General features: G+C 37.1%; 2 protein-coding genes and 1 long non-coding RNA gene across 3 annotated transcripts; 1 reads left to right on the forward strand and 2 right to left on the reverse strand.

The window, feature by feature from the left end:
* Positions 1 to 22083: 22083 nt before the first annotated feature.
* On the reverse strand, positions 22084 to 43327 carry LOC149795746 (uncharacterized). Its single transcript, XM_089965659.1, has 3 exons — positions 42783 to 43327; positions 33311 to 34619; positions 22084 to 25745 (listed from the first exon to the last, which is right to left on the reverse strand). The coding sequence occupies exons 2-3, from the start codon at positions 34487 to 34489 to the stop codon at positions 23982 to 23984; spliced, it is 2943 nt and encodes a 980-aa protein (XP_089821785.1). The 5' UTR covers positions 34490 to 34619; positions 42783 to 43327; the 3' UTR covers positions 22084 to 23981.
* Positions 43328 to 60398: 17071 nt separating this feature from the next.
* On the forward strand, positions 60399 to 72715 carry LOC149795747 (uncharacterized). The gene is made up of 2 exons (XR_016422396.1): positions 60399 to 60772; positions 71393 to 72715. It is a non-coding gene; the product is annotated as an uncharacterized LOC149795747 (long non-coding RNA).
* Positions 64802 to 121689, reverse strand: LOC149795748 (putative pre-mRNA-splicing factor ATP-dependent RNA helicase PRP1). The gene is made up of 13 exons (XM_089965660.1): positions 121585 to 121689; positions 116576 to 116694; positions 98826 to 98974; positions 97906 to 98096; positions 91487 to 91688; positions 90236 to 90412; positions 89410 to 89664; positions 86464 to 86722; positions 79790 to 79981; positions 79101 to 79223; positions 77018 to 77208; positions 70681 to 70850; positions 64802 to 68401 (listed from the first exon to the last, which is right to left on the reverse strand). The coding sequence occupies exons 1-13, from the start codon at positions 121632 to 121634 to the stop codon at positions 68281 to 68283; spliced, it is 2199 nt and encodes a 732-aa protein (XP_089821786.1). The 5' UTR covers positions 121635 to 121689; the 3' UTR covers positions 64802 to 68280.
* Between the last annotated feature and the right edge of the window lie 13939 nt (positions 121690 to 135628).

Raw genomic sequence — 135628 nt, forward strand, 5'->3', positions numbered from 1 at the left:
ATGAGTTACGGACGCCATTTGTTTCTTTTATGATCGTGAGAAACAAAATGTTGATTATTCATTGTTTATATAAAGCATTTTAGGTTTCGATTTATGAATGAGTGTATAGAAAGAAGAGAAATGAATCGAGGAGAAAGCCTTTAGGGAACACCAAAACATAGATCAACTTTGCTGGAATGTTTTCCCTTTACGCAAAAATGCAGATTTTATTTATTTAACCCTCTCTCTCTCTCTCTCTCTCTCTCTCTCTCTTTGCGTTCAGATGAGATACAAGTTGGGACAGAACAACGGATTCTAAATTTTTTAAACCGTTGGAAGTGGTGTACATTTATTTCTTGACATTAATTTGGCTGTAATTTCGAGGAACCTTTTGCAGCTGGAACTTTCAGCGATCTTAGTTCAGTAATGGAATGATGTTTCTGCATGAAATATGTTTGCAACGTTCTTTTTAGCAGCTTAGATCTGCTTTGAGATAATGAGGTGCATGATAAGCCCAATCATCTCAGCCTTATGGCGTTCTCTTTTACTAGTGCGAATCTGGACGATCACACTGATATACCAAGGATAACAGTTTTCAATAGGCACTCTACACGTGGTTGCTGGGGGCATGTTTATCACGATATGAACACTTGTCAAGTAGTACTGCTGTTGGAGGTAACGAAGTTAGTAGGTTTGCTTGGGTGTTATGCATTATTTGGGTTGTATTTAACTTAATTAGGTATCTCTTATTAGTAAATAGGGATGGACGATTAGGGACTAATGCGCTGAAATGGCATAAGATGCAGAGGTGATCTGAAGCAAGTTGGAGGGACACCAACAAAGACTGTAGAATATTACCATCACGTCTATGAATAATCCAGCCTAAAATATGACATTATTTATGGATTGGTTCGCTAATTGTTTGAGATGAAAATGCGAATAGAACTTAGTCGTTTTGATGTGTATGGGTTTCTAATATTTATATTTTGCAAACAAGATAATTAATAAACACACTCCAACAGAACAACCAATACCTGATGAAATCACTCCTGCAGAAGCCTTCTGTCAACAAACATATATATCATGAAAAGCGGCTTGAACATCCAGAGCAAATGCTTCAAGCGGGCAGGGGCCAGTTTTTATGTACAAATTTAATGCCGCAAGCAGCGACCTAGTATAAAAAAATCATAAAATTTCAAATACACAAGTGAGGTCGAAAAGGTCAAATTTTTAGATACCTATGTTAAAACAAAGCATAACAATATTATTCACTTGACCAGAGAAGTCAATGGCGGTTCATAGCAGAAGAAGTTTATGCACCCCAACTCCTATTTTAAACATGCATTTTTCACATCCAAAGGCCATTTTTTACACCATCTGGTGCTCACAGTGCAAACGCAAGCCCTTTCCCTGGATGAAAATTTTGTCTACTAAATAGCTTGATACAATTCAAAATAGTTGTCATCCAAGCCGGTTTTGGGATATTCTACTTGCCTTAAACCCACGTGTCTACTGCTATGGGAGGCTAGCTCTTCTTCCTAGCCGCCTATTGGTATTTCACTATCACCATACTGCAGAGCAACTGTGGTAGGTGTACATGCCTGACATCAATTTCAAGAACAACACAAGCCTGAATCACCTTGTTCACAAATATAGTCATATCTTTAAATAGTAAACAATAATAGCTGAAAAAGTCACACCATTGCCTTAAGTTAAAAAATTTGCCAGGGACCAATTTACGAAACTGGACCCTACCACCTCAAGCCAGTTAAGCGATGGAGGCCATATTGAATATTTCGAATTTTGAATGCAATATGAGCATCATAACATCATACACATAACAAATGGGGACAAGGTGACATCTATCACCAGAATTGTCGTAGTTTTCTGACATAAACAGATGGGGAGGAAAAAAAGAAGAAAAAAAGTTGTGAGTTGAAAGTATTATTTGTACAATGCACGATTAAATATGTTACATAATTAATATTTGTATATGCAACACCTCTTGTTTATTGCTTGATATGACTACCGTAAGCACGATCGCTTGTGAAAATTTGGAGTATTTACCTTTTGCTAAACGTTAATTTTATTATATAGCTGATAATACAGAAAATCAAATATCAATATAATAATCCATAGACTAGTGTGCATTTTCACTGTTTTTGAACCTATATCACCTAGTAATAGTCATTACGTAGAAATGATTGGAAAAAAAGTGTACTCCGGTTAATTGGCCATACAATAAGAGCTGAATGGATATTTATAAATTCATTAGATTTACACATATGGAAGATTACAGTCTCATCTTAACATGTCAACTACAATAGTATTTTGCATTTCTTGCCTGTAATATGATGATTGGTTTTTCCAACAAAAGGACGCGAATTGTCACAGATTTCCAAAGGTATCGTATACGTTATGTTGACTATATCCTTTTCTTTCTAATGATTGTTGTTGCAAGTACAATGCTTGTATAAAAATGTTTCGTTTTCTTATTTGTAACAGGAGGCGCAATTAAGGCGTATGACTTTTAATCTATCCCATAATTTTTAGCGCTGCCATATTCTTATGTAACAAGTAACGTCGTATAGATGACATTATAATGTCATGCTAATCTCATTTTGAGCTGCACTGTAACCGTTTATTTAATAAAAGTGGGCTATTCTAAGTAGTGTTACTGACTGAAATGATTTTCTGTATTTAAAACCCCACAACGACATACATTTATATACAGTAAATATCAGGTTTCTGTTGCTAATCATCACATTAATGTATTTTATCTGAAAATGCATGTTTCTTTTTTTGTATGGAAAGAAAAACATGCAAATTCGATTACATAAAAACAGCAACCACTGTTGAGGAAGTAATATTGAGCAAACAATTTTGAATGATAAAAAAAAATTTTAATTTAAATTTCATAAGAAAAAGGAATTAATTAACGTATTTGAAAACATTACTCAAACACCTAATTCACAGAATCGTTCGTACATAATATAACCAAATAGCTATAAGTAAACATTTCCTGGCATTTCTTATGTTAAGAACTTTGGGAAGATCTAAATTACAAAACTAATCCCTTATCCCATAGAGTGTCGTGAATGATTTACATTATGACGCTTTGTGCCAGTAATTGGCTATTTACTTATTTGAAACAATATATTCCCAACAGCGATTACAATATTTGAACAAATTTAAGAAAGCTGTAACGTAAATACAAATGCCACGAATAATATACAACTAACATACAATTCATTCCTGTCGAATGTGACTTACTGTACAACTATATATGCTGCTTTTTCAGCCACAGAAGCTCATATTTCTTTCATTATTTTGGTGATTTATGCATGTCAGATAATTTACTAAAACTCTGAATGTTGCACAACAGTGAGATAAAGTAACAAATGCAACAACTGAACAGTTGAACTGGGGTTTAATTGAAATATCGTTCTCACTTATATATATATATATATATATATATATATATATATATATATATATATATATATATATATATATATATATATATATTCTTTCTAGTGCATGCGAGTATTTGCATCATTTTAATGTTATATCATTCATTAGTGCATTCTGTGATTTTGTACGAAATTGCACCGGTTCCAAACATTTGGTATATTAGCAAGGAATTTCAAAAACAATTATTTCGTTCCCTCAAATTAACATTTCGTTCCTTCAAAATAAGAATTCGTTCCCTCAAATTAACATTGCGTTCCCTCAAATAGCTAATTCGTTCGCACAAGTTATTATTTTGTTACCTCAAGCTATTATTCGTTCCCTCAAGCGAACAAAATAAATACTTGTGCGAACGATATAGCAATTTGAGAGAAAGAAATCTTAATTTGAGGGAACGAATTATTATCTTAATTGAACGAAATATTAATTTGAGGGAACGAAGTAAAAGATTTTACCTTGTGTCCTCTCTGGGGCTCTGTACTTCAATACCCCAAACCTCTTCGACAGCTTATTTTTTTCCTCTAAACCATATACGTCTTTGATCATTTTGAAACAGTTCTCTCCATGCTGCTAAGTTTCGATTTTCTGAATACCTTTGAAGAAAATCACGCGCAGAGAGCTGTTATATCCAATCTTTATCATTGTCACAAAATAATATCAAAAAAATTTCATTGGAACTTAGGAATTTGTTGGCTGCTAGTAATTCTTGTCGTGATACATGTCAATGCAATGATGCTTGCAGAAAGGAAAAACATTATTTCTCTGATATCATTACAAACTGTAAATGACAGCTCCGGTGGCCTAGTGGTTTGAATGTCCGCCTCAAATGCGGGAGGTTGCATTTTCGAAAATGCTACATGTCTGCTGCATGATACCCCAATGCTAGACATCAACATAAACTGCCACACTGCAGACATCGTAGAGATAGGACTGAACACTTGTTAAAGCTACGTTAGAAATCCAAGTCACGCATATTCACACACACAAATTTTAAAGACTTTGGTGCGATGGAAGTCCAACTTGTGTCGGTCATTATTTATTTGCCGATGCCCACCGACGAGTGATTATGTTCCTACGACGATGAGTAAAAGGTAAATAATTATAATGAAAGCATTTTGGATACCTTTAATTCCTTGACCTTTTATATGATGACAGATATTTGAAGAAGACGAAATTGTAAGAATAAATGACATCTCCACTCCCATTGGACCTATGATCAAAAGGACGATCATACCAATGAGGCATTTTACACATATTTCATCCAAAAAGAAATTCTCGGAACAACAAACATGCTACTGACTCTGAAATACAAACAAAAAAGCAGTCTGTCGTCAGTTTCCTTCTGAAACTAAATGGAGACCTGTTGCATTATGACAAAAATCATGTACGAAATGTGTCATTCATTGTACGGATCCATCTTTGATGGTAAATAGCAGAGTTAAATTTGCAAAATTTGTCCTAAACATTCCATTGCACTGAACCATTTTGATGCAGTGACTCTAAACTCTCAGGATGTTTTCGTTGCTATCCTCCAAAATATTAAAATGAAGACAAATGAAAGGACAAACCTGGAAACATTGTACATTGTCAGAGATAAATATTTTACCCAAACATTGTTTGTGCTTATGACCCTTGTTATGTATTAAGTTCCATTATTGTTGCTCTTTTTGTTCCAGCTGCAGCGTTACTACTAGCATTACTACTGTGATGATGACGACGACTAACATTAGTACAACTTTACTTGATGCATTCGGATAGCTACTGCTAGGTTTTGGCTTCTTATATTAATGCAGTTACTTCTACTAATATTCAATTGATATAATTATGCAACAATACGTCCACTTTTTATTTTAAACAACGTGGAATATTTTTAGATCGTTCAAACGGTTGAATGATTTTTAGAATGTTGTGAAATTTTGCTGTTTTAATGGTTTACATTGCTATGGGGATTTAATATGTATTGTTTTTCTAAAACTGTTTTATTTAGTCATTATAAATTGAGATTACAAAATTTATTAGAGTTTTTAAATGTACAAACGAATTTTGCAAAATGGATTCCTTTCTGTTTATCAGCATGATAATTTATACCTTTCTCGTATTGTGCTATTTTATTCTACTTATGTACACTTGTATTCTCCTGAATGTATCTAAAGCGACACTTTGTTCCTGCTAATTTGTAAAATGCGATGAATTCTCTCATTGTATCCTTCGTGTTCTTTGTTTTAACATCAGATGAACACTGAGGTCATATTCAATGAAAATATCTATGCATGCCCTAACCAATTACCAGTTCGTTACAATCGAGAGGCGAGCGATCCGACTTGTGTCCAACCCATTAGACTACTAGACATTGGTGATATAAATTGTTGTAGTCAGGGTATGTAACTCTTAAAAGCACGATTAACACACTGCAGATTTGTCTCTTTTGCAACTTCTAGTCTAGCAGTTTTTAGGTACCCGTAGTGATCGTTATCAAGTTTGCCAGCTCAAGTCATTACAATTTGTGCATTAGATATGACAAGTCTAAAAAGTTTCAGAGTAATATGCGTATTATAATGATTTTTTGATGGATCGTTTATTTAAGAAAAAATGGGGCGATCCCCATATAATTTGCTATTACTATACACTGAATATTGTAATTCGTTCTAAATTAGCAATGTGTACTACTTCCATTGAAAGAGAGGGTATATTTTATTCAACAGCTCTAGATGAGAAGAACTGCGGTGTTACAGTAGTTAGCATGGCAGACTTACAAATAGTTTATTGCTGGTTAAAATCCGCCCCAGAGCATACTCGGGACAAAAACTACACACCTGTCAAACACAAAATAATGAGAAGATATAAACTATATTTAAAAATTGGAGACATAAACAATCCTGGTCTGGATATTAATGCAGTTTATATGGATAATTTTTACAACTTGTTGTTGATATAAAAGGCACAATGAATTAATGACAAATATCAATTTCATTTTCAAATGCTAACAGATATGTATCATCATAACAAGCGATATAAAATTCTTTGGATTTGAGATTGCTATCGGACAAATTTTAAAGCACTCTATGCAACATATGTACAAGTGGATCTTCGTACATTCCCTGATGGTTCACTAACTGGCATTCCATTTCATGCTTTGCGTAAAAGTGTAACTCAACATTATCAATTATGTCGTGAAACAATCTACAAATCGTATTCTATCAGGAATAGAATGAATAGTTTCTCAGGAACTGTCAGGTATGATATATGGTGAACGGCACTAATTTCCATTACACATTCAATCATTGTGATTATTTCATATGCTGTATTTCTTCTTAAATAAAGGATTAACTTCCTCTTATTTCTTAATGAAAGAAACAATTATCGGTCTTTCTAAACTAGAATGAGAATGAGGTTTGTAAAGCGTGGTTCACAAGAACCATTAAATTCCAACATAAACATTAACAATTTGTCACTACCCTTATAGCCATTTGTAAAATAAACAAATCAAATCAAGTCGTTTAATATCATGTCATGTTGAAAATAATTAAAATTTACCCTTTTAAAGCATTCAGATAATTTGCTAAAATGTCCATAGAATATTTGATTTGAAACGATGGCAGTTAAATGAATCGTATTAAATGTGTTATGCCTGAATCCAAAGCTAAGACAACAAATTGTTTTAAAATATTCATAAAATTTATACGGAAATGCTGCTTAAGTCTATATAATTATAAAATATTTCAGTGAAACTTCCGAAAAAATGATGTCTACATGCCTTAAGTAAAAGTAAAAAGATAATAAAGAAATAAAGTAAAAACCAAGAAAATATTTAGAGCCAGCCTCATTTAAAGTATAGATTACGTGAGAACTGTTTAGACTAAGATAAAGTATGGATTACGGGAGCACTGCTTAGACTAAGATAAAGTATATATTACGGGAGCACTGCTTACACTAAGATAAAGTATATGTTACGGGAGCACTGCTTAGAATAAGATAGCGTATATATTACGGGAGCACTGCTTAGACTAAGATAAAGTATAGATTACGGGAGTACTGCTTAGACTAAGATAAAGTATGGATAACGGGAGCATTGCTTAGATTAACATAAATTATAAATTACGGGAGCACTGCTTAAACTAAGATAAAGTATAGATTACGGAAGCACTGCTTAGACTAAGATAAAGTATGGATTACGGGAACACTGCTTAGAATAAGATAAAGTATAGATTAAGGGAGCACTGCGGAGACTAAGATAAAGTATAGATTACGGGAGCACTACTTAGAATAAGATAAAGTATGGATTACGGGAACACTGCTTAGAATAAGATAAAGTATAGATTAGGGGAGCACTGCTTAGACTAAGATAAAGTATAGATTACGGGAGCACTACTTAGAATAAGATAAAGTATGGATTACGGGAACACTGCTTAGAATAAGATAAAGTATAGATTACGGAAGCACTGCTTAGACTAAGATAAAGTATAGATTACGGAAGCACTGCTTAGACTAAGATAAAGTATAGATAAATGGAGCACTGCTTAGACTAAGATAAAGTATAGATTACGGGAGCACTGCTTAGAATAAGATAAAGTATAGATTACGGGAGCACTGCTTAGACTAAGATAAATTAAGGATTACGGGAGCACTGCTTAGACTAAGATAAAGTATTGATTACGTGAGCACTGCTTCGACTAAGATAAAGTATAGATTACGGGAGCACTGCTTAGAATAAGATAAAGTATGGATTACGGGAACACTGCTTAGAATAAGATAAAGTATAGATTACGGGAGCACTGCTTAGACTAAGATAAGTTTAGATTACGGGAGCACTGCTTAGAATAAGATAAAGTATAGATTACGGGAGCACTGCTTAGAATAAGATAAAGTATGGATTACGGGAACACTGCTTAGAATAAGATAAAGTATAGATTACGGGAGCACTGCTTAGACTAAGATAAGTTTAGATTACGGGAACACTGCTTAGAATAAGATAAAGTATAGATTACGGGAGCACTGCTTAGAATAAGATAAAGTATGGATTACGGGAACACTGCTTAGAATAAGATAAAGTATAGATTACGGGAGCACTGCTTAGACTAAGATAAAGTATAGATTACGGGAGCACTGCTTAGAATAAGATAAAGTATGGATTACGGGAACACTGCTTAGAATAAGATAAAGTATAGATTACGGGAGCACTGCTTAGACTAAGATAAAGTATAGATTACGGGAGCACTGCTTAGAATAAGATAAAGTATGGATTACGGGAACACTGCTTAGAATAAGATAAAGTATAGATTACGGGAGCACTGCTTAGACTAAGATAAGTTTAGATTACGGGAGCACTGCTTAGAATAAGATAAAGTATAGATTACGGGAGCACTGCTTAGAATAAGATAAAGTATGGATTACGGGAACACTGCTTAGAATAAGATAAAGTATAGATTACGGGAGCACTGCTTAGACTAAGATAAGTTTAGATTACGGGAGCACTGCTTAGAATAAGATAAAGTATAGATTACGGGAGCACTGCTTAGAATAAGATAAAGTATGGATTACGGGAACACTGCTTAGAATAAGATAAAGTATAGGTTACAGAAGCACTGCTTAGACTAAGATAAGTTTAGATTACGGGAGCACTGCTTAGAATAAGATAAAGTATAGATTACGGGAGCACTGCTTAGACTAAGATAAGTTTAGATTACGGGAACACTGCTTAGAATAAGATAAAGTATAGATTACGGGAGCACTGCTTAGACTAAGATAAGTTTAGATTACGGGAGCACTGCTTAGAATAAGATAAAGTATAGATTACGGGAGCACTGCTTAGAATAAGATAAAGTATGGATTACGGGAGCACTGCTTAGACTAAGATAAAGTATAGGTTACGGAAGCACTACTTAGACTAAAATAAAGTATAGATTACAGAAGCACTGCTTAGGCTAAGATAAAGTATGGATTACGGGAGCACTGCTCAGAATGAGATAAAGTAAAGATTAAGGGAGCACTGCTTAGACTAAGATAAAGCAGCAGTATATATCACCTGAATATTATCATGAAAACCAAAAACTTTATGCTCGATATACAAGACTACATCAAATATGCATACCTCCTAAAACAAATCTAAAGTACATAATTGAGAAAATATGATGCTAGAACATTAACTGTGAGTATATACACGAACTTGTGCGGCTATTTTCAATAATGCACATTTTCGGGCGAAGGAGTCGAGCGATATTACTTTTCATACTCAATTTAGGCGGTTATATCAGATGTACATCGACAGAAAGTATGAGCACACTGCGATTTTAAATTCTTGATAGCGACTCTGTGGATGAATCTATCACGGATAAATGACTTGCGACCTTGGTAAAGAAAAATATTGTTGCGTTGATTCTATCATGCCACAAACGCGGTGACGAACAAGTGATTGCTGTCTATGATAGTCGAGTTATTGTGGACGGATTTTACCCGTTACAGAGTTATCCGCATCGTTGGTCATTGCCAATTGTTAATGTGTGTGTGTGTGTGTGTGTGTGTGTGTGTTTGCTGTTTATCAATCACCAGATAAGTTATCATACGATGAATTATTGTCCAATGATCATAGCGAGACTGATTTAATCCTCTATCAGATCGGTAGTCTATCGTCTCTCTCAAACATACAAACTAATGATTAGTATTTCTCCATGCAGATTATGAAAATACCCCGTACTGGCTGGTCAGACTGAATCTCATTCTTCGGGACAAGTTCAGGTTGAGACATCGCAGATGCACTGAGTGACTTGGCACAGATGCGATTATATCGCCCGGAGACACTTAAATGATGTATCCCTGCACTGCTTGTTTACCTTGTTGTGGCTGATAACCGTCTTCAACAAACAGCGACACACGTTAAATAAATCGCGAGCGCCAAAATGATATTGACGATGCCGTGTATGACATGACGATCACCAAGTTCTGGGTCATTATTGTTTTAGAAATTTGGGTCTTGGTAAATTCCATCACAATTTCAAGCTGAGGTAAATATTTTTGTTCATCAACTCGGAAATACGATTTTGCCCTTCATCGCTGTCAAATTAGGATATTTTCAATTTATCTTCGCCATCACAAGTATCCTTAAGTTTATCAAATTCTGACCAACCAAGGTCTATATACCTATCATATTCATACACAAAGAGTGACGTATATTGGACAGCAAATTTACGAATAATAAATTATTCAGGATTTCTCTCAGCAATAACAAGCTCGATATTCCGATTTGGGTACTCTTTGGCCTATAATAATGCAGTTCAAAGTCTGCAATGCCATATTTATATTTATCATTTATATTTTCTAAAATCACTATTGAATTCCGCTCCTGCGGTGTTTATACGATCGATAGCATTCGATAGCATAAGCCAACCCAACACGGTTCTGATCGACGATGCACCGATGTCGACGGCGTAATCGGGCGTTGAAATCTCGATTGCGGCGCTCAGAGTTGGCTTGAAAACCGATATTGCAATCTTTGCGTCTTTTCTGGTGTTTCTTTTGATTGTGCGCTGAAATTCATCATTGATCTGCCAAATATACTACGGGCAAGCCTGGCCCGGCATCGGTTTTGTTTTTGTATGCTAACACCAGCGAGTTGTTCCCGTATAACCTTCCGAATGATTTCGAACGAGTTTATACAACTGTTTGCTTATTCCGAGATATGGCTTTTCTGATATTTCTGTAGAATCAAAATGTATGTGCTAGTGGAATTACACTTGAAAATTTACCATCCACGTTAATTTGAGATCGACATATTGTAAATCCCGAGCTGAAAGCGAGATTAGTATCTTGCAGAACAGATATTTAGACACCAGGTCATGGTACCATTGCATCCAGATGTACATCAGCTTCGATGTCTAGTGCAGGTTAGAAATTATCTTTAATTTTCGCTCTCAGGAGTGTCGTTTGCGAACACCTCTGACGGACCAGCACTATGAGAATAATCATCGATTAACCCGATCATTATCGTTGCAACGTGGACGTTGTATAGAAACGCTTCGATTTCTTTTCCATCAATTATACATCTGACACTGTTAAAAAGGGCTAATATTTCGTTGCTGACAAAACCAATTCGTTCATCTGACGCATATGGATTACCATTTGTTTCTACAAATGTTCATTCGACCTCAAAGAATGCCTCAGCGGGCAGGAAATATCTGCTTGTATCTTGAATTTATGTCTCTCTTCGTCCTCGTTTGTTTGGTGTACTTGCATCATCAGAATAGCATTGATAATTGTTCACAGATTCATCTTTGAGCACCAGCATGATATTGTCAAATGCTGGATCTGATACACCTTTGAACATTTTATGATATAGGTGTTGCTTAAAACGATACCCCGAAAGCCATCTGTATGGTAGCCTGCTACCAGCTACCAAACTTATATATATATATATATATATATATATATATATATATATATATATATATATATATATATATATATATAGGCAAAGCTCTTCCACCGATGGAACTAAAAGTTCAGATTCCAGTTTCAAATTCCATGATGACGGTCACATCACTTGCGTTTACATAGGTACTGCACACAGCGCATGCGGTGTACAGTTGAAAATTTAAGAGAAACAAAACGAAAATCCCTGTAGTGTTTCATAATTTTACGTGGTTGTGATAGCCACTTATAGTGCAAGCAGTGGTCATGACATCAAACGCACCGGTAAGCGTGATTCCCAACAACATCGAAACATACATGACTTTTAGGCTCCAACAATTACATTTTATCGATTCATTACATTTTATGAATTCGTCCTTGGAAAAGTAAGTGTACTATCTAACAACGAAGAACTTCACAATCACTAGTCGATACTATCGAACGAACACGGACTTGCTAACGAGAAAAGGTGTGTATCCATACGAGTACATAAGCGACTTGAACAAGTTTTCCGAAACTGAGATGCCACCATTCGAAGCGTCTTATTCATCGCTGTCATCTGAAGGCAATTTAGACCAAAATTACGAGCACACAAATACGGTTTGGTCTGCGTTCGAGTGCAAAAACATGTGTGACTATCATGATCTGTGTCTTCTCACCGATGTGGTTTGCTTCTGTGTATTGAGCTAACACGTGGGACGAATGTCGTGACATGTTTGCACGGATCACCTCGGACCGTATAGTTTTCTCACCATCGATTTGACTGGAACTTGAAGGGGAAATATTTAGCGGCTTTAACACGTGAGTTTTACACTCAAATACAATCATATAAAATGTTTGTCAGTGGTGTCACAGAAGAGATTGGGAAGCGACACCGTGTAGATGCTAGTAAATACCAATAATTGGTTCGTATTGCTTTAGAAGGCCGTACAAACGTCTACGATCTAAGATATGTTAGAGTTGCGACAAAATGCACGAGAAGGCTTCATGGCGGGGTTTGAACCAATATTTTCTCTGCTGATTGAGCCAACAATGCAAATATCCAATCATACCGAGGATATTAAAAGTCACTAAAGCAACAGCGGAAGAATTTGCAGTGCTGCGCGAACCGAAGATACCTGATACAATTCGTAAAATGCTATTAAAAGCAACACAAGCAACTGCAAAAACTATTCAACAGTTACAAGCGCGCCCTGTGGTCCACGAAGAGGAGACTGAGGCCACTCCACCATACAAATACAAGTCAGAGTGACCACGTAGTAAAATAGTTATCTAGCTTTGCCGTGAAATAATCGAAAAGGATCTTCAAACATTTGCAACTAATTTTCAAGACGTTTGGACATTACGCTCGTTCCAAAAAGACAGTAGCTCGCAGTTGGGCCAAGTGGGAATATCACGAAAGGCTTAGTAAGGGTATCTCAGCAGGTGAAGAGTGGAATGCGATTGAACGTAAGATTTAAAACATTTGAAGACTGTCAAGCTTAGAGTTAATATATCCGTACTCACGTGTATATTTTTTTCCTACAAACCAATAAGGAATTATGACAAGACATAGAGATTTAGCTATCAAGTCACACCCACATACAAATTATATATATGTATGTATGTTTATATATATATATATATATATATATATATATATATATATATATATATATATATATATATATATATATATATATATATATGTATGTATGTATGTATGTATGTATGTATGTATGTATGTGGTGACGGCGTGGTTACAAATGTCCCAAAAAACTAAGCTAAACAATTTCTTACTGAAGGTCGCAAAAAGAACTACTAAAACAACGCAAAATACCTAACGTAACAGTTAATCATATACCAGCACTAGTTAACACATTTTAATGAAAAAATGTATGCATAAAAGATGTACGTAATATAAATTAATTAAATTATAAACAGGATCAAACAATGTCAGGTACTTTCTTTTCTCCCTATGCGACAGAGAAGTCTGTTTAGCTAACTTTACTTTTTATATTTCAGTCTGGTAATCTCAGACCTGTCGTCGCAATAATGGTGTCCACGCGCTAAGAAGTGCTTTTAAAAAGACACCCTTGCTGTCGTTTGCTGCGCCAGATGGAGATGTTATAAAATCCAACAACAACAACTACAGATATTTAACAAAAAGAAATACACTCACTTAAGAGCTGTCCAACTTTGATTACAACATACAAAACATGTTCACACACACACACACACACACACACACACACACACACACACAAGCCAAACTATTTAATACTCCAGACACACAGACAATATACATCGATGGCTGGACAAAACCAAACTCCCTCAAGTGATACTGCAAAGCCGGCATAAACCATAAATGTGTTATGTCAGTCTGGTTCCTTCTAACTTTGTCGAACAAACACAATCTGTCCCAGTTGAATCGAATTTAATAATGCGACTGAAAATGTAAACCTTTTTACCTACCAACCACAGTGGCTCATACATCAGTCCACATGCTATTCCAACACACAACTATTTCAATGTAGCGTGTGGCTGCATTAGTGACAGCACCTCTTGCCGTATTTCCAGGACAGAAAATTTAAATTATCAGGAAAGTCCTGACATTGAAATTTCCTGATGTCGTTATACACTTCGTTAGAATTGTACTTTGTAGGCATAATCACTTTTAGGCCTCCTGCACATTATCGTACCGTTGCCAACCATATAACGTTTTTCAGATTAGAACTGATGAGAGTTGAAACTTAAGCGTATGAAATTTTTAAATTATCTATTGTCAATTAAATGTGATAATACAGTAATAAAATCAAATAATGTTAGGTTTCTATTTTCTCATGTGTCGACAGGGCACCCTATTACCCTCATTAACATGTCTGTCTTCATATGCCGTACATATACATGTATTTTGAAAAACATAAGATCGTAGCTTCTAACAAATAACAATTATAACCTTTTCTTCATTGTGTTTCCTTTTCTCAGAGCAGCATATATAACTATATTCTACTTAGTTATTCAGATTTCATTAAAAGTGTCACGTTATAAGTAAGGAACAATAGCTAGATTGCAACATGTATATGCTAGACCCTGAGGCTAATTATTCGCTTCATAAATGTTGCGAGTGTAAGCCGACATCAAAAAGACGGGTGGGAAGCCAGTTGTATATAACATACCCATAGGAACTTGTTACTGGCGCCTTATTTGACTGCGTGCGATTCACAGGTAAGTGGCATGAATTGCCGGTGTTGAGCTCAAAGGAACATAAAGTAGTGGTCGTAAATCCACCCTTGACAGACTGTCGGGGAGGATGCAATGTCCGCTAATTATGTAGAGTATGGGTGAATCGACATACACTCGGAATTGAGCAAGGCATGACCACCATTGGAATCGCAAGTTTAAATCTAATGTCTTGAAACTAAACGTCAGTAGTCGCTAAACCATCGGGAATTACATAAGGAAGTTATAAGCTACTCCGACGTCATTCGAAATTGGCGGGAAACATTGTTATTCTGGGAATTACAAAGGAACTTTGGAAAGGAAGCTTTTAAGGACCGGAGGAGCTGTAGGGGACAAAGAAGGTAAATACCCTGGTACAGTTCGTCCCGAATCTCTGGGAGACACGAAAAAGGGAGAACGGAAGTGGAAGGACGTGGTTGTTGGACTGAAGGGGTACTGGTTACCAGTCAAGAAATACTACAGATGTGTAGAAAGACAGGGCAGGAGGAAAATCTATCACACTAAATCAAATGATGAAATTGGCCCTCACTTGGTCGAGTGAAGGACGAGCGATATGGTTTTGAATATTGAATTTCATTTGAAGAAGGACTATCTGTAACTGAATGGCATTAAATTTTTTGTTTATTTGAATTTCACCTTTTGTGTATTCAGTAATTTAACTGTCGGCATCGCTGGCTGGGGCCTCGTAGCTTTGCATCTCTCTAAATACTTCAATTTCTAACAAAAACGAGCCAGGATGGATCTTCTGTAATAATTAAAGATAATACTGGGAGCACCCCACCCGAACCTATGGTAGTCTACGAGAAAAAGAATACAACACCTGATGACCTTTATATAGAGTGAGGAGCAATAATAGTACCTGATGAATACAACGTTTTGAATCTGCTAGCTAAAATGCAATTGTGCAGGGTTATTTTGATTTAGTTGGAAAAATTGGGCGCGAAAAATAATCTCGGCATAGCCTCTTGGGTAGACAAATAATATTACCCCTTGACTGGGATTTACTTGTCTCGGTCCAAACCCCAACATTGATTATATTAATCTTGTGTTAGGACGTCAAAGCTGTGCATACTCATCAACCTTTGGCTTATTCTAGTTCATTTTTGTGATCCTTACAGAGCGCAAACGTTTGTGGGTCTCACTATAGACTAAAAGTAAAGGACAGGAACGGTGTGTAGCTCTAAAACAAAGCTCTCTAAGATCAGAATGTACAATATACAGGAAGTGCTATATCTGGTAAAGAGTGTAGCAGTGGTAATTTGTTACAATAATGGTTGAACTAGTTACTTAAGAGGGTATGAAACTATTATCACTACTACAACGAAGTGTCTCGTAAAAGAGTCAATGGGTATATAGATGGACAAAAATGAGTCGTAATAGCTACAACGATTTCTGCACTGGTTAGATTGTTACCTGACTGAAATATTGAGAAGACCGCATTGTAAATATTCTTTGTTTTTAAATAAGACCAAATTCGCGACGGGTTCACTGCTGCTGAATTCACTATCGTTCATTATGTGTGCATTATATTGGTCGTTGAAAAACTTGGCTTTTAACAAATTGTTTATTACATTTCCCTTCTGAAACAAAGTAGATTTTTTCTGATTATGTTGACTGTTAACGTTTTATTCACTGCATACTTGGTTAGTATTATCTGAAAATATTCGTGCCTTGAAGTAGGAAAACTAATATTGATTTAACTGTTTTTATATTCCCAACCGTGGGGGCATATGTTTGAATCTTACAATCCCCATACTACAACTATATTTCAACAAATGCCAGCAAATCTTTAAAACAAATCTGTCAAATGAACTACTAACTTGAGTTGAAATATAAATATAAACCTAGGCCTGTGCATTGTACACTTTTTAAACTTCAAGTTTAACATTTGTTCCTTGGTAAAATCAGTTTTCTTTACATCTCACACAACTGATTGTCCTTTCGGAAAACAGTTAAAAATAGAGATTGTTCAGCCTGATAATAGAAACTACGAGCTTCATGTGGTTAAATTTGTAAAGATATATATGAAAATGCACAACGATCCCATGTTATCCGTGGTAGAGTAACCTCAGGTGGCACCCGGTCGCATCTTTTCGATATGATATTAAATGCTCAGTAGTACTTCTGCGGTAATTCCTTCAAAGTGTTTATTGTGAGCTATCGAAGTATAAGGTAATTACCTTGCCAACACCTGAAAAACAATACAGATATACAGAAAGTAACTTCAAGAATAAATTAAAACCTCTAGTCACCATATATTTGTACAAATATTTGAAATTTCGAGAATATTAAACTTAATGGCCAGTGAAGAATGAATTTTAAAATGGTTGCAAATTTGTGCATAAAGACAATAATAAAGCGTATCGAAATTTTTTTGATTTTATTAAATTTATTATATTCAAAATATTACAATCCTAGCAATTACCATAAATAATAAAACCTCCAAGTTTAGACCTATAAATAGATGGTTTAAAATTCGGAAATACGTCCCAAAAACTAAGCAAACATGTTTATATAAATAGCTGACAAAATGTAATCCCGTTCTGGCTTCCTTTTCTATTGTTTACAATCTTAAAGTAAGCTGGTTTTCAACAAAGACGGAACGAGTCAACTCGAAATTCCTTAATGCACGTGGACATTAGAAAATTGTATGTCTTCAATTTCAGTGACTTTTTAATTATTTAGATCATTAAGAAACTAAAAGATTTATGTAGAATAAAGTTTGTTTTTGACGAGATGTGTTTGTCTGACTCTTGTATTCAATTGTTATAATGATCCTCGTGTCCCTGAAATGATTTGATAATATAATGCCTCCCTCGTTCGGCGAAACGAAGTTTTAAAAAGAGTTGTTGGTCTAGCAATATCATGGCAAAATTCATTTGATAACAACTGAAACACTGAAAATTGCTAATGACTGAAAAATGATCTGATATGGAGTCATGGGCACATCTAAACGTCATCACATTTACTTTAAAATAGCCATTTCGTGCTAAAATTGGAGCTGTTTTTATATATAAAAAAGGTGCTCCACATATGGCAACCAAATTCATATTTCACAGAATATAACGGTATGTATAATATGTATGAATTACATTTTAGTAGAATTTGGGTTTGGTTGGTCTGTGTGGACCATGTTGAAGACCAGAAAATATATGTCCGTCAGCGTTCATTATTACCTTGCATCTATATAATGTGCCGAAAATGACACAGATGGAAAAACAACACATGTTTCTGATTGCCCGTTAATTGTTGGATTCAGTCCGCTAATTCTAGGCTTTGCCCTTTGCATTAAATGGGGTCCAAAAGTTGCACGTACCTCACTGTTCAGGATTCATAAAACAAACTAAATTCACATGTATGAGAGAGAGAGAGAGAGAGAGAGAATATTTCTATCCATGACTTGAAAGATGACATACCTGAATAGAATCTGCATAGTCAGGCTCAACTTGTTGACACATCCAGTAATAACGAGGACATCATTAAAGATATGGTACTATTTTGTCATGAAGTAAGTATTCTCCCAACGTATTAAATTAATCGAACATGGTTAAGTTAGCGTTTACACATTATACACTCAGTAACCTTTATCCCAAGATGACGCCTGAATAAATTGTCCAGTAAAAAAATAACTACAATATTATTTCCAAATTGTATCATTCCATCTGACTGTCACTAAGTATCTGCTTCACCCTCATGCTTGTAAACTGATGTGTATACCTCAATTCGAGTCGCCCCAAGCATTACTTTTCCATTCTTTACTGACTATCAAACTAAACGTATCTGCAAAATGCCTGCTAAATAAAGTGAACTGAGATCCATAAATTATTTAACAAAGTCGTGAATCAAAGAAAACAGCAGTATATGTTCCTTTGGCAAACTACTATGAATCATCTATTATCCTCCAGTTAAACTTTGGAAAATTATTTTCACAGCATGTGATGCGGATGATTAATTTATCTTTATGGAAAAAAAAAACAACCATTGTCATTTTTGTTTAAATTTGATTACAACTCTAAAATAAATGCATTTTCAGGAAATACTAGAGAAATGTCTAGATGGCATTGGATTGTTCCCTTTCATTGTTTTGTAAGTGTGCTGTTTGTCTCATATTTATCTTGTACAAACGAACAGTGCGAGAGGTGAAATGTATTGTTATTTTTGTTTCACATTAGAGCATTGAATTTGTGCATCGGTCACATCAATAAATACGAGCCAATGTTGTGACTGCAATTCCACAACTTCGCTAATATTCATAGCTGAAATGAGATCAATCCAACCTAAACTGTTCCTGCTTTAATTTTGTTGAATTTCAGTTATATAATCTTATTTATTTATTTACTGCTATATACTGTATTCTTGATTCTCGTTGATTGCACTTATTAGGTACCTATACATGTATCCAATAAGTTCAATTATTTATTGTTTGCATAGGTCGGAACAATGATATCGATCCATTGTAACTAAAAGTGTCAAAGATGCAGAACAATGACCAAATGGGAGACAATATTAGGTATTCAGGCGCAAAATGCTCTCAACCGGCATCGTTTTCTTGGACCAAATGTTGTCTAGTTTGGGTTCGAACGTGCGCACACTTGACCAAGTGTCTGTTTAGTAATTGTGTCTCTATGAAACTGTGGCTGATAAAACAATTTTGAAGGGCAAAACTATGTTGAATGTTGGAAAGTATTAGCAATACATTACGGTTTTTATTTCTTGCTTGTTTTCAACAGAATAATTACAAATGAATATATCCGATCCATGTTGTAATGCAAAAGTGCCTTCTGTCGAGAAAAGTAGCTGATATCAATAAAAGTTTTCCTTTTTTTAAAAAATAACTTATGTCGATAGAGTCCGTCCTTTCGGATGATATGTCCTCATTCTAAAAGAATAATCATTCCAAATAATTTCGAAAGTTACAAAATGTCACACAAACAGTTTCAACACCCCGTTTTGTTTGATATGCATATCTACGTGAAATCAACGTCAATATATATATTTCAGAGAAAAACTCTTTCTAACACTTGGAATGTGTAAACGTCGATATTTGACGTGAAGTGGTATATTGCTAACTATTACCTCAGCGTTCAATATATTGTTATATTAGTAATCAGTACGTCAGTGCATCCCCTCAAAGTATTTACAGGCACCTTTAAACACTTTCTCAGTATGTTTATGTAATTTTAACTACCATTTCGCATTCACTGTTGGATCTTGTGTTCATACTCTAAAAAGCGGAAATTCAAATCGTAGTGTGACTTTCAAATTCTCTGGTCTTAAAGTAATCAAAGATAACGATAATCAGTCACAACTCACTTGGGGCTAAATCCGGTATGAATGGCGGAATGGGCAAAGTGTGACTGTTGTGAACCTTCAAGACGTTTGCGGATTTATGCGCATGTACATTGTCCAGTGGTAGATGGATACCTCAGATACCGGTGCGGGGTTGTGTGGCTCAGTAGTGTTTAAAAACTTTTGGCAACACTTTGGATGTACACAAATATCAAGTGACACGTGTAGTGTGCCAGATATCTGGACATTTGAGTCTTTTACATGGGAAAAATGAACAATAAATTCTCCTGACTATCAGATTACGTCTGGCACTTTATTGTCTCTGTTTTCTTCTATCCAAATCTTATTCTTTTTATTGAGTCAAATTCAAAAATGTAAATCGATATTTCATAATCTATAACAATCTCATTCAAACGTCTCTCCTCACTAATGCTATATTTGGCCAGCAGCTGTTTTGTGATTTCAAAGCCGGATCGGGTTTTGATCAGCTATAAATTAATGCAATATCCATATGGCACAAATATTATAAACAGCTGAAGAAAAACAATTATGATAATAGAAATTGCATTCACAATATCTAGCTTCTTCGTCAACTGCCCCATTCACAGCAGCCAGATACGGTCTTCCAGAACGTTTCATCATCCATGGATTTGTGACCATCTTTAAAACGATGAAACGATTCATAATTGTAGGATATGGCAGAGCATTATATGTGTATACTTTAGCCAATTCGGCATTTATATCATTGGTATAATCCCCGTAGATTGTTCGGATCTTAAAGTGAGCCTTTTGTGAGCAGACTTGTTCAGGTTTCTGATGCAGTTTTTGTACCTGTCATTTGCTAACAACTTCTCTGGACAATCAAATGTTGCCACCATCTTCCGTGTGTCATGCACAGGATGGAATTCTAATCCTGGCATTTCTTCAGGAGTTGACGAGTTGCAAACACTATGTTGGTTGTTCCTCGTCCTTTTATGAAGCCACGCTGACATTCAGCCAGGATCTCTTGATCAGTATGATGCACTATGCAATTCAATAGACATTTGGCGAGGATTTTGCTGACTATTGAAGGCAATGAAAACATTCAATGGTTTTCGCAGTATTACCTGTTCTATTTCAGCTTGTACAAGTGGACGACCGATGCGTCCTAATACTCCTGGTAAATTTTATTAAGTCTACATTGAATAATTCAGTCAATTTCAGTACCATGTGTAACATTCCAATCTTGCAGACTTCTCCTGGCATGCGTTTTTGGCATATGAAAACAGGTCAATTGCTTTCTCTATGTAATGCAGAACCTCTCTATAGGATGAGTCCATTGTTGTTGCATTTGCTAATGCTTTCTTTGCCAGTGACATCTGTCCATGACTTGTATTATGTGCCAACGCTACCCTTGACGTCACCAATGATGATAAGCGTGTTTGCCTTCGGTACTGTTCAAACAATAAATCCATGGGACCATCAAAGTTTATGAGCCCAAATTTATGCGGAAAATATTAGGTTTTGTCTGTAATATTGTTATTGTCACTATAGTGTTAATATTTCGCTGGATAGGTACTCTATTTTAATTTTTTTTTTGAATCACAAAGTCTCACCCCAGCATCATAAACAAGTTTAATCCATTAAAGTTTTTTTATCGCTCTGTGAAAAACAAGTTAACTTAAATCTGAGCATAAACCGGTCGATTATGTAATTTTTCAAGTAAATTTGCATAACGAACTGTATTGTTGTATAGTTTATTTATTTACACTCCTAAATACCTCCAGACAAATCATGTACTTAAAGAAAATCAAAACTAAGGCTATATTCGACATACGTCTTCTTACTATCATCTTGTAAATAGATCAAGGTCAATACAAAACATATAGCTTTTGCAAGAAAAGGTCTGATATATAAGGCAACGTAGTTCATTACATACGCAGCTAAAACCAGACACTTCAAGATAGTATCACTATTTACAAATAAAGTAACACAACGATTCTGTGCTCGTGAAAGATTATCGCTACCACTGACGTGCATTGTGTTAATGTTGTATTCCTGTAACATCAAACGCTTCCTCAAAAGTCTGTAACTTTTGTTTCTAAATTGTGCTAATGGAAGTGAGTGGGTTGTGATCAGTGAATACAATAATCAGAGAAGGAGCTGAACAACCATACACATCAAAGTGTAAAAGATACTTAGTTGTATGACTTATATCCCAAATGATCCTAAACGTTTTATCACAGGTTCAAAGGCATAAAGCGTTCCAAATTATTTCTAGTAATGAATGTGCTGATGTGTCGTTAGCCTTGATTGTGCTAATGGGTCAACCCTTTTGATCAACCGAAATCATATAACTTTCAATGTCCTTCACTGAATTCAAAATAATTCCAAAAAAATAATTTAGTCTAAACGTCAATAAGCACTATGCAATTCAAATGAATAATTTCAATAAATAAATCCTCTCAAATTATTATTAAAAACAACTACAAGATTGATTCCACCAGACAGATGTTAAAATAGTAATGAATAATTTTGATGTCAACATTCTCATATAAAAACCAAGGATGTGGGTAATTGTCCCATCAAATTCATAAACACGGTCGTTGCTATACCATTCTAAATTTCTAACAAAAATTAAACATTGACCCAAACATCAGTAAAGAATCTATTTACAATCTATTTACAACTTACAAATAATATCAAATAACGGCAAACCTTCTAGAACCCTCTGAAGTCAAAACGCCCAGTAAATGTGTTTACATATCTTGAATTACAACATTTGCTGTACAATCATGGACAAAAGTTAAACACACAATATAGATATACATCAGTGGATATTAATGACATTAAATGATACTTTTCTTTCTAACGTCACATATGTTCATTAAAGATAAAACAATCTTTTAAGATCATTCATCATGGAAGTAACTGTAAACAAAATAGCTAATCTCTCTCTCTTTCTCTCTCTCTCTCTCTCTCTCTCTCTCTCTCTCTCTCTCTCTCTCATTTCGAATGAGAGGTATGAACCTGTAATAGTTACAGGTATATAAACTGTTTGCCATACATTTTGGCGAATGAAATCTTTTACGAAATAATCCCTTATCTATTCGTACTGCTACCACGCAATAATATACAATGTATCATATATATGCGTACTGCTACCACGCAATAATATACAATGTATGATATCTATGAGTACTGCTACAACGCAATAATATACAATGTATCATATCTATGCGTACTGCTACCACGCAATAATATACAATGTATCAAGCATTCTTTCTAATTAGCATAATGCTAAAAATCTTCGAAAACATTATAGCACAAAAGTTTAACATAGTTTTATTGTAATGAAGAGAGAAAGCTGAAGAAACTTTAGTGTTAGAAAATTATCGACGAACAAAACAAAAGCAGAAGACGAGGATCTGGCACAAAACGAGGATCTGGCACATGACGAGGATCTGGCATTAATGTGACTTAAACCCTCTAACTTATTACCACTATATTCCATTTTAACCCGCCCACATATTATTATTCTGGATGGTACATTTGTGCTATGGATCTTATTGCACCCAGCTTCATAGGTTTTGCTCAAGGGTTAACTCCAAAACTGCAATGCCATGGTACAATCCAGCCAACTAGCGAAACACACTACGTACTGTATCTGGCGAGCAAGATCCACTTTTCGTGGAGCTGTTGCGCAAGAATATACTTTTGGTGAGGTCAAACACTCTTTTATTAATAGTGAAAGATACCATAATAAATATGCCTAAAGATGCATTTAGAACAATGAAAAAATAGGAAAGAACGATTTCGTCCGTCCATACATAAAGAAATCCGAAAATCCACGTAATCCCTGTGAGTGAAGAAAGTTTCACAACAATGACAGCATTATTCCTGTTATGTTTAACATTCTTCTCAACACTGGGTAATGAACGGAGCTTGAAGATAGCCACAAGAAACATAACCAAATTAGAAACAACAACGAAACCAACTGGGAGGGCAAACGTGAATCCGACCATTTTCCCACTAGAGATGTAACAGATTTCTGGACCATAACCTATTTCTACCAACTCTGACTCGACTAAGGCTTTGATGATATTGGTTAGAACAAAAATGCCTGATATAACAATTACACTTATCGTGTACATGACGATGGTTTTTGAAGAGGGGGTCTTTGAGTTTGGTTTGTTCAGCCTAACGAACACTTTAAGCATGTGAAAGGTGCATACGTGCATCCAAAATATTGCCGATAACCAAAAAAAGTGAAGCGACACACCTACAGCTTTACAGATGGAACCTGCTGAAGCAGGAGTGAAAATAAACGCTAGGTACATCGCTTGAGCCATGAACAGATTGATGACAAGTAGCATATTGTTCTTCCCAGGAATTGTCCGCATTTTGGGGAACACTATGTAAACTATAAGGGTCAGTATGAGGCAAAGAAGAGATATGGACGTACAGACTATCGAAAGGATTACATCAGCTCCAAAAGATACATTTCTACGAAACATATCAGTTTTGACAGTCTGAGACGCCATATATACATGTGTACAGATCCTTAAGGCTACACCCTGAGGATTAATTACAACATTGAAATCTGTCATATTGAGATGCAAGTCTAACGTTGCCACATAGACACCATATTCGGTGTAATTCCAATCAAATCGCTCCTCATCTAGTTCTATCATGGTGCATGGGATAAGGACGGGTGGGGTCAGACTTATCTTGGCAGGGCTTTGAGTACACAAACTTTGTTTATCCGATACAACATGTGGGATAAACATGTTGTTGTCAGAAACACTGGGAATTGCATGAGAAATACGGTCCGAGAGTTTAAGAGGATTCTCTTCGAAATTTCTAGGGATCATGTTAGTCGAGTAAATCTTTGACAGATTAGCTGTTATATCATAGACAGGCGCCTCAATATGAATGAGACGCGGTGAAAGTAAGATGTTTGAGTTATTGCCCATTTGGAAGCCGACATTAGAATTGGTGATGTTTTGTATCATTTCGTATACGCGATCAAACTCGTAAAATCCATTCACTTTGAATTTCCACCGTGAAGAAATGAATATTATATTTGAATTTAATATTTCAAAATACCATGTACTATTGTGATCTTCAATAACTGTGAAGTTTTCATAAGTGTGATTTACTTTGTACACTATATCAAGATCACATATACGATAGTTAGAATATGTCCAGTCAGATAACACATATTCCACCCAAATATGAATGTGCTCTGCGACCTCAGTGACCATAGCAACTGGACATCTCTCCATTGGAAAAAGAGCAATTTCAATTTCAAAGAAGGCTCCGTCTAACTGGGTCAAAATATTGACGCATTTGTCTGTGTCGAGTATCTTTGTGGGAGAGCAGTACAACTGTAGGCATTTCATCTGAAATAAACAGTAAAAATAATTTTTTAAAAATTATATACATATAATCAGATATAAATTATATAGCATCATGCTATTAGATAGACTATAGTCTTTTTCAAGTAAACCTCCTTATTACTGAACAGCCAATTTTAATTAATTAGTTATGTTGCATGAATTAAAGGTTATTAGGAATAAAAATAGGTTTAAGAGGGTGGGTGGTTCGGTACAGCCAGATATCACGTACAGTACGTAATAAGTAAAAAGTCATAAATTATAAACTTAAAAACTTAAAAACTCTCCTCTGAATGTTCAGAGAGATCCTGTTGTTTTCGGAAAATGTATTTACATGATCTAAAAATAACCAACAATGTGATATGTATTTTATGCACAATAGATCACATCATTGAGACAGTATTGATCTATTGTTCCCATGTAGTTTCCTTGTCGCATGAACACCAAGCAAAATGCACCCGTAAAACAATGCCATGAAATGAGGGCTGCCATACTGGCCTTCTTCTAGTCAACTCGGTCCCTTGACTGAAATTCAAATTACACTTACACCTGTAACACGATGGCTATCAACATTTCCATATTAAAAGTACAATTGTCGTCGGTACTGATAATAGCAAAGGGAATTCCGAAACATTCCTTAAATAAATACTATACAACGACTTATTTGCTTGTTTACATTTTACTTCTTATCCCCTCTTCTCTCACTGCATTTAGTTCTCTAAGTATTAATCCGCCAAAATTTACATCATCGGGTATCATCAGTCCTTTGATTTTAACACCCGTCTAAAGACAATGAAAAGTACTTGCCATTCAATTTACGTATCCTGGCCAAACCTTATAGTTATGGATAAATGGGATTGATATTGAATTTGCTTGTAAATATGAGAACTAATGTAGTTGTGGTATGCGTTTCTATTTATATGTTGCAAGGCAGGTCCAGCAAAAACAAGAGTGTAAACAAATTAAGAAAAGAACAAATCCTAACAAAATTACAATCTGAACATGTAAGATACATAAGAAGTTGCATACTTTACAATATGCTACTTCATTCACTTTTGTTGGCTGTCACGAATCGTTAAACTAAGTAAAGAACAATAACTTTACTAATGGTAATACATACATACATACATACATACATACATACATACATACATACATGCATGCATACATACATACATACATACATGTATATATATATATATATATATATATATATATATATATATATATTCTACTTTTCTACATTGTGTCGAATAGGCAAAGTATAGGGAAAGAGTTTCTATTACCTTGAGAAATTAGTTATATGAATAATAGTGGTGATTTTTCTCTCTTTTGTGGTGATTTAGTGAAACTTTTCTGTATTTTGTGATAACTAGTTATTTATGTTTTTTGCATGACATTTAACCATTGGTAAATTAATTCTTATCGTGGTATAGTGTAGTCATTTGTAATGGCACGTGGTGCATTAGAGAGAATGATATAATTAGGCAGTTTAATGTGGCTGGTGGTCTTCATATTATATCAAAGTCATACATTTCGTACATTTTGCCTTGAATCCATTACTAGAATACCACGAAAGAGGTTAAAGATTTAAACTCGATTCATTAATTAAAATAGTTATAAAAAAACTGAATTACCAATTGTGGTACAAAAATCAGAAGCATAGCATGCACAGAAGGAAGTGTGAGCAGAGAATATGAAAATATTCAGACTTAATTTTGGGGATAATCATAATGTTTGGGACTAAATATTGTGTCTTTATTATTATTATTATTATTATCGTTATTGTTATTAACAAAATACATAGCGAAATGTGTTATTGTCTTTATTATAAAATGCTACTTATGGCCAACACAGGTTTTTATATCTATTATCTCTTACTGCCAGGGTTGTTCCAGACGTACTAGAATCCATTTTATTTGCAAACAGAATGTGCAGAAAAATATCTCATGTTCATTTTCTTCAAGATCGTTTCAAATACAAATACGACATGCTCTTGCCACTCAATAGATTATTTATAAATAACGGTGATATTACATTTTCACTACATACAGACTCCATATCATCGCACACTGCATCGAAACCTGTGGACATAAAGGTATGGCTTTTTTATTCTTTCATACACTAATATTTAATTTATCGTGTGTGCATTACCTTTTTCCGTGATTGAAAGTAGCGGTTTGGCCTACCTGACCTTTGTCATGCTTTTTTACGATATTTACTCAAATTTGAGTTCAAGACCTAGCCTTGTTTAAGAGTTTGGTGTTTTGGAAGCGAACCTATTGACAATATTTTTGGAGTTTTCCATTAGTTATTCAGAAGATGTTATTGCAACATCTGTCAAGTGGGGATGTATAGGAAGAGGTTTTTGTAAAATAATTGGTTTCATTCCTATCTTAAGATCAGTCTGTGGAATCATTTAAGTTGTGTTCAAATTTAATTTGAGAAGAATCATATATTCGCACTATTCATTGCAATCGCAAAGTACTCATTGAACTTTTGGCCTAAAATACTACTTTCGGATTATTTACAACACATTCAAAGACATTCTGGATTATATCAGTGTGGTACAGAAAGACATTCAAAACTCCTGGTGCATCAAGACATTCATTTGGAACATTCCATACTTTTTGTTTTGTGGTAGAACATTAAGGATTATTTGGAATTTTATTCAGATTCCTCTTAAATGTTCTCTTTGTGGCTTAGATAACCAAATAATATGTTAATGTTACATAAATTGTTGGGAGGATCACCTCTTGACGGATTATTCGGTAGACCGGGAGGGGCATGCCATGCGTGGTGGCTCCTTCACCATTTGATGAGAGCTGTGGGACCAGAAATACGTCATGATCGTCAACTGGGCACCATGACATACACAGAATTGATTATTTTATCATTATTTAGTATCACAAATCAATAATTCGGTACCACTGAGTTAAAATCAGTAACACATATATTCTACTTGTGGACGAAACACTATTTATATTTTTGTACAAATTTCATATTTCAAACCCTTGGTGATAGATCGAAAATTATTCATATTTTTTTATACAAATTCTAAACATTGATCATCCATAGTGAAAGATCCATATATCAATCATACTTGTGTTTTTTAAGTTCCATACGTTGATTTTTGTTTGCTTATTTGTTGAAGTTATATGTTCTGAGTAATTCCAGTTATGAACGATATAATTTCCTTATAACAAATGATTAACTCGGTGTCCATCATTCTGTTAAATCCATTGTTGGACTCTACGCACGAGTAGGGTTTCAGATTCATGCATCGTTTCAAAGTCTGTACACGTGTCTATCACGTCATCTGCTGGTCATAATAACCATAATGAAAGTATATAAAGAAGCATATAATAAATCTATCTACTTACAAGCACAAACATGCATAATAACGGTACAAACTTAAACAATTCTTTTGAGCAGATTTACAAAAACAAAACGAGCATAAATGTGAGGTCAAATTTCAACTATTGATGTTTTTCAATAACAGAAGATTCGACATAAAAAGAGCTAAATAAGATAAATATATCACATGGAAACCAGTATAAAATGTGTGAAGTAAATGTCTAGTTTTGTGTTAGAAGCTGAATAACAAAGCTTATCCTAATAATCAAAGATGGGTTTATCCGCTTTTTTTATTTGTTTTACCTGTAAAGAGAACAAAATTATTTGGACTTAATTCCAAGATGAAGAAACAATATAGAAAATATGCGTAGCTCAAAAAAAACCTATTCAAGAACAGAAAGAACAATATGTACTGAATCCTATATCAGGGAAAGTTATACGTAGAGAAAATAAAAATAATTTGAGTCACGAGAATGTTGTCGCGGGTTAATGAAAATGAAATAATAATAATAATAATAATAATAATAAAAAGAAGAAGAAGAAGAAGACGAAGAAGAAGAAGAACAACAACAACAACAAGAGCAAGAAGCAGATGAAGAAGAAGAAGAAGAAGAAGAAGTAGTAGTAGTAGTAGTAGTAGTAGCATTAGTAATAGGAGTAGCAATAGTAGTAAAAACGAAATTCATGGTAAAGAGTTAAGTGGCATTTAAATGGCTAAAACCTGTTGTAAATATTTTTGCACTGGTCTGAGTGATGTCTGGCTGAAATATTGACAAGACTGAATTGGCATGTTTGTTTTCTCTTAATTTAAATAAGACTATATACCCTACTAATAACTGACAGCCGAATCCACTATCGTTTGTTACGTGTGCTTTACATCGATTTAATTGGTAGCACATGGAAGGACTCTACAAAATGCCCAGACGAGTTTCTGTGGTTTGCAGATTTCATATTGCTTCTATACAGAACGCGGCTCTTGTGGCTATATATTGCTTGTCTGAAGTGAACGGTTTTACCAATATATTGGACGTCACAGGAGACATTCATGAGATAGATTACAATTTGGCTTGACATCCTAAATTCTAATTTTATAGTAAAGCTAACTCCGGTAGCCGAACTTCATAACGATTTGGTCTCATGCGTATGCTTAGAGATTAGGCATCGCTTGTCCTTGCAACTGTACACGTATGCATTTGTGATCATGTCCGAAGTTAGCCTGGTACGTACCAGATTTACCATGCTACTTTTAGGTCCACGATAATGAGCCATAGCAACGTTTGGAAATATGTCCTTAAAACATTCGAAAAAGCCGAGCCAGTGCTTGCGGTGATAAGAAACTATGAATGGGTGCGTTTCTTTGTTTAGTTGGTTTTTTTTTTTTTTAAGATGGCATTTCTATCGAGTGTACTTCTTTTATTCATTTCCTCTGCAGTGAATTTTGTTTTGTTCTCTCTCTCTCTCTGTCTCTCTCCCACCCCTATCTACCCACCCACTCACAATCATATGGCGAATAACTGTCCTTTCAAGTGCACTGAATCCGACAAGGGATCGCGTGTGTCAGAGATTGATTTAGATGGTTTATTACTAGTCCTAGCGCTTTCGACTCTAAATGGGTCTTTTTCAAAGGCAAACACAAAACAGACAAAACTAACAATAAACACAAAAAGCGTTGAAATTATAAAATATAATTATAAATTATAAAAGATTACGAAAGTTTTAACATGTTTTATGTTTCGAGAGAGAGATCCGCAAATCTATGAAAAATATCAGCATCTGTTGTTTATTTAAAACGGTGTAACTGTCAATTATGTCCCGGTTAAATCATTGTTTTAACTATAACATATAGGTGAGTGAGTGACTATTGAACAAAATGAAAATAAAAAATATTTAAATGTAAATGTGCTGGATGTAAAAAAGATGATAAATTGTTCGTGGTTGTCTTTTTCTAGTCATCTTGAATTAAGTAACTTGGTTTCAATGTATAAAAGTGGCGTATCCAGTAAGATAACTTTTGTTTTTGGTCTCCGAACTGCAAATTTGGGTTGTGAGCATTTGTAATTAGTGTTACATTATTAAAAGTGTAGCCAGGGGAAGATATATGTTCTACAACTGGGCTTCTGTTTAGCTTCTTTGCCATCCAATAAGATCTACTAAGATTTGTCATTTGTGTAGCTTTTCAGTTTCTCCGACATACTGAAGGCTACAGATCTTACATGTGATGTGATAAATTACATTCTCTGTTTTGCACGTTTGCTTTTGACCATTTATCTTCGGTTTTTAGCTCGTTGCTGTGCTAAAGCATGTACCGGTCTCTATTATATCAAACAGAACCAATATCAAATTTGTAATGACATGTTTTCATTGTATCCTAATAATAGACCAAAGTTTGTTTAGTCATATTGGCAGATAAAATTTACCAAGGCCAATACCAATATGAAATCGCTTGATTAGTGAGGATCTTTGAAATAGCGACACACTGAGGCAATGATAGATTGATAGATAAAGTAAAAGCATTAGAAGATACCAAATTAGGGACATGCAATAACATTCAAGCTTGTGTACTATGACAGGAATCTTATGGTTAATTGTTAATGTCCACCTGTGTACGTTGTAAAATAATAAACTGATGTAAATGATATTTTCTCATGCAAATGCACAAAGAGAGGCATCAAAGAGTAGATCTGAAAAATATGGCTGTCCTCTTTTAGCATAGCTTATTGGTTTTTGAAGTTGCAGCTGTTCTATTTCCTTTGACACGGAAAGACGAAAATGAGACAATTGGAACAGTACAATTTGTAGGATTTTATGCATAAATGCGCGAAAAATAACGATTATAACGTCATGATGTTGAAGTTGTTTTGTAATAATTTTAATATAATTAGATTTTTAATGCTGTCGGGCATTTCTGCGCAACTAAGGTTTCCGTTCACCAATTTTGAAGTAAAACGCACACCGAATTCGACCGATTTACAAAAATAAACTACTGCAGTGTTTACCATTTGAATAGAGGCAATCGTCACCAGAATATTCTGTTCAAAATAATATTAATTTTGGACACAAGAGATACCACCCCTGTGTTTTCATGACTCTGCGCATAGCTTTGAAAAGATGTAATGTTTATTAATCGGACTATGAAAATAAAATACCTTACTTTTGACTGTTTCTGTCAGCATTCCGGTCGAGTAATTTGGTTAGGTTTATAGCTGGTTTTATAAAACTCAACGTAACAATGCCAATATATCTAAAGAGATATTAAGCAAACTAAAATGATCTTGTAAAATAATTTTTAGTAAATTTCAAGATTTTTAAAAAGATAACATATTATGTTGAAGAGAACCAACAATGAATGTGATGTATTATGTTGGCAACGTTTCATTTTGTGGGAAAATATTACTAAAGAATTTAGAAACAGACTATAGGTCGCGTAATTTCTTGAGAATCCCGTTCTAGCGGCAAGTTGACATTTTGGATAGCAGAGGAATTTGTATGTGTGGGACAGCTTCTTGAAAAATTGGAAACTTGGATTAAAATGCAGTATTGTTTTAAGGTATACATTTCCATCTTTTATGTAATGTACTTATTTGTATAATTCTAAAAGATACATAGTAAATAGGATTTTCTGGGTTACAAGTTCAAGAAGGTCATGGAGTGGGTCTACATGTTGACATTTAGAAATCACATTTTCACGTGCAGTTAGCGTAGGAATGTGAGATATTTTTCTACACTTTATGACTATCACTTCCTTAATAAAAGGATGATCGTTCTTTCTTGATACAAATTAAATATTCGACCAAAAATAACGCGTGATCATGTTTCCAGAAAAGGGGATTGTTGAGCAGAATTACATGACCGCGCAGAATTGGCTGACATGGTGGATATATATATATATATATATATATATATATATATATATATATATATATATATATATATATATATATATATATATATGGATATATATATTTCAGAGTCATAGCAACTAAAATAGCAGCTATGTTCGAGTAAACGGAGATTGCGACGGATACAGAGGAGCAGGTGCTATACAGAGTAAGTTGCGACTTATAAAATAAAACGAAAAAAGAGCAGAAGTAGTTATAGTAGTAGTAGTAGTAACAATCATTATAGTAAAATCTATGTAACTTTACACATAATGGTGAATATTAAGTACAAATTGTGTAAATTCTGCCATGTTGCTTCATAGTCTATGAACTTACCAAGTATGGATCAAAAACCATTTCAGTAGGGCATTGATTCGATTTTGGAGGTTCCCGTTCCAGTCTTCGGACGTTTAATAGGACAGAAAATGAAACATCCTCTTGTACCAAATAAAAATTATAAAAGCACACGGGGCTGTTCTTTAACATCGTGACGTTATTGCAAATCATGCAGAATACATTTTTATATTTAGAATCAAATGACGAACCAAGAGAGGAATGACACAGCTTTTCGATGACCTCATCATATTGGTACCAAGATCCGCTCTGGTTACAATAAGAAATAAGTGGAGTACATTTCGTTTGTGTATAATTTGACAGTTCTTGTGGCCGAAAAATGATGTTATATTCCTTTGTGTTGATGGCATCTACTATACTTTGTTTAAGGGAGGATCCGAAGAGGAAACTGTTGCTACAATCCAAGGATACATTCCAAGCGAGTAGATCCTCTTGAGCAACGCCATGACACGAAGCACAAAATTTGTTTCGATAGTTAAGTCTGTATTTAGTATCTGTAACTGGTGTTACGTTCAAAAATTCAAACTCCTCTGACATCACGAAAGTATTGTCTGATGTTCTACACGCCTTCCTCTCTTCCAGGTCACATCCAAGGGGACAGTCAGAGATGAAGTAATATCCAGAATCTTTACGTGTGCTTTTTTTAGATGGATGTAATGACGGGTAGTGACATTTTAACTCGCTTCCGTCAGCTCTAGCAACTTCGTCAAAATCTACGACAACATTAGGGCAACAATCTCCCTCTCTCGCACATTCCACTTTGCAACTACATTCATCACAGCAAGGAGAAACTCCATATGGAATTTTTAGACCCATTGAAAAATTGCAAATATGATTGAAAGGACAATGATAAAGGTGAATTTCTGTAGCCCTTCTGATAATTTGATCTTCAATGGCGTTAAGATATGCCAAGGTCCTTTCTTCTTTGAGAATTCTTTCCACCTCCAGGAAGGTAATTTCCCTTTGATTAAAAGCGTATAAATCAGGTTTTTTTAAAAACACATTTGTAGTTGAAGCAAAATTATTGTTATCTTGGTCGGGATAAATTGTGTTTTGTGTAACTGCAGTAGACGTGTCTTCACTTGAAATACATACATACCTTTTCGCCGTATGCAGAAGTGTTGCAACGGCTATTAATAACATAGTTGAAAACATCATCATCTTTTGCTGTGCTGTGGCTAATCTATGTATTTCAAAATTAGATTAATCCTTATTTCCTAGATTATATATTTAATACCATTTCTTGTCTTTAATAATTGTAAGTCCGAGTTGGAGGGTCAACAAGATATACCTGAAATTATACAAGTTGCATTTGATTTAGAAAAACACCAGGCAAGGCTATGCTCCTACATTTAAAGACGTCAAGCCTTAGTGAAGAAAAGACTACTTCATGCTGTGAAATTCAAAGCTGTTTACATAATACACCTAGTCTTTTTTGTTTTCGTTTTTACATTAAAAAAACAATATCTTATAATCTGAAACAAAGTGCACAATATCGCATAAATAATTACTATTCAATTAGTCTGAAGCAAATGTTAATTAACCTTTTCCTTCTAAAACAACACAAAATTTTCCAGAATATTTTGAATGTTAATGTAGATTCACTGCACCATTGGAGTGTATTCGTTTAGAATATTCGTACCTGGAAGTCATGGCCCGTGGAAAGAAAATATCAAGTTTATATTGATTTAATTATCTTAATGTTGCCAACGTGGGGTAAATGTTTGAAATTTTTATAGAATCGCCATTTTTCAACTATACATCACCAATTGTCAGCAAATCGTTAAAAATCAAACAGATTCCTAACCTATCGCATCTTGGAGTAAAACATTAACAGCTTGATGATATCACAGTATCTATAAAAGCTCGATGATATCACGGCATCTATAGTATGACACTCTTAAAAATAAGAAATCAACTTCTGACTGAAGATTACACAAAAATGTTTAAGGATTTATTCCTAATTGTCCGGTTTTGCCTGTTTGATCACCCTTGACTGCCCATTAAATTGAAAACTTGCGAAACGTACAGGAAATTTTTTAATCGTTTTAAGTTTACTTGAGATGGCATATAAGCATAAACTCTGGAAAGTGTATTTTTGCAGTTTTCAAATTAAATATTTTGTTCTTATGGTAACATCATTTTTGTTTGCTTCTTCACAAAACTGATTTTCATTTCGGAATGAACAGTCAATAACAGAGATTACCCAGTCCAATAATGACAAATCTGTGTTTTCTATCCGTGTACTAGTGCCCTGTTTAAGAAACAGCCCTACGATTCCACGCGTGCCATGGTATGGTAGCCACAGGTGTCAGTCAATCACATATTTTCCGTGTAATGTAAATGTTAAATCTACTTGGAAACACCCGTGCGTGTTTGTTCAAAAGTGTTTGTCTATAAACTTCGGAATTATAAGGCAAAATACTTTGCCAAAACCTTAAAATTTATGGGAACGAATTACAAGTAGTATATCCAAAATTAAATTTAAAAAGTCTAGTCACCTCATAATTGTATGGATATTCATACTGTGGGGAATATTAAATTGTATAGCCAGTCAAGAGTCATCAAATGGACCGTATATGGTTGCCTTTATGTGCATACTGACAAAATTATTTTAAAAAAATATTAACTACGATTTATACACAAGTTTCTATTCTTGTATTGCTTTCTGAGCGGACCGCTCCGGTGGCCTAGTTGTTAGAGCGGATGAGAGAGGTCGCGGGTTCGAACCCCGGCCGAGTCATAGCAAAGACTTATAAAAATGGTAATGACAACTGCCTAGCTAAGCACTCAGCATTAAACACTTCTAGATCGGACGTCATCATCACAGTTCAGCCTCTGGGACTGGCCCAGATCTAAAATTAGTAATGTGTTAGGATCACCCCATGTCAGTAGAATATTAGAATAAGGGGTATAGTAAGGCTGTGATCGATCACCTTGGACAGTTTTTGCAGCAGTCCAGCTCTGAGATGGGAAATATGCTGGAACCACCCCATTACGACTTTACGATCACCCATGGTCAGTAGAATATTATAATAAGGGGTATAAATTATAATAAGGTTGGAATTAGCCATCGCTAGGCAAAGAGTTACCACTGGGTTGTAGCTAAATTTACTTTTCTTCAAGTGAGCAGTCCCAGAGAGAAGACAGATTTTTTTTCTGTTTTTATATTTGTTGGGGAAAATTGTTCAATTTCGAGTGCAACTATTAGGATGTCAATGTGTCAGAATATTTAGAATAAGATAATATCGTTTACATGATTATTATATTCTAGTTCTGGTCTTGAGTTGTGTATAAAACGTAAATTTATTTAATTTTATTAGGCTAAAAATTATTTCAATATTACCAGCCACTAAAATAATGAAACTTGTCAAGTGAAATATGTAAACAGTAGTTTAAAATGCGTCTAAACTAAACAAACATGTTTAGATAAATCGCTGAAAAAAGTGACCTCATTCTGACCTCCGTTTACTGTATGAGTATTATTTACAATCGTCAATCTTAAAACACTATTTCTAATGAAAGAGGGAAGGAGACAACCAGAAATTTCTTACCGTACAGGGTCACTCGAAAATATGCTATCTTTAAAATAAGATGCTGTATGAAAGTAAGATTCGGATATCTCGACTTATTTTCGATATTTTAGGATATTTAAACTATTACGCAATATTTCATGGACTGTTTAATTTTCCACACCTTTGGGAAAAGTAGAGGCAGCGAAGTTTTACACTTACGCAGTTTTACTTAGCACGACTTTACATTATACGTTGAACTTGTGATAATTTTACCACCTTCTATCCAAATTTTGCACATTTTTAATATACTGTCAAAATTAAAGATTTGCCATCTGAACTACAAATCTGCTTTCTAATAATCGCCTAAGATAACAATAAATATTCATCTTAATAAGTAATACGTCTTGCAAAGTCTATTTCAGGTGCCTTTCATATTTATATCCATACACGGTTATGAGCATGTTGACTCGTGCATTTAACCGGATGATTGTACGTCTTCCATTTAACTTAACAAAAACTACTTATATTCACACAGCAAGGTACAACAACTTGTGGCATGATCACGACCCCATTTTAGCTAAACAGTCTGCTTCGCATCATCGCCAGTAAATAGGCTCAGCAGTACATTAAGTAATATCAAGCTTGTTCGGTAACGCATGACACGACTCGTTTGAAACGTGTGGCTTTTCAATCTTTTGTTTTGCTTTCATCTCCCTGTCTATGTCTGTCTCTCATATATATATATATATATATATATATATATATATATATATATATATATATATATATATATATATATATATATATATATCATCATCATCATCATCATCATCATCATCATCATTGGCGACTCGGTCTCGAAAGACCATGCGAATAGCGCCCTTGGAGTGTTGTCTGTCTCTGTTGGCAACGTCTGCTGTGGCTGTGCAGGCCTATACGTGAGTGACAGTCCCTACTGCAGTTGGTGCAGACATACTGGGAAGTCTGCGTTACTGTGGTTGTTGTTGCGTTCTTCTTTCTCTTACGTTTCTCTGCCGCCAACTGGCCTCTCCTCGCATCAGCGACTGATATGCCATTGTTTACCATCAGTCTCCAGGTGCCTCGGTCCTCAGCCAGCTCTTCCCAGCCATCGGGTGAAATGTTGCATGCCTTCATGTCCCTCTTGCACACATCTTTGAAACGGAGTGAGGGGCGTCCGACTCTTCTCATGCCAGTGGCCAGCTGTCCATATAAGATGTCCTTTGGCAGCCTTCCATCCTCCATGCGTCGGACATGACCCAGCCATCGAAGGCGGCGTTTAATTAGCAGGGAGTACATGCTGGGGGTACTTGCACGCTGCAGGATCTCGCTGTGTGGAACACGGTCTTGCCAGCTGATTTTCAGGATGCGTTTTAGGCACCGTATATGGAAGGAGTTGAGCCGGCGTTCTTGTCTCATGTAGGTACTCCACGTCTCACTTCCGTATAGAAGGGTGCTGAGAACGCAGGCCTGGTAGACTCGGACCTTGGTGTGCTCTGTCAGCGCGTTGTTTTCCCAAACCCTCTTTGTTAATCGAGCCATGATGGTGTTTGCCTTTCCAAGCCTTCTGTCCAGCTCCATGTCAATCGAGAGAGTGTTGCTGATGGTTGACCCTAGGTAGGTAAAGTTGTTGACTGCTTCCAGGGTGACACCGCTGATTTTGATTGAAGGGGCAATGGTGGTATCTTGCACACTGACATTTGTTTTTTCCAAGCTGATTGTGAGACCAAACTGCGTGCAGGCAACAGCAAAACGGTCTCCCAGTCTCTGGAGGGCTTCCTCGGTGTGGGCCACAAGAGCTGCGTCATCTGCAAAAAGCATCTCCCTGATGAGCACAGCTCTCACTTTGGTCTTAGAGCGCAGTCGTGCCAGGTTGAACAGCCTCCCATCAGACCTGGTGTGTAGATATATGCCATCCGTGGACGTGTCGAAGGCGTAGGACAGGAGCAGGGAGAAGAAGATCCCAAAAAGTGTTGGTGCCAGCACACAGCCCTGCTTCACACCACTGTTAATTGGGAAGGAAGTTGAGGATGATCCATCATACAGGACTGTTCCCTTCATATCTGCATGGAAAGAGATTATCATGCTGAGGAGTTTTGGGGGGCAACCGATCTTACTCAGAAGTTCAGAAAGGCCCTTCCTGCTGACCAAGTCAAAGGCCTTGGTGAGGTCGATGAACATCATGTAGAGTGGTTGACCTTGCTCTCTGCTCTTCTCTTGGAGTTGTCGTAGGGAGAAGATCATGTCTGTCGTCGACCTGCCTGCTCTGAAGCCGCACTGTGATTCCGGGTACACACGGTCTGCCAGCAACTGCAGCCTGTTGAGTATGATGCGGGCATACACTTTACCAACAATACTCAAGAGCGAGATCCCTCTGTAATTATTACAGTCACTGCGGTCGCCCTTGTTTTTGTAAAGGGTCACAATTGTGGCATCACGCATGTCTTGAGGGACTACTCCTTCCTCCCAGCAGCGGCAAAGTAGGTCGTGCAGTGGTTTAATCAATGCTGGTTTTCCACGTTTGATAGCTTCGGGCGGGATGCTGTCACTACCTGGTGCTTTGTCGTTTGGAAGGCAGTCGATTGCTTTGCTGAGCTCCTCTAAGGTTGGCACTTTGTCGAGCTCTTCCATGGTGGGCAGATTCTTTATGCTGCTGAGGGCTGCATCAGTGACTGACGTTTCTCGGGAGTATAGTTCTGAGTAGTGCTCCACCCATCTGGCCATCTGTTGCCCACGGTCTGTGATCTTCTCTCCCATCAGAGATTTCAGGGGAGCGACCCCTTTCACTGTAGGGCCTAGAGCCTTCTTGATGCCACTGTACATGCCTTGGATGTGTCCGGACTCGGCACTGCGCTGGATTCCTTCACACAGTTGTTGCCAGTACTCGTTCGCACACTGTCTAGCAATGCGTTGGGTGTTACTTCGGGCACTTCTGAGAGCAGCAAGCGTCCGTTCATTAGGGCATTTTTTGTAAGTTATGAAGGCTTTTCGTTTCTCCTCGATTTGTGGTTCCATCCTTGATAGGTGTGCATTGAACCAGTCCTGGCTGGGTCGTTCCTTCTTGCCAAACGTTGACATAGCTGTACTGTAGATGGCACCCTTCATGGCGTTCCACTTGGCTGTAGCGTCATACTCAGGCAGGTCCTGGAGAGCCTTGTTCAGGGCAGACACATACTCCTCCACCTTGGCAGGGAATGACACCTGTGCAGTGTTTATGCGAGGACGTCCTTTTGGTTTTGAGCGGTGTAGCGCGTGTGGCTGTAGTCGCACTCTGCTGCTCACAAGGGCATGGTCGGAGTCACAGTCTGCACTGTGGTAGGCTCTGGTGGAGAGGACGCTGTTAAGAGCAGAGCGCCTGGTGATGACCAAGTCGAGTTGGTGCCAGTGATGAGATCTGGGGTGTTTCCATGACACTTTGTGTTGTGGCTTACACTTGAAGAAGGTGTTTGTGATGCACAGGCCATGGTAGGTGCATAGCTCCAGCAGTCTCTGGCCGTTTTCGTTGGTCTTTCCAGTGCCATGATATCCGAGGCAGGTAGGCCAGGACTCATGGTCCGCACCTACTCTGGCATTAAAGTCGCCGAGGAGGAATAGTGGTTCATTTTTGGGGCATCCTTTGATCTGTTTGTCCAGCTGCCCATAGAACTGATCCTTCACGTCTTCTGATGACGTGAGGGTTGGGGCGTAGACACTGATGATGTTGACAGGACCTGAAGTAGTGGTGAGGAGGATGGACAAGAGACGCTCAGTGCCCCCTGTGGGAGGTTCAACCGAGGCCAGGAGATTGTTTTTGATGGCAAAGCCCACTCCGTGCTGACGGGGCTCCTCAGGTTCTCGACCCTTCCAGAAGAAGGTGTAGTTTTCCTCTCTGAGGGAGCCACTAGAGGCGAGCCTGGTTTCCTGGAGGGCAGCTATGCTGATATTTAGTCTGGTGAGTTCTCTATCGATGATGGCCGTCTTTCTGGTGTCGTCCACTTCTCTGAGGTCGTCGGAGATGCCTGTACACATGGTGCGCACATTCCAGCTTGCAAATCGAAGAGCTGGAGTCTTCTTTATTGGTTTCTTGTTTCTTTTGTCTGGTGTGGAATTACCGTCTGCTTGTCATGCTGAACAACACACTGAGCTCCAGACACCCACTGGAGCAGGCAGACGATGGCGGGTCAACACCTTATTGACCGGGGGCTGCCCGGCTTGAGGCGGGCGATAGTTGGCCAGTGGGACACGATGATCCCTCCCACCGTCAAAGCTGACCCGTGGCGCCCCTTCCCTACGCCAATCGGGTGGGACTTATAACCCGTAAACTGTCAGCTTCCGTGTTGTTTCCTCACTCAGTAGCGAGACTGGAGTGTCCTCTCCAGGGCGCAAGCCTGGGCGTGGAGTATGGAGATCCTGGGCTGCCCAGACGTCAGGATCCCCCTCTCGTCCTTGCTGGTGGGGTCCAAAGGAATGCTGAGCATGACATTTGGCACCAGTTTGGATGCAGGAGCTGCCGGAAAGAGGTCGTAGTCGACCCCCAGCCGCCTTAGGGGCTCCACTCCTGATTTTCTGTCTGGGTTTACTCCCATAGCCTTTCCTTCTCCCGAAGATATCCACAAGGCAGTGGAGCCATAATCCAATGGATGGGACTTGGTTGGTTTTGAATCAGAGTTTCCTTCTCCTAGATGAACTGCCTGACAAGGCTAACGAGCTTCATCTGCCCGGGTTTGGGGTCAGAGTTTCCCTTCTCTTAGACTGGTTGCCTGCCAAGGCTAATGAGCCCAGTCTGCCCACCCAGTTATACCGCCGGGTACTCGGTCGCGCCACACAGCAGGCTCTGTTAAAAACAGGGGGCACCGCATGAAGGTGCTGCTGTGGACACAATAGTGTAAGAGAGGCCATATGCAAGTAACCTCCTGCCCCGCAGAGCGAGACTGTGGTCCTGCGGCGATCACTACACCTGGGAAGGAGAGGCTATGAGAGACGCTTCACTTTCCTTTGGCAAGCGGGACGTCAGGCCCAGGCCACGCACCCCCCATATATATATATATATATATATATATATATATATATATATATATATATATATATATATATAGAGAGAGAGAGAGAGAGAGAGAGAGAGAGAGAGCAGACAGACAGACAGACAGAGACAGACAGAGAGAGACAGATTTCATCGACACCGATCTGAAAACCAATGACTGCTAATAGTTTGCTCCTTCTATATCACCTGCATATCACCTGAAAGGGATTATTATTTCGGAAACATTCTATTTCAGGCTTTTATTCTGTAAATAAGTGAAATTTTTATAGTATATAAAATTAAATCCTTATATTATAACGTATACTGGGTATTTAGTTGCAGATAATGTGAAATCAGGAGTGCTAGTACCACGATACATTCCAAATTGTCCCATTATTAATACTTTGTCTGGAAACTGTAATTTATTTGTTTAAATAATTTGTCACTCATACAGCAAGTTTAAATTGTAAAAGAGTTTCACCGCAAAACGTTTAGTCACTTTGTTTGAAATAAATATTTTGCTGATATTCAACACTTGATTAAATAGTAATTTAAGTTTTAAAATTTTAAGAGAATCAATGAGTGAAAAATGTTGCCCGTTACAGACCAGGTTTGAATTCGCTAAATCTCGACCTTGTTCTTTAAAGAAACAAAATCCTTCAATAGTAGACCAGGACATGTTTATGCCAAAACTGGTGAGGCGTGTCGTGTTTCCAGTGCGTTTAGAGCAAGAGACCGTGATTCTATACAAATTTACCTTTAGAATATGAAAGTACATTACAGAAAACGAAACCTTTAAAAAGGGTGTGTTCGTGCGTGCGTGTTTGTGTGTGTGTGTGTGTGTGTGTGTGTGTGTGTGTGTGTGTGAGAGAGAGAGAGAGAGAGATTGAGATTTAAATTGACGATAACAAGGATGACATACCTGAATGAATCTGCGTTAACAGTCCTTACTTTCACTCATAACGAGGACGCGTTAAAAAGTCATAAGACTCTTTGGTTCTGACTTAAACATTCTCCCAAGTGTAGTGTCAAAGTAACCAGACGCTTAAGTTCGCGATGACACATTGTACAAACGGTAACTTTTGTCCCAGATTGACGCCAGATTAAAATGTCCTTCGAGCAATACATTACATATGTTTTATTCTCCATATCTTTCTGCTTGAATGCCTCTAAATACACCCATCCATCTGAGTGTCTGCTTCACATCGATGCTTGACAGTAATCTCCCAGTCGAGTCGCCTCAAGCATTATTTTTCAAATATCCTCTGACTAAACAAACTTATTAGAAAAATGCCTGTTAAATGAAGTCAACAGACAGCTACTAACCATATCAATCCGTTATTTAACAAAGTCATGAATCCAAGCAAACCGAAATAACTAGTCTTGTCCCTTTGACAACCAATTGGTATCATCCAGTTCTAATTTGAAATATATTTTTTTTTACAGCACGTAATATTCGTCTGAATTAGGGAAATAAAATCATTGCAATCTGACACCCGATTACAATTCTATCATAAATGCATCTTAAGTTAATAAAATGGAAATGTCTGGTTTGCTTTGCATCCCTCTCACATATCGCTGTCCTAGGTTGATATTTGTCTCATATATTTATAAAGTACAAACGTGGAGTGCAAGCCGAGAAACGAGCTTATATTTTTTGTGTCACCATGAAGCAATGGATCAACGCAACCTAGCGACGACAATATACGAGCAAGTTTGTATCGATGTAAACAAATCAGTACCGTTGTGATTAAGATTTTAGACCAAGCCTATGCCGTGTTTCACGAAAGAAAAGGTTTGATCAATACAATCTAATAATTCTCCAGCAATAATTGTACTATTTATGTATTACTATCAACTTAATTAATTAATTAATTAATTCGTTCATTCATTCATTAAATTGTTTATTTATTTATTTGTTTATTTATTTGTTTATGCTTGATTCTTGAAGGGCGTACGTTTCTGTCACCTCGCATTGCACCAATAAATTAAAATATCTTCTGTTTATACAGGTCGGGACATCATAACCGAGATTGCCAAAAATGCAGAACAATGACCAAATCGGGAAAAAACACATTTATGATCGTTTTCTTTATAACACAACATATATTTTCTTTGTTTGAATGCAGTGGTATTCTAACATTGCATTAGGAAAAAGTCATAAATCGTATCTACCGCTCAATATCCCTTCAATCGGCGTCTTTTTCTTTCACTAAATTGGCACTTACATCTGTGTGGACTATAAACAAGAAATGCATCTGTAGAGTTAGCCTATAATTTTGCCCCGATGTGACGTGTGACATGTGGAAGAAAAAACATGTATAATCACAGAAACAAAATCTCGACTAAATAAATCACATGCAACTCTTGAACGTTGACCATATTACATTTGAACTTGCCTACAGGTGACCAAGTGCGTGTAATAATAATAATAATAATGATGATAATGATAATGAGGACTTTGTATAGCGCCTAATCTTTAGATGCTCTAAGTGCTTTACAACATTAGACAACACCTATAAGATAAAAAACATAATAATATCATTACAAAAACAAACAACATGAAATTAGAAAAACATTAAAAAATAAAAACATGCTGAGAATATTTCAGGTAGGAAGCATTATTAGGTCGTTAAGTTTGTTCTTGCAGTCGAAATAAGTGAGTTTTGAGAGCCCTCTTGAACGTGATCACTGTGTCTTTGTGCCTAAGTTCAGTGGGCAATTCATTTCACGTTGCTGGGCCCTGGTATGCAAAAGAACGCTGTCCATATGACTTTGTTTTCATAGTGGAAATAATGAGTATACGATTGTCAGAAGAGGAGCGTAAGTATCTTGCTCACGTGGGTGAGGTCAGATAGGTATGTTGGACTAGAGTCCGACAGTGAAATGTAACACAGAGAACAAATTTTGTGTTTGATTCTGGATCGAATGGATAGCCAGTGTAGGGTACAGAGCAGCGGAGAGGTGTGCTCTGATCGTGGTACTCTAAGTATGATCCGAGCAGTTGTGTTTTGAACTTTTTGAAGTTTCTGCAGTAGATATCCAGATGAACCAGACAGAACTGAGTTACAATAGTCCAGTCTTGAAAGTACTAATGAACACACAAGTGTTCTAGTGGCATCAACTGAAAGATATTTGCGAATTAGCTGATGCGTCTCAGCTCAAGATATGCAGCCTTGCATATGTTCATGACATGTCGGTGCATTGTGAGAGTACTGTCAAGAGTAACACCTAGGTTTCGTACTGATTGTGTGAATTTCAAGTTGGCGTTGCTGATATTTATTGTTTGAGGTAAAAGATTTGAATGATAACGTCTTTGTGTTGTGATCAGAATGGCCTCAGTTTTATCATCATTCATCTGCAGCTTGTTACAAGTCATCCATGATTTCACATCAGAAGTGTACCTTTCTACATCTTGGATGGTAGCATCAACTTCAGTTGGGTGGCTAGATTTTTATATTTGGGTGTCATTAGCGTACAATTGGTGAGATACTGGATGATGATCTATGACACTTGAGAGCGACTGAGTGTACAGAATGAAGAGAACAGGTCCAAGAACAGACCTCTGTGGAACACCACAACATAGATCAACTGGGCTGGAGTGTATTCCATTTGCAGATACAATTTGTGTCCTGTTCACCAAATAGGACTTGAACCACATTAAGGCCGTATCATGAATGCCAAATACATGCTGGAGACGGTGAAGTAATATATCATGGTCCATTGTGTCAAATGCTGCAGACAAATCAAGGAGGGTGAGGACTGTAATCTTTCCGCTATCCAACGCAGAGAAAATGTCATTAACTACTTTTAGAAGAGTAGTTTCAGTACTGTGGCAAGGGTGATATGCAGATTGTGCATTGCTAAAAAGACTGTTTGAATTTAGATGAGATACAAGCTGGGATAGAACAACCTTTTCTAAGATATTTTAAATGAATGGGAGATTAGAAACTGGGCGGTAGTTCTTTAAATCGTTATGGTCTAGTGTTGGTTTCTTCAGCAGAGGCTTTACAGTGGCAGTTTTGAAAAATGATGGGAATTACCCAGATGAGAGAGAGAGAGAGGTATTAATGACATCAGTTAGTGAAGGCAGTACTGGATCTAAGCACTCAAGCAGCAGCGATGTTGGAATTGGATCAAGTTGACATGACTTTGGTGCACTCTTCATCACGATTGTACGTACGAAATCCATAGAGACAGGTTCAAATACTGCTAATGGTTGCCGCTCAAATTCTGTATCCCAACTGTATGGTGACGACAAGTCATTTGAAATTGTGGTGTCAAGCTTATCTCTAATGGTTTGTACTTTGTCACGGAAGAAATTTGCAAACATGTCCGGAAGGTCGACTGGAGAGAAGGTAGTTGGAAGTGGTGTTGATTTGTTCCTTGACATTATCTTGTTAGTAATTTCGAAGAGCTCTTTTCAGCTGGAACTTTCCATGATCTTAGTAGTGTAGTGGGCTGATTTCGCTGCATGGACTATATTTGTGACATTCGTCTTAGCGACTTCATAGATTTGCTTATGAATAGTGAGTCTGGTGGAAAGCCAGAGCTTCTCATCTTTACGGAGGTCTCTTCTAGCAGCGCGAAGCTGGTCCCTAACACTGCTATACCATGGAGAACACTTTTGAATTGATACTCTGCACTTGGTAGCTGGGGCATGTTTGTCAAGTAATGAACGCAGACAGTTATCGAGTTGTTCTACTGTAGGAGGTAAGCAAGTTGTTAGGTTAGCTTGGATGTCGTGCATTAGTTTGGTTCTATTTATCATACGTGTTATATATATAATTCAAGGCTAAAAATTAGCGGTAATCCGCTAGCCCGATGATAGTCGATTTCCTGTCTGACTAGTAACTTTCATAATGTTAATAGCCCGATGGGCTAGTAAGTTTCGGTTATCAACAGTCAGCGTGTTTTATTTTATTTTTTTATATATTTTTTTATGCCATTCCCTAATAAAGACTTGACTTCAGCCGATGTTCTCTAGAATCAACACAGTGGCCATTGTGAACACAGTCATACAATATTAGTATGAGAAGACGAAGTCAATTTCTGCCTCGGAAAGGTGTGTTTCTATAACAAGAAGCCATCCGATTTTATGCACTTCGCTTAGCAGCGCAAATTATGGTCCCGTCATTAGCAACGGAAGTTTGTTAATTGATCTTAATTAATCTGATAGCGAATTAAATGAAAAAATAACGTGGTATTACACTTCATTCACTCGACCACAGTAACAAACTACAAAGGGGTATACCACACAAAAGAACACGGCAAAACCTTTTGAAAGAAATTAGTTTGCATGTTTTTTGTTGTTTAAGGTTCCTTGGGGTTTGTTTTGTTTACTCGCTAGCCAAATGCTCCAACAGTCACAAACAGGAAACTTCATATTTTACATTTGTATCGAAATACCGGTAATTATAAGAATTAGATCAGTTTATTATGATTATGTTATTGGCACATCCTTTCCATACAACTACTTTTTCTATGATGATAAGAATAGTTTTTATATCTTTCCCTTACAAGAATGAACAAATAATTGAATACACGTGGAGACATCCAAGCAGAATGCTGTACGTTTGTTCGGAATTAAAATCTCTGAGAATGGACATCTAAGATTTGAAAATCTAAGATTTGAAAATTTTCCCCATTATTATTGATTTCAACTATACACTGAGGTCCGATTAATTAGGAACAATTACCAAACGTACTCTGTTAATGATGAGACCGTAATTTGATCTGTTAAATACAACGCGCCGAGTCAGATGGTTTCGTTTGATGGAAACATATCTTTCCCAAGCTGAAACTAACATTATATTCTGATGCTAATATTTTATAACAGTGTTTACAATAGCCAATGCTTTGATCATGCATAACATTCGCTGAAGTTGTCTTCATTAGGGAGAGGCCATTTAATTTTAAGGGGATAGGGTAGGGCAAGTACGCGTTTAGAAACGTGTTTCTTGCTCTGACTTTTTATATAAAGGACACTGTATCATTCCTTTTGTTACATTAAATAATTCGCGTCAGCTATACTGTAACATCTCGTATTTTAAAGCGAGGCACAATTCCCTCCATATAAGACAGGCAAACTGTGGCATTTTATAGAGGGTGGTTTTCAGCCAACGGACAAAAAGCAAAAGTTGAATGAGAATGAAATAAAAGAGAGAAATAATTCTTATGATAAGGAAAGGCGTAATCGAGCATATCAGAGGACATGGGCAAAAGACAGGGAATGGTTGAATTATGATGAGGAAAATAATGTTTTGCGGTGTGACTGGTGTACGTAATTCGCAAAAACAAACAGAGAAAACATCCAGTTTTGTTGCGGGTTGTTCGAACTTTAAAATTCAATTGGTAAACGTAAATCAAAGCTGTGGGCAGCACAAAAAGAGTTCAGAGAGAAAAGCAGCTATGCGGATACGACCAGAAGAATCGATCGCTGATAAGATCTTGTAATGTTAAAATTGAAATGTGTTTGACCAGCTCGCTAATTTGTTTAGAAATGCACATGTTATTGTAAAGAATAGAAGATCCTTCCCTGATTTTGTATGGATGTGTCAAGTGGATGACATGAAAGGAGTTGATGTTAGAGAGAATTACTGGAATGATAAACAGGTTGTTATATAAATACTCACTACATGGCTGAACGTGAAAGGCAGAAATTTGTCAAAGGTGTGAATGAAGCAAGATTTCTTTCAGTACTGTGCGACGGTTGTGCTGACAGTTTAATTCAGGAGGAGGATATTCTATATAAAAGAATTTGCAAAGGAGGAGAGATTAAATCATCGTTCCTAACAATTGATAGTGTAGAGAAGGCAGATGCTGAAGGGATCCTGAATGTGATCACCACTGCACTGGATAATGCTGGAATCGCTAATTGGCAGAATAAGCTTGCTGCATTTGGTATTGAAGGAGCAAGTGTAATGGTGGGGAATAATGCTGGAGTTGTATCTAAACTGAAAAACATCCAACTAGCATTACATACCGGCTTGAGTTGGCATATAAATTTGTATAGACAAAAACCTCCCATTGCACAAAGGTGAACACTGTTTTGATGGGACTGTATTATTACTACCAAAACAGTCCCCTCAACAGAAGAAATTTAATGTCATTTGCTGCTCTAGATTTATCACAAGTGATGCCAAGCAGGGTTGGAGGCACACGCTGGTTACCGCACACTGAGAAAGCTCTTGACAGCTTTTGGATAGGATATGAATCCATCAAGAACCACTTTGAACAGGTATTAACCTTTAATTTAAAATTTAAATACCCATTGAAAATATAAAATGTAGCTTTAAATACACGGCTCTGTAATTAAATTGTAATGTAACAACTTGTCACATGAAAATACGTTTATTCATAAGTTTTATTGTACAAAGTTTAATTGTAAAAATTGCTTTCATTTTTCAATTTCTATTTTATTAAAAGGGTACGTTTTTTTTACTACGGTATATTTATATTTTATCCATAATATGTTATATCTTCCACAATTTTTGAACTAAGAAGTAATTTTAGATTTTCATTTAAAGCTATTTTTGTTATCTGTTCCTTCACATATAGGAACTACATCAGATGCACGTGGAATATCCAAAGTTTTATTGAAAATAATGAGGGAACTTGCTACGTTGAAATTTAGGCTTTTCATGATAGATGTTATATCACTTCTGTCTAAACTGTCATTAATGCTGCAAGACACGAGTGCTTCAGTTGCTGACATCAAGCAGAAGTTGGATGCCACCATTGCCATTTTGAAGAAGTATAAATTCAAGTATGATTAGCTAATTTATCTTCCTCATCTGCAGACTGTTACATTCATTTCTTATTTGAATCATACTGATTATATTATATGCAAAATTAATTTTACTGTTTGTCTCACAGAATGTTTATTATATTGATCTTTACATATTGTAATTACAAGTTTGTAATCAATAAATGTAATGACCATCAGGTAAATACAATCGTTTATGGTTTTAATACTCATGTCATTCCAACTGTTCAAAGAATATAAATTTTGATAGCACACTTTTACACTTTCATTACAACAGTCAATTATGTTGTTCTTACCCCTGCATATTTTACAGGGGTGGCCCTTGACTTAGCTTGGCAGTATTTCTATGCTGAAGATGTAGACTGTAGTGAAGATGATTTGATCAAAAGGACCAGATAGGAAATGACAACATCCTTCATCGTATGTCTTGAGAACAGATTTATTGATGCTCATGATGGTGTTATAGATGCATGCAAGATAGCAGACTTCAAGGTATGTCCAGCTTCACTAGACATTTCAGGTAATCCCCAATTATTGTTTTCATCAGACAGTTGATGTTTTGTCTATTTTCATATTTTTATATATCGATTTATGTAGCTATTTAGTTGGGGTTCCATAACAAAAATGTGTAGATGTTGCCCAAATGTTATAGACATAATATTTCTTCAGCACTAAATTATTTTTCTTAAAATGCAACCTTTTGGCTCTATACAGACTTTGGTGATGATAGCATGGCAATTTTGGTGAAGCATTTCTGGCCAGTACTTGTCAGCGCATGTGTGGATGCTGATGCAGTGGAATTGGAATGGGACATATTAAAGAGTTTAGTCTACAGCAAGTAGGAGAATATTCAAATATTTAAAAATAAACACAAAAAACATCATTGATACCAGATTTATTAAACATTATTTTTAGCATAGTATCTTGATTACAAAAGTTTACCATTTAAAAAATAAAGAAAGCATTTAAAAACAATTCAATATAAACATTATTAAAGTATTGACGTTACACGTTTCTTTATGTAAATTTATTCAAATATTTTCAATATGTATTCTGTTATTTTGCAGTTACAAAGACACGTATGCTTTGACTTGGCCCACTTTTGAAACATCATGTGCTGCTAATTGCAAGAATATTCTGGCATTGATGGACCTTATCCTGACAATCCCAGCACACTCTGCTGATGCTGAGACGGGTTTCTCACAGATGCAAATGGTGAAGAGTGACTGGAGATCATGTTTGCGGTATAGGGTTCCGTCTGACCTACTCTTTATAATGTTCCATACAAATAATATTCCAACACATGATCCATCACCAGCAATACATTTGTGGAATGTTTCAGGGAGACGGATAAGGAGACGAGAATAAACCCCATATGGACCCAGAGTGCAGGTGGGGGACGAGAAAGAACAATTGGATCCCTTTCTGGAATTGGATCCAAATTATCTTAAGAAACACGAACTGTGAATTGACTGAATGATGATATGAAGCAGGATGTATACTTCTGTACTTCTGCATTCAATATGATAATGTTATTTATGAGATAAACGTTTTGTTAATCTCAGTACAAGTGTGACATTGTTTTGTGGACAGGACTAGTACAGATTTGGAAGGACTAGTAAATTTCTCGTTATACTAGTCCTTCTGGCTACAAAGAAATTTGTGTTAAATTCGAATAAAGCAGTTGATATCAATGAAATGCTGACTTGTTTAAGGAACATCAACTTGAGAGAAAGAACTTCATTTCGGACAATGTCTTTATTCTAGAAATATGGAGTTGTTGTTGTGGGTTTAACGCCATTTTTCAGCACATGATAGGCTATGCATGGCTGCCAGAATTAATGGTGGAGGAAGAACCAGGGAAAACCCCGGGAAGAACCACTGACCCACGAGAAGCTACTGGCAAGCTTTCTCACATACCCACATTAGCCGAATCCGAGACTCGAACCCACGCAGACAGATGTGAGATGACAGTGATCCGTAACGAAGAGCGCTTTAGACCACTCGGCCACTCGGGGCCCCGAAATATGGAGTCATATGAAGTAGTTTCTAAAGTGATCAAAATGTCGCTCGAGGCATTTATACCATTATGTTTGATTTAATTTGCAATATTTGCGTGAAATAAAATTCAGTATATTCAGCAGATATGTTCGTAATATAGAGAATCTCAAAATTTCAATTTCAGACCTGAAATGGTGCATTCCTGACGATTTCTTCACTTTTCAGCAAGTACAAATTATGTCAGTGCATCACCTCAAGGTACCCCCACGTACCTCTACACTCTTTCTGTCTGATTATGCAATTTCTAAGTACTAATTTGTGTTCACTTTTGGGTATGTTGCTCATACTACGAACAAAATGCACTTAGAACCGCATGGTGAGTTTCAGAATCATCTGCTCTTCAGAGAATCACTGATAACATGATTCAGAAAAAAACTCAGCTGGAGCTAAATCGGGTCTGTATGGATGATTTGGCGACGCTTGAATGCTGTGCACCAAAAGGTCCTTTGTGAAGACGGCTGAGTTATGTACCTGTGCATTATCAATGAGTAGATGGATTCATTATGTACCTGTGCGCGGAAGGGTGATTTGGAAATATTCCACAATTTTCGGCAAGACGCTGAATGCATAATAATATCCAGTTGTAATAGTTGTGTCATGTACCTGGACGACCGGGTCTTTTGCATCGAAATATAATGCGTATCATGCTCTCTTGACAGTCTGACAATGAATAGCAATTTGTAGTCTCATTAAAAAAAAAAATTATCCAAATTTTATTATTTTCTCCAGAGCTGGGTTTAAAAAAAGTCCACGTTTTATCATCTATCAAAATCTCATTAAAACTTTTCTCATCACTCATTTCTTATTTGGCGAGTAGCTGTTAGGCGATTTGAACCCGAGACTGCTTTTGAACAGGCATCAGCTAAAGCGGTACCCACACAGCACAAACCTTTGTGAGATTCAAATGATTCCTCAATATATTGCAACTAGCTGACGAACAAATAACATTGATAACAGCTATATCTTCCCGTGCGTATCATGCACTTGAAGCTACCTGCATTGTAGCTAGACAATAACCTTCCAGAACATGTGTTGTCTTCCACAGATTTGCGACCATCTTCAAAACGAAGCAATCACCTCAAAATTGTAGGATATGACAGAAAATTATATCCGTAACCTTTGGCTAAGTCAGTGTTGATATAAATGGGAGACTAGCCGAAGAGGGTTTGGATTTTACAGTATGCTCTTCTTTTAAGAGCAGAATTGTTTCTCTTTCTCTGACATTTTACGTCAATGTCATTGTTTTATGTCACATGCATTTATCTGCTGGTGTCCAACATGCTAGGTCAGCTGCAGATCATACAATACAACGTTATTTTGTCTACTGATCGTCGTTAAATTTCATTACAGGTTCATAGAAACAAAATAATTATAAAAAAATATTCAGAAATGTTTAAATACCTCTCGTATATTATTTATGTATTGTTTTAATGACATTATAAAACCACCCACACAAGCGAGAGTATATATTAATATAGTGCAATTAGCGATCTTAATTAAAAAAGTACATGTTATTGGCTCACTCAAAGATTAGTCCAGGTGAATAAATGTACACTACATATAATAGTATGACTTTTGGGAGCGAAGGCTGTGCGATCTCAAAGGAAATGGGCCCAAAATAAATGGCTGCTTAATTAAAATGAATGAAGTCCAATCAAACTCCTACTCATTTCTGGAACACTTATTGTACAACTGCATACTGCCTGAAAGAGAACACGACTAGAAAGAAAAACATCATTTTGACTTCAGCACAAAAATAATTAAATACACTGTCGAAAACCTAACTGCTAAACCGGTTTCCTTATTACAGCATTTGTAGAGAGGAGGCTCAACAATTGTACCATATTCTTCATATATCTTACTACTAAGACACACGCACACTCTTGGGTCGTTTCATCGTTATCAATCCTGTGTGAATAGAGTGTTGCTCTTAACCCGCCTATCTTAATGTTGTGCTATTTCGGGACACTATATATCCTTAGGGACACTAGATATCTTTAGGGAAGCTATATATCCTTAGGGACACTAGATATCATTAGGGACGCTATATATCCTTAGGGACGCTAGAAATCCTTAGGGATGATATATATCCTTAGGGACGCTATATATCCTTAGGGACGCTAGATATCCTTAGGGACGCTAGATATTCTTAGGGATGCTATATATCCTTAGGGACGCTATATATCCTTAGGGACGCTATATATCCTTAGGGATGCTATATATCCTTAGGGACGCTATACATCCTTAGGGAGGCTAGATATCCTTAGGGATGCTATATAGCCTTGGGGACGATATATATATCCTTAGGGACGCTAGATACCCTTAGGGACACTATATATCCTTAGGGAGGCTAAATATCCTTAGGGACACTATATATCCTTAGGGACACTATATATCCTTAGGAACACTAGATATCCTTAGGGATGCTATATATCTTAAGGATGCTATATATCCTTAGGGACACTAGATATACTTAGGGACGCTATATATCCTTAGGGACACTAGATATCCTTAGGGATGCTATATATCCTTAGGGACGCTATATATCCTTAGGGAGACTAGATGTCTTTAGGGACGCTATATATCCTTAGGGACAATAGATATCCATAGGGACCCTATATATCCTTAGGGACGATAGATATCCTTAGGGACACTATATATCCTTAGGGACGCTATATATCCTTATGAACGCTAGATATCCTTAGGGACGCTATATATCCTTAGGGACGCTAGATATCCTTAGGGACACAATATATCCCTAGGGACACTATATATCGTTAGGGTCGCTATATATCCTTAGGGATGCTATATATCCTTAGGGTGGCTAAATGCCCTTAGGGACACTAGATGTCCTTAGGGACGCTAGATATCCTTAAGGACACAAGATATCCCTAGGGACGCTATATATCCTTAGGGATGCTATATATCCTTAGGGATGCTATATATCCTTAGGGACGCTAGATATCCTTAGGGACGCTAGATATCATTAGGGACACAAGATATTAGGGCCTAACCGAGTAGATAATTTTCACCGAGTACCGAATCCGAGTATTTGGATGTACTATTTGCCAGATCTAGGCACGAACCGAGTAGTAGGTGCGACTCCGGAGAGTACCGTTTGTTTCGTTATCGTATGCGAAACTCAAAATGTTAACTGTTTATGTAATTATCATTTATTTTTAACTAAATTATTATGTATTAAAAAACTTTTTTTTAAAAGTTCGATATTTACTGAATTATTTTACTTGTAACCATTTGTGCGTGTATCTGCCGAGGCGATTTCCGGTTAGGCCCTACAAGATATCCCTAGGGACGCTATATATCCTTAGGGATGCTATCTGTCCTTAGGGACGCTATATATCCTTAGGGATGCTAAATATCCTTAGGGATGCTATATATCCTTAGGGTTACTATATATCCTTACGGGCACTAGATATCCTTTTATTCACGTAATACTTTCTCAAAATCGTGTATGATTTAGTGTTTAGGAAACAGATCGAAAATCTTTGAAAAAGGATACCTAAACTTTTCAAACGTTTGATTTGATGTGCGATATCACATATTGGTAATTATCATCAGATAGCTTGCATCCTGCAGACTTAAATAAAACCTTTCACTGGATGGTACATACGCTTCATTTAAACGTTCAAAACTTTTCATGTATGCCGGCTGCGTGTCTCTAAAAAAATAAACTCATAGTCTCAATGAATTTGTATTCAGTTAAATATTTCAGCATCTGTACTAAAGATTGCCCCCAAAACTTAAAGCTATATATAACTGTATTCGTTCTTTTAACTGTTGTTTTATTCCACCCTTCATGAACCTATCTACTATGAAATCCTTTTAGGATGAAATCTTATTTTCATGCATATTATCTATAATTTTACTTTCTCATCTACATCAGGTTTAACATGTGTTTTGATGAACACATGACTATCATAGCCAAACAAACTAAAGATGAAGCTCGGGTTGAATTTGGGCATCTAAAATTGAAATTACATCCCCTAATCCTCTATATAATGCAGCGTCAAAACTTGAACCATGCTAGCTAGTTCACTGTCCAAATCGAGTATGTTAAAAGTCCAATAAATGCGCGATTGCATCAGCCATTTCATGTCAGCCCATTATGTTCATAGGTCTTGGACTGTGATAAAATTCCCTCTATTTAACGTTCTCTACATCCCGTGCGGGCCATTTCATAACTTGGACAATCAAGCTGGCCTTTTGGAGAACCAAACTGAATCATTTTCAGTTTCATTTATTACTCTTTTCTGTTATCGTTTATGTTTCAGTTTCATTTAAACATTCGCACAAACTTTGGTTGCTTCCAACATAGAATCTCTGCTGAGTTATCTTTTTCGTTTGTGACCAAGATGCGTCTTTGTCACGAGTGAGCGCGTGAATGATCGATCAGCGTACGAGGCGCATGAAGCAGATGATACCGTCGAGTGCCATGCACTTAATAAATGCCCTAGGCGCTCGTCGTATCGTCTCTGAACTAACAACAACTTTTTCTTTGTAACTACGCCTATTATAACTAATGCAATTCGCAAGAATTGTAGTATCTAGATATTTAGGGTTTTCGTGTCTGGTAAGTTGTCGTTCTTATATTATCGTGCTGCTATATATTGAAATACCGGCGTGCGGGTCTTGTATAGTATTTGTTCCGTTCTGTTTTAGTATTGTATATTAAGTATTTGTTCTGATGTGTTGTAGTTTTTTTTTTCTTCTCATGTTTTTCTTGTGTCTTGTATCGTTGACGCTAAATAAACCCCAGGACCCGAGGGTGTTGAGTTCGTTTCTTCTGAATACGCCCGGCTCGCACATGAATTATTGTGTTAGTCTTTCCATTACGATTCTGTCGTTAGCATTTCAGCCTGAGAGTTTGTCTCTTTGGAATCGCGTTAAAAACATTCCCTGAGGCTTGCCACTTTTAGACACGCCTTTGTTTTAAGTAAAGTGTAGCAAAATTAGCAACGTAATACCTAAAGAATGTCCATTGATTGTTACATCATAAAGAAACCACATACAAACCATCGATTGAATCCACATTTCAATTTATATATCATTTTATATACGATAGTACGGTATATATTCGCTTACAAGCCGAGTCAAACTTCAAACAACAACGATCCTGATCTGCCTTCGCGTAATGGAACTGCTGATCAGGGTCTATGCTGCTTATTCTACAGATCACTCCAAACAAACTACACAGGCCCAAATCTGAGGGCTTTGCATATTGCTTGTTTTACGCAGCTCTGTACGAGAGTCATCAAACATGAGACAATAACCTTCCCAGTGTCTCTTTCACTCATATGAGGTGCATCAATCGCATACGTGGTGGCTTATAGAAAATAGATTCCATATTGCAGAGTACGTCTTCAAAACAAACATTTTTCCTCCCAAACATCTAACGGAATTCGTAAAGCCGCATCTTTCTGAAGCTGTTGAACGACCTGAGAAAGTAAGTGTGTATGCGTGTTTTAGATTTTAACGTAGCTTTAACAATCTGAGTCATATCGCTACTATGTCTGTAACGTGGTGATGTCTAATACTGGAGTTTCATGCAGCAGACATGTAGCATAGTGTCCCACCCACTCACATTATCCTGACACCAGGCCGCCGAGTCCTAACATTAACCTCTTAATGCTGACTGCCAAGCCACTAGCACCATTTTGCTAAGTCACCAACATGTCCATCATAAGTCGATCCCATTGAGCATCTCTATTCGGTAAAAACTGAAGAATAAGGTGAGCGTGTGGGTGTGAGAGAGATATTAGGAATTTTAACCTAACTTTTTTTTAAAAAAAATCAGTCATATCACTACGATGTCTGCAGTGTGACAGTTTATAGTGATGTCTAGCACTGGGGCATCATGCCTCAGACATGTACCATGATGTCCCACCCATTCACATTATTCAAACACCAGGCCGACCAGTCCTAACACTATCCTCTTAATGCTGAGTGCCAAGTGAGGCAGCTGTTAGTACCATTTTTAAAAATCTCTGGTATGAATCGGCCGGGGATTGAACCCACGATCTCCCGCATCCAAGGCGGACGCTCTAACCACAAGCAGTGAAGAATGAAGAGACCATTCTATTAGTATTAGTTCTTTATTGCAGGGCAACGAGACCACAAATACATTAGCCAGTCGAGGGTATGTCGAACTTAATATTTGTCGTTTAGGACACCACTAAAGAAAATCCTATAATAAGCCACGACAGTGGAGATGTCGGACAGAATGAGAACATTTCCATAAACATTCTACAGCCACCAATGTAACTTTTGAAACCGTTTTTGTCTAAACAATGATTTTAAGATGGCCACACTCCTATGGCAACCCAAAATGATAAGAGTCTTGCTCCCCATGTCCTCTGTGCTAGCACCCGTACCAATCGCGATTGAAGGATGTTGTACTTGCAGAGATATCTCCGAGTCCACAGTGGTTTCCCTGCTTTCGAGGTGCGACTTAATACTGTGCAGACTGTTAAAGTTTGTCAAATTGTCTAGGTTCGACCTCTATTTGGACTACAGAATCATTGTTATGGGAGCCCAAGAAAGCTACCTAGCACTATGAAGTACACTGTCTTATTGAGCAAAACTCAGCAGGCGAAGTTCTCAAAGATGCATTGCTCCGTATAAATGAGCAATCTACCATTGCATTTATTCTAGTCTCATTGCAGGGGGTGGGGTATTCTTTACTAAAATATTGATTCCAGACCTAGTCGACCGAAATCGTGAAAGGGTACGTGGTTGGAGATTAAGAATGAAAACGAGGGTAACTTGAAATCAAGTCTTTCTCCAGAATACAAATAGCCTGCTGTTTAACATGATGTAGGCGAATCACAAAACTTGTGGAAGCCGTGCGAGTGGGGATGTGAAGTCATGGCCCTTGCAAGTCCACAATGACTGCATAATCTCTACAATGGACGGTATCAGAACCTATTGTTGCATTCCATCACGAACCAATTGGCGTAAAAGAGTTGACTGAATGTGTTTAGGTTAACGACAAAGTGACACATGCTGCATTGTAGCTGAAAGAAATCAGGGCAAAGGCTTAAGAGACACTGAATGTGTCGGGTTCACATGTCATAGTATCTTCCCCAATCAGCAATGAAATATTACGGCCTTTCCCTACAGGGACCTGTGATAAGTGGGAACAAACGTTATTTGAGAAAACAACTGACCTCCTTTTGACTCGTCCACTTAGTTTGGTAAATCCGAGTTTTTTTGGACGGTTGTAAATTCGACAGGGCTGCTTCCCAGTGGCGTGCGCTCTTGGGCCATCCCTGCAACCTTTTGTTGGCTGCATTGCAAATCTCTCCACTGCAACAGAGGCTATGAAGGATGGGTGGAATGTATCTTTAGTGGCTTGTTGTGAATTTCATCGACCTGATTAAAAGATTAGATGATGAAGGCTGCAAGTGTACAGTAGCTTGGCCTATGATGTTCTTTACGAAAGGTGGAGGTAGAGAGCATTGCATCTCAATCCACCTGTTTTTAAGTTCACAGCTGCTGTTGTGGCCTTGGCCTTACTACGTTTGGCCCATATGTTACAAAGTGGGCCATTCTATAAGCATGCTCCCACGTATTTCTGGTGAGATTTGGGGTTGGAGTAGGCAAGTTGTGTTCCACCTACTGATGATCACTACAGATATTAGATGCAGTGTTGATCCCACGGTCATGTTATGAATGAACTCATAGGTATAAAAGTGGAAAACAGAAGGCATTTGTGTACTCACTTGGAACTTGTAATTAATGATGTAAGCAGTCTCAAAATACCAGGTTACTGAAGCAATTGAAAGTACCTTCTGAGGCAACAATCACCTGATGTCGGAACTGAAAACCCAAATTGTGACACCGAGGAAAGAGGTCTAATTCCTATTCAGTCCAAGTATGCATGGCTGAGTTTCATTCATCACAGGAAGATCTAATAACGAGGGAGCTTTAGGGCTAGTTTTTGTATTAACATAGTGAAGCTGATGTCTCTTGTGCTTCCTGTTAAGTACCTGGAGAAGAATGTTGAATATGGCGGCTCTCTTTACTTGCTGCACATCATGAATTGAATTCCCTTACTTAGTCTTGAGGACAAGCAAAGAGACTTCTTTTGGAAATCAAGGCACCAAAATAGAGATCATACGCCAGATGTGTCTGAAAACATTTGGCCAATGGCTAACTGCCCAGTGGTGGCATGGGGAGTTAATGAGGAATGTGATTTTTACTGACAAATGTGCCATACTTTGGTGTTCAGTATGATTTTAAAATAGGAATGCCAATGCCTGATGAATGACTTATAAAAGATGAAAGACAGCACAGGACAATGTCATGAATTTGCCACTTTACTCTTGGTTGGAAAACTCTAGTTAGCCAAACTTTCTAGACCTATTTCTATTTTATCAATAAAATGTACCAAGAAGCGAACATAAGCATGATATTTGATTTCACTACTCAACCCCATTAAGTTAACTTGTATCTGTTAATACTTACATTATAGGATTACATTATCATGGCTGGGTATTTATCGATGTGTAAATTTTACCTAATCACTCACAAAGTTAATAAAGTCCGAAGGACTTTATATAAACTTTGAGTGATTAGGTAAAATTTACACATTGATAAATACTAAGCCATGCTCATTTAATCCTTATTATTCCAATTTCATCCTTTCTACTGTCAAATCAACTTATTCCATCAATAATGCATTCCAATTTAAGTAGCGCATACTTTCCTTTCATTCGCCGCTTCACATCGGCCCATAATACGTAACCTGTACAGAATCACACGAACATATTGACTACTGTCAAAGTTATGTTTATTCAGAAAATCAATACTTGACATTTTAAGCAATGGCTACCAGTGGTTTCCACATATTTCGTTCATTTACAACATTCTTGTTCAATTTTAGTCAGTCCCATCTGCTACGTCAGATGACCATGACCTTACACAATAACAGCTGACACGGACTGAACAAGTGTGCTAAATTAAATTTCCAATCTAACATGAAAATTGAATTCATTATGGAATTTGTCAATGAACAACGTGGACAAATGAACAAGATGATGCTATCCCTTACTAAAATAAAGGTAAAAATGTAACAAATTTTATACAGGAATAACATTTTATGTCATTCTAAACAGTGTTAATACTTAACAAGATCCATGTCGTGATCTAATGTGAAATGAAATGTGACTACTGTCACAGTTATGTTTATTCAGAAACTCCATACTTTACATATTAAGCAATGGCTACCAGTGGTTTCAACACATTTCGTTTATTTACAACATTCTTGTTTAATTTTAGCCAGTCCTATCTGCTATGTCAGATGACAACGACCTTTCATGATAACAACTGATAGGGATAGAACAAGTGTGCTAAATGAAATTTCCAAACAAACCATAAATCATTATTAATTTTATCAATGAACAACACAGAAATATGAACAAGATGACGTTATCCCTTACCAAAATAATGGTAAGAATTAAATAAATTTTATACAGGAGTAACATTTTATATCATTTTCAAGAGCATTAATACTTGACAAGACCCTTTCATTTATCTAATGTGAAATTAAATGTGCAGTTGTTAAATGTAGAGTTGCTCGCAAAACCAGCCATGTGTTTTGTTTGGTTGCATAGATGAGTGTTGGAGTGCTGGAAAGACTGAGCAATCAGTGTTCGAAATTCGAACTGGAGACTTTATCAATGGTTGCTGACTTTGATCTAAGTGAAAGGGGGGTTGGTGTTAGGGTCTGATACAGACAGAGCTTGACCACCATTAGCTATATTTTCCAAAACTGAACTAATTAGTTGTTTTTGTTCAGTGCTAGGCCTTCAACTGTAAGGTTTTAGAGACTCCTCATGTTTGTGGTCTGTCATAAACAAAATATTTCTGGTTGCAAACCCAGCATCACTCATAGCCTGAATTGCTGTTGCACAAAGTGAGTGACCAGTATAGCGTTACACTCCTGCATTCTTGCAGATGTCTGGCATGAATGAGAATTGATTTGGTTTTACCGGTTTACAATTATACCACTTGTCAAAGAATTCAGGAGATCTTAGTGATTCTTTACTGCATTGTGTAAATAATGCCTTTGCTGCTTTGTCACATTTCTGAAGAATTTTTTTACATATTTCACTGGACACGTGTTTGTGCCAGTTGTATAAATTCTTTTTGTCTGTTGTTTCTTCAAGCTTTGCATCAACACCACCTTGGTGTTTTTTTTAAAGTGTTTCATAATTTAGAGTCATGTACTCCATGTCAGATTCACCCTTTTCAAATTTTAAGGAAGTTGGGATCAGTTGATGGTGAAATTCTATACCTCTGGTCACAAAATGAATAGCCAGCATATACCAAATTTTGAATTGAAGGGCAACAGGGTCAAATTTTTTAATATACACATTGATTTTTCCAAATTCTTCCAGTGAAATTACTTGGTAATGCTGGGTTGTCCTTGAAATACCTGATTTTAAATTCAATTTCAGTTTTGCATTTAACATTGAATTAGCATTTTTGAATTCTGTCTTTGACAATGTCATTATCTTTTCCATTGTACTTCAAGTATCTGTTTATGGCTGCACAAACATTTTTCAAGGAATTCTTGTTATATTCTTGCGCCTGATTGGCTGGCATTTTTGTGACCCTGGATGATGACAATTTTGTTTGGGCCTCAGCATAGGATCTTAAGTGGCCACTCAGTTCGTCTGGTCTGCTTGTGTTGAAGTCAAGTTTGTATCCATTAATTTCAATATACCAAGCTGTAAGTAAATAGAAAAATATTCATAGCAATACAATTCTTACACTTGGCAAGATCATTTTTAAATACACATAAAAACAATATGTCCTTCAATTTGTGCATATTCTGTCTACTTATGGTTGGGATTTTTGTATGTAATATGGTGACATTATTAATATTATCCTTCAACATTTAAAGTCTTTCAAATTTATGCAGAAGATTTATTTCTTGAGAAAAAGAACAGCAATGCAAAAGGTTATGTAATTTCTTTTTCACGGAAATTAATGACTACACATCCAAAATTAATTAACTTAGCAAAACAATCACTTTATCAATTATAATATACATTTTTCAATGGTATTTAGTCACACTGTTGGAGATATCATGAAAACATTGTCATCTCAACAAACTATGCGATATGTTATTATATAGGCTAAAAATATATCCATCAAAGATATTTCATGTAAATAATCTGATTATTTTATTCTTGTAGTTTTAACATTTATAAACTTTATCCAGTCTTTGAATAATGGTCTCATAAATATTTGTTTTTCTTTTTGTATAAATGGTCATATTCACACCATGCCACCAACACCCACACACGTTTGAAAATAAGCAAACAAAAATATACAGAAAATTAAAAAATGTACCATTAAAAACGCCAAAGCCCCATTTTGTGTTTTGTTTAGTAGCCTCTGAGTATTGATTTATTTCAACAGCTTTTAAGTCTTCCTCAGATAATTTCTTGAATCTTGGTGTATCTCTCTCAGCGGCCTTAAAATCGACTGTCCCAGTTCCCACGCTATTAGTGTTGTTATGTATGGCTAGGGTGACGGCGGTCATGGGGTGCTGTGTGAGGGAATTCGTCAATCTCTTTTCGATTTCATTTTCAGCGCTTTTAGCATCCATCGCAATATCATCAAATCCATCTCCATCTGCTTCAATCGCTGCTATCATTTCTTGTAATTCCTTGTCATCTAATTTTTCAAAAAACTCCGCCGCAAATTGCAGTGAAAACTCACCGTAGTCAGCCATTTTGCTCGGCTATGTAACAGACGAACGCTAAATTGTATAGTCAACTATGAATATCAATCAAAGAATATTGGAAAATGTATAAAAATGGTATAAGTTATATTTATTTGCTGAATTAAAAATTCAAAAGACGAAACAATCGTTTCACAGTGACGTGTCTGTAATGTTTATTTATACTGTAAACCGAAAGAAGTCCCAAAATTTATCGCTGTAAAAAATTCCCAATCAGTATCACGTGACCATTTACATCCAAAATCCGTTACATTTAAAAAAAAATGGAATTATTTTACTGTAAAATGCTACATTAGCACAATAACAACATAACAAATTACATATTTGCAAAATTATAATTAAGCTAAATGTTGTAAGCTCATGGGCTTTGCTGTAGAGAGGGATGATTCGGTCAAGGAAATAACCCAACTGCTAATAACATTAATGGTTGGGTAATGTTTGAAAAGATTCCCTTCTTGCTGAGTCCTTCATTTATTTAGCAGCAAAGAAAAACCTTTAAGACTGAGCTTAATCTAGAACACATTGACAGTAAACAGGGCCAAAGTTTTCACAATAAAGCTTTTATCAGTGCAGGCTCAAGACTAAAATTATTGATAAAACACCAAAATAACTTTGAGATACATAAGCCACTGGGTTCATCCATCTACTTGTAGCGTAAAAAGGTGGCTGCTATGGTTGTGAAACCATCCATTCAACTGCCATTGGACATCCATCACAAAAACTATTAACCAGCATAAAATTTAAATGAAAAGTTAAATTCACTAAAATTTTAAACTTGCCAATTTTGTGATTTTAAGAAAATATTGTCATTCCCTCGGATTTTGTTCTTTTTACTTTTCATGATGCTAACGGAAAAATCAGTGTGTGTATTCAAAGACATCTATTTCTTATAAAAAGGTGCCGATTCTGAAATCTTGTCTCCTCTATAGTTTGTATAATGAACGGAGATTACCACCACATAGAAATACTGATTTTGGTAGAAGCCTGAAGAAAAAAATTTTGAATATGGAACTGAAGGATATGCAAGGACAGGAGATTATTCCTGAAAGAAACCTTGAAATGAGGAGTATCTGTCAGTTATTATAATTCAACGGAATCCCCAATAAAAATTGGGTACAACTATCCTTGACATTGTGAACACCACTACAGTAGTTGTGAGCCATAAAACCTGACAGTGTTATAGACTGAACCATGTTATACAGGTTAGTTAGAAAATGATGCATCTACCTGTAGCTAATAAATACAGGTGCAAAGATACATCATTAATTGGCACAATTACCATCTTAAATCGAAGTACATAAATGAGAACACGCTTGTAGTGAAGACAGAGAAGGCATACATATTTTACTTTATTCAAAGAACCAAGCATTGGTACATATACGTGTATACTGTTTATATATACATGTCTAAAGTATAGCATGAATAGAGTATCAACACTGTTCTCACCCACGAAACTCATCACATACATACTGACTCCACAATACATGTAATTCCATCGAAAATATGCATACACAGATTTAAAATATTCAATAATTTTGTCACAGGTCATACAGGTCTGAATTCTGTGGAAAAAAATAGCACAATCACGAAACAAATGATGAAGCACATTGACTTTTCAGTATGTCCCAAGTTGGTACTAGTTTGAATTTTAATCCACCGTTGGTAGCGTTTGTAAGCATAAACTTTTTTCTTGCAAAAATGAAACTGTCACAGCACAGTAAATGTGTTCCAGTCACATTGGAAAATGAAACAATCCATCAGATTCCATTGCTTTTAATTAAGTGTGGTACTGACTTCCTTTGAAGAAAGGTTCCTTGTTTTTATTGAAGACTGTAGTCACCTTTCTTTGATGAAGGGTGCACGAGTTATTTAAGTCATCACTAATGGCCAGCTTTGGAGAACCAAACAAACGCCCATTTCTTATTCTCATGGCAACATCAAAAAAATTGTATAGTATGATTGAGACTGATGTTTTTCTTTTATTTGCTTAGTAAGTTTTCATAACAATCGGTGCCTCAAAGGTAATCTGTCTTCTTCGAAATTTCAGCACACTATTTTAACTGGGTACATTTTTAAAAAAGGAATTGGCAGTCGTTCAGTCGATTTTAGACACTGTTCCTCCGTGCGTATTGAATAAACATTTACGGCAGTGGAGCGATGCTGCCTGCCACACATGCATCACAAATTTAAAAAAGGGCAAATGGACAATAAATATGCAGGTGTTCTGGTCTGATGACAGGGATTACTACAGAAAATGTAAGTGTTCCGAAGGATTTAATTCAGAGTGAAAAGAGGAAGTTCACTTACCATCCATATACAAAAGTCAGTCTATGTACATATATTAATTACTTTTGAGCAGCCAAAAATCTGATGAAAGACAGATTTTGAGATAATGACTTGTCCAGTTTATCTCCGCCACAAGAAATATTTAAAAAAAAAAGCAAATATCTCACAACATACAGTATTCAAGCTAGATGTCAACATAAGCAGATTATGATATAACAATGCACTGTTAAGATGGTCTGTCAATATGTACAAAGTATTTATTTATGTAACAAAAGATAAATTTCAGTGCATTTTGTATCAAGTCTGCATCTTCCTTTCATGGGGCCTCTGAATTTCTCCTCTCCAAACTAATGGTTTTAGAAACAAGTTTAAACATCCAACAATGTTGCCAATAATAATTATAAAAAAACGGCAGATGTACGAGAAAAATACATATACAATTTCAGGAGCCACGCTATGATCATCTTGTATTATTCATGTGATCTTTTCCCCAAAATGATAATACTCTTTTTACATTATTTTCGTACCCTTAAGAAAGATTTTTATTTGTATATGAAAATTTGGGAGCCACACCACAACCATGTTATATCTGAATTCGTGTTATAACGGATCATGCTCTAGCGGGGTCACACTACTTATATCTATCTATCTATATATATATATACTGGTTGTAGGCAACACCTCCATACGAGAGACATATAAACAAATACAATTCTGGTTTCACTCTAGTGCACTGGCAACTATCCATTGCTATGAAGGAAAACACTAAACTCTTGGTGTTGTAACTTTATATTTATTTCATTTCTCTTCTCTATTCAACATAAGAATTACATGCCATGATAACAAAAGACTGAGTAATTGAGTGAAGCAAATTTGAAACTATTTTGCCCATACATCTGATTCAAATTTTAATGTAGTATTACAATCCAGATCTAATGTAAAATTGTTCTTCATATTTTTTGCATACACCAATTTAACAAAAATGCAATTCTTCTGAACGAGCAAAGAAACCAGTCCAAGTAATCTTACAAATGAACAAAAAGAAATTTGCCTCAGGGTGGCCATATACAACAGCCATTACAATCAAGCCTGCCTTAATGATCAAGAATATTAAGTACCCATCCAGCTTAAATGGCTCCCTTTTCCACTCCATAAATCCAAGTACCATACCTGCTTACAACTCAAGTCCAAACGCAAACAACACAAATCCTGATCCGCAACCACATAATGCATCAGCAGATCAGAGTCTATGTAATTTGTTCTTCTGGCTATTCCCAACAAAACTGCAAAGACCCAGATCTTCTGGTGCATTTTGTAATGGCAGATCTGGATATGTGCAGTTGGCAACTTACAATTAAGTATTTACAGGCATTATATAAATTAACCTCTACTGAGCAACAACCTGTCTTAGAAGGTCATTTCTCAGTTCCCACAGGTAGTTGTTTGCCTGTAAAGAAAATTCTTGCCTTCCAACCAAAAGCTCCATTGTATCCCACCCCTACTTGAGACCACTCCACATTGCAATGAATTGTCATTCATTGCTCAGGTGTTAAACTGACAATTTTATGCAAATCTGTTCTGAAATCTAACAAATTTCAAATTCAGAACACATTTTTGATATTCTAACATCCTTACCTTTCAAACTGAGATTTATTTCTGAATATATACATAAAAGACCTGGCTGCTCAAGTCTTTACTTGCATTTAAAATGTTAATTTTCAATGCCTTTAATTCAAACAATTACCTGTAAACATCAGGGCAAATTATATTTTAAAATGCTAATCAACAGATATGTTATCAAATACAAACAGTGTCAGTATATTTCACCCACCAAAAGCAAGCCTACTGCAAAAATGAGCGATGCAATTTAAACACAAATCCAGGACAGCTTTGACTGTGCATATCTGTCAAGAAAATCAGTTTACATCTTATTTTTCCATACATGCTGGAAGAGACGGGCCTTGAATCAATAGTGCGTATGTAAATATTCTGCTTCGAGCCATATATTTTCCACTATCTGTTGACTATTAGAGAATAACCATAAATTTAAAAATATAAAACTAATACATCCATAAGAATTTATGTTAAATATCAATATTCCTCAGTGACACTGAAAAAGTAAGTAGCGCTTGAATCTGACCAGATATTTTGCGAATAAAATGTTGTGACCATTGTAACTTTTTCCTTCACTGCACTGTGTACAGGTCTAGCAAATTTGTGCATATACAAATAATAGTTCCAGCAATAACTAGTGTACTGCATAATTAACCTAATGAGCCCATTTACTTTTTCATATACCACCATCTTTTCCTTTCTTTTAGTGGTTTTTTTTTTTTTCACATAAAATTTATCTGTATGGCCACCCTGAAGCTGATCGATTTCCATGTAGGTGAAAGTCTGTTTTATGAGTTTCTCATGAGGGGTGATGAATTCAGTCTAATCTGACAAACTTAAGACCTAAACAAAAACAACAGAGTTAAGGCTGGGTCAAAATAAGCCTTTTATGGAAATCATACATGCTGGTCCACATCAATACTGATCTTGATTCTGTTTGGTCTGGAGCTTAGCAATGATTCTTTCCAACTGTCTCTTTGCCTCACAAATCGGGAAATTGGCCATCTCATAGTACTGTGGAGCAATCTTTATCAACCTTGAAAAAAGAAAGAAAGAAAAAAAAAGAAAACAAAGGAATGATTAAACAAGTTTCAAGAACAAGTAGAAATTAAAATACAAAACAATACAATTTAATTGTTAGGAAGTACAAAGCAACAAGATTCCCCAGAATGGACTGTTGCTATAATGTCCAAACAGAATTTCCAGGTATTAAAAAGAGGACCATTTCTCTTTGTAACTACTGACTGTTGAAACTATCTTGAATACTGGTGAGCAGAAAGGTTTTCAAACTAGCCACAGCATAGTGTATGTAACATTGGCACCATTTGAATTTACGACCCACTAGACACATTTTGAAAACTTTTGGTGAAAACCCCATGTTGATATAAGCATTTACTCAGGAGAATTTGAGACAATATTTTCAGTCTGTTTATTGTGGCAGTCACATTTGAGGCCACATCAGCAACATTTTTATTCAGGACCAACTAAATAACATAATTATTCTGGTGAAAACTGCATTTCGATATGGTGGAGCAGTAATAACAAATTTTAAAAATGGTTGCACCTGTGGCCAATGGTGAAAACCCAATCCTGACGTAACCTTCCCACAGAGGAGTAGTGATAAGATTTTAAAGATGGCCACCATGTAGGACATACTGGCTATCAGAGCGGCACAATTTTTATTTAAGACTAACTGCGCCAAGATGTCCTCTGGTAACAAAAACCATGGCGATATGGCTTTCTGTTCTGGAGTAGCAACGGTAAGATTTCAAAATTGCTGCTGTAGTAACCAAATTAGATGAAAAACTATACATGCCAAACATGCCCACCCTCAAGAGTTATTAAGCTTAATTATTGCTATATAAGTGGCAAAAAAAGCCAATTTGGGCATAAAAAGTGTAATCTAAATAGTGCATGCTAGAATTACATCATGGTCAAACTCAGTGGCTCATTTTTAGTAAAGGTGGCCATATTTTGTGGCAGATGAACATAGCTTATGTCAAAGCCCTCTATCTTATGATGCTTTCGGTCAAAGTTGGTCAAATGCTAGAGAATGGCTTTTTAGAAGTTATTTATAGTCAATGGTTTACAGAGTTATTTAAAAGTCAAAGTCAATTCAGCAGTTTTGGACAAAAAATATTCTAATTTTAGGAAAAGTGTTTTTTCTTCTCTTTTTCTGCCAATAGTGGCCTTGGTTAAGCACCATTTGTATGAGCTTGAAAGAGAAGTATCCTAAGTGAAAAATTTGGTAAAAATGGGTTTCGTGCTTTTTTATTGTGAAGTTTAAAACAGAAATTGTTCTTGGATGCATGCTGCATGACACTACAGATGTAAGGATAAACCATAAACCAACTTGGTCTTATGACCAGGTAACTTAACAAAATACAGACGTGAGGATAAACCATAAACCAACATATACTGATCATATTTGTGAAGAAGACACCTTTAATATTATGCCATAAATGGGAAATGATTCAAGCTATGAATCTGACTCCATTTTTTAAATAGACTGATAAATTAATACTTTAAATAAGTATGGCTTCTGTCAAAGTAATGAAGTCGGATAATCTTGGAGCAAATGTTGCCTTCCTAATCAGTGTCCTAAATACAGAGATGCCCACTGCCAACCAGTGAAATTAGGGACAAACTGGGTAACAAATTATTAGAAGTATAGCAAATTTGTGATTCTATTAAAAATCTAGGGACGTTTACCAAAGCAAGAACAAATTTCACGTGGAAGCCAGAAGAATGATAAAATCATTTCAAAAGATTATAAAAAATATTTACATTACACAGCTCTTTTTATTCTTTCCACTGTCCTCCAAACTGCGTCTGGCTCTTTTAAGCCTTGCTGCCAGCTTTTTTTAAAATATTTAATGGCAAATGAGGTGGATTGACAATCAATGTTCAACATTCTTAAGTCAAGACACGAGGATTATGGAAACTGTGCCAATTCTAGTTTGCAAATAAACAAATCTTGTAGAATTCAATTAAAAAAACACAGAACATCATGAAGAAAGCTATATCATGCAAACTGAAATGTGCCAGCTGGGCAATGACGTGAAACAGATCATATGACATAAATTACCATAGAAGACTTAAAAGGACTGAAATAACTCGTATGACTTCAAATTCAACCAAATAATTTTGGGATTTTTTTTTCAGGAATTTTTTTTCTTCTATAACAGAATGATTTATGAACAGCTTCAGCAATTCAGGACATTCATACCCTATTCGGGACAATGGGCATCTCTGTAAATGGATCTGTTCATGTTGTCAGTTTAATAACCTAAATCCCATAATAATCTAAGTTACCATTCAGGCTTGACATCTGTGACAGTGCGTATATAGTTCTTGGTGGTCAATACAAACTCATTGTACAAGACCCACTCTGGTTTATGGTCCAAGCAAGTTGACGGGTGGAGTTGTACTATTTGATTGTCCTTCACCGTCAGGTAGTGACCTGTTCGCTCCAAATGGGCAACCTGCAAATGGAGGATAAAATAAAAATTAAAAACTCAGTAATAGATATGCTGAAATTAAATCTCGTCTCTTATAACGTGCAACATAAAGAATCTTGTGTGTGTGTGTGCATGTTGGTGGGATAGCAAACTCAAAACCTGATAGAATTTGCCAAAGGAATTTGGTCTGCCAGTTGACTTGTTCAGAGTTTGTCTGCATGGTTTGGATTAATAGAATCTATCACAAACTATTGGTGTTAGTCATCATTTATGGGTAGTTGTGAGGCTGTGCCAATTTTCTGTCCATGAATTATAATTAAAAGTAAAAAATAAAACACGTTTTCTCATGTTTCTAATTACATGACACTGCTTTCCCATGCAAGAAGGCCTGTGTGATAACACCTTTAACTACATTTATAACACTGAATTTGGCTTGCAATATCTATGGAAAACAAAATGGTACACATATTTTCAGAAACTCTAAATTTGTTATGGTTTAAATGGTTGACAAAACTAAAGTTTTATATGTCAGTCTTAATCACGTGTAATATTTTCTTTCTTTGCAGACACAACCTGGCTGTAGCTGCAAGTTGTGGTGTTTAAGAAGGGTGAATAGAAACATTCAAACATATAAGATTCCATTTCAGTCTTCAATTTTGGCTACAAATGAAAGGAACTGAGGAGGATGGAAATTCCTTTCCATGCTACCTAAACATGATGCACTTGATATTCCCACCTGGTTGTAATAAGTCTTACTAAAGATGTAATTAACTTTGTGACATTAATCTAAAAATATTTTTAACAATTGTAATATTGTGACATTGTGGGTTTTTTTTCCGGGGGTATAATAGTTTCTAATTATGTAGTACCTACCTGCTACTACTGCATTGCTTTTGTTTTCCAGAAATCTAATCGTCAAACCAAGCTAAACAGTCACTCCTACAATTAGTATTAGTGGCCAGAATTGAAAAGAACATGGTCCCAGCCCGACTCCTTAGTCAAAGCCGACATATGAACACCATCTTTGTTTGACTTGGACCTCGAGTATGGTGGGTGGGTGCGATTTAGATTTTTAATGTAGCGTTAACAATTTTCCAGTTATATCGCTATGATGTCTGCAGTGCAACAGTTTAAAGAGATGTCTAGCACTGAGTAATCATGGCGCAGACATGTAGCACAATGTACCATCTAGTCACATTAACCTGACACTGTGTCAACCAGTCTTAACACTAACCTCTTAATGTTGAGCACCTGGAGTATGGACATCAGGGCGTGGCACAAGAACAGAATCTTTGCAAAAGTTACTGTAGCAAATATGTACTACAAAATTAAAATTGGTTTACCCCACATACAAGGAGGTATGGTGATGGCCTCAACAGTATTTTCATTTAGGTAGTAGTCACTTTCAAAGATATAAATACTGGGAATCTTAATTTACTACATTCATAACAATCAGGCTACCGTGAAGGGCATTAATGCCAGACAACACTAACTAGAATGATGGATGGTTAGTTAACAGCAACAGACTAAGGTAACCTTATGGGTAAAGTGTTTCTTGACCTTAAAAAGGCTACTGACATTGTAAATCATAAAATACTGTTGGAAAAGCTCAGCATATATCAAGTTAACCATGAATAATTAACTTGGTTTCAAGCCTATCATGAAGGCATACAAGAAGAAGTTTCCATTTTAAATAAACTTTCTGACAAGAAACTGATAAAAAGGTAAATGCAGCTAAATCAAAAGCCATGACCAAAGGTAGTCGAGCAAGAGTAAAAGCTGAGAAAAATTATTTCAAAGTGATGATAAGAAATGGATATACAACAGTCTGAAAATGAAACACTACTTGGCATCAAGATAGACAATATCTTGTGCTGTAAAATGCAAGCTGATAGTCATAAAAAAAACTCACTGCTTTATTTCTTGAACAGAATAAAATTGTATAACCTACAATGCATATATAATGTCAAAGCTATTATATCTGGGGTAAGAAAGATTACTGAAATCTAAAAACGAGCAGTTTTTATTCTTGATACAGATACACCATCAAAAAATCTTTTTAATGTGGTTTCCCATTCAGCTGAGAACTCAGCTTCAAAAGGGTTTACAACTCTATAAATCCTTACATGCACTAGCTCCTGATTATCTAAAGTGTAACTTTAAATTTATAAAAATGTACTACATACGTATGAACTAAGATCCATCCCAAACAACAACATGTATTTACCCAAACCAAATTCAGTTTTATAAGAAGAGGTTTGCGTTATCTGGGGCTAACTATGAAATTCCATACTGCCTTATATAAAGTCAGCTGACACATGCCAAGCTTTTAAAAAGCTTCTTAGTCAGCATCCATAAAAACAATAATTTGCATGATTTTGTTTAGTCCAGTACAATTACTCTTTAAGACATTATATCATTTATTCATCTATAATGTTTTACACATGTTTGCTACTACTCTTTGTATGAATCCTGAATGTCATTATCCGTTGAGCCTTGTGCACATTTTATTGGAGTGGTATCTTCTCTGAAGCTCAACATACCTCATTAAGTCAGAAAAATAAGGGTGTGACCCAATGGCAACCAAAATCTGAATTTCCATTTTCTATAGTATCAAGATGGAGAGAACTAATGCTTTCTTCTCTTATTTAAATTTTGCTCTGAGAAAATAGAAAAAACTTAAAAATTCAAAAGATAGGATTGAACTTTTAGGAAGAACTATAGCCACAACTGCAACGAATGTAAAAATACAATTGTAGGGAAAACGTCAGTAAAATGATTATTTCATTTCTTTAAAAATAACTGTTGGGATACAACAGTGACGATGTTACCATATTAATGGCAATTTTAAGTAGAGAAGAACAGGCCCATGATATCATGTCGCCTGGCTTATGTAAGTTAAAAGTTGACCATTTTATTATACAGGTTTATGTACAAGCATAAGAACACGTGCAATGTTAACTATCTCACAAACTTGTTTTCATTTGGATTTTACTTATTTTACAATATCTTGATAAAAATTCATTCTAAGATGAAAAATTAAAATGCAGTTTACTTCCCAGAATAGAAGACATTCAAGATATTGATGATAATAAACCAAACATATCAAAAATGTGGCTTTTCTGAGTGACTTGCCCAGTCAATCAAATGTGCCTCGATCTCAGTGACATATCAATGAAAATCAACAAGATGACAGAAGCACATAATCCAAAGTCTGATCAAAATCAGATCACAAATATAACTTTCAGTATGGTAATAAGCTCAGTCAATCAAGTGCAAGATTACATCAATAATAAGTGTTGTTCTCCAAAATGTCCAATTCATTCAAATTCTTGGTCATATAAGGCAATATTTCCAGTCTGATGAAAAGTATGGTCTCTAGAGTGATACAGCCGATTGCATGCAAAATTATCTCATTATTGTGTGTTGATCTCACTCAGTATTGCATCCATCAAAGATCTTGATATAAACCCATATTTCAAGTCTGATCAAATCAGATCAGAAATCTGATTTGCAGAAGGGTAACAAGCTCAGCCAATCAGATACAAGATCACCTAATTAATATGCATGCATTCACTTATAACTGAACTCACCCGAGCTCTCAATGACATGTGCATTTATTCAAAGTCTGATCAAAACTGGATCAATAATGTGCCTTTTATGTGGTAACGATGTTAATCAATCTAGTGCAAGATCACCTCCTTAATAAAGATGGATCTTGCCCATTATCAAACTCAGCTAAGATTCTGATAAAATAAACTTAATACTACAACGACGATTGAAATTGGAACAGAAATATGGATTCCTAAGTGAAAATAAGCAATTGTTGACAGATGGATACATTTGACACAAGACATCACAGATGTATGGCCAGCCATACTATAAGCTCACTTACCCATGTGGCCAGGTGATATAAAAACCATCTATCAACCTAAAGGACCTATTCCCGGATTGACATGCACAAGGTCCTTTGACCATGGAAATACAGGTAAATTGATTTTCAAATCCATTGATGAAATGTGTGCCCGTTTTATTTCTTTTTCATTCCTCACATATTGTTTAGCATTTTTGATAGCTTGCTTTCCTCCAGAATAAATTCTACCTTAATTTTCATTCATTCTACATTTAGTTTTCATTTAACTGGTAAAATTGCACATCAGGGTCCCTAGAAACTCAATTAGCAGGACTAATGCTGTTATGCCATCTTGCAACGACTTGAACAAGGAAACCAGGCTGGAACATTACTGTTCATGACAGATTGTACCCGACTTGTTACCATCAAGTATCAATGATGATACTCAATTCTACTTAGTCAGAAATGATGTTGGCTTTTGTGTAACATCTTGACCAATGGAAAAAATGGTCTGATGCTTTCAAAAAAGCCCAACTTCTAACACTGGTTCCACTCTTACATTCAAAACATCTCAGACACCTCAACAAAAAGCTTAAATAATAATCAAAAAGATTCTGCAAAAGCAAAAAACGTATTTGGAGGGGTGGGGGAGATAGTCAAGGAAACACATTTTTAAGAAAAATATACTGATTTCTTTTTAAAATAAAGTATGAAGCATGGATAGGCTTTCATCCAGTATGATATTTATCATGGGATAATTATTTGAAGTTCATATACCAACAAGTTTTCAGTTAGGTGTAACAAAATATCAATAACTGCTATTGTAAAGCTGGAAAACGTAACTAAAAGTTCGGCGCATCGACAATAAGCATCATGTTCAACTGAAAAGTTTGTAAAGTATGCATAGACTTTATTTACCATTAGTACAGTTGCACAAACTCTAGTTCCAAACCCTATGCAGCTCAATGGCTTGTTGCTATCTCTCAACTTGACATAATTCTTGGAAATTGTTTGCCATTTCACATGATGATGGTAATAATTTCTCCTGCCATGAGACATTTTCAAATTGAACGTGATGTCCAATTTTTGTAACTGTCCTTTCCAGCTTTTATTCACAAAAATCTGAGTACTCCTTTTTATTCTTCTGTGTTGATTAGTAACACTTTCCTAGAAGCTTATTTCCCCTTAAACATGCATCGCTTCCTGGATGCCATTTTAAAAAATTCTACAATCAACAGTTTGATCATGCAGACGCGTCACATGAAAAATAGGTGCAGCTTAAAGCATCTGGGATGCTTTTGTAAAGTTAGTCTGGTTCCCTAATTTTACTAATTCTAAGATGAAACCTGGATCCAAATAAAACATGGATCAACCAATTATCCTGACTTTTTGGCAATGATAATTTTTCCATAGTTTTTGCAAGTAGGCCAAAAGTCTGTATTTTAAGGCTAATTTTTGTGAGACTTATGGCAAAATCATAAGAGTTGGCAGGTCTGCAACCGGTTGATATGCCAGTCAAGCTCTTTTTGCAGCTTTGGCAAAGATTTCTTTAGCCTTCCTTTTTTTTATCACTGACATTTTGGCTCAAAGTACAATCATTTCTTTTCCTTCTCAATGACAGCCTTTTTCCTTTCAAGCTGGTGCTTGTATTGGCAACGTGCAGTGTGCATATTCTGACAGAGGCTTACATCTGTTCTCTCATATAAGAAATCATTCTTCTTATAGTAATTAACTGCACATTTTCCAGATGCCTTCTGAGCTTCAATTTTTCCGTGTGCGGCTTCTTATGTAGGTGCTGTTCCAAACTATTCCAACTGCAATTAATGTAATTCAAATCTCTCTTGCACAGGTCACAAAATGCCAGTCCTCTAGCATTCAGTTTTCTTATAAACTGACCTACTAAATTTCCATCAACTTTTCGCTCCAGCCATCCTCATTTCCATACCATGTTTTTAAACCTTTACCTAAACTTTTCACGTCATGCTCTCTCTCAACAACTCGGGACACCATGTTATGCAAATATGCTTCTTTCCATTGCCATTAGTTTCCATTACACGAAGATTCACTGGATGATTTTAAACCTCAGAATACTCTTTAGGAGAGTCAGGTGCTAATATATGAAAGAAACATTTTACATGGGTCATTACGGAATAGGACTGGAAAGACCTTTTATTTTTAAAAACGGATCAGAGATGATATAAAAAAGGACTATATCAAGAAAAATCTGATTCAAATCAGGAGAAAAGTGGAATCCCGCTTTACAACGGAGAAAAATCATGTCCTCACACAAAAAAATCGGTTTTCATATTTCAGAAAGACAAAAGGGAGTTCCCCTTACCTGCATGAAATATCCTGAAACAAGAGCCTTTCGTATGTTGATGTAATAATCACGACTGGTGAAATCTGTGCTGGATCTCCTCAAGTTGAAGCGGTCCATAATTCGAGCCAGCTGCTGTCGCACATTGTCTGCACTCTTCAAGGAACGGAAGTTGACGAAATTATCATAACACCACTGTGGGTCCTCGTGGTCTTTATGTAAAAAAGGAATTTTAAAAAACACATCATTACTAACAGTCTCTTGGTCTTTGTGCAAAAAAAAGAGTTTAAAAAAAAACATGCCATAGACAGTCATTATGGTCTTTGTATAAAAAGAGTTTGAAAATATTTACAAAAAGTATAAAAGTAATTTTGAAATTACTGTGATATAAATAAGATCAAAAAATGGCCAGGACTAGCATGTTGAGCCACTCTCCAAACTAAATCTTAAGATGATGGGATAAAATGGTAATGAAATAAAAGGAAAGTCCAAAACTTAAACAATGACGTTAACCTAGTGTGTGGACAGATGTAGGAATCTAAAAATGTGTAGCTTTCACCAAGGCACCCCCAGAAACAAAAACACACAAGAATTTTCAAATGTTAAAGTGTAGTCTAGCATACAAGAGAAATGACATTTTCAATAAAAGGAAACCTTGTTAGTCAAAGTTTCCAGAGCTAACCAATGATATCTGTTGAAAAATTGATGCTCATGTTATTGCTGTTGTTCAATAAACCTACACTTTGTAGGCTAGATGTTAGCTCATTACATAAACATTAAAATAATCAAGTGCTTGTTTCAGCCCTGATTCTAACAAACTGAGAAACCTCTTACAGCTGGGTTGTCTTTTGTTTCTGTTGATTCAACACCACTTTTAACACATTATTGGCTATGTCACGCCAAGGAAACAAGATCTACATGCTCTTCCCAAGGAATCAATAAGGCTGGCCTGGGTAAGTATTAAGTCTGTGACAACTGTTTTGCAGGTCCAACAACCTACTAACTGAGCTACTGTGGCTCAGAAGACTGGATGGATTTTACAATGCATGATACATCGATTCATATGGTCATATATTCAACATATTGTGCGTGATATTAGAAAACTTTTCACCACATCATTTAATTTAATTTTCTAAAGAAAATATTGATTTCTGTTGAACCTGATTTGCTAATGTGAATAAGTAGGTAGGCACAATAGGCAGGTCAGGTTACACCTGCATACCATAAATTACAAAAGCTAGCGATGCATACAATTTTAATAAATTTAGTGAGAAAAGTCATTTTCACATGAATACTTGCAAAAATTACACGATAAAAATGTGTATTATTATAGAAATACTTATGTCTACTTGGATGGACAAGTTCTGGAAGTTTCTTATTGGGGTTTGATATTAGAAGGCACCATAAATATGATGTATACATTCCATCAATTCTTGTGCCCTGAATTCTTTATACTGATACAAAATAATAGTGATTAACAGCAGCATTTTCACCTACCTACAATGTAATAGACCTGTTTCTTGTTATTTACAGTGATGTTACATTGATAAATTACATTCTATGTATCAGTCTTTGGTGCCCAAGTAGTTTTCTCTCTATTCCCATATGAAAATAATCAATTCAAAGTTAAATCCAGCTGGGTTTTCCAGATTTGTGTCAGGATATATCAGATTGTGGAATTTTCACACAAAAACCACAATAGCTGGCATCTCTGCATTTACAGAGATCAGTACATTTAATCAAGTCAAATGCTGGTGCTTTCCCAGAGATTCAGCCTTAGACATGTGCATAAATATAAACTTCTATTAATATATTAAATTTTTATCTTAATGTCTCTGTGAAACTGGCAATCACTTCATCAATAATGCTCACAAATTCTGTCAATTATAAAACTGAACAAAATAAACGTTCTGAAAATGTAGCAATTACAAAAATTATACTTGCGTAATTGCAACATAGTACTAAAAGAAAACTGCACTTTCTGAATATAAATTTGCCAAATTTGAGATGTGATACCACTCTTATAATATAATTTACTGTCTTTTCTGCTGCTATTTTAATAAATAAAAGCTATATGTTGTTCCATAACTGCATAATAACTTACTTTGTTTGAAAGCATGATAGACATTCAGCAAGGTCAGGTGGTCTCCATCAATGTGTGCAAACCTCATCTTCGATTCATCAGCAGCCTTCTTTGCCTCCAGAGGTCGTACAAAACACTGCGGGACTAAACAGTTGTGGGTTGGGGCCAACAATTAGGCCCATCCCCCTCACCATTAGTACAGCTCAATATTGGGTGATCAACATGTAAACTAAAAAAAGCCAGTAAATCAGCCAGAGGCCTTGACCCTTGTGAGTGTCAAACTGAATCTCAGAAATGAATTGCCCCTGATGTTTGGGCTTAATGGTCCACTATTTTCCACTTAAATGTAAACATAAACATTTACGAGCTTCTCTGCTACAATAAGCAAGGCCTGGCTGTTTAAAACATCATCTAACATGACGACAATACCACAAGGTATAATAAAACAAGCATCTGCTAAAGTTAACTACATATTCATTATCAAAAGAAAATCATACAGTACATTACTTATTGGGTAAAGGTAGAGCAGAGGTAGAGAAAAATAGTGGGCAATGAGAAAATGACAGTAATTAAAATGATCTTGTAGGAACAGTTGAAAGGTAAACAAAGATCAAAATTGCCATGCAAGAGGAACAAATCCAAGAATGCCATGACAGTTGGAAAGAAAAGATGGAAAGACAGAGAGACAGACAGGAGAGTTAGGATTATACCTGACAACATGGCAGTAATGGAAAGGATTTCATTGGAACAATTGAAGTCACAGCTGGCAATCACCATCTTAGCTAACTGTGGGTCAAGAGGAAACTCTGCCATCATTGATCCCAGTTCTGTCAGCTCACCATCATCATCAAGTGCTGCCAGGTAGTTCAACAGCTCTAACGCTCGCATCAAAGTCTCAGGGGCTGAAGACAAAGATATTAAAAGTAAATCAGGACAGCATCTAACAAGACATGTTTATTCTGTCTGGTTTCTTATAATACAGCTTCACCTTTAAGAGGTGACTGGGTGGCTCTGTGATTTGTATGCCAGACTCACAACCAGAGGGGTAAAGGTTAAAATCCCAAAATCAGATCAGCTAGACATTTTACTTGCCTCGGCAAGATGTAACCTTCATGTGTTTAATGGCACATCAGCATAATAATGGCCACATTGTACCAATTAAAGTATTAAAAATGTATATCCATATTGCTCATTTGGGTAGTTCACTTGTCAGCTTCCGAATGAAACACAACAAACCAAACAGAAATTGCTAAATTATCACTAAATTCACCCCCAAACACATTACATTTAACCATTAGACTTACTAAAGAAATAAAAAATAAAAGTGGATGGTTATTATGTGTAAATTCCAGTGGATGTTCATAAAAAGTCCTGTTGACATTCATAAGCAAGCATTTAAACTGGGTACATCCGGGTTACAAGCTGCCACCAAGCAGGATAGGGGAGATAATCTGTAATAGTTGCTTCCATTTGTCTATATGAGATACAGTCTTTTTTTTAAAAAAGTCCATACATGCCAATCCCTTTAGAGGCAAAAGTTTAATTCGAGTGGGCAATAAGAGTAGTCTGGGCAGAAAGAGAATCCATCCATAACATGCTATAAATTCAATGAATATATGAACAAAAAACAATTTATTTAAAACCTTTGGTCTTTTTAACAACATTTACTGCTTCAAGTTTCATATGTAGCACTTTTAGCTTTAGAAGCAATGTAATTCAAAACACTTTCTACCAGCTGTGACCATGAATGTTTTGCAGACCAGAAAAGCATTAAGCACTGGCTTACTGAACCAGGATCTAAATTTACTTTTATTTTTGTTGACAATATTGAACAATTTCTCAGTTAGCATCAGAATGGTAAAGAACCAATATTCCTTTCATAACCTGACAAAGAAAAGGAAATTTAAATCTTTATGTGGCTGGGTCTTTTTGCTGAAAAATAAGGTACCATTGCACATAAACTCTGCATGAAGTACATTACACTGTCAGGTAGAATGCCAACTTGATACTTCAGGAATTTCTCCTTCCACTTGATCAAAGACAGGCATGGATGGCAATAGAAAAAGATATCTCTTGACAAAGAATCCTACACTTTTAAAGCTTTTTGACTGTCTCTCATTTACATCATCAACTAAAGCATTCAAAAGTGCTTCATCTTCATATGGAAATTTCTGAAGCATGTAATCACAGGCTGTATCATAATACTCTCTAACATCAACATAAAATACCTACACAGCAAAGTAGAATTCTGCTTAATGAATTTGTTTGATTCTGTACCAATTGCCAGATCTTCATCATCTTTCTGGCTTGCTGTATCATAAAAGTCTATATCAATTAAAACATTTGCTGATTTAATGATTTCTGGCTTCATAAACCTTATCAGCAAATCTGACATTTCAAAAACTTGAGCATAACAAGACGGCATGGTTCTTCTTTCTGTAAGACAATATTTGCTGCATCAAACAATGGAATGGTACTCTTCATAAACAAACAATATAGCTTTATAACTGGATCATTAAGTTTTAAAAAACAATCAAACACAGATTACTGAATACAGTGAACAGATTCTGTTTCATCTTAGTATCCACTTTGCTAGTTTGCCTTTTGAAAAATGAGAAGATCCAGTATGCTTTTTACCAATTACATCTGTACTAACCTTATCCTCATAAGAAGATCCAGTTGGCTAATTTAGTTTACTAAAAGGAGGTTGCCAGTCATCACTGATGCATTAACTGCTGAAAACTCCATGCAGATCTGCTAACTTATGTCACGTTTCTTCAAAGCATTATCAAGCAAATGAAAAATGTTTTCTCCAGTGGAATTTACTATTAATTCTGGTCATAAAAGAAGAACACTTACGACTTTGCTCTTTTTGTTTTCAAAGTATCTGACAGATAAGGTAAAAATTTTGTTGTCGTAATCAATACTTCCATCTGTGGCAATTCTAAACAGCCCAATTTTCATGGCTTCTGCTATTTTAAGAGAAGCATCTTAAACTAAACTCCAAACAATATTAGATAATTTTGTTCTTAAACATGCATATTTTTCTGCAATTTTGGAACCTGTAAACATCCATTTGATCAAATGACCAACATGGTCTGCTACAACTAGGGGTAGTCTGTGTTCTATTAAGAACACTGTCAACAACATCTTTCCATTTATAACACTTGTTTCTGCACTTGACTTTTGCTATGTAGGCACACCATATTCCAGAGGCAGCAGATTTGTTCCTTGCATCATTGTGGTCAGGTAATGTACTTGACAGAGACAACAATGTAATACCTTCAGGACGTTTGCTATATATTTTGTATCATCACTATACAATGTGTCCTGTAAAAGTGAAGTCCAGCTGACCAGCATTTTATGAGTTATCTCAAGTTTTATTACAAATTGTGTCCATCCAATCATTACTCTTGTCCATTTAATATCTCCAAAAAATCAGAGACATCGCCAAGAAACTCGGCAAATATTTGTATCATGACAAAAAAGTTGTTATCCCATACAATATTCAGTTTTGCTAAATTTGTGCTTTGAAAGTTATCTCCACATACTTTTAAAATTATATTTATACTTTATATCTTGCTAGAGGTATTTGACAAAATGTAGCCAAGATGCAATGGCAAATTCAGGTTGAAGTGAATATCAGTCCTTTGTAAGGTTATTTATATAATGAAACATGGGACATAAAGTAAAACACCAAGGTATCTGTATCAGATGTCAACTTTCTTACATTTATTAAACTGAGCATAACACGGCCTCTACTGACTGATCCATACATAACTAGTCTAAGCATCATTGTCTTGACCAATGGTTTCCAAACATTTTAGGCGACAACCATACAAATATTTTTTCTGATACCAATGTTGTTCAGATCTTTTATGAGCGAAATGAATTTGTCAACTTTAGCTACATTATGAGAGGCTTACAAGAAAATTCACTAATTACAGTGTCAGATTATCATTTGCAATGCTGAACAGAACAAACTATACAATTTGTGTCCTTGTCATGCATCCTGTTTCGATATTACAAGCAAATTCTGTAACCCAACTATCATTTTTGTTTGATAGTGTACTACTATTCCATTTGAATAATTTTTTTCCCTTCTTTGTATTTTTACCCTCTTGTGGCTTTCAGGTATCCTAATACCTCCACATGTTGACAATGGGAATCTGAAGTAGTACGTGTTATCAGATATCACACCGATGCAGAGGAGTCTTTATTTTGAGTTACAAGTATCTAGTGTACACAGATTAATAACGAGTTATCTTCTGGTATCATCAAGATCCATGAGTGATCGTAAGAAACAATTCACAATAATTTATTTTCCCTTAGTTTTAAATATTTATATTTATAGCATAAAAAATATTTTAAAAATCAGATTAAATTTACTCTATATGCCTAAAAATCCAGCTGGCCAGAGGGATTAGCTACTCACTGTTTTCCCCGGTCCACCATAAAATTGGTTGCCCTCATACAGGCAGTAATTCTGCATGCTGGTCAGATCGTTTGACAAGGTTATAATTAATCAACATCATCTTGCATTGCAATGTAACCCCCCACCAGCAAATTCAAGAATTACAGACTCATTGTTATACTCAATACTTGGGTACCAGGAGTGGTAGCTTGGCAACTTAAGCTCAAAGAATGCACAAGACAATAATCATTAATACAAATATCGGCTCAAAATATATATAGTAAAAGAAAGAAAAAAATTCATTTCTTTCAACTGTACAGACTCTCTGAAAGCAACAATTCACAAGGCTGTTTTGTGTAGATAACCAAGTTATTTCAATTCTAACCTTTAGACAATTCTTATCATGAAAAAGTTCACACAAAATCTTCACAAAAATCTAGCATGAAAGAGAAATACTAGTATCCAAAAATTTTTGTATTTTAAACAAATCTGATACAAATATTCATAATTGTGGTGATGCAAATGGCAAGAAATATTCATAGTAAATGATTATAAGTAGGCTGAAACCCCTGAAAATGAACCAATACCCATAAAGTCAACCCACAGGCCCCTAAGGGCCTGTTTTTAGTTGTAAAGGTGGAGAAAACACTTTTCTCAAAGGGTTCAGGAGATATTAAGAAAATAAATGTGAAAGATGATTGGATGGATAAGCTTTGTCTGCAGAGAGGTAGATGAGGGATGGGCAATAAAGGCTGGACATTAATGAACTGTACACCAAAATGACCACAATCTCTATCTTCTGCCAAAGCAGGCTTGACAAACAAAGGTTAGAAATAATTTATGTTGATGATAGATAATTACATTACTGTATTTGCTGTATCCTAGCACACATGTGGCTTTGAAAAGAAAAAGATGATTTCTCGTAATGCATGAGCTATTCATATTCAGATTTTGGTCTTTCATAAAAAATAAAAAGCTGAAAAAAATTATTTTTAATGGGGTTTGGGGGTTCTCCCTCAATGTGGTCTCAAGGGGCAGCACCAATGGTGCAGGGATCCATGGGTCTGAAGGAACATATAAAAAAAAACACATTTTACACTCATAAAAAAGTGCTCCTGGTGCAACTTAAAATACACCAAATAATCACTTGAAAAAACTAATAATCTTACCAAAAATGTTCAACTTTACTTCAATAATTTCAGAATATTTATAGACACATGAATTTGTTCTCCAATAACTTTTGCAGCAAATATGTTATACTTCTATCTTTTCATAACAAATCTGTAAAATAAACACCCAAGTAAATCAACTAGATATAAATAATCCCATACATTCACTTGTGTTTTTCTCCAATGAATACAACCTGTTGAAATGCCAGTCGAGCTCTTTTCTTTGCGGCTTTGGCAAAGACTTCTTTAGCCTTCCTTTTTGTCATCACTGACTTTTTTGGCTTAATGTGCAGTCGTTTCTTTTCCTTCTCAATGAGAGCCTTTTTCCTTTCAAGCTGGTGCTTCTACTGGAGACATGCAGTGCACATATTTTAATGAGGGCTACATCTGTTCTCATATGCAAGAAATCTTTCTTCTTATAATAATCAACTGCACTTTTTCCAGATGCCCTCTGATCTTTGTTTTATGTGTGCAGCTTCTTTTGTAGGTGCTGTTCCAAACTCTTCCAAATTTGATTAGGGGCCATCCATTTAGTATGATGCAAACATCTGGCAAAGCTTGACCCGCTCCCCCCGTTCACATGCGAACCCCACCCCATGTACATATGCTCGATATACCCACCCCTTGAATTCTATAGAACGGCCTATATTTAATCCACATAGAAACCATAAAGGATTAACAATATTAACATGTTTAATAAAACAAAGTCTATCAACGTTGAATGTCTGGCTGCATCAAAAAAATAAGATGCGTCACTTTAAACAGTTTGTCTAGTGTCCGCTAAAAATCAAACACCAACTGAACCCAGTAACAGGCTATGTATTAGACAAATTATTATCGAGGTTTCATCCCCCCCCACCGTATCCGATGAATAAGTAAATTATCAGTAAACCCATCCAAATGCAAGCGTACGCATTTGGGTTACCCCCTTCCATGCATACATACTAAATGGACAGCATCTTACCATAATACAGATCTTTCTTGCAGAGGTCACAAAGTGCCATTCCTCTAATATTCAGTTTTCTTAAAAACAGACAAATTAAATTTCTGTCAATTTTTCGCTCCAGCCATTGCCATACATTTTTTAAACCTTTACCTAAACTTTTCGTGACATGCTCTCTCTCTCTCTCTCTCTCAACAATTCGGGAGGCCATGTTTTGCATGCATGCTTCTTCTTTCAGTTGCCATCAGACGAAGATTCACTGGATGAATTTAAACCTTTGACCAATCAGAATACTCTTTACGAGAGTGGTGTGCTGACTAATATATGGGACAAATAATTTACAATAGTTGTTGCGGTATGGGACTGGAAAGACTGTTTTTACAAACCGGATCATTGATATAAAAATCAGACTATATCAAGAAAAATCTGATTCAAGTCAGGAGAAAAGTAGAATTCCGCTTTAAAATGGAGAGAAATTATGTCTGAGTGTTCCTTCTGCGTATGATTAATGGTGTACATCAGTGACATAATCAACAAAGGGATAGCAGATATACATATTCCCTGTTTACAATCAGATCTACAGTTAACATGAGTAAAGATATAATGGTTGTGCAAGGACAAACACTTTCTTAATCTAACTTTTAATTAAAAAGATTTTTTTTTACATTGATCTTCATCAAAAAAAACTTTTAACACTGACTTTAATTAGGGTGCAGAAGGGCATAGACTGATATGCAAATAGATGCCCAAGTGATCACTATGTCGAGATCCTGTAAAGGTGTGCTAAAGAAAAATATGGTGGTACAGAAGAGTCAAGTAGAGCATGGCTGTCACCCTATTCATAAAAATCAATATTACCTGGTGGATCCATGAAATCAAAGTGTACCAAGTCATCAATGCCTAACTTCTTCAACTGAAGTACTACTGAGCCCAAATTTGATCGTAAGATTTCTGGATATGTGTTGTCCTGCATCTCTTGCTTGTATGCTTTTTCTGTGTATAGTCTGAAACACTTTCCTGGACGCGTTCTCCCTGCACGTCCAGCCCTCTGCTGGGCACTGGCTTTACTGATGGATGTAACTAGAAGGGACTCAACTCGTATACGAGGATTGTAAACCTGCAAATATGTGGGGTAATGAGTCAACGCTGTTTAACTAGAGCTAAATACCACCAAATGAAATGGCACATGTAGTTCTGGACACAACAAGAATGTAAGAAAATGCCAAATGTGACTTTCAGCCACACAAAAAAATCATAATGTATAATGAAAACACATAAAAAACAACCTTCATATTTCATCTTCAAAGCTAAAGTAACTTCTCTTATGTCTATATTATTATGCCTCTATCATGCAATGAAAGCTGATTGGACAGCTGAAGAAACTCTCATAAGCACAACTATGCATTAAAAAAATTGATTCTATTTAAGGAATGTGTCAGCATAGATAAAACAATGTCTGGAAATAAATTTCTTCTTTTATTCATTGAGAAGATCTATTTTCCCCTTTACATAATCCATACAACAGAAAAAGTATACAAATTATGTAGGTTTTGTTGTACTAACATTGGTTATTTTGATCCATGGCCAAGATCTGTCAATCCATTATTCTGGATATCACAGGTGAATTCCCATTCTTTTCTAAAGAGGTCCAAGAATGTTACTGTCGCAAAGACTGCAAAGCCTTTTATTATTGTTCGTATAACATTAATTATGAATCTAAAAGAAATTATCTGAATTTAATTTTGCAATTGCTACAGAATTTGTTTCACTTGCTTTTCATTCCTAGCTTCCAGATACAATAACGAAGTGGTTTCATACATCTGCATAACATTCTATTAGTTTATACCACTTAATAAGAACATGGACTAAACAAAATTCCACTTTTTATAAAACACATTTACAAATACTGGCCAAATCACCTGTAAACTATTCCACTTCATGCAAACATGGTTATTACAAAATTCTACTTAATCTAAACACCTTCTGATCCTTGTATTATTTACAGTGAACCATTCACTACAAGTAACAGAGTTTGCTTATTATCAAGTCTGTCTGATGTTCTGCTTTGTGAAAGACAGTAAGATTACATCACTTACAACATCCTCTTCAACATGAAAATTACAAATACTGCTGGTGATAATGATAATTATGAAAAATGACTCAAATCAAATCTCTCATGAATATTGTTAGGTGCTGATACTGTTGGAAATATGTCTGCAGTTTCAAGAAATGACTGACAAGTTCTCAAACAACTACTGTGCAAAACTTATCAAAGTAAACTGTTAACATGCCAGTAAAAGGTCAACTGACTTTATCAACACTAATAAAAAAAAGCTTTTTACAACGATCATCATTAGGACCAAAAAATAAAGGAAATATTAACATGCACAACAAGAATTGTGTGCGGTATGTGTGTGATTTGGATTTTTAAAGCAGCTTTAACAATTTTTCAGTCATATTGCTCATCTGCATTGTGGCAGCTTATAGTGATATCTAGCACTGGGGCATCATGCTGCAGATATGTAGCATGATGTCCCACCCAGTCACATTAACCTGACAGCAGGCCAACCAGTTCTAACACTAACCTCTTAATGCTGAGCGCCTAGTAAAGGAGCTGTAGTACCATTTATTTAAGTCAGGGGTATGACTCAGCCAGGGTTCGAACCAGCGACCTCCTACATCATAGGCAGACACTCTAACCACTAGGCCACCAGAGCAGTCATAACCATAATTATTAATTCTTTAAAATCTATAAATCTATGTGTTCTCACTGTTATTACCAGTTCAACTAATATGAAGTCTGGTTAAGACATACAGGTTATCAGTACAGTAACGTGATATGAGTGCTTGTATAGTGCTGAGTTTGATAGTGAAAGGACACAGATATTGCAATACCCAAAGAGTCAAGTTTTAAGTCCTGCTACCATGTGATATGTGAGAAAAGCATGATGAAGTTATTGTACTGATGATGTATTTATTATGTACTTTAATTAGTTCACAAAAAAGACAAGATTTTACACTGTCGCTCTTTTACTCAATTCCATCTCTCTACTAAAGTGTGCATTGCATCTAAATACAGCATAACTTTAGTAATTCCTTCATACACCTGTGCTACCAAGATATCTAAACCTGTATCAGAGGCACATCTGAGACAAGATTTCAAATCAGCATTGAGAAATGTAGCTTTCATCAAGTGTTCTATAATGATGGGATATAATAAATGATTTTTATAGTCACAGGAGTAAATAAACCAGGGTCAAGTGTATTACATAGCCAAGTTGTAAAATGTAAAATAGATCAACACAATGCAACCTCACTAAAAATGTACCCCTTTCTGGCTTACATGATCTATGACTGATTATATTTTGTTTGTAATTTACAGTAGAGCAACACAAGGTTATTCAATGCAAAGGCAACTGGGGTAAAATGCCTCGCCCATGGACACACCACAGTAACCTATCTGGTCTGATCTGATGGTAGGATTCAAACCTGCAGCCTTTTAGTTGCAAGTCTAACACATTAATCACCGAGTTGATGTGGGTCACCTCTCATGACATGCATGAAAACATATCGGGCTCATGCTATAACTCTGATAATCTGTGTTATAATGCAATCTCAGTAAATAATATGTTCATTCTCAGTTTATTTTCAAATCATTATTTCTCAAGTCACAAATATAATATGAAAATAAATTCAGCAATGCTAACATATTCCTAAACTCTTTTAGTTAATAATCTACTGCCCGTATCCCCCCACACACCAATTATCATAAAAAGACCTCAAGTTTTAACCCCATTCACATACCTTCTGTTTTGCAAAACCAGGATCTATTACAAAAACTACACCATCTATGGTTAGAGATGTTTCAGCAATGTTTGTGGAAACCACCACTTTCCTTCCTACAGCACCATTGGGCTTTTTGGGTGGGGGTGACTCAAAAATCCTCTGTTGAAGGTTTGGTGGAAGTGTGGAGTACAGTGGGATGCATTTCAATTCTCCTATCTCTGGGCCTAGATTCTCCACTTCTCTTTGCAACCGTTTACAAGCTTCATCAATTTCCTAAAATTTATTGAGTATTATGAACAACAGGATTTCTCTCAAGATAAGCCCATCTATTTCTCTTTTAAATGCAAATATATATTATTAATCCACACTTTTTCAGTTTCCTACAAACATATTCAGGGACAAATCCATAGTTATAAAAAAAGCCCATGTTTTTCTTGTACCTGCAAAATATAGTGTGCAGAAGCTTGAACTGATGGTAGGTAAAGAGGCCAATTTTAAACGAATTACCAAATGGGTCATTGCATGTTTCGTATAAGAATTACTATTAACTGTAATAATTAACTGTACAATATAAAACAAGTTGTATATCATTATTATGATTATCAAGCATATAAACACCATATTCACCTTTCTTGTTTACCTCTATTTAAAGTCACACCGAAAAATGAAAAACTATGGACTGTAGAAAGAGAGGTATCGGGAGAAATGCAGCAAATGAAATAGAATACATCTTGAGCAAAGACTCTAGTGGATCAACATCATTTGTTTTGTAAAGACAAAAATATATTCAGCATCAGGAAAATTTAACCCGACATTTCTGTAGTAGCTATAATTCCACTTGTACCTCTTGTCCAGTCAGAAAGAGAAGAACATCTCCCTCTCCTTCTTCACACATATGTATTTGAATGACAGTACGTATTGCAGCCTCCAGATAGTCTCGCTCTGGCTCAGGGGTGTAGAAAATCTCCACAGGGTGTGTGCGGCCTGGAACGCTCATCAGTGGTGCATCATCAAAGTAATGCTGTGTGGATTAAAGGATAAAGTTCTATCAGAAATGACCATGATCTTGTACCCCTTAGGGAATGTGACATAATTCATAATAAATGTTTGAAGAACTGCTAAGCTTTTCCTATATGTTCATCACTGCCAACTGGAAATTCTATTAATATGATTAGCCATACTAGAATACAACGAATCATTGTAAAAAATACAGCTGTACCAGCGTCTGTACAGAAAATGTTTGAAACTCCAACAAAGGTGAAAGATAAATTTAATATTAATGTGTTGCATTTACTCATATCTAGTAATCTTTCCCTCATTATAATGCACTACCTGATGTGTATAACAATGTGCCTCCATGGACACCATAACCAAAATTAAACCATTGCATTGGATTTGGTTTGGTTTTGTCAAATGTATAAAAACATGGAGTGAAATAAAAACATTTTTTTGAAGTTTGCCATCCTAACTTTGAAGACTACACTGTACATATTTTAATGAACATTTTACCAAATGCTCAAGTAACTTGTGAAAACACTGACACATTTGGCTATCTGGTTCACATGAAGTAAGCTGCACTATGCACATTTCCATCCCAGTTCAAGCTCTCATTTAATATTAGCATTCACTCCTTATTCACTAGCATTTATTATAGTAAGTCCTATTATTTTTCAATTACTTTTCTTTTCAAATTAATAATTCATTGATAAAATGATAAGTTATGTATCTGCATAAATTTTGTCCCATTTATCCTTAATTTAAACTCAACTCGAATTAGACCGTCATCTTCATAGATGTGTCTTCAACCTGTCAAGGACCTTACATTGCAACCTTGAATGTTCCATTTGCCAAACATAATGGATATTAATCAGCAGCTTACATTTTTTATTACCTGTACTTACTTTGGTGATTCCTATTACTGACAAAGATGTCACTGGACATGCACTAAAGAAAAGTAGTAGGTATATTTTTTTATATTATTTTTTACTTGACCAAATAGGTGCACCAATGGGCTCATAGGGGTAAAGATCTGAAAGACTCCCATGCTCAAGGTGCAACACTCTAACTGTATAAATAAAGTGTGTGTTGCATGTACCTGGAACTTCCCTGCATCCAGTGTAGCACTCATGATGATGATTTTCAAATCAGTTCTTTGTTTGCCAACCTCTTTAAGAAGCCCCATCAAAATGTCTGTGGCAAGTGTCCTTTCATGTGCCTCATCAAGCAAAATGATACCATAAGCCTCAAGGAGTGGATCTGACATGGCTTCTCGTAGCAACATACCATCTGTCATATATCTGAAGTGTAGAAAAAAAAAATAGGAATGAAACCAAAGAAACTGTAAAAATTCAAATTAGATACCTAGATGGCAGAACAAGTACCTGCTCTTTTCATTACCCCTTAAATGCAATTTTTATTACCTTAGCAACATGCCCTATGCCCCACCCATTTATATTACCTTAGCAACATGCCCTATGCCCCACCCATTCCTTGGGCATGCACACAACCTTGGTTGTGATTAACACATCTTTATGGAAGGTCATGCCTCATTTGAACAACCTCTTAATATGGTGTGGACAAAGCTCAAAGATACCTGGGAAATAAAACAATACATCAACAGGCGTATCTAACCACAATGAACCTGCCAGTGTGGGTATAGCAAATGTTATCAACAAAAGGTTATTTAGTATCAATGCAATTGGAGAGAAATGACTTACCCAAGGAGACACCACATTATGAGCTGTCCCATTTAAACATATATGGTATTCAGGGATGGCACTTTTAAAATTGATATGCTACTCTGATTACTCAAAGAGTTCATGTGAAAACAATACAAATTCCAAATTGCACCGATGGGTGAAAACCTCATATTAAAAGTACCTTCTCTGGATCCCAGGTATATTTTATTGGAACAGCTCTAACCAACCCAGGATGATCTGATTGTAGGATTTGAACCAGCACCCTTACAGTTGCAAGTCTAATGCACAAGCCACTAATCCACTATGGATACTATAGCATTCATGATTCTTTGATAAGATAAAACTATACCAGGGCCTCCGCTAGGCTTCATATTTGGCACCAAATGCGAAAGAATTTTGAAAGTGGCACTATTTTTTTTACTGACTGGCAAAAGTTGCTGGTGACAAATTTTTATAAAGTAAATTTTTAATTTGTCATTGATACAAGCGACTAAGGCCACTGAATACCTGTTTTCCCTATCTGTGGCAGTCAGTGGTACACATCAGTAGATGATGAATAAGATGTTATTTGAACATGACTGCAGCCAACTGCAAGCTGTCTGTTGGTTTTGAGAAGCAATTAAATGTGATTAGTAAGAAATAAGGAATGGCTGGGGGGGGGGGGATATACTCTATTGTTCAACAGGTCGGCAAAAAGATTTGTCGTCATTTGCATATGTTGTTAATCAATGTTTATTGCAAACTGTGATTGTGAGACGCACTGGGACTGCTTAGTGTTTTGGGGATTATTTACTTAGATAACACATTTTTTGTGTGGTCTGAACTTTACTGAGTAATGCAGGATGCCACTACAAGGATGCCAGACTTTAATCTAGCTCTGGATTTTTAATGTAGCTTTAAAATAAAATCAGTCATATAACTATCATGTCTGCAATGTGGCAGTTTATAGTGATGTCTAGCACTGGGGCATCATGCCGCAGACATTAAGCATGATGTCCCACCCAGTCACATTATCCTGACACCAGGCCGACCAGTCCTAACACTAACCTCTTAATGCTGAGTGCCTAGCAAGGTAGATGCTCTTACCACTATGCCAGTGGAGCGGTGGATTAACAAGAGAGAAGTAACATTGCCTCCCTGATATGAATACACCAAATACACCCAGAGTACAAATTCAAAGATGTCATGTAGCCATTCAGTACCAACTGTTTCAGCAAAGGGTGTCATTTATCAGAATTTGATCACCAATACCTTTCAATGATGATTAGTTACTTTATTTGAATCTTCATATAGGAGATACTGCTAAACTGTGTATTTTTAATATTACAATCAAATTACATCCAAATTATCCCACATTATACTACAATCTACCAAAACCTTGTGACTTTCAAGTAACTGAAAAACTCACCTTGTAACCAAAGTGGACTAAATATGACAGTATGAACTATTACTGTATTTACGGGTGAAGAACTTACAAATATGGTGACATCTTTTGCATCAGGAAAAATCAGTGACGGCAGAAACTAAAGGGAGAAACTATCGATTACAGAAGAATTTAAATTTAAATCACACACACACACACAACTGTATATGTTGCTATCATCATGAAAAGATATGCATGATGACAATTGTCTGTACTCTTCCTATTTTGAAAAGAGTTATGCCCTTTTGCATGTGTGATATAAGTGTGCATGCGTCTGTGCCTATATCTCAGGCTTTCTTTAATCCCTGTATTTGCCAGACATTGCAACCAATTCAAATCCCTGTATTTGCCAGACATTGCAACCAATTCAAATCCCTGTATTTGCCAGACATTGCAACCAATTCAAATCCCTGTATTTGCCAGACATTGCAACCAATTCAAATCCCTGTATTTGCCAGACATTGCAACCAATTCAAATCCCTGTATTTGCCAGACATTGCAACCAATTCAAATGTTCTGACTGTTACATACTATGAGCCACCCAACATCACTCATAAGATAGTCCAAATATATTAAAAATTGCTCAATCTGTTAATCTATTCAACTTCAAATAAACACTGAATGAAGTGAAATTCAAAGATAGCAATGTCTATCTTACAGATCATTTCTTTGTTGGACAAGTGTGTGTGTGTGTGATTTGGATTTTTAACATAACTTTAACAATTTTTTCTGTCGTATCGCTACATCTGCAGTGTAGCAGTTTATAGTGACGTCTAGCACCGGGGCATCATGCCGCAGACATAAAGCATCATGTCCAACCCAGTCACATTATCCTGACACCAAGCCGACCAGTCCTAACACTAATCTCTCAATGCTGAGCGCCTAGCTACCATTTTTATAAGTTTCTGGTATGACTCGGCACGGGTTTGAACCCGTGACCTCCTGCATTGTAGGCGGACACTCTAACCGCTAGGCCACCGGAGCAGTTTGTTGGACAAGTATGAAAGTGTCACCAACTAAACTTAATTCAAAGATGACTAGTTCATGTTTGCATATCATTTCCTTACTTGGCAACTGATAGATGTCACAGAGATAGTGACAGCTTAACTGCATGAAGACTACACTGCTCACAGTTAACTAGTTAAATGGGGGCAGAGGAAAGCAACTTAATTCTTTCATGAGCAACAGTGCTGAAAATTTTAAAGATTGGCCTTTAGTAAAATTATTTGTATTTTTAATGAGGCTTTTTAATGGTATGTATGCCTAGATATTAAGGATCAGTTAAAGTTTTTCATGTCAAAGTATGAGCATAATGAGGATGAACACTAACCTTTAGCCGGTGTTTGCAAACAAGAGATATGTTGTATATGAACATGAAGCAACATTGAATTTTTACATCACAGGAAGCTGAAATAAGTTTCCTAGAGCCATGTGCAACATCAGTCACTTCAGGGATAAAGCTGTCAATGGGTTCCCAGGTACTTGCCTGACAACAATAACCTGGGCAACCAGGTACCTCTTGAAAAATTTAATTTAAAAAAAGGGTTTTCAAGTTCAGATCAAAGACATCAGTAGTGAGCAAGACACAGGCTAATGATTACAATTCGAGCTTTGTGTCGTGTGACTATGGGCAACTGTGCATTTATCCACTGTTAGACCACTGTCAAATTCCTTATTTTCTATTTATCACGACTGTACATGAAACAGTTTCAAGAAAACAGACAGATTTCTTGAATATGAAACCTTGTGTCACAGATTCATTTTATTTTGATGAGCACATACGTAGCAGACTTATCTAAATTTTAAAAAAAGGCACCAGACATTAGAAGAAACAGGCCTTACCGATCTGACTCATGGATGTTGTATGACTGAAAAATGCTACATCAGAGGGAATTTTTTTAACTTCTGCCGATAAGTAGCAAAAATAAATGTAGAGCTTTCATACAGTTTTCTGTAATTATGGCTTGTAATATACAGATTGCTCTTCCTATACCCATATTACAATTTTTTGCCACTTATTTTAGTAATAATTTTGTTTACAACTCTCTAGGCAGTTGAGGTTAACATTTAACCCTTTACCTCATGGAGTGTATGGCTTTGTAGTGTGTGTGTATGATTTGGATTTTTAACGTAGCTTTAACAATTTTTCAGTCATATTGCTACGATGTCTGCAGTGTGACAGTATATAGTGATGTCTAGCACTGGGGCATCATGCCACAGACATGTGGCATGATATCCCACCCAGTCACATTATCATGACACCAGGCCAATCAGTCCTAACACTAACCTCTTAATGCTGAGTGCATAGCGAGGCAGCTTTTAGTACCATTCTGTTACGTCTCTGGTATGACTCGGCTGGGGATCGAACCCTTAACCTCCCGCATCCAAGGCGGACACTAACTACTAGGCCACCAGAGCGGTCAGGCTTTGAAGTCAGTTGATATACAAGTACTAAAGTTACACAATTCAGTGTGTTATAAATAGAACACCTGTTACCTATATGACTCTATATACATAGCCTGCCTGTTAACTGCAGTGGAGCACGTTATGTTCAACATGAATTTTAACCATTTTACATAAATCTAATCATTATAGCTGTATAATTATTTTGCATAGAATAATTTTTTATTTGCTTGAAAATCTTTAGAGAACTCATTCACCAATCAAGCCAGTGAAGCGGTGTGACCAACCATAGCTGCCATTTCTCACTCAAAATGTGCCAGTTCTTTGTCTATATCTACATCAATCGATCATTTAAATCTGATAAATCATTAAAACTCGGTGTTGCCCACATCCATATCAGAGCCTTCACCTAAGTTATCAAAGTTTTCATAGTAGTGATTCTAATCGTGCAAACTCCAGAAAGTACTTAACAAAATCTGCTACCCCCATTTTGAGAGTGGAGAATCCAACCCAGTTACTTTAAATAGCAGATTACTACCAAACCTTAAACAGTGACCACATTATCTGATGTAATGGTCATTCACATCAATGAATGCAGTATCTAATAGATTTTCCCCAAAGGTGGCATCATGAAAACCAGCTCAAAATCGCTAATGTTTACAGAGGGTGTCCAAACGCGCTTCCACGAGGATGGTGTAAAGACAGCCAAAAGGCGCTTCCATGCCAATCAGGTAGAGGCGTTCAAGGGTTCTTCTATAAGAATGGAGTTCAGGTGTCCAAAGGTGCTTACATCAGGTAGAGGGTTAAAACAATTTCCCTTCCTTCATCAGGTACCTGGGTAACCAATCGTTAGGACTGGCAGAAGTTTCCAAAAATTTTGACAGCTTTAGTCAGGGACAGAATTGAAGTACGTGTCTCATGACAATGTCCTCCCAGCCATAGCAATATAGGCATATGGATTATTCATGCAAGTTTACATTATAGATTCCTAGACCATGTGAGTTTGAGTGCATTCTCAGTGTTTGAGTCTAAACACTTTTCCACAAATGTTAGTGACATGTCAATGTTTGGTAATGATCACATAGTCACTGATCACTCATTATGGTCAGCCAAGGGAGAACAGTGCCACATTCATCAGTAATGACAAAGTAATGAGAGGGAATTCTCACGTACATTGTGTAGCTGAATTCCTGACAATACTAGCTCCAACGAAAGGGCAGTATCCAAATGTGATTTGCTTGAGAGAAATTTCAATGGTACTTCCAGTGTAAAACGTAGTGTTTGAGTGGATTTTTCCACCAAGAGTTTATCAAAACACATCTGCCGTGCAGACCAAGTGCTGACTCTTGATAAACTGATGCAAATAAATCCTTCTGGTCTTCATATACAAGATTTTTATCAGACATCAGCAGTCAGTATGTGGAAAGGAAATATAAAAAAAAAGACATCTGTAACAACAAAACAATAAGAAAACTTTTGCACAGATGAACTCTGAGTGGATTTTTCATAAATAAATTTGGCAACATTATGATTGGTGACAAGAATGCTGTGTACATACATTTAAACTTGTATGCAGATCCACAGTAAATCATGCAAATAACCTCATGGTTTGCTGCTACCAACTCATAAGACCTATGAAGGGTTCAAAAAACTTTTTTCAAATGAAATACATATTACAAACAGTAGATTCATGGGCATTTATCAAGTCCATTAAAATATTTACCGATAAGAAAGCTTGTAAGAAATTGATGTAAGCTATGAGCAAATAAGATTTTCATATGAAGGAGAAAACAAGAGATTCTGTTTCATTTTAGCTTCCTCTTCTGACTGCTTGCGCATAGTTTGTGCTATTCATGATCTTCAAAATCATGTGACACAAAACTTTAACACAATCTATCACTAAGGTTATAACTGGAAAAAGGGACAATATCCTACCGATATGATTTGCGTGCATGCTAATATTAAATCGAAAAATACTCCATCTCTTACTTCAGTAGAGTTTTAGCTGATGTACAGTCTTCAAATCTGATACTGTAACCAACTTCCTGTCCAAGGCTGACATCCATTTCTTCCGAGACACGCTGTGCTACTGACATGGCTGCCACTCTCCTTGGCTGTGTGCAAGCCACACCCTTTTTGGGATACCTTGCTCGTACCCATTCTAGACACCACTGTGGAATCTGAATTGAAAATAACTCAATTTTACCTTCAGTCTTATGGAAAGAATGAATCATCAGTGCAAATTATCTGGACTTTAAATGGTGTTTGGTCTCTTAAAATGCATATTTAATTTTCCAATGTGAAGAATTTATCACAGCTATTATTTAGGCCCCATTTGTTAATAGAAAGCTTGAATTAATAAGACATGTTTCTGTTTGTATATTCATCATATCATAAAATGTAATTCAGACCCAAGTTGGTCTGATAGGGTTCACTTGGGTAACTAACAAATGTAAACTTGTTAAAGCAAATTCATACATTTAGTGAAATTCTGGAGGAAAAAAGATAAATATTTAACTACACTGTTTATTAGCCTTTACAAAAATAGAAGTTTCTGGTTTCATGATTAAAAAAAACTGGAATGATGGGATAAAACAAATTTTTAAAACCATTTTCTTCTTTCTCCATTTAGTATGACCCAATTTTATTCTTTGAGAAATGACCCTGGTAGCATTACTCAACATGATGTCAAATGATAGCCATAAATGCACTCTCTTATTTAGTTACTTAAATAATTTATAGTTGCTTAATATAACTTGCTATATATCTAAACCCACCATGATTAGCAAACAGCACACAAAGATAGTCATTCAACACACAAAGGCAAACACTAACGAACCATGCCTTTCAGTCCATGTCCAGTAGGTGCTAAATATTATTTTTAGTATGTCTTTATCTAATTTTATTACTTGTGTCGTTTTTCCGGATCCTGTTTCTCCAACAAGTACAAGTGTCTGATTTTTGTTCAGGATTTCAGCAAATTTTTCTTTATATTCCCATACTGGCAGGGTTCTTCTTTTGTTGAAAAGTTCAAAATATCTTGGAGTGTATGGTAAACCTGAAAAGACAACGGAAATTAAATACGTAAACAACTATACCACAAGACCTAGTGTCCCAAATGCATCCATATATTTGTTACAATAGCCAGTCTCCAACTTTCATAAACTTTCTCACAAAGATTAAATATGCTGACCATGAAATTTAAGTAAGCAAGACAGGTTAAACTAGTCTTGCATATCAATCAACATAGATACCTTAGACCTTAAGTAATATTAAATCAAAAATTTCATCTGAGTACAGCCCCTGATGATGTCATGACTTTCAAACAAATTTGACACAAAACTTAACATTCTTTACAATATGCTTTATGATGAAACTGGCAAAGGCATACTAGTACATACATTTAGAGTAATATTTTGAACTGAATGCAGCCACTGATGTAGAAGATATCTGACCCTGAAAACTTTAACGCAAAACAAGTCCTATAGCATACCATACAATGGCATAAATTTTAGACCCAGTGTTATATTACCAAAGAGTTTCAAGTCCATACAATAATTAAACCAGGATATTTGTAACTTTCAAAGCCTTTAAGGCAAAACTTTAACACTATAATTGATGTCTGCATCTCACCATCCTTATACAAGTGTCCCAATCACGGCTAAATGAGCTCAAGTTTTTAACTTTAACATTTTATTTGCACTGGTAACTATCAATAATTTTGTCCATTATCTGTTGCTCATATAGGTAAGTCATTATCATTCCCATGTTCTTGTTTAGATGACAGGTGATGTCCAACCAAATTACACATAATCACTTTATGGATTGGGGACTTTGGGGCATATGTCATATCACATCCATTTAGTATGCCTTTAACAGGCTGTTTTTACTTGTATTGATTGTACATGACCAGTGCTGCACACAGGATCCCATGGGCAGGGGACACTACCCCACAACTTCCAAATTGTTTGAGGGATAACATTTTAAAGGAAAAACTGAAAACAATAACATAATGCACTAACACTGCTTTAAAAATGAGATAATCTTATCTGATTTAACAGTTCTGAAACCTTAACTTAATGGTATGTACTATATTTTCCTTAGATACTTACATTACTGCAGTAAAAGTAGCAGCAGGGGGGGCGAATCCGACATTTTGTCCAATCGTTATTTTGCTTAATTATTACTTTCTGCACTCAACGATCTAGTGTCGTCAGCGCCTGGTAAAAAAAAAACGACGTCGTCGTCGTTGTCATCGTCGAGGGGCCAAATCGACAATTGTCCGGAACATCATTTGGTTTAATTAATACCTTCTGCGCGCCGATCCCCAGCGTCGTCAGCGTCCGGTAAACACATCGACGACCGCGTCGATGTCATCGCCCCCCCCCCTGCTGCTAAGTGGTTATTTACAATGAAAATTATTTACAACTAACCGAATATTTGGTCAAGTCCGATACGATATCGTGTCCGAGGATCATGTAAATTTATCGTTACAAATCCATGTGGGGTCGACTGAGCATGACTAAAAAAGTTTCGAAAAACATTAAAGTCCATGTCACCGCCGCACCATGTCTGCCAAATATTTCGTAGCGTGTGTGTATCAACGCCATTGAACACAGCAAGAATATTACAGTTATCTCTGATTACTTTTGGAATCTGAGTGTATCGTTGAGTGACATATATCACGTCAGTGTTTTTATGCCTGCCTCTGGAAAATATCCTAGCTGGGTTTTTTTGATTGTCTAACATAACATCATCGTACACGACTAGATTGTTAACGTCGCCATCAATATCATCAATACCTGGTGCATCATTGATATCTGTAATAAACTCAATAACATTTTTTTTTAGCGATCGCTGATGCATTCTCGTTGAAATCTTTCAACACCTCGTAGCATCGTTGATCATCTACGCTAGGAGCAACCAAATACAACTTATCCCACTTCATCCATCTCATTATTAAATTGAGTAACAATTGCGTCTTGCTGGATCCAGATGGTCCGATGATAATCATCTGGATCGAGTTTGGTAACGCTGCAACATGCTTAACTGGTTCTCTTGTTTTAGTCGCCGAAAAATCAATTATATTCATATCTCTATACATAAATTATGGATCTATATTGTGTGAAGTGTAGAGTACGTACTGGCACAAATGATATGACAACCGCTACAACAAGAAATAACAGATCGGCCCTTACTGGTAAGTGTGCACAATGCGGTACAAAGAAATTTAGATTTATTTCTATTAAACCCGGGGATGTTTTAAAAAAAAGCGAGGAGGTGACATCGCAGCCAGGTTATCAAAACTCCCCGGAACCCCGTGGGCAAAGTATCCAGGAGAAAAGCACCTCCCAGGATATAGCTACTGTGGCCCCGGAACGCGATTAGATATCAGACTCGATGATCAAAATCAACCCAAACCCGGTGAGTACCCAATAAATGCTATCGATAAGGCGTGTCATGCTCATGATGTTGCTTACAAAAGTAGCGATCTGCAACAGCGTCATATCGCGGACGTAAAATTAATTCACGCGTTAAATGCTATTCCTGATAAATCCGTCAAAGAAAAATTGGCTTCATGGTTGGTAAAATCGGCTATGAAAGGTAAATTAATGATGGGCGCTGGTAATTAATAACAACATGGAATCCATCTATTATTCTCCGAGAGGATACTGGAAGGGGAAGGCCGCAATTGGTAAGCTTGCAAGCGCTGCAAAGGTAACAAAGGCCACTGCGGCTAATTGGTTATCCAAACAGGCTATATGGCAAATTTATCTACCACCGCCTAAACAAATCAACTTCTCGCGCTTTGATGTCAGCGTACCTAATGAAGTTCATCAGGCTGATATACTATTTTTGCCGCATGACAACGGTTACAAATACGCGCTAACCGTAGTTGATGTTGCGAGTCGATACAAACAAGCGGAGCCGTTAAAAACAAAGTCAGCAAATGAAGTAGCCGCTGCGTTTGAAAGAATTTATCAAAGAGGTCCTCTGCGCTGGCCAAATCTATTACAAGTTGATCCCGGTAGTGAATTTCGCGGCGCTGTTTTATCAACGCTGAAACATCATAGCGTCGCGATACGACGAGGTCATACTGCGCTACATCGTGATCAGGCAATTGTTGAACGATTCAATCGGACTCTTGCTGAACGGTTATTTGGATATCAATACGTGAAGGAATTCATCCAAGAAAAACGATCTCGTGAATGGGTTAAAAGGTTGCCAGGCGTAATTGCAGCGTTAAATAACGAGATTACCCGAGCAATCAACATGAAGCCCAGCGACGCGATTAAATACGAGTATATACCCGGAAGATCAAAAATAGATAGTGTTTCCAAGCCGATTCTCGGCGATGTCACTGTTAGATATCTGTATGAACCAGGAGAGCTTGAGGGTGGTAAAAAAAGAGCTACTGATCCTATTTGGAGTGTTACCACACATATCAACGATAACACGATCAACTGGGAGACCACCGATCTACAGACTGGATTCAACTGCTCCTCAGCGCGGATTTACACGCGAGCAACTACAAGTGATACCTGACGATACTCAATTACCCCCGCGTGGTCTTAACTAGCGCCGTTGCGTCTATTACACTCAAGACAGGTCAACCTCACATTGTTTTTGACATGACCGAGACTGTTATCGATCCTATCCACGGTAAATTGGCGAGTGTCTTTATCCGAATAACGCCAACTCATTATACAATTGCAACTCGCGCAGTGATTATTCTGTTGTAGTCGTAGCGAGATTATTAATTCGGCATCAATATCAAAACGCCGCTGTTTTTTTTTATCCTGTTGGCGGTAACCCGAGAGTTTTCTATCAATGACGCTTGCATCGATGGTGACTTTGTCGCCGGCTTCGTCACTGGCTTCGTCAATAACAATTCTTCGAAGCTGATTTATCCTTCGTACTCGGGACACTGCAAGATAGACTAGATTCGACCATTCGATGCGATTATCAACCATCCAAACAACTGTGTCCGTGATGGTTAGTCCCTGCGAGGAATGTATTATTGTTGCGTATCCTAGCGTCCACGGGGAATTATCAACACATAGCGCGTCCTCGACGACGCCGATATCAACGAGCACAATATCATTCAGCACGAGAATTTGTTTTTCTGTCCGGCCTGGAATTTCAACTTCAATGTTCTGCCGCCGTGTGTCCGCGGGTCTACAACATAACGGCACTGGACGCGTTGGAAACCTTTCCTTATGCAACGTAAACAACCTCCGCTGAAGTGTGTCTCTGACTATCTTTCTGCTCGCTACAATCAAATCGTTTGGTCTCCATGTTTCCCAGAATTCATTTAACGGCGTTTCCGGAATCACCTCGCAAATTATTTCACATTGAATTCTATCCGGCTGTAATCTGATTAATTTCTTAACCTCGCGCAGTTGTTCATCAAGTGCTCGGTAATCAGTATCGGTTTCTTCATAATAGTCCACAAAACCCCTTAACCAATCATGTGGACCCTCGCCGACAAATGGTGGCGGTTGACCATGGTCGCCACACATGATCACCGCTGTATTCGCGCGCAGCAACCAATCAAGAAACATTTGTAAAACATCTAACGAAACAGTACATATTTCGTCCCAGATGATAACCTCAGGAATAAATTTTTCACCCATTCGATCAGGAGTCCACTCACCGCCGCTGTATCGAAAAAAGCTGTGATAAGTAACGGCGTCAACATTTCGTTGTTTTATCTCTCGCGCTAGTCTATGGGTCGGTGTAAGCACGATTATACTTGCCCGCGTTCGAAATAATTCAATTGCCCGAGTCGTCTTTCCCGACCCGCCACAGCCGCTTAAATAAACTGTTTTGTGTCTACAAATTGGATCAGAACACGGTGGTGCATTAGACCATTCTGACAATTTATCACCGCGTAAGTAGTCGTTCTCAACGGTGACATCCGCTGACGGGGAATAATCGCGTCGTATTTCATTTTTAATTCTCCATGTACCCCAACTCTCGTCCGGACTAGTAAACCCGGCTACGTTTTCCTTGTACTTTACGTCAACATAAAACGAATCAACGGCTACTCTAACCGCGGTGTCGGGAAATTTATTTATCATCGAGAATAAATTTATGCAAGCATAACCCAGCATAGACGCCCTCAAATGCGGGTATGCTGGGCTGTCTCCATCGCTGTAGGTAACAACTGTACCCAACCTTGTTCCATTGGACAAGAAAGCTGTTTTGCAGTTCACGTATCTATTTTTTGCCACTGCGTCCTTGATTACGAAATCATATTCTGCGTCATCTATAATCAGCCGTGAGCAATATCGTTTGTAGTCGTGGTTTTTTCCACCTTGTGTGAACTTACCAATTATTCTTCTACCGAGATCTTTTGCCTCGCGGTTTCGTTGGTTAAATATCCTCCTGGACCATTCGATGATATATTCCTCGTCGGCATCAATGTTTTTTCTGGACTCGTCAATTATGCTATCTAGACGCTCCGGTTCTGGTAACCAGACTTCAGTCTGCGCCCGGTATGATATAATTGCGTCACTGACAATCAACGAAACTAGCATTTTACAATCAATCATATACCGTAGCAGCGCTATTGGCAACCACTTCTTTTCAGCCATGTGTCTACCGATCCAAATATAGCAACAGCGATGGAGTCCTGCCGCGAATTCAAATGATACTATGCGAGCGAATCCGGTTAAATCAAAATCAGGCAGTGGTCCATTAATAGCAACACGAGTCATTTCATGACTGGGGTGTCCAAATCGTTTGAAATACTCAGCGGCGGATCCATACCCGAGAAAACTCGCTGGATAACAGGCAACCATATCAACCGAGATCATAGCGTCGCGGTTGTATTCAGTGTTCCATAGTCCACCGTGATAGTATTCCAAACAACTGGATTGTACATCCGGCAGAAATTCCTTGCGCGTTGGTCTCCACGCATTTTTCCTTGCTGCAACATGAGCCGCAACCGATGGAATCGTAAAACAATTTGTTAGCAGTTGTTCATCATGCTCCTCAAATTCCATGGCAGTTTTTTTCATCCTGTTGTGAAATGCTTCAGTGCGATATAATTCACCGTTTGGTCTTACAAACTGATCAAAGGTATCCGCATCGTTTTCAGCGCTGCGAAGTAACCACACTGATACAGGGTCGTTTTTAACAAGTAGGCAATAGCATCAAATAGTTTCCTCTCCACGAGAAAACCATCCCGGGAGAATTCTTCGGGGATATACTTTACTGTTCTATCCCGTGGAAATATTGTGATCGCGGGCGTCCATGCGTGTTCGTTATGATCAATAATTTTGATTGGGGCCCCATTTGATTTATACTTTGATTCGTATAATACTTCACCGGTTATCGTTGTAACGGTTATTGGAAATCTCAGCGATGTTTCTAATCTCGCTATGTCGCTGATGGTTGCTCCACGCTCTTTTATGGTTAGTTCCCACTGGTTGATTTTGCTACGTCGTAAATCAGTCAATTTGTTTCCTCGACATGCATTTGTAAAATGCTCTATTACTCGTTCTGCTACACAATTTATCCCCGTTGACTGTTTCATCGGTTTCAGTTTTCCGATATCAGGTTTCTTATTTAACGGGTATATTCCATAAACAACTGCTGTTTCAGGATACGCTCGTTCATAGTATGGTCTGTCAATTCCGGTTAACAACCCCGGCTTGGAGTCGCGGCTAACAGTGACTGTTTTCTTGTCGCTGAGAACTGGTTCAAATTTATCACGTATGATCCAATCGCCTGATTCCACCCGGACAATGAATTTTACTCTGAAGAAATACCTTTTACCGTCAAGTTGTGATATTATCGTTGCTGCGCGGTTATCGTTCATGGTAGCATCAACAACACCATCAATTCGAAATGTTGACCAACTATGAGATGCACCATCACGCTTGAATTCATTAATACAATTGCGTATTTTATTCAACAGGGTTCTATCGTTTATTAACGCTTTTGGTGTGTCCTTGAGGACTCTATCGAGATTGAACTTAATATTTTTCCAGGGCTTAATTACTGCTAATCTCTCAAACTCATCCATATAATTAAAACAAGTATTTAAATAAAAGAATATAGTATAATGAATAAATGCAAATGGTTGATGATTGGGTCGATAACCCCGTGCAATAAATCATGTAGAGGTGAATTCTGCGGGTATCATTTACAAAGCGTTCGTAATGGTTCTCTTGGCCCCCTCCCGTGCTTGGTTTGCCACGTTGGTGTAAGAGGAAAATCGCAGTTGTGTATCAATTGTGGCGGAAAGCGATACAGGGAACTAAAACGTTATTATGATAAACGAATAAAAAATGCCGTCATTGACCCCACCGCAGACTTCGTCATCAAAACCCCCCAAGACTACATTGCAAGGTTTATAATTAAACCAAATAATGAATTAAACAAGTAGTATTATTATACAAATGAACCAAGAATTTCAGCCGCATCCTGTGCTCGTTAATTACGAGACATCTCGCAACGGCGTTGTTAGAAATTGTAGACTGAAGAAGCTGGTTGGTACCGTAAATAATCAGGGATACTTGCAATTTACTGCGGGAGGAAAAAGCTATTATGTTCACAGGATTGTATTTGAAGCATTCAACGGATTAATCGAAAATGGGCTTGTGATTGATCATATTAATAATAATAAGACTGATAATTCTCTTATAAACTTGCAAGCTATCTCGCAAAGTCAGAATACCAAAAAAGGCCAAACTGGTAAGTTTTCAAAGAAAGCAAAAAGCGTAAAGTCATTTGATACAACAACGCACGAAGAAAAAATATTTCAGTCGATGAATGAGGCAGGAAAATATTTTGACATTTGTGGAGCCTCAATACGATTTGTTGCAGAAGGAATACAGAATTCAGCGATCTCAAAAAAGACGGGTCACAGAATTCGATTTTCATATGTAACAGAAATCAGCGAGTGACAAGGTCACCGTGACGAAGTCACCGGCGCCTATGGCGCTGACGAAGTCGCCATGACAGTGCGAACGCTACAATAAATTGTCTCTTCCGGAAGAAAACGAATTATCCTACGGTTTCATCGAATGTTAACACACCTCGGGATTGATACGCGGGGTTCATTTTGTAAAATAATTTTTTTTTTTATATTAGAAATAAGATGTTTTATAAGAATATGAATATCGAAGACATCAATAATATATTAACCGAGATTTTAAAATTAAAAAATCAAGGAATTGAATTATCTGATAAGCTTGATAACCAAAAAATATTGTCCGATTATGAAATTATTAACGAGCAATCAAAGAAAGGTCGATATACCTTGCCACGCGAGTATTCTTTTATAAAGCGATTACAATATACGATCAATGAAAACTTGTATGGTAATGACGTAAATGCATTTATTGGACTATTTACTGCCGTTGAGACAGTACGAAAAAAACTCGGACAGGCTTTTGAACGACGTCGAGAAATCTCTAATAAAATTAAAAACATTAGAAGGATTATAGACGAAAACTCCCTGGAGCCCCTGGGACATATCCCCGACACACTCGGCGGGAAATTAGAAATTACGGAGCAATTGCAATAATGGTAGGCGAATCACTTACTACTCGGCTAGCCAGAGAGCGGCTAGTAGCGCTTAAAAAGTTCATACCGTTACGAGACAGGGTTCGAAAACAACTACAAACTGATTTTGCTGTTGGAAGCGAACAGCTCTTTGCTCCGGTAACTAAAGATGTTACGGCGGCAACTGTGCCCGTCCTCGGTGCGCTTGAAAAGATAGCGGCTCAGACCGAGCAAACAAAAAAGTCTCTGGAAACACTCCCTGCGAAAATAGCGGCTGCTACAACACGGAGGCCGCCACCACTCGCTATAACCGAACCACAAGAACCTTATGTTACAATGGCCGACGAAGAAGAACTAGGCGCCACCGCAAGAGAACCAGAAGAAGAAATACCCGAAGAAACACCGAAAGAAAAAAAGAAAGAGGGAAATATACCCCGTAATGTTCTTAAAAAGTCCGCAATAGATCAAATTAGAGACATCGACGACGATGAAGAATTAATTAATTTTGTTGTTACAACATCAACTAAGAGCCTTCGAGATGAGTATATCAATGAAGGTTACAAGAAAAAAATAACCTCGACGGAGAACTGGGCAAGAATAGTGTATTTAGCGAGTAAACAGAGACGCATTACCATATCATGGTGATCCCGATTACGATGAATTCCTCGAGAAAGTTAAAAGTAGAACACCAAAAAAGGGAAAAGGATACTCTGTTGGTAAAGAATCCTACGGCGTTACCTGTCCTGGTAGTGTTCTCAGTGATATATCACGGCTGGAAGTACTAATCGGAGGAAAACGAGCTGGAAATAACTCTACGGAAATAATCAATGAGGCCGCTGATATTTGCAAGCGGTTATTTGCAGGCGGTATCATGGACATTAATGCATATCGAACGCTCATAGACGAGCTCGTGGATGATTAATTGGAAAACTGGTGTTTTTAATAAGGATGATCATACACTACAACCATGATAAACCAGTACTCGTCTACGTGGTAAACTCGCGATTGCCTGTTTACCGCGCGTACTATGGAGATGGTCTCGGTAGCACCATTGCGGGGTTATTTGCAAGAATGGCTCCAAAAGTAGCGCCGTTAGCCAAACAATTAGGGATGAAGGCTATTGATGTTATTCGTGATAAGGGTATTAGTGCCATTGGAGATGTTGCCGGAAAGGCGCTTTCAGCCGCGCGGAACAAATTAATGTCGTTGGTAAAATCCAAGAGATTTTCAAAAAGAAAACAGAAACCACCGGTAATGCCATCAACGACAGTGATGCCTGCAAATGTCAGTAAAGTAATAAATAACGCCGTGGAAGAAAAATTAGAGTCGTTGGCGGCGACGACTCCGTCGTTGGCGACTTCGCCATCCGCCGATGCGGCAACCAACGCGCTCATGAACGCGATAGCGGGAAGTGGTCTACGACGAAAAAATCGCAATTGAAAACATCAACATGATAAATAATAGAATGTTTGCGCGAACCGCTGATCCCGCGTTTGATATGGATGCCCCAGTGCGCAGGGATGATTCTGTCCGTGATTATCAATATTATTCTTATTATGCAGCGCAACCTGACCTACGATCGCGAATTGAACTTCAGGTCCAAGATACCAGTAAATACTTTCTGCCGTGTGAAGCGTTTATCGAAATTGAGGGAGAACTCGTGACAAATGCCGCCGATAATGCACCATACGCAGATGACCATCGTATTCGAGTTGGCTTCGTCAACAACGGTATCATGGCGTTATTTGAGAGCGCCAGATATCTTATTGACGGGCGAGAAATTGAATCAATAGAACGAGAAGTTGATGTTGCAACGACGATAATTGGGTTAGCGAGATACTCGGATGATTATACAAGATCGGCGGGTCCATCTATGATGTTTGCGAAGGACTCCACCGATAACGCTGACCATCTTCAGTACGTTAACGTGCTGGTGGAAAGAGATACCGCAGTTGACCCACAGGCTGAAGCAAATAACCCAGACCGCAGAGCAAGACCAGGCGTTAATTTCAATATTATAAAAAGTCTTAACGATAATTACAATATGGGATTCGCAACACGAGTAGGGATGTTGCAAGGACCACGCCGAAAGTTTTCATGCGCGATTCCACTCCATCACATATTTGGATTCTGCAGAAATGTTAGAAAAGTCATCTATGGGGCTAAGCATACAATTGCCCTGACGTGAAGGGGCGATGATAACAATGCAATATGGCATGCTGCTGGCGTCGCTGCCGGTAAAGTCATTTTAACTAAAATGGCATTGTGGATGCCGGTGCTGACTCCATCAGTTACCACGGAAGCACGATTGTTAGCATTTATGGAACAGGGAGGGAAATCGTTGTTGAGTTGGCTAGCGGTAACAACTGATGCTAAAGAGGATAACGTCGCCGATACGTTTACATGGCACCTGGCATCAAAACAGGGTGTTTCAGCCCCGCGTCATATATTCATAGCGCTACAGAATAGGGAACGATTGGGCAGTCAAGAACACAGCCACATGATATTTGATCAATTAGGAGTCAGGGATGTTTCGCTGAGAATAAACGGACAACAGGAACCATCCGAGGATATACAGCTTAATTACGGCGACAACCATATCGCACGTGTGTATCATCGATTGCTGTCGTATATGGGTCGTGATCAAAACGTCGACACTGGTTTACAAATATCACAACTTGATTTTAAAAAGCTGTATCCGATTTATTATTTTTCGTTGGAACATCTTGATTTAACGAGACAATCCGTCGTTGATATACACTTCTGAGCTCGTATAGCCCCGGTTGGTGTTAATTACAGAGCGGTTGCGGTCATTCTCAGCGATAAATCAATGCTGCTAGAAGGTGTTGGTGGACGAATGAGAATCGTTGATGCGCCAGTGGAAAACATGTAATTGAAAGCACAAAACGCGTTTACAATAAATGTCGTATAGTGTCGTCAGTGTAGAGTTGACTGATGGTCAAGTCAAGAAATTACGATCAAAGTCGGCTAAACAATGCGGGACCACAATAACGCTGAAGCCGTCGCAGATGGCAGGTGGTAATCATAAGATATCGTTGACGGCGCGTCAAATAAAACATTTCAATAATGCGATGGAGAATAAAAAAGGTGTTCAAATAGATTTTTCAGCCGCAGCAATTAAAAACATGGAAAAGACCGGTGGGATATTTCCGCTGTTAGCTGCGATTCCTGCGTTGATTGCCGCGGCCGCACCAGCAGTGGCTAAGGCGGCTGCGTTAGGGGCCGTTGGTACCGCGGCGGGAATGGCATTAAAGAAGGCAACCGGGAAAGGCTACAAAAAAAAACGACCCGTGGCCAGAAAGGGTCTAAGACTACCGGGAACCCCGTATTCATGGTATTCGGGAAAGGGTCTGAGACTACCGGGAACCGTTTATTAACTCAAGAGTCTATGACTCCAATGTCTAATTTTGATTTAATAGACGCCGCAAACGCGTTAGCGATAAAAAACTTCAGAGGTGTTTTTATGAGGGATCAATTACCGGCGGCACCAAGGAATATTGAAACCGGTATAATTAACCTCGATGGGTCCTCCGGAGCGGGAACTCATTGGGTTGCATACGCGATTGATCCGCGTGCGATCGTCTATTTTGATTCATACGGGTTAGCCCCACCAAACGAATTCATGCGGTATGTCCGGGTGTGTTCAGCCCCGGTTTTTTATTCCACGCTACCAACACAGCGATTAAGCGACCCACCGATATGTGGCCGTGAGGTATTGAACGTACTTGCGGCGATTTCATCATTGCGAAAACCACCTCATATGGTTGTAAACGAATACACTAGTGGGGTCGTAGAAGCTCAACGGATTTTAGAGAATAACATTTACAATAATAATGATTGATATCTGGGGGCGACCGATTTCGGCGCTGAAAGAATCCACGGAAGCGGCCGCCGCCGACATAAAAAAACTAATTGAGGATGAAATCGCTGATATGTTGAATCTAACAAGTGTTGACCCGGGCGAAATAGTTGTATTTCAAGACCGCCAGGGTAAATTGAAATCCGGTAATGTGTCACTGAATGATGTTTTAACACGACAGCGTAATGCCGCCGAGGACACTATCGCGTTGTATACCGGCGACGGACGACTCAAACCGGGTAAACATATATTGGTGATAGAGGATATGATAAAATTAGTCCAAGACGGTCTTATAAGGTCGAATGAATTTATGATCGAACTCAACGTGCATGCGAAAAAAACTACCGATAGTTTTTTTGGGATCCCGACGGTAACCGAACCAAATCTTGCAACAATAAAAAATACTATTTCGGAGTTTACAACGCTGTCGGGCCAATTTTACACGTTACGAAAAAATTTTAACAGGGTTGATAGCGCCGTTGATAAATTCCTTGGTAAAAAAAATGTCAAACCGGATGAGATTACAACAACTATAAATGATATCACTGCGTATAGACAGGAAATAGAAACAATCAAAACTGATGTTGCAATGAACAAAAGGAGTGTAGACGTGCATGAACGGGAAATAGGAATAATCGGCGCTAATGTTGCAACGATCATAAATAATGTAGACTCGCATGGACGGAAAATAGAAACAATCAAAACTGATGTTACAACGATCATAAATAATATGAGCGCGCATACACAGGAAATAGGAACAATCAAAACTGATATTGAAGCGAACAAAAAGGGTGTGGACGCGCATACACAGGAAATAAATACACTCATTACTAAGGTTACAGCGAACAAAAAAAGTATGACCGAGAATACACAGGAAATAAATACACTCATTACTAAGGTTGCAGCGAACAAAAAGGGTGTGGACACGCATACACAGGAAATAGATACACTCATTACTAAGGTTGCAGCGAACAAAAAAAATGTAGACGCGTATGGAGAGGAAATAAGTACACTCATTACTAAGGTTGCAGCGAACAAAAAAAGTATAACCGAGAATACACAGGAAATAGGAACGATCAAAACTGATGTTACAGCGATTAAAGACGGACTACCGAGAGTAGCAGAGCAATTCGAAAAAATAAAAATCCCTCATGAGAACATCATCAACACAGTATACACAATTCGGCATGGATCATTCGATTGGACTCCTACACAGAATACAGTAAATATTACCGCAACTGTTAAGGGTATTTATCGATTGACACTGGTTTCAATGATGCAGTTTAATATATTATCGTCGAGTTCATCCGGGTTTAACAATACAATATCAACAATTATAGACAAGAACGCAACTGAACAGTTTACAATTTATGCCGTTGATAGAAATCTAGCCGGGGCAAACATTACATGGTATGTGGAATTTGCAGCGAATCTAAGTAATTAAAAACACTAGCTCTTTTAAAATAAAAATGACCACCAAGGAAATTGAATCAGAGGTATCACCGACGTCACATCAATATCGATTCAATACCGCAAAAGAATTCTCCGCGAACTTGAAAACGCTTTCCGAACAATACCGTGTAAAAATAAAAAAATACCGTCGTAACATAACCGCCATCGACGCGGTCGTGTACTCGGTGTCGGGTATAGTAGCCGGTACCGGTGTTATTTTATCCACGGTGACCACGACATCCCCGATCGCTGTTCCAATCGCTATCTCCGCAATGACAACAGTTGCTGGAGTCGCCAACGCAATCACTAGGAAGATATCATCATGTTTTCAGAAAAAACTCAACGAGTATACAGTAAAACATCAAATAGTATCCGACGCGTACTCGAAATTATCCGGGTTGATCTCGTTGTCAATTGATAATTTGTTCGTATCCGATGTTGAATTCTCCACGATGGTCCAGTTATATAGCTCCGCGATGTCAAAAATCGAGGATTTTCAACTGGAAGCCGGAACCACCTGGTTGTTGAAATTAGACACTAAAGACAACGAATAATAATAATGTCGCTGAACCCCGAAGGGTTTCAATTACTTCAGCGGATCGCGGAGAACACCACTCCGGTACAAACAAATATGATATCAATAACGTCAACGAAACCCGAATTCAGTGTGAACTTCCCATCGCCGATTCCAGTAAAGGAAATAGCGCTGGCAAAATTGCGAATATATCACAGTTGGCCTAATATTCGAGCGAACGCATTTAACGGACAACAACCTAATAACTCGCTGGTTTTTGCACGGACAAATAAACCCGATGGAACCCCCAACTGGGAGGAGGTTACAATAGCAACTGGGTCATACCAAATAGAGCAAATCAATAAAGAATTTCAACGCAGGATAAAATCGATCACAGGAAAAGAATCAAAAATCGCTATTACGGTTCATGAACCGATGTTATCGTCGACGATTGAAATAAGCACACCGGGGTATATGGTTGATATTTATAACAGTTCAATAAGAACCATACTAGGATGGCCTGAGAATCCACCCGCGGACACCCCCCTTCAACTATCCTCAGACACGATAACGGAGATGGTGGTAGGCATATTGCTCCACACAACGTAAATATTGCATCGGTGATAGCGATTAATCTAGTGTGTGATGTTATCGAAGGGAGTTACCAGGTGGATACCAAGCAATCAAATCAGGCTCAACAGGGGTATATCCTTTATTCATTTTCACCAACAGCCCCTCCGGGATTTTTAATCATTGAAAGTCCGATTAATCCAGTCTATATGCGATGCCATGATCGGTTTTTAACGAGAATTAATTTTAGAATTACCGATCAGTCAAATAACCTAATTGATCTACAAGAGGAGGAGTTAGTGATCACTCTGTTTGTAAGATCATGAGGATCTTCATTGTAAATAACCACTTAGCAGCGGGGGGGGGGGGGGGGGGGGCGATGACATCGACGCGGTCGTCGATGTGTTTACCGGACGCTGACGACGCTGGGGATCGGCGCGCAGAAGGTATTAATTAAACCAAATGACGTTCCGGACAATTGTCGATTTGGCCCCTCGACGATGACAACGACGACGACGTCGTTTTTTTTTTACCAGGCGCTGACAACACTAGATCGTTGAGTGCAGAAAGTAATAATTAACCAAAATAACGATTGGACAAAATGTCGGATTCGCCCCCCCTGCTGCTAAAGTTATATCTTATGCTTCAGTAACTCCTGAAAACATTAACATATGTGAACCTGAAGTGTGATGCACCATGGAATTTTCCATTTATAATAAATACCTACATTTTCTGAATAACCTTTCTTTCCAAATTAACAAATTATCAATTAAATGACAAATTGTAAATTGGCATAAATTTGGTCTATTTTGTTATTATTTCAACCTCACAAAATAAATTAAATCTTCCTGGCCATAGGGGTGACCTTAACCATGAAAATATATTACACTATCAGCTCTCAAAAAAAAAAATTCAGTGCAACTCATCCAGCTACTACAAATTCCGATGTTCAAACTGCCAGATATTTTGTTTTACAGTTCTTATCACATTAACTTTGGTCATCATTAGTGACAACACAGATCTGAATCGAAATCCATTCAAGAAAATTTGCAGGCATATTTTTTTATTTTTTGGTTAATGATGAAAAACTATGCATTCAATGTTGAACTCTGCACGAAAGCTCATTTCTTTTCCCCCAAAAAATGTTACCGTTATGAAATCATACTCCTGCTATAACAATATTAGTAAATAAAAAAAACAATCTGGTCATGAACTAAATGCATAAAACTTAACAGAAGCCTGTAAAATGTTGGTCACAATGACCTTCTTTTGTTATAAGCGCATGGTACTAATAGATTTAAAAAGTGTGAGTCATCTGAACCTTGACAATAGATCTCAGGACGCAAGTCAAAATAGAAACCTCAGTCATTGATTTTTGTTTACCATGAGCTCAGTCAGGTTTGTTTTTTTATTTATGGTACAAACTAATGCTAAAGATTTCTTACTTCTTCAAAAGATCTATCCTACTTCACAGAATTGTTATTAACAGTCTGTTTGTTGGAGTCTGTGGGTCGGAATGATTATCACCGGCGGGTCATTTCTGGGCATGCCTTTGTGCCACTATACTTAACATGAGCCAGTGAATGATAATTCAATGCAAGTAGAGGTATAGTTCATTCGAGTTTTTTTTTATACTTTTATTTATATATAAAATCCAAAACCATTTTTGGTTTACTTCACAAGATCACTGATTAGAGACCACTTGTATGCGCAATAATGAATTTGAAGTTTCAACACTTAACACATAAACCCCTGGAGGTTTTTTTTTGTCGTTTTCGTCTGAAATTTGAGTAGTATTGAATGTTTTGATTCTCCATTTCTTTTCTTTCCCATTTGCTATGGGGGCGCTCACCAATTAATATGTACTTTAGAGAGAGTGACGCATGTAAGGTGAAGTAGTTTGCATTTAAAACATGCACAATGGAGAGAATGTTGGCATACCTATTTAAAAGTTCTCTATGTTGACACTAGTAGAATACTGATGACAATGGAGATTTGTAACCAATGAGTATCAATCACCCTGACCTTTGGTCCAGGTATGCAGACTTGAACTAAATTTAATGTGAACAAACTATATTATTTTAGTGAACTTGCCATGATCATTGCCTCTGACCATTAGACAGCAAAATCAATCGACTCTTCCTTACCCAACAAGCAAACCATCTAAAAAATTTGCAATTAAATTACGGGGAACAAAAGTTGTTATATGGAACCATTTTTCTTTCTCAAGTCAGATTTTTTTTTTATACCTTTGACCCTTAAATTGGCAGCATCTGATATTGGAGAACGAATTATTGCCGGGAAACAATTTTAATTTTTCAGTCAGTTGCCTTTACCTTTGACCTAGCAAGCCTAAAAGTCATTAACAAAGTTGTAAAGAGAGGGAACTCAAGTTATTGTGCACAAACCATTTTTCTTCCTCAAATCTGTGATGATGACCTCTGATTCCGAAAGGAATTGCTTTCTTCCTTACTCCAAATATAAGCCATCCAAAATTACGTAATCATAGATGGTGGAATTTCCAAGCTATTGTGTGGACAGACAAAATCGAAATATAACATGCCATGCTTTATGGTAAGCACATAAAACAAAGTTTCAATGGTGTGTTCTATAATGAAAACACCACACACACACACACTCACATAATGAGTGAGAGAGAAAGAGATTTCTTCCAGATGCAAATGCTAAGTTACATACAGATAAAATATGATAATAATACCAACCTGTGAATGGATTCATCTGAAGTGTTGGTCTTTGAATTCCAAACTGTTCAAAGATGGATTTGGGTTTTTCTTCTTTGACGGACACATCTCCCCGGTCTCTATCATCACGATCATTCTCTCTGAAACATGAAATCAAAATATACATAGGTATCATACTGAGATGCATACCTCTGCAAAAGGAAATAATGTAATGGGGAAATTGGGTGAATGCGTAGCTTGTATAAAGATAGTTAATGCAGTTCATTCACTTTGCTTGTATGAATAGAAATAAAAGAAACAGGTTTATGGATCATTAATGCCTCACTACAGTACCCAAAGGTCTCACTAGGATTTTAAAACTATGAGTCCAGGACTCCTAACTTGGTAAAAATCAGAGTCCCAGCAGCAAAAGTTGCAGTCCCCTGCCAGAAACATGTTGAAGTGGCTAAATGTCGTTAAAATGCCTGGAATAAACAGACAAAAAACTTTGTCAGTTTGTTTTTATATGCTTGGCTTTGGATCCCATCATTTGTGTTAAGGTCTCATGTTTTATTCCAGACCTTCCTTTAGTCTTGGTTTTTCTCTGCACACTGAAGCATATCTTGCATGCCATGGATGTCACTGGTGATACCAACACAATCACAGCTAGGACTGTAAAGTCTGGAAATCTCTGTACCCTTGAAGTAGAGTTGTACAGGCTTTTGTCAGTGTGCAGTTCAATGATTTTATGACTACCTAACAAGTAGGTGGTCTCAAGATATTTCATGCCTTGAAAATATGGAGTTTTGCAGATTATAAGAACCAGTAGTTGCCATTGAGTTTAATTTTCCATTATTTACACCACTGGCATATAGCTCTTGCTTGTCAATCAGAATGAATTTTGTAAATCCAAGGAAAGTTTTCATTCCAAACACTAAGCAAGGCATCACACACTTTCTTACCCATGGCTACTGTCCCATCCAAACTTTCAGTTCTAGCAACTTTAGCAGAGTTCTAAATCTCAAAATACTTATCCAAATTTGCACACGGCATTTTGTCCAAGTCTTGACATGCCTTGATTTCAATGTTGCATTCAATATTTATATGGCTACAATCAGAAACGAACACAATAACATTGATAGCAATGGGCTTCACCAATGCCGCAAATTGCGATTTTTCCCCCCTAATTAGCTACAAAATATACCAGCTGGAGATATTTTTGGCTGATAAAAACTGTATATATAGTCATAGCTTTGGAGTGAAGAAATTCAAAGGAACCATGACCGGTCCCCACAAACTTGGATATAAAAATGCGCTGGAATCTATTGTTAAATAAACAAATCCTTGTTTCATGTTGACAAACCACCCCAACAGTGCACTGCTATATCATTATCCGCTTACACTGGTGACTGGGATTGGTAATGTCTGCTGTAATATAACCAAATTAGCCATGCAACTGACTAGGTTCAATCGACCACCTCTGAATGCGAGAACAGGAAAAGACTAATCAACCAGAGGACAGCATTTTTTTAAAAAATAGTTTCCCTGCAATTTCAAAAGAAAACCGATTACCTTTGAAGCATTGATACATACCAAGCAAATAAAATAAATATGTTTCAATGATCTACACTTTTTTGATGTTGCCGCAGCAATAACATATTTGTTGGGGCACCTTCATCAAAGCAAGCCAACAACCTCCAATCAAGGGAGGTCAGCAACAAACTTAAGTAATATTATTGTTTCATTTTTCATAGTGATTAAAACATATTTATTGTGCCACGAAACATTTCCTGTTTGCAACAAAAAAGTGCATATGGAGGACTCCTGCGTGGGTGATTTTCTGCGTCCCAGATTAAAAAAATTGCATCCAAATACATGTAACTAAGTGTTTCTGAGATCTCTGAGTACCTAAAAACTGACCCAAATTAAAATCTGAAAACCACGGCACAACAGATACATATGAGATGGGCAAAGGTAACATGGACCATACAGAAACATAAATGGATTACATTTCCAAAGCTGAGCTATTAACTTGCAAATTTAAGTAAACCAAAATCTTTATTTTTTCAGTTTCACATACTGGCAATATTGTCAAAAGTTCTAACTCTTCTTTTCTCTCCTTTAATTAATGTATTACTTGATTATTATAAATTCAATGAAACAAAATGGAGCAGGGTTGAGAGGTCACAAAAAATGATTAATCACGGATTTGGATGCAATTTTTTTATTTTGAGATGCAGAAAATCACTTACACACGAGTCCTCTGTATGCACAAATAGCTGGGCAGCAAATTCAAAGGCTTTCATAAACATACTTGGCATCCTTAAAGTGGCTGAATGTCCAGATGGAAAGAAAATGTGGATTTCATTGAGTTTAATTTTCCAAATTCTTTACACCACTGACATATCCATCTTCTCTGAGACCAAATTTTGTCAATTCAAGGAAAGGCCTTATTCCAAACACTAAGTCTGGCATCACACACTTTCTTACACTTGCCTAATGTTCCATCATACTATCAATTCTAGCAACTTCAGCACTCTTCTGAATCTCATTACTATCTTTGTCAATTTGCCGTTTAAACCCCAAATACTTGTCCAAATTTTGCAAATGGCACTTTGTCTAAGTCTCGATGTATCATGATTTAAAGGAAACATGCACTACTTATTCTGCTATACCAAGAAACAAACACAATAATTAAAGCTAAATTTGTTCATCTGATGTACTCTTATACTGACCCCATGTACATCTCTGGGTCTTTCTGCCTCTGAATTTAGTCACTGTAAATACCAGCATCTTTTCCCACCACTCAGTAGTTAGTCGAAGTCTTTGAAGTTGCCAACCAGCTACTGCATCATGTTCTTTTGATATACTCTTATAATGACATGTTCATCTGGGGCCCTTTCTGCCTACCGAATTCTTTCATTGTAAATATCAGCACAGCTAAAATGATCAATTGATCAACACATTTTCACACTAAGCAGATGGACGAAGCAGGACTCACAAGCCTTTGAATTTGCAGCTCAGCTATTGTGTGTATGAAGGACTCCTGTGTAACTGAATTTTCTGCATCCAAGACAAAGAATTTACAACCAAATAGGCATGATTAAGCATTTCCGTGACCTCTGAAATCTCTAAACTTGTTTAAACAACCCATGCACCATATACATGAGAAAATACACGAGTATCTTCATATCATACTGTTCATCCTAACTTATTTTTTGCGAATAAAACGATACTGTAACTATTCAAAGGCAAAAAACTAAACCATTAAGGGGCCGTCCATTTACAATGTACAGTATGCATGTAGGGGGAGGGGGTTAATCCAAATGCATGCACTTGTGTAGGAAGGGCATACGTACGTATAAGAAATGGGGGGACGGGAGTGAAACCTAGATAATTTATATAATATTGACCTGTTCAACTGGGTTTAGTTGGCATTTGAATTTTAGTGGACACTAGACAAACTAACATCTCACTTGAGGTAGTTCATGACAAGAAACACAACACTAAATTATCATACTGAAGAAATGTCATATGCACAAATTAAGAATAAAACTAACTGTACGTTACTCCTCTATCCCATTCATAGTTGAACACCCATATAGGAGATAAAGAAAATGTGTGCAACTTCTTGCTTACATGATCTTAACTTGAAAGTTCAATCCAACATCAACCTTCTTGCTGAACTGCCATTAAAAAAATCAATAGTGATCGATACTTTTTGTCTGGAAATTTTGTTACAATATTTCATGTGCAAATCACTCAAAAGTCATCACTGAATAAACTCTCTCATAACTATATTATGATTACATTTTAAATCTAAAATTAGTTTATAAATTTATATCAGTAAATGTGCTTACACGAGTTGTAACTTACTACAGTAACCTTTATTTCAGGGGCACAAACCTTGGGTGAATGTCTGGAAATTAGTCCTACAATGTAAGACGCCTTTTGTGATATCCTTTTTAAGTCACCGTCTTGCTGTCTAAATAATGTCGCTGTTTAGCATGTTTCCAGGTTGACTAACATCAGAACGATAAGACAAATTTTCACGACCTGTATGATTTATAATGGAGGGAGTAATTTACAGGTAAGGCTGATTTTATTTTCTAACAACTGACAAAAAATTGGTTTGTAAAATGGGGCTCTTTTAACGGATATCACCGCACCTTCCCCACGTCCTACAACATAAGACACATCACCCAATATGTCTGTTTTTGGGGGGTGATGGGTCTTACTGCCTAACTAACGTCAATGTGTAGCGTGTTTTGATGTCGACTAACAATGTAACAAAAGTCAAATATTCAGGAATATCACACACAACTGACAACCTACAAAGACACTTTCCTAAAAAATAAAGTTATAATGTTTTTGTCAGACTTTACTTACCCTGGTGTCTTTTCTCTTATAAATTCAAATTCTCGCAAAATAAATGGACCTGTTTTCAAGTTTCATTGGCCTACATTTCAGTTGGCTGGAAAACCATGATAGCCAGGAATGCCGAAATCAGGTTAAGCTTAAATATTATTCTTTAATGAAACAAATACAAATATATTATGCCTAATGGAACTGAGCAACGTTTTGTTTCGTTCAATAAACATATCCCCCAAATGAACCTACTTAAACATACCTCAGCATACCTCGACTACCGTCGCATTACAACAAATTCAAATGTATGTCAACAGAACGTGAAAATGCGTCCATTTGCTAGTGTCATATTTTCATTCTGCCAGGATTGTAGGTATATTAATTACACAAATTTGTGAAAGTGTCGATATAGACTGCAAAGTATTCCTGAAACTTTGACTACTCATTCCAATGTCAACCGACATCGGAACACGCTATACAAAGCCGTTATTTGGGCAATAAGACAAATAGCACTAAAACAAATATAACATGTGCTATGTTTTACACGATAGGACTACACCTTCCCCCACCCGTTGCTTCGTAGACCTGATTTAGTACGTCCAATATGTCTCGTCTACACCAGTCAGTTACAGAAAAACACTAACGGACCATATTAAAACTTCTAAAGACATTTTCTATTATACCTGAATCGTTTAGACGAATCACCAACGTCAAGTCTATGGCGTTTCGACATTGTCTGATTTGTTGCCGAATGGCCGCTTATTGTTACCTCATTATATAGAATACGGATTTTCAAAAGTTTAAGACGGAAGTAGTCCAGTGTAAAAGTGCCGAAATAGCTCGAAACCTGATCATGCTGCTACAATTTAATTTTTTGAGGTGGGTGGGGTGGAAGGCTGGGATTTTCTTTGCAAACAGAAATTGGCTTTTTTCATTTACCTCAAGATAGTTTATTTCGTTTCCTTTTTTCAACTAACTTAATGGATAGATAAGGTTTTTATTTGTTATAAATCAGAGGATGAAAACATCCGGAAAAATGTCCCGAACTTTTTCTTTCTTTTTGATGTTATGGTCGATACACAAAAACTATTTAAATTTTTCAAACTAATACGGAATTTAGTGGAGTTTAATAAGAAATTGTCCGAAAAATGTGAAAGTTGCAATAAGAATTCTTACTAGTTGTGAAGAAAATAGGACAATTAAAAGTGACAATTTTGTACATTTATACAATTAAAAACTATATAAATTATTCCGAAATTTAGCGAAGACTGAAAAATAAATATCCAAACACTTTAAAGATTGACTTTTTCAAATTGTAACAAGATTTAAATTTTAATGTTTTTCCATTACAAATTATGAATAATATGTGAAAAATATTTTACAAATTTCAAGCCGTTTTGAGTGGCCAATACCCCACACTGATTAACCAACGAAAACTGAACAACGGAGGCGTTAACATAATGGAAAATATCCCTCTTAGAAAACAGTTCAAGTATCGACAAAGAAAATATGAAACAGCATGATCATATGATTGTTTTTGTTTCGTAAAAGCGAATCTGTTGTTTATATATAATTTATATTGTGTGTTTGATTTTTGTACTCGATTTGTATCGTTCTAATCAAAATAAATGTTCTCATCATAAAAAATGTTTACTTCTATTTGAGTTCAAAGCTTACATTTTTTTTTAACGAACTTAGATGTTCTACAAGCGAATTTGTTTACGATTTGATGGAATTTTCCATTTAAAATGACCTAAATGCTGGCCATTTTATTGTCCTATATTAAGTGAAATTAGAATATATAGGATGAGGCAAACACAATTATGTATTCCTATTTTATGTTCAGTGTGTGGAATAATTTACAGCTGTGTTCAGACATAATTTTGAGAGCAATCATTTATTTTAGGATTAATTCAAAGACGTTCTGGATAATAATATTGTGGTCAATCAAGCCTATTGGCCCATCAACACATTCAAGATATTTGGTACATCATCATATTCAATACTGGAATTCGTGCCGAACATTTCAAACTTTTGGATTTGTGATTTAGGATTATTTGGAATTTAATTCAAAATACTATAAGTTCCTCTTAAATTTTCACATTGTTAACTTAGGAGAAATACATTCATTTAAACGTATTTACAAGTTTGTCAACGTTGTGTAATAAGATTAGACGTCAAATTTTCTCTTCCAAAGTATCAATGTAGATAACAACCATGACCCACAATGGGAAATTAGAAACAGTGCGGAGGCCATCTGGCAAACTCAAGAAAAGCTTAATGCATGTTCTCCCATTGGTGGCTCTTCACTCCACAAATTAAATGCATTTGTTAGTCCCCTCGTCCCAAGTAGATAAATCCTACCATGAATAAAAGTTTGGAAGTAAAAAATCGGTATTCCATCCAGATATTTAATTCACTCTTTGCACGTGGTCAATCGATTTTCAGTCAGAAAAAGCCAATAAAAAAGCGTATTCATTTTTTGATATGCAAATCTGAATGAGCTAGAGATATTCAGATTACCGATGCCTCAAACGAACAAAAACATAATGAAACAACTTTTAATAATGGGAATAAATAAAACAACAAATTATCAGTCATTCAAACGGTTTAAACACAATGCAATAATTCACAATGATTCAAGACTTGATAGAGCAACTTCTTTGCAAGGCATTTCAGCATCTAGACGAGAACATAATTATCGATCCAATATGGAACACGTCGTTCTCGGTTCTTCAGTATGATAATCCGTTTCATCGCCGTTAACTCGTTCGTCATCATATCGCCACATGGTTAAGGCAAGTCAACAAGTCTGACGTTTTTGTGCATTTTCATGAGCCTCGGCATCATCTGCGATATAATTCAAATTTGATTCAACAGCTAGTAGCTGCGTATGACCAAACCGCGTATGATCAAAATGTACAATCTGTGGACGACTGTTTCTCCCACAGTTCACCTTGAACGTGAATTCACTCACTTTGCCTCAAACCTTTAAAGGTCCGCTTTATACGAATGTTCTAGCAACCAATGTTTGGCCTTTCTTCATAAACGATGTAAATGGCTGTATCAGAACCTCAAACTGGGTAGGAGAAAAAGCGTTCAGAAGCAGAAACATTAAAAGAACCCATTCCAATAAGTAAATTCAAAACGTCGAGATAAACAAAGAAACAGCGGAATAACCCATACAAGTAAAGAAATCCAAAATAGAATGAGAGTGAAAAAGAATAACGAGAAAATGGACCTGAGTGGTATTTTGAAATTTCATTGCGATTTCTTTGCGAGAAAATACCAAAAGAAATAAGTATATCTCTGACCTGACTTGTTCGATTAGTATTGATAAGGCAATCAAACACAGTATTATGGACAAATTAGTTAATTACTGTTATTCGGTGAAATTTGCCCAAACATTTACTTTGAAGCAACAATGGGTATTTAATAGGTAGCATATATAAAAAGGGTCAGTTATTAGTTGTTATATTAGAGAAGTAAGGAAAAATCACTAGCCTGTGACTGCAGTTTACATCCATTTGTATGCTCCATTCAAAAGTTTTTCTGGGGTGGGGTGGGGGTGGAGTTTTTTCTTGAAGAAAAGCTTAATGCCTACAGACCTAGCCTCGGTTTCGTACATCATTTTTCATAGGGTTTAAAAGTATCTTTCACTAAACTGCCAAATGCCTAACTTACTTAGATAATATTATTTATTGCACTAATGCAAAAGAATGTGTGACTAAAAAGGAAATGCAATAAATAGAAACCGCGTAAGTGCTTTGTTCATTTTCGTGGGAAAGACTGATTTGATACAGTATAGGAAAGTACGTCTCGTCCTGACGGCTTCGACATATTCCTACGCCGTATCATATCAATCTCGTTCTTAACCTCCACTCGGAACAAAACATTTGTAGTTTCGTGTAAGTATCATCACGTGTTATGGTTATACAAATATGATTTTAATAATACATCTAGTTCCATAATCTTTATGTAGAATGAAATTCCTATGAAATCCCACTATCTATTTATAGCTCCAACTTGTGGGTTTTTCCTTTGGAAAATCCCACTATCTTTTTATAGCCTCAGCTTGAGTGACGTTCCTGTTTATGAATTCTAGTATACATGTATAGCTACAAAATGTGGAAATCCCCAAGTCGATATTTATAGTCTCAAAATTTCCAGCATCAGTGACGTCACTGTACTGAACACTAGGGGATAAATGGCAACAGTGTTGCAAGTGGCTGACCTGAATACGCGCTACTGTAGGTAGGTAGGTAGAGTGTATCTGATAGGGATAAAGTGAGTTTTATAGGGACAAACAGAGACCAATACACACACACACACACAACATACGCGCGCAGACACACTCACACTCACACACACACACACACACACACACACACACACACACACAGAGGGAAGAGGAAAAAACAAACCCCAAATATACTATCAACACAGAAGGGAGATAATGCAAACCCCAAATAAACTATCCACACAAACGTACGCGAACGCATACAAACCCCAAATATACTATCCACACAACGTCACTAACGCATACAAACCCCAAATATACTATCAACACAGAAGGAGATAATACAAACCCCAAATAAACTATCCACACAAACGTACGCGAACGCATACAAACGCAAAATATACTATCCACATAACGTCGCTAACGCATACAAACTCCAAATATGCTATCCACACTCGGGAGGAAGAAGAAAAAACAACCAAATATACGATCTACACAACGTACGCAAACACACACACACACACACGCACACACACACACACACACACACACACAAACACACACACAGAGGGAAGAGGAAAAAACAAACCCCAAATATACTATCCACACTCGGGAGGAAGAAAAAAAAACAACCAAATATACGATCTACACAACGTACGCGAACACACACACATACACACACACACACACACACACACACACAGAGGGAAGAGAAAAAAACAAACCCCAAATATGCTATCAACACAGAAGGGAGATAATACAAACCCCAAATAAACTATCCACACAAACGTACGCGAACGCATACAAACCCCAAATACACTATCAACACAGAAGGGAGATAATACAAACCCCAAATAAACTATCCACACAAACGTACGCGAACTCATACAAACCCCAAATATACTATCCACAAAACGTCGCTAACGCATACAAACCGCAAATATACTATCCACACTCGGGAGGAAGAAGAAGAAAAACAACCAAATATGCGATCTACACAACGTACGCGAACACACACACACACACACACACACACACACGCACACCACAGAGGGAAGAAGAAGAAAACCATTATACACTATCCACACGCAGTGAAGAAATAACCCTTTATATATATACTATCAACAGAGAGTGAAGAAAATAACCCATTATATTCCATCAACACAGAGTGAAGAAGAAAAAGTTTTTTGAAAGCACCTAAGCCCTCACCTGCAATGACCAACTCTGCCAAACACCTACACCCCACCTACCCCCACTCCCAACACTACAAAACCCATTTAACCCGTTATTTTATGGCATCAGTGTGTGATTTAGGAAACATCAAGACACAAAATGATGGATGAATAGACTGACTATTGTTTACCGACTTGCATGCCTAAAGAGCGTGCGTGAAGGAAAACATCCTTCCATTTCAATTCTAACTAAAACATGATCCAGAGGGATAGAGAGAGGTGAAAGAGCACAATTTCATAAAGTGTGAGTAAAAACAAAACACGCCATCCTTATTATACAATGTCAAGACCAAGAGACACTTACGTTTTCTTTCTGGTCTATTCTCTTTTAGAAGGTAGTATGAAATTTCACATCAGGGCCAACGCATCAGCTCACATTGTCAATTTTTCCATTTCCATGTTTTTACTGGCACAAGTTCTTCATCATCTTCAATTTCTTCTTCTTCTGAATCCCTCTTCTCTGTTTCGTCTTGTTTTTGTTTCTTCTCTTTTCTCGTAGGGCACTCTGAATTCCAGTGTCCTTTCTCCTGACAACGATATTAGGTATCTTGACTTTTGTCTCTCTTTCTTAGACGAAGCAGGTATTCTGGAGACAAATACCCATTTACCTTTGCAGATATAGCAAACTTCATTAGCACTTACACACTTTCGTTTGACTCTCATCAAATCAACGACCAAAAGAGCAAGTTTTGTTGCCACTTTCGCATGTGAATTATGCTTTCGTATGACTTTTAGCAAATATTTGACCAGCAGGTCGATCTGTGCTGACTCTTCCATCTTCTTGATCGTTTGAGAGCGGAATGAATACTCTGACGCTAAGACACTCTCCTTATGTACATGGACCTGCTGCGTATGTAACCTAGTCAAATGTAATTTTGCAATAAGATGAAACGATTTCATTGAGGAAGTAAAAAGCAATGATGTACCGTATCGCCTCACACAAAACCTGAAGTGTTAGTTCAAATCCGTGTCAGCGATTTCGAAGACGACATAACTGAGCTTTAATCAATGCTCTCCAATATGCCACAAAACCACGAGTCCTGATTCACGCCAAAAGAAATTTCGTTCGGTCCATAAAAAGTAGTATCATATCTGAGAAACGCAAAAAGGAACTTCCAGAAAACTGAGAAAGACGGCTTACACCTACAACGTAAATGTATGAGTTCAAGTAGTGCGTAAAACTTAGTCAAATTAAATTTTTATAGTCAAGACGAAACGATCTCTTTTCGAACAAGAAAGCAGACACCAAGCGACAATGGCGATCCGTGTCACACAACACTTTTCAAAATGTATATTATCAGAGGTTTGTTCTAGCGATCTGCACGGTTAAATTAAATGTTGATGTATTTTGCAATAAGACGGACACAATTTCCATGGGATCGCCCATGGTACGATTGTTCGTGCATTAGTTTAATTTTTAAAAATATTTTTTATATAAATCGCCTATAGGATAGACCCAGTAAAGCATGGCCATTCTCGTCACTGTCTGAATAGCTACTCAAGTCAATTCGAAGTGAACGCGGTAAGAAAATAAGTATAGCCAATGAAATGGCGTACAACGGGTGATGCATTGTTTTGTTCTAGGACTGTGTGGCATAATAATCCCTATGTTCTTGCGTTGTTACCATTACAGTGCAGACAGACTGAAATGTGAACTTACAAGCCCTAGCAGCGGGGGGGGGGGGGGGGGCGAATCGGACATTTTGTCCAATCGTTATTTTGCTTAATTATTACTTTCTGCACTCAGCGGATCCGGTGTGATCAGCGCTGGTAAAAAAAAAACGACGTCGGTCCATCCTACACGATGGTGACGTCATTTGGTTTAATTAATACGTTCTGCACTCAGCGATCCCCAGCGTCGTCAGCGTCCGGTAAGCACAGCGACGACCGCGTCGATGTCATTGCCCCCCTGCTGCTAAGTGGTTATTTACAACTAACCGAATATTTGGTCAAGTCCGATACGATATCGTGTCCGAGGATCATGTAAATTTATCGTTACAAATCCATGTGGGGTCGACTGAGCATGACTAAAAAAGTTTCGAAAACCATTAAAGTCCATGTCACCGCCACACCATGTCTGCCAAATATTTCGTAGCGTGTGTGTATCAACGCCGTTGAATACAGCAAGAATATTACAGTTGTCTCTGATTACTTTTGGAATCTGAGTGTATCGTTGAGTGACATATATCACGTCGGTGTTTTTATGCCTGCCTCTGGAAAATATCCTAGCTGGGTTTTTTTGATTGTCTAACATAACATCATCGTACACGACTAGATTGTTAACGTCGCCATCAATATCATCAATACCCGGTGCATCATTGATATCTGTAATAAACTCAATAACATTTTTTTCAGCGATCGCTGATGCATTCTCGTTAAAATCTTTCAACACCTCGTAGCATCGTTGATCATCCAAGCTAGGGGCGATTAAATACAACTTATCCCACTTCATCCATCTCATTATTAAATTGAGTAACAATTGCGTCTTGCCGGATCCAGATGGTCCGATGATAATCATCCGGATCGAGTTTGGTAACGCTGCAACATGCTTAACTGGTTCTCTCGTTTTAGTTGCCGAAAAATCAATTATATCCATATATCTATACATAAATTATGGATCTATATTGTGTGAAGTGTAGAGTGCGTACTGGCACAAATGATATGACAACGGTTACAACAAGAAATAACAGATCGGCGCTTACTGGTAAGTGTGTACAATGCGGTACAAAAAAATTTAGATTTATTTCTGCTAGACCCGGGGATGCTTTAAAAAAAAGCGAGGAGGTGATATTGCAGCCAAGTTATCAAAACTTCCCGGAACACCGTGGGCAAAGTATCCAGGAGAAAAGCACCTCCCAGGATATAGCTACTGTGGCCCCGGAACACGATTAGATATCAGACTCGATGATCAAAATCAGCCGCGACCCGGTGAGTATCCAATAAACGCTATCGACGAAGCATGTCGGATACATGATATAGCTTATCGTAGCGGTGATCTGCAACAGCGTCATATCGCGGATGTAAAATTAATTCACGCGTTAAATGCTATTCCTGATAAATCCGTCAAAGAAAAATTGGCCTCATGGTTGGTAAAATCGGCTATGAAAGGTAAATTAATGTTTGGAAGCGGAGCTTCTCGCGTTGGTAATTGAATACGCTAGCGTTTATAATAACAACATGGAATCCATCTATTATTCTCCGAGAGGATACTGGAAAGGAAAGGCCGCAATTGGTAAACTCGCAAGCGCTGCAAAGGTAACAAAGGCCGTTGCGGCTAATTGGTTATCCAAACAGGCTATATGGCAAATTTATCTACCACCGCCTAAACAAACAAACTTCTCGCACTTTGATGTCAGCGTACCTAATGAAGTTCATCAGGCTGATATATTATTTCTGCCGCATGACAACGGTTACAAATACGCGCTAACTGAAGTTGATGTTGCGAGTCGATACAAACAAGCGGAGCCCTTGAAAACAAAGTCAGCAACTGAGGTAGCCGATGCGTTTGAGCGGATTTACCGAAGGGGTCCTCTGCGCTGGCCAAATCTATTACAAGTTGATCCTGGTAGTGAATTTCGCGGCGCTGTTTTATCAACGCTGAAACATCATAGCGTTGCGATACGACGAGGTCATACTGCGCTACATCGTGATCAGGCAATTGTTGAACGATTCAATCGGACTCTTGCTGAACGGTTATTTGGGTATCAATACGCGAAGGAATTCATCCAAGAAAAACGATCTCGTGAATGGGTTAAAAGGTTACCAGGCGTAATTGGAGCGTTAAATAACGAGATTACCCGAGCAATCAACATGAAGCCCAGCGACGCGATTAAATACGAGTACATACCCGGAAGATCAAAAATAGATAGCGTTTCCAAGCCGATTCTCGGCGATGTCACTGTCAGATATCTGTATGAACCAGGAGAGCTTGAAGGCGGTAAAAAAAGAGCTACTGATCCTATTTGGAGTGTTACCACACATAACATATCAACGATAACACGATCAACTGGTAGACCACCGATCTATAGACTGGATTCAACTGCTCCTCAGCGCGGATTTACTCGCGAGCAACTACAAGTGATACCTGACGATACTCAATTGCCCCCGCGTGGTCTTAACTAGCGCCGTTGCGTCTATTACACTCAAGACAAGTTAACCTCACATTGTTTTTGACATGACCGAGACTGTTATCGATCCTATCCACGGTAAATTGGCGAGCGTCTTTATCCGAATAACGTCAGCGCATTACACAATTGCAACTCGCGCAGTGATTATTCTGTTGTTGTAGTAACGCAATTATTAATTCGGCATCAATATCAAAACGCCGCTGGTTTTTTTTATCCTGTTGGCGGTAACCCGAGAGTTTTCTATCAATGACGCTTGCATCGATGATGTCGCCGGCTTCGTCTGTGGCTTCGTCAATAACAATTCTTCGAAGCTGATTTATCCTCCGTACTCGGGACACTGCGAGATAGACTAGATTCGACCATTCGATGCGATTATCAACCATCCAAACAATTGTATCCGTGATAGTCAATCCTTGCGAGGAATGTATTGTCGTTGCGTATCCTAGCGTCCACGGGGATTTATCAGCACGTAGCGCGTCCTCGACGACGCTGATATCAACGAGCACGATATCATTCAGCACGAGAATTTGTTTTTCTGTCAGGCCCGGGATTTCAACTTCAATGTTCTGCCGCCGTGTGTCAGCGGGTCTATAACACAACGGCACTGGACGCGTTGGAAACTTTTCCTTATGCAACGCAAACAACTTCCGCTGAAGTGTGTCTCTGACTATCTTTCTACTCGCTACAATCAAATCGTTTGGTCTCCATGTTTCCCAGAATTCATTTAACGGCGTTTCCGGAATCACCTCGCGGATTATTTCACATTGAACTCTATCCGGCTGTAATCTGATTAATTTTTTAACCTCGCGCAGTTGTTCATCAAGTGCTCGGTAATCAGTATCGGTTTCTTCATAATAGTCCACAAAACCCTTTAACCAATCATGTGGACCCTCGCCGACAAATGGTGGTGGTTGGCCATGGTCGCCACACATGATTACCGCTGTATTCGCGCGCAGCAACCACTCAAGAAACATTTGTAAAGTATCTAACGAAACAGTACATATCTCATCCCAGATGATAACCTCAGGAATAAATTTTTCACCCATTCGATCAGGAGTCCACTCACCGCCGCTGTATCGAAAAAAGCTGTGATAAGTAACGGCGTCAACATTTCGTTGTTTTATCTCTCGCGCTAGTCTATGGGTCGGTGTAAGCACGATTATACTTGCCCGCGTTCGAAATAATTCAATTGCCCGAGTCATCTTTCCTGACCCGCCACAGCCGCTTAAATAAACTGTTTTATATCTACAAATTGGATCAGAACACGGTGGTGCATTAGACCATTCTGATAAATTATCACCGCGTAAGTAATTATTTTCAACGGTGACATCTGCTGACGGGGAATAATCGCGTCGTATTTCATTTTTAATTCTCCATATACCCCAACTCTCGTCCGGACTAGTAAACTTGGCTATGTTTTCCTTGTACTTTACGTCTATATAAAATGAATCAACGGCTACTCTAACCGCGGTGTCGGGAAATCTATTTATCATCGAGAATAAATTGATAGCGGCGTAACCCAACATAGACGCCCTCAAATGTGGATACGCGGGGCTGTCTCCATCAAAGTAGGTAACAACTGTACCCAACTTTGTTCCATTGGACAAGAAAGCTGTTTTGCAGTTCACGTATCTATTTTTTGCCACTGCGTCCTTGATTACGAAATCATATTCTGCGTCATCTATAATCAGCCGTGAGCAATATCGTTTGTAGTCGTGGTTTTTTCCACCTTGTGTGAACTTACCGATTATTCTTCTACCGAGATCTTTTGCCTCGCGGTTTCGTTGGTTAAATATCCTCCTGGACCATTCGATGATATATTCCTCGTCGGCATCAATGTGTTTTCTGGATTCATCAATTATGCTATCTAGACGCTCTGGTTCTGGTAACCCGACTTCAGTCTGCGCCCGGTATGATATAATCGCGTCACTAACAATCAACGAAACTAGCATGCTACAATCAATCATAAACCGTAGCAGCGCTATTGGAAGCCATCTCTTTTCAGCCATGTGTCTACCGATCCAAATATAACAACAGCGATGAAGTCCTGCCGCGAATTCAAATGATACTATGCGAGCGAATCCGGTTAAATCAAAATCAGGCAGTGGTCCATTAATAGCAACACGAGTCATTTCATGTCTGGGGTGTCCAAATCGTTTGAAATACTCAGCGGCGGATCCATACCCGAGAAAACTCGCTGGATAACAGGCAACCATATCAACGGAAATCATAGCGTCGCGGTTGTATTCAGTGTTCCATAGTCCACCGTGATAATATTCCAAACAACTGGATTGTACATCCGGTAGAAATTCCTTGCGCGTTGGTCTCCACGCATTTTTCCTTGCTGCAACATGAGCCGCAACCGATGGAATCGTAAAACAATTTGTTAGCAGTTGTTCATCATGCTCTTCAAATTCCATGGCGGTTTTTTTCATCTTGTTGTGAAACGCTTCAGTGCGATATAATTCACCGTTTGGTCTTACAAACTGATCAAAGGTATCCATGTCGTTTTCAGCGCTGCGAAGTAACCACACTGATACAGGGTCGTTTTTACACAAGCAGGCAATAGCATCAAATAGTTTCCTCTCCGCGAGAAAACCATCCTGTATAAATTCCCCCGGGATATACTTTACTGTTCTATCCCGTGGAAATATTGTGACCGCGGGCGTCCACGCGTGTTCGTTATGATCAATAATTTTGATTGGGGCTCCCTTTGATTTATACTTTGATTCATATAATACTTCACCGGTTATCGTTGTAACGGTTATTGGAAATCTCAGCGACGTTTCTAATTTCGCTATGTCGCTGATGGTTGCTCCTCGCTCGCGCACTGTCTTCTCCCATTGGTTTATTTTACTACGTCGTAAATCAGTCAATTTGTTTCCTCGACACGCATTTGTAAAATGCTCTATTATTCGTTCTGCTACACAATTTATCCCCGTTGACTGTTTCATCGGCGCTAGTTTTCCGATATCAGGTTTCTTATTTAACGGGTATATTCCATAGACAACTGCTGTTTCAGGATACGCTCGTTCATAGTATGGTCTGTCAACTCCGGTTAACAGCCCTGGCTTGGAGTCGCGGCTAACAATGACTGTTTTCTTATCGCTGAGAACTGGTTCAAATTTATCACGTATGATCCAATTACCTGATTCCACCCGGACAATGAATTTTACTCTGAAGAAATACCTTTTACCGTCAAGTTGTGATATTATCATTGCTGCGCGGTTGTCGTTCATGGTAGCATCAACAACACCATCAATTCGAAATGTTGACCAACTATGAGATGCACCATCACGCTTGAATTCATTAATACAATCGCGTATTTTATTCAACAGGGTTCTATCGTTTATTAACGCTTTTGGTGCGTCCTTGAGGACTCTATCGAGATTGAACTTAATATTTTTCCAGGGCTTAATTGCTGCTAATCTCTCAAACTCTTCCATATAATTAAAACAAGTATTTAAATGAAAGAATATAGTATAATGAATAAATGCAAATGGTTGATGATTGGGTCGATAACCCCGTGCAATAAATCATGTAGAGGTGAATTCTGCGGGTATCATTTACAAAGCGTTCGTAATGGTTCTCTTGGCTCCCTCCCGTGCTTGGTTTGCCACGTTGGTGTAAGAGGAAAATCGCAGTTGTGTATCAATTGTGGCGGAAAGCGATACAGGGAACTAAAACGTTATTACGACAAGCGAATAAAAAACGCCGTCATTGACCCCACCGCTGACTCAGTCATCAAAACTCCTCAGGACTACATTGCAAGGTTTATAATTAAACCAAATAATGAATTAGACAAGTAGTATTATTATACAAATGAACCAAGAATTTCAGCCGCATCCCGTGCTCGTTAATTACGAGGCATCTCGCGATGGCGTTGTTAGAAATTGTAGACTGAAGAAACCAGTTGGATGGAAAAATAATCAGGGGTATTTGATGTTTGGTGCCGGAAAGAAGAAATATCTTGTTCACAGGGTGGTATATGAAGCGTTTAACGGATTAATCGAGGACGGTCTCCTTATTGATCATATTGATGGATGTCCTCAAAATAATTCTCTTATAAACCTGCAAGCTATCTCTCGGAGTGAAAACAGTAAAAAAGGCGGAACTGGTAAACACGCAAAAAAAGCAAAAAGGGTAAAGTCATTTGATACAACAACTCACGAGGAAAAAATATTTCAGTCGATGAATGAGGCAGGAAAATATTTCGATATTTGTAGAGCCTCAATACAATTTGTTGCAGAACGAGTATATCAAACAGCGATCTCAAAAAAGACGGGTCACAGAATTCGATTTTCGTATATAGATACGAAGTCACCGTGACAAGGTCACGTCTGTTCCGGAAGAAAATAAATTATCCTACGGTTAACACACCTCGGGATTGATACGCGGGGTTTCATTTTTTTTTTTTGATATTAGAAATAAGATGTTTTATAAGAATATGAATATCGAAGACATCAATAATATATTAACCGAGATTTTAAAATTAAAAAATCAAGGAATTGAATTATCTGATAAGCTTGATAACCAAAAAATATTGTCCGATTATGAAATTATTAACGAGCAATCAAAGAAAGGTCGATATACCTTGCCACGCGAGTATTCTTTTATAAAGCGATTACAATATACGATCAATGAAAACTTGTATGGCAATGACGTAAATGCATTTATTGGACTATTTACTGCCGTTGTGACAGTACGAAAAAACTCGGACAGGCTTTTGAACGACGTCGAGAAATCTCTAATAAAATTAAAAACATTAGAAGGATTATAGACGAAAACTCCGTGGAGCCCCTAGGACATATCCCCGACACACTCGGCGGGAAATTAGAAATTACGGAGCAATTGCAATAATGGTAGGCGAATCACTTACTACTCGGCTAGCCAGAGAGCGGCTAGTAGCGCTTAAAAAGTTCATACCGTTACGAGACAGGGTTCGAAAACAACTTCAAACGCGGCAACAACTACAAACTGATTTTGCTGTTGGAAGCGAACAGCTCTTTGCTCCGGTAACTAAAGATGTTACGGCGGCAACTGTGCCCGTCCTCGGTGCGCTTGAAAAGATAGCGGCTCAGACCGAGCAAACAAAAAAGTCTCTGGAAACACTCCCTGCGAAAATAGC

Source organism: Sinohyriopsis cumingii, chromosome 7 (genome assembly GCF_028554795.1).
Source record: "Sinohyriopsis cumingii isolate HCF-2022 chromosome 7, ASM2855479v2, whole genome shotgun sequence".
Lineage (NCBI taxonomy): Eukaryota > Metazoa > Mollusca > Bivalvia > Unionida > Unionidae > Sinohyriopsis > Sinohyriopsis cumingii.

Bases quoted from the DNA above. Each gene is read 5' to 3' on its own strand.
- LOC149795746 (XM_089965659.1), bottom strand. From the start codon at position 34,489: ATGATGATGTTTTCAACTATGTTATTAATAGCCGTTGCAACACTTCTG. The intron at 25,746-33,310 runs GTAAGTTCATAG...TGTTTATTTCAG, and splicing joins TGGTTTTTGATCCATACTTG to ATGAAATGCCTACAGTTGTA.
- LOC149795748 (XM_089965660.1), bottom strand. From the start codon at position 121,634: ATGTCGAAACGCCATAGACTTGACGTTGGTGATTCGTCTAAACGATTC. The intron at 98,975-116,575 runs GTTGGTATTATT...TTGTCTTTTCAG, and splicing joins TCAGATGAATCCATTCACAG to GTTTACCATACACTCCAAGA. The intron at 70,851-77,017 runs GTAAGGGGAACT...CTCCATTTGCAG, and splicing joins TTTCAGGATATTTCATGCAG to GTTGCCCATTTGGAGCGAAC.